The following is a 144,179-nucleotide window of genomic DNA, read 5'->3' as shown; positions in this document are numbered from 1 at the left end:
AAACCGGCACTAGGAAACAGACTGAGGAAGCAGAGAAAAAGTGTCACCTGCAACCCGTTCCCTTGGTGCTAGATGAACGAACGTCTCTCCACTTGCTCAGTTCTGAGAGATATGTGTGTGTGAAAGCCGTCCTTCAACTAGCTTGTTGGGAACACAAAGTTTCTTTTCAGTTGCAAACTCCATTCCATACATATATATGGGGAGGTACTAGCTCCAACTCGGTTTCACAGTGAAAACTGCAGGAACTTCAAACCGGCACTAGGAAACAGACTGAGAAAGCAGAGAAAAAGTGTCTCCTGCAACCCGTTCCCTTGGTGCTAGATGAACGAACGTCTCTCCACTTGCTCTGTTCTGAGAGATAAGTGTGTGTGAAAGCCGTCCTTCACCTAGCTTGTTGGGAACACAAAGTTTCTTTTCAGTTGCAAACTCCATTCCATACATATATATGGGGAGGTAGAAGCTCCAACTCGGTTTTACAGTGAAAACTGCAGGAACTTCAAACCGGCACTAGGAAACAGACTGAGAAAGTAGAGAAAAAGTGTCTCCTGCAACCCGTTCCCTTGGTGCTAGATGAACGAACGTCTCTCCACTTGATCAGTTCTGAGAGATAAGTGTGTGTGAAAGCCGTCCTTCACCTAGCTTGTTGGGAACACAAAGTTTCTTTTCAGTTGCAAACTCCATTCCATACATATATATGGGGAGGTACAAGCTCCAACTCGGTTTGACAGTGAAAACTGCAGGAACTTCAAACCGGCACTAGGAAACAGACTGAGAAAGCAGAGAAAAAGTGTCTCCTGCAACCCGTTCCCTTGGTGCTAGATGAACGAACTTCTCTCCACTTGCTCAGTTCTGAGAGATAAGTGTGTGTGAAAGCCGTCCTTCAACTAGCTTGTTGGGAACACAAAGTTTCTTTTCAGTTGCAAACTCCATTCCATACATATATATGGGGAGGTACTAGCTCCAACTCGGTTTTACAGTGAAAACTGCAGGAACTTCAAACCGGCACTAGGAAACACACTGAGAAAGCAGAGAAAAAGTGTCTCCTGCAACCCGTTCCCTTGGTGCTAGATGAACGAACGTCTCTCCACTTGCTCAGTTCTGAGAGATAAGTGTGTGTGAAAGCCGTCCTTCACCTAGCTTGTTGGGAACACAAAGTTTCTTTTCAGTTGCCAAGTCCATTCATACATATATAAGGGGAGGTACTAGCTCCAACACGGTTTGACAGTGAAAACTGCAGGAACTTCAAAACGGCACTAGGAAATAGACTGAGAAAGCAGAGAAAAAGTGTCACCTGCAACCCGTTCCCTTGGTGCTAGATGAACGAACGTCTCTCCACTTGCTCAGTTCTGAGAGATAAGTGTGTGTGAAAGCCGTCCTTCACCTAGCTTGTTGGGAACACAAAGTTTCTTTTCAGTTGCAAACTCCATTCCATACATATATATGAGGAGGTACTAGCTCCAACTCGGTTTGACAGTGAAAACTGCAGGAACTTCTAACAGGCACTAGGAAACAGACTGAGAAAGCAGAGAAAATGTGTCTCCTGCAACCCGTTCCCTTGGTGCTACATGAACGAACGTCTCTCCACTTGCTCAGTTCTGAGAGATAAATGTGTGTGAAAGCCGTCCTTCACCTAGCTTGTTGGGAACACAAAGTTTCTTTTCAGTTGCAAACTCCATTCCATACATATATTTGGGGAGGTACTAGCTCCAACTCGGTTTTACAGTGAAAACTGCAGGAACTTCAAACCGGCACTAGGAAACAGACTGAGAAAGCAGAGAAAAAGTGTCTCCTGCTACCCGTTCCCTTGGTGCTAGATGAACGAACGTCTCTCCACTTGCTCAGTTCTGAGAGATAAGTGTGTGTGAAAGCCGTCCTTCACCTAGCTTGTTGGGAACACAAAGTTTGTTTTCAGTTGCAAACTCCATTCCATACATATATATGGGGAGGAACTAGCTCCAACTCGGTTTGACAGTGAAAACTGCAGGAACTTCAAACCGGCACTAGGAAACAGATTGAGAAAGCAGAGAAAAAGTGTCTCCTGCAACCCGTTCCCTTGGTGCTAGATGAACGAACGTCTCTCCACTTGCTCAGTTCTGAGAGATAAGTGTGTGTGAAAGCCGTCCTTCACCTAGCTTGTTGGGAACACAAAGTTTCTTTTCAGTTGCAAACTCCATTCCATACATATATAAGGGGTGGTACTAGCTCCAACTCGGTTTGACAGTGAAAACTGCAGGAACTTCAAACCGGCACTAGGAAACAGACTGAGAAAGCAGAGAAAAAGTGTCTCCTGCAACCCGTTCCCTTGGTGCTAGATGAACGAACGTCTCTCCACTTGCTCAGTTCTGAGAGATAAGTGTGTGTGAAAGCCGTCCTTCACCTAGCTTGTTGGGAACACAAAGTTTCTTTTCAGTTGCAAACTCCATTCCATACATATATATGGGGAGGTACTAGCTCCAACTCGGTTTGACAGTGAAAACTGCAGGAATTTCAAACCGGCACTAGGAAACAGACTGAGGAAGCAGAGAAAAATTGTCTCCTGCAACCCGTTCCCTTGGTGCTACATGAACGAACGTCTCTCCACTTGCTCAGTTCTGAGAGATAAGTGTGTGTGAAAGCCGTCCTTCAACTAGCTTGTTGGGAACACAAAGTTTCTTTTCAGTTGCCAACTCAATTCCATACATATATATGGGGAGGTACTAGCTCCAACTCGGTTTGACAGTGAAAACTGCAGGAACTTCAAACCGGCACTAGGAAACAGACTGAGAAAGCAGAGAAAAGTGTCTCCTGCAACCCGTTCCCTTGGTGCTAGATGAACGAACTTCTCTCCACTTGCTCAGTTCTGAGAGATAAGTGTGTGTGAAAGCCGTCCTTCAACTAGCTTGTTGGGAACACAAAGTTTCTTTTCAGTTGCAAACTCCATTCCATACATATATATGGGGAGGTACTAGCTCCAACTCGGTTTTACAGTGAAAACTGCAGGAACTTCAAACCGGCACTAGGAAACACACTGAGAAAGCAGAGAAAAAGTGTCTCCTGCAACCCGTTCCCTTGGTGCTAGATGAACGAACGTCTCTCCACTTGCTCAGTTCTGAGAGATATGTGTGTGTGAAAGCCGTCCTTCACCTAGCTTGTTGGGAACACAAAGTTTCTTTTCAGTTGCAAACTCCATTCCATACATATATATGGGTAGGTACAAGCTCCAACTCGGTTTTCGGTGATAACTGCAGGAACTTCAAACCGGCACTAGGAAACAGACTGAGAAAGCAGAGAAAACGTGTCTCCTGCAACCCGTTCCCTTGGTGCTGGATGAACGAACGTCTCTCCACTTGCTCAGTTCTGAGAGATAAGTGTGTGTGAAAGCCGTCCTTCACCTAGCTTGTTGGGAACACAAAGTTTCTTTTCAGTTGCAAACTCCATTCCATACATATATATGGGGAGGTACAAGCTCCAACTCGGTTTTACAGTGAAAACTGCACGAACTTCAAACCGGCACTAGGAAACAGACTGAGGAAGCAGAGAAAAAGTGTCACCTGCAACCCGTTCCCTTGGTGCTAGATGAACGAACGTCTCTCCACTTGCTCAGTTCTGAGAGATATGTGTGTGTGAAAGCCGTCCTTCAACTAGCTTGTTGGGAACACAAAGTTTCTTTTCAGTTGCAAACTCGATTCCATACATATATATGGGGAGGTACAAGCTCCAACTCGGTTTTACAGTGATAACTGCAGGAACTTCAAACCGGCACTAGGAAACAGACTGAGAAAGCAGAGAAAACGTGTCTCCTGCAACCCGTTCCCTTGGTGCTGGATGAACGAACGTCTCTCCACTTGCTCAGTTCTGAGAGATAAGTGTGTGTGAAAGCCGTCCTTCACCTAGCTTGTTGGGAACACAAAGTTTCTTTTCAGTTGCAAACTCCATTCCATACATATATATGGGGAGGTACAAGCTCCAACTCGGTTTTACAGTGAAAACTGCACGAACTTCAAACCGGCACTAGGAAACAGACTGAGGAAGCAGAGAAAAAGTGTCACCTGCAACCCGTTCCCTTGGTGCTAGATGAACGAACGTCTCTCCACTTGCTCAGTTCTGAGAGATATGTGTGTGTGAAAGCCGTCCTTCAACTAGCTTGTTGGGAACACAAAGTTTCTTTTCAGTTGCAAACTCCATTCCATACATATATATGGGGAGGTACTATCTCCAACTCGGTTTCACAGTGAAAACTGCAGGAACTTCAAACCGGCACTAGGAAACAGACTGAGAAAGCAGAGAAAAAGTGTCTCCTGCAACCCGTTCCCTTGGTGCTAGATGAACGAACGTCTCTCCACTTGCTCTGTTCTGAGAGATAAGTGTGTGTGAAAGCCGTCCTTCACCTAGCTTGTTGGGAACACAAAGTTTCTTTTCAGTTGCAAACTCCATTCCATACATATATATGGGGAGGTAGAAGCTCCAACTCGGTTTTACAGTGAAAACTGCAGGAACTTCAAACCGGCACTAGGAAACAGACTGAGAAAGTAGAGAAAAAGTGTCTCCTGCAACCCGTTCCCTTGGTGCTAGATGAACGAACGTCTCTCCACTTGATCAGTTCTGAGAGATAAGTGTGTGTGAAAGCCGTCCTTCACCTAGCTTGTTGGGAACACAAAGTTTCTTTTCAGTTGCAAACTCCATTCCATACATATATATGGGGAGGTACAAGCTCCAACTCGGTTTTACAGTGAAAACTGCAGGAACTTCAAACCGGCACTAGGAAACAGACTGAGAAAGCAGAGAAAAAGTGTCTCCTGCAACCCGTTCCCTTGGTGCTACATAAAAGAACGTCTCTCCACTTGCTCAGTTCTGAGAGATAAGTGTGTGTGAAAGCCGTCCTTCAACTACCTTGTTGGGAACACAAAGTTTCTTTTCAGTTGCCAAATCAATTCCATACTTATATATGGGGAGGTTCTAGCTCCAACTCGGTTTGACAGTGAAAACTGCAGGAACTTCAAACCGGCACTAGGAAACAGACTGAGAAAGCAGAGAAAAAGTGTCTCCTGCAACCCGTTCCCTTGGTGCTAGATGAACGAACTTCTCTCCACTTGCTCAGTTCTGAGAGATAAGTGTGTGTGAAAGCCGTCCTTCAACTAGCTTGTTGGGAACACAAAGTTTCTTTTCAGTTGCAAACTCCATTCCATACATATATATGGGGAGGTACTAGCTCCAACTCGGTTTTACAGTGAATTCTGCAGGAACTTCAAACCGGCACTAGGAAACACACTGAGAAAGCAGAGAAAAAGTGTCTCCTGCAACCCGTTCCCTTGGTGCTAGATGAACGAACGTCTCTCCACTTGCTCAGTTCTGAGAGATAAGTGTGTGTGAAAGCCGTCCTTCACCTAGCTTGTTGGGAACACAAAGTTTGTTTTCAGTTGCAAACTCCATTCCATACATATATATGGGGAGGAACTAGCTCCATCTCGGTTTGACTGTGAAAACTGCAGGAACTTCAAACCGGCACTAGTAAACAGATTGAGAAAGCAGAGAAAAAGTGTCTCCTGCAACCCTTTCCCTTGGTGCTAGATGAACGAACGTCTCTCCACTTGCTCAGTTCTGAGAGATAAGTGTGTGTGAAAGCCGTCCTTCACCTAGCTTGTTGGGAACACAAAGTTTCTTTTCAGTTGCAAACTCCATTCCATACATATATAAGGGGAGGTACTAGCTCCAACTCGGTTTGACAGTGAAAACTGCAGGAACTTCAAACCGGCACTAGGAAACAGACTGAGAAAGCAGAGAAAAAGTGTCTCCTGCAACCCGTTCCCTTGGTGCTAGATGAACGAACGTCTCTCCACTTGCTCAGTTCTGAGAGATAAGTGTGTGTGAAAGCCGTCCTTCACCTAGCTTGTTGGGAACACAAAGTTTCTTTTCAGTTGCAAACTCCATTCCATACATATATATGGGGAGGTACTAGCTCCAACTCGGTTTGACAGTGAAAACTGCAGGAATTTCAAACCGGCACTAGGAAACAGACTGAGGAAGCAGAGAAAAATTGTCTCCTGCAACACGTTCCCTTGGTGCTACATGAACGAACGTCTCTCCACTTGCTCAGTTCTGAGAGATAAGTGTGTGTGAAAGCCGTCCTTCAACTAGCTTGTTGGGAACACAAAGTTTCTTTTCAGTTGCCAACTCAATTCCATACATATATATGGGGAGGTACTAGCTCCAACTCGGTTTGACAGTGAAAACTGCAGGAACTTCAAACCGGCACTAGGAAACAGACTGAGAAAGCAGAGAAAAAGTGTCTCCTGCAACCCGTTCCCTTGGTGCTAGATGAACGAACTTCTCTCCACTTGCTCAGTTCTGAGAGATAAGTGTGTGTGAAAGCCGTCCTTTAACTAGCTTGTTGGGAACACAAAGTTTCTTTTCAGTTGCAAACTCCATTCCATACATATATATGGGGAGGTACTAGCTCCAACTCGGTTTTACAGTGAAAACTGCAGGAACTTCAAACCGGCACTAGGAAACACACTGAGAAAGCAGAGAAAAAGTGTCTCCTGCAACCCGTTCCCTTGGTGCTAGATGAACGAACGTCTCTCCACTTGCTCAGTTCTGAGAGATATGTGTGTGTGAAAGCCGTCCTTCACCTAGCTTGTTGGGAACACAAAGTTTCTTTTCAGTTGCAAACTCCATTCCATACATATATATGGGTAGATACAAGCTCCAACTCGGTTTTACAGTGATAACTGCAGGAACTTCAAACCGGCACTAGGAAACAGACTGAGAAAGCAGAGAAAACGTGTCTCCTGCAACCCGTTCCCTTGGTGCTGGATGAACGAACGTCTCTCCACTTGCTCAGTTCTGAGAGATAAGTGTGTGTGAAAGCCGTCCTTCACCTAGCTTGTTGGGAACACAAAGTTTCTTTTCAGTTGCAAACTCCATTCCATACATATATATGGGGAGGTACAAGCTCCAACTCGGTTTTACAGTGAAAACTGCACGAACTTCAAACCGGCACTAGGAAACAGACTGAGGAAGCAGAGAAAAAGTGTCACCTGCAACCCGTTCCCTTGGTGCTAGATGAACGAACGTCTCTCCACTTGCTCAGTTCTGAGAGATATGTGTGTGTGAAAGCCGTCCTTCAACTAGCTTGTTGGGAACACAAAGTTTCTTTTCAGTTGCAAACTCCATTCCATACATATATATGGGGAGGTACTAGCTCCAACTCGGTTTCACAGTGAAAACTGCAGGAACTTCAAACCGGCACTAGGAAACAGACTGAGAAAGCAGAGAAAAAGTGTCTCCTGCAACCCGTTCCCTTGGTGCTAGATGAACGAACGTCTCTCCACTTGCTCTGTTCTGAGAGATAAGTGTGTGTGAAAGCCGTCCTTCACCTAGCTTGTTGGGAACACAAAGTTTCTTTTCAGTTGCAAACTCCATTCCATACATATATATGGGGAGGTAGAAGCTCCAACTCGGTTTTACAGTGAAAACTGCAGGAACTTCAAACCGGCACTAGGAAACAGACTGAGAAAGCAGAGAAAAAGTGTCTCCTGCAACCCGTTCCCTTGGTGCTAGATGAACGAACGTCTCTCCACTTGATCAGTTCTGAGAGATAAGTGTGTGTGAAAGCCGTCCTTCACCTAGCTTGTTGGGAACACAAAGTTTCTTTTCAGTTGCAAACTCCATTCCATACATATATATGGGGAGGTACAAGCTCCAACTCGGTTTTACAGTGAAAACTGCAGGAACTTCAAACCGGCACTAGGAAACACACTGAGAAAGCAGAGAAAAAGTGTCTCCTGCAACCCGTTCCCTTGGTGCTAGATGAACGAACGTCTCTCCACTTGCTCAGTTCTGAGAGATAAGTGTGTGTGAAAGCCGTCCTTCACCTAGCTTGTTGGGAACACAAAGTTTCTTTTCAGTTGCCAACTCCATTCATACATATATAAGGGGAGGTACTAGCTCCAACACGGTTTGACAGTGAAAACTGCAGGAACTTCAAAACGGCACTAGGAAATAGACTGAGAAAGCAGAGAAAAAGTGTCACCTGCAACCCGTTCCCTTGGTGCTAGATGAACGAACGTCTCTCCACTTGCTCTGTTCTGAGAGATAAGTGTGTGTGAAAGCCGTCCTTCACCTAGCTTGTTGGGAACACAAAGTTTCTTTTCAGTTGCAAACTCCATTCTATACATATATATGGGGAGGTACTAGCTCCAACTCTGATTCACAGTGAAAACTGCAGGAACTTCTAACAGGCACTAGGAAACAGACTGAGAAAGCAGAGAAAAAGTGTCTCCTGCAACCCGTTCCCTTGGTGCTACATGAACGAACGTCTCTCCACTTGCTCAGTTCTGAGAGATAAATGTGTGTGAAAGCCGTCGTTCACCTAGCTTGTTGGGAACACAAAGTTTCTTTTCAGTTGCAAACTCCATTCCATACATATATATGGGGAGGTACAAGCTCCAACTCGATTTTACAGTGAAAACTGCAGGAACTTCAAACCGGCACTAGGAAAGAGACTGAGGTAGCAGAGAAAAAGTGTCTCCTGCAACCCCTTCCCTTGGTGCTACATAAAAGAACGTCTCTCCACTTGCTCAGTTCTGAGAGATAAGTGTGTGTGAAAGCCGTCCTTCAACTACCTTGTTGGGAACACAAAGTTTCTTTTTAGTTGCCAAATCAATTCCATACATATATATGGGGAGGTTCTAGCTCCAACTCGGTTTGACAGTGAAAACTGCAGGAACTTCAAACCGGCACTAGGAAACAGACTGAGAAAGCAGAGAAAAAGTGTCTCCTGCAACCCGTTCCCTTGGTGCTAGATGAACGAACTTCTCTCCACTTGCTCAGTTCTGAGAGATAAGTGTGTGTGAAAGCCGTCCTTCAACTAGCTTGTTGGGAACACAAAGTTTCTTTTCAGTTGCAAACTCCATTCCATACATATATATGGGGAGGTACTAGCTCCAACTCGGTTTTACAGTGAAAACTGCAGGAACTTCAAACCGGCACTAGGAAACACACTGAGAAAGCAGAGAAAAAGTGTCTCCTGCAACCCGTTCCCTTGGTGCTAGATGAACGAACGTCTCTCCACTTGCTCACTTCTGAGAGATAAGTGTGTGTGAAAGCCGTCCTTCACCTAGCTTGTTGGGAACACAAAGTTTCTTTTCAGTTGCCAAGTCCATTCATACATATATAAGGGGAGGTACTAGCTCCAACACGGTTTGACAGTGAAAACTGCAGGAACTTCAAAACGGCACTAGGAAATAGACTGAGAAAGCAGAGAAAAAGTGTCACCTGCAACCCGTTCCCTTGGTGCTAGATGAACGAACGTCTCTCCACTTGCTCAGTTCTGAGAGATAAGTGTGTGTGAAAGCCGTCCTTCACCTAGCTTGTTGGGAACACAAAGTTTCTTTTCAGTTGCAAACTCCATTCCATACATATATATGGGGAGGTACTAGCTCCAACTCGGTTTGACAGTGAAAACTGCAGGAACTTCTAACAGGCACTAGGAAACAGACTGAGAAAGCAGAGAAAAAGTGTCTCCTGCAACCCGTTCCCTTGGTGCTACATGAACGAACGTCTCTCCACTTGCTCAGTTCTGAGAGATAAATGTGTGTGAAAGCCGTCCTTCACCTAGCTTGTTGGGAACACAAAGTTTCTTTTGAGTTGAAAACTCCATTCCATACATATATATGGGGAGGTACTAGCTCCAACTCTCATTCACAGTGAAAACTGCAGGAACTTCTAACAGGCACTAGGAAACAGACTGAGAAAGCAGAGAAAAAGTGTCTCCTGCAACCCGTTCCCTTGGTGCTACATGAACGAACGTCTCTCCACTTGCTCAGTTCTGAGAGATAAATGTGTGTGAAAGCCGTCCTTCACCTAGCTTGTTGGGAACACAAAGTTTCTTTTCAGTTGCAAACTCCATTCCATACATATATATGGGGAGGTACAAGCTCCAACTCGATTTTACAGTGAAAACTGCAGGAACTTCAAACCGGCACTAGGAAAGAGACTGAGGAAGCAGAGAAAAAGTGTCTCCTGCAACCCCTTCCCTTGGTGCTACATAAAAGAACGTCTCTCCACTTGCTCAGTTCTGAGAGATAAGTGTGTGTGAAAGCCGTCCTTCAACTACCTTGTTGGGAACACAAAGTTTCTTTTCAGTTGCCAAATCAATTCCATACATATATATGGGGAGGTTCTAGCTCCAACTCGGTTTGACAGTGAAAACTGCAGGAACTTCAAACCGGCACTAGGAAACAGACTGAGAAAGCAGAGAAAAAGTGTCTCCTGCAACCCGTTCCCTTGGTGCTAGATGAACGAACTTCTCTCCACTTGCTCAGTTCTGAGAGATAAGTGTGTGTGAAAGCCGTCCTTCAACTAGCTTGTTGGGAACACAAAGTTTCTTTTCAGTTGCAAACTCCATTCCATACATATATATGGGGAGGTACTAGCTCCAACTCGGTTTTACAGTGAAAACTGCAGGAACTTCAAACCGGCACTAGGAAACACACTGAGAAAGCAGAGAAAAAGTGTCTCCTGCAACCCGTTCCCTTGGTGCTAGATGAACGAACGTCTCTCCACTTGCTCACTTCTGAGAGATAAGTGTGTGTGAAAGCCATCCTTCACCTAGCTTGTTGGGAACACAAAGTTTCTTTTCAGTTGCCAAGTCCATTCATACATATATAAGGGGAGGTACTAGCTCCAACACGGTTTGACAGTGAAAACTGCAGGAACTTCAAAACGGCACTAGGAAATAGACTGAGAAAGCAGAGAAAAAGTGTCACCTGCAACCCGTTCCCTTGGTGCTAGATGAACGAACGTCTCTCCACTTGCTCAGTTCTGAGAGATAAGTGTGTGTGAAAGCCGTCCTTCACCTAGCTTGTTGGGAACACAAAGTTTCTTTTCAGTTGCAAACTCCATTCCATACATATATATGGGGAGGTACTAGCTCCAACTCGGTTTGACAGTGAAAACTGCAGGAACTTCTAACAGGCACTAGGAAACAGACTGAGAAAGCAGAGAAAAAGTGTCTCCTGCAACCCGTTCCCTTGGTGCTACATGAACGAACGTCTCTCCACTTGCTCAGTTCTGAGAGATAAATGTGTGTGAAAGCCGTCCTTCACCTAGCTTGTTGGGAACACAAAGTTTCTTTTGAGTTGAAAACTCCATTCCATACATATATATGGGGAGGTACTAGCTCCAACTCTCATTCACAGTGAAAACTGCAGGAACTTCTAACAGGCACTAGGAAACAGAATGAGAAAGCAGAGAAAAAGTGTCTCCTGCAACCCGTTCCCTTGGTGCTACATGAACGAACGTCTCTCCACTTGCTCAGTTCTGAGAGATAAATGTGTGTGAAAGCCGTCCTTCACCTAGCTTGTTGGGAACACAAAGTTTCTTTTCAGTTGCAAACTCCATTCCTTACATATATATGGGGAGGTACAAGCTCCAACTCGATTTTACAGTGAAAACTGCAGGAACTTCAAACCGGCACTAGGAAAGAGACTGAGGAAGCAGAGAAAAAGTGTCTCCTGCAACCCCTTCCCTTGTTGCTACATAAAAGAACGTCTCTCCACTTGCTCAGTTCTGAGAGATAAGTGTGTGTGAAAGCCGTCCTTCAACTACCTTGTTGGGAACACAAAGTTTCTTTTCAGTTGCCAAATCAATTCCATACATATATATGGGGAGGTTCTAGCTCCAACTCGGTTTGACAGTGAAAACTGCAGGAACTTCAAACCGGCACTAGGAAACAGACTGAAAAAGCAGAGAAAAAGTGTCTCCTGCAACCCGTTCCCTTGGTGCTAGATGAACGAACTTCTCTCCACTTGCTCAGTTCTGAGAGATAAGTGTGTGTGAAAGCCGTCCTTCAACTAGCTTGTTGGGAACACAAAGTTTCTTTTCAGTTGCAAACTCCATTCCATACATATATATGGGGAGGTACTAGCTCCAACTCGGTTTTACAGTGAAAACTGCAGGAACTTCAAACCGGCACTAGGAAACACACTGAGAAAGCAGAGAAAAAGTGTCTCCTGCAACCCGTTCCCTTGGTGCTAGATGAACGAACGTCTCTCCACTTGCTCAGTTCTGAGAGATAAGTGTGTGTGAAAGCCATCCTTCACCTAGCTTGTTGGGAACACAAAGTTTCTTTTCAGTTGCCAAGTCCATTCATACATATATAAGGGGAGGTACTAGCTCCAACACGGTTTGACAGTGAAAACTGCAGGAACTTCAAAACGGCACTAGGAAATAGACTGAGAAAGCAGAGAAAAAGTGTCACCTGCAACCCGTTCCCTTGGTGCTAGATGAACGAACGTCTCTCCACTTGCTCAGTTCTGAGAGATAAGTGTGTGTGAAAGCCGTCCTTCACCTAGCTTGTTGGGAACACAAAGTTTCTTTTCAGTTGCAAACTCCATTCCATACATATATATGGGGAGGTACTAGCTCCAACTCGGTTTGACAGTGAAAACTGCAGGAACTTCTAACAGGCACTAGGAAACAGACTGAGAAAGCAGAGAAAAAGTGTCTCCTGCAACCCGTTCCCTTGGTGCTACATGAACGAACGTCTCTCCACTTGCTCAGTTCTGAGAGATAATTGTGTGTGAAAGCCGTCCTTCACCTAGCTTGTTGGGAACACAAAGTTTCTTTTGAGTTGAAAACTCCATTCCATACATATATATGGGGAGGTACTAGCTCCAACTCGGTTTTACAGTGAAAACTGCAGGAACTTCAAACCGACACTAGGAAACAGACTGAGAAAGCAGAGAAAAAGTGTCTCCTGCTACCCGTTCCCTTGGTGCTAGATGAACGAACGTCTCTCCACTTGCTCAGTTCTGAGAGATAAGTGTGTGTGAAAGCCGTCTTTCACCTAGCTTGTTGGGAACACAAAGTTTGTTTTCAGTTGCAAACTCCATTCCATACATATATATGGGGAGGAACTAGCTCCAACTCGGTTTGACAGTGAAAACTGCAGGAACTTCAAACCGGCACTAGGAAACAGATTGAGAAAGCAGAGAAAAAGTGTCTCCTGCAACCCGTTCCCTTGGTGCTAGATGAACGAACGTCTCTCCACTTGCTCAGTTCTGAGAGATAAGTGTGTGTGAAAGCCGTCCTTCACCTAGCTTGTTGGGAACACAAAGTTTCTTTTCAGTTGCAAACTCCATTCCATACATATATATGGGGAGGTACAAGCTCCAACTCGGTTTGACAGTGAAAACTGCAGGAACTTCAAACCGGCACTAGGAAACAGACTGAGAAAGCAGAGAAAAAGTGTCTCCTGCAACCCGTTCCCTTGGTGCTAGATGAACGAACGTCTCTCCACTTGCTCAGTTCTGAGAGATATGTGTGTGTGAAAGCCGTCCTTCACCTAGCTTTTTGGGAACACAAAGTTTCTTTTCAGTTGCAAACTCCATTCCATACATATATATGGGGAGGTACAAGCTCCAACTCGGTTTTACAGTGATAACTGCAGGAACTTCAAACCGGCACTAGGAAACAGACTGAGAAAGCAGAGAAAACGTGTCTCCTGCAACCCGTTCCCTTGGTGCTGGATGAACGAACGTCTCTCCACTTGCTCAGTTCTGAGAGATAAGTGTGTGTGAAAGCCGTCCTTCACCTAGCTTGTTGGGAACACAAAGTTTCTTTTCAGTTGCAAACTCCATTCCATACATATATATGGGGAGGTACTAGCTCCAACTCGGTTTGACAGTGAAAACTGCAGGAACTTCTAACAGGCACTAGGAAACAGACTGAGAAAGCAGAGAAAAAGTGTCTCCTGCAACCCGTTCCCTTGGTGCTACATGAACGAACGTCTCTCCACTTGCTCAGTTCTGAGAGATAATTGTGTGTGAAAGCCGTCCTTCACCTAGCTTGTTGGGAACACAAAGTTTCTTTTGAGTTGAAAACTCCATTCCATACATATATATGGGGAGGTACTAGCTCCAACTCGGTTTTACAGTGAAAACTGCAGGAACTTCAAACCGACACTAGGAAACAGACTGAGAAAGCAGAGAAAAAGTGTCTCCTGCTACCCGTTCCCTTGGTGCTAGATGAACGAACGTCTCTCCACTTGCTCAGTTCTGAGAGATAAGTGTGTGTGAAAGCCGTCTTTCACCTAGCTTGTTGGGAACACAAAGTTTGTTTTCAGTTGCAAACTCCATTCCATACATATATATGGGGAGGAACTAGCTCCAACTCGGTTTGACAGTGAAAACTGCAGGAACTTCAAACCGGCACTAGGAAACAGATTGAGAAAGCAGAGAAAAAGTGTCTCCTGCAACCCGTTCCCTTGGTGCTAGATGAACGAACGTCTCTCCACTTGCTCAGTTCTGAGAGATAAGTGTGTGTGAAAGCCGTCCTTCACCTAGCTTGTTGGGAACACAAAGTTTCTTTTCAGTTGCAAACTCCATTCCATACATATATATGGGGAGGTACAAGCTCCAACTCGGTTTGACAGTGAAAACTGCAGGAACTTCAAACCGGCACTAGGAAACAGACTGAGAAAGCAGAGAAAAAGTGTCTCCTGCAACCCGTTCCCTTGGTGCTAGATGAACGAACGTCTCTCCACTTGCTCAGTTCTGAGAGATATGTGTGTGTGAAAGCCGTCCTTCACCTAGCTTTTTGGGAACACAAAGTTTCTTTTCAGTTGCAAACTCCATTCCATACATATATATGGGGAGGTACAAGCTCCAACTCGGTTTTACAGTGATAACTGCAGGAACTTCAAACCGGCACTAGGAAACAGACTGAGAAAGCAGAGAAAACGTGTCTCCTGCAACCCGTTCCCTTGGTGCTGGATGAACGAACGTCTCTCCACTTGCTCAGTTCTGAGAGATAAGTGTGTGTGAAAGCCGTCCTTCACCTAGCTTGTTGGGAACACAAAGTTTCTTTTCAGTTGCAAACTCCATTCCATACATATATATGGGGAGGTACAAGCTCCAACTCGGTTTTACAGTGAAAACTGCACGAACTTCAAAACGGCACTAGGAAACAGACTGAGGAAGCAGAGAAAAAGTGTCACCTGCAACCCGTTCCCTTGGTGCTAGATGAACGAACGTCTCTCCACTTGCTCAGTTCTGAGAGATATGTGTGTGTGAAAGCCGTCCTTCAACTATCTTGTTGGGAACACAAAGTTTCTTTTCAGTTGCAAACTCCATTCCATACATATATATGGGGAGGTACTAGCTCCAACTCGGTTTCACAGTGAAAACTGCAGGAACTTCAAACCGGCACTAGGAAACATACTGAGAAAGCAGAGAAAAAGTGTCTCCTGCAACCCGTTCCCTTGGTGCTAGATGAACGAACGTCTCTCCACTTGCTCTGTTCTGAGAGATAAGTGTGTGTGAAAGCCGTACTTCACCTAGCTTGTTGGGAACACAAAGTTTCTTTTCAGTTGCAAACTCCATTCCATATATATATATGGGGAGGTAGAAGCTCCAACTCGGTTTTACAGTGAAAACTGCAGGAACTTCAAACCGGCACTAGGAAACAGACTGAGAAAGCAGAGAAAAAGTGTCTCCTGCAACCCGTTCCCTTGGTGCTAGATGAACGAACGTCTCTCCACTTGATCAGTTCTGAGAGATAAGTGTGTGTGAAAGCCGTCCTTCACCTAGCTTGTTGGGAACACAAAGTTTCTTTTCAGTTGCAAACTCCATTCCATACATATATATGGGGAGGTACAAGCTCCAACTCGGTTTTACAGTGAAAACTGCAGGAACTTCAAACCGGCACTAGGAAACAGACTGAGAAAGCAGAGAAAAAGTGTCTCCTGCAACCCGTTCCCTTGGTGCTACATGAAAGAACGTCTCTCCACTTGCTCAGTTCTGAGAGATAAATGTGTGTGAAAGCCGTCCTGCACCTGGCTTGTTGGGAACACAAAGTTTCTTTTCAGTTGCCAACTCAATTCCATACATATATATGGGGAGGTACTAGCTCCAACTCGGTTTGACAGTGAAAACTGCAGGAACATTAAACCGGCACTTGGAAACAGACTGAGAAAGCAGAGAAAAAGTGTCTCCTGCAAACCGTTCACTTGCTGCTAGATGAACGAACGTCTCTCCACTTGCTCAGTTCTGAGAGATAAGTGTGTGTGAAAGCCGTCCTTCACCTAGCTTGTTGGGAACACAAAGTTTCTTTTCAGTTGCAAACTCCATTCCATACATATATATGGGGAGGTACTAGCTCCAACTCGGTTTTACAGTGAAAACTGCAGGAACTTCAAACCGGCACTAGGAAACAGACTGAGAAAGCAGAGAAAAAGTGTCTCCTGCTACCCGTTCCCTTGGTCCTAGATGAACGAACGTCTCTCCACTTGCTCATTTCTGAGAGATAAGTGTGTGTGAAAGCCGTCCTTCACCTAGCTTGTTGGGAACACAAAGTTTGTTTTCAGTTGCGAAATCCATTCCATACATATATATGGGGAGGAACTAGCTCCAACTCGGTTTGATGGTGAAAACTGCAGGAACTTCAAACCGGCACTAGGAAACAGACTGAGAAAGCAGAGAAAAAGTGTCTCCTGCGAACCGTTCCCTTGGTGCTAGATGAACGAACGTCTCTCCACTTGCTCAGTTCTGAGAGATAAGTGTGTGTGAAAGCCGTCCTTCACCTAGCTTGTTGGGAACACAAAGTTTCTTTTCAGTTGCAAACTCCATTCCATACATATATATGGGGAGGTACTAGCTCCAACTCGGTTTGACAGTGAAAACTGCAGGAACTTCAAACAGGCACTAGGAAACAGACTGAGAAAGCAGAGAAAAAGTGTCTCCTGCAACCCGTTCCCTTGGTGCTAGATGAACGAACGTCTCTCCACTTGCTCAGTTCTGAGAGATAAGTGTGTGTGAAAGCCGTCCTTCACCTAGCTTGTTGGGAACACATAGTTTCTTTTCAGTTGCAAACTCCATTCCATACATATATATGGGGAGGTAGAAACTCCAACTCGGTTTTACAGTGAAAACTGCAGGAATTTCAAACCGGCACTAGGAAACAGACTGAGGAAGCAGAGAAAAAGTGTCTCCTGCAACCCGTTCCCTTGGTGCTAGATGAACGAACGTCTCTCCACTTGCTCAGTTCTGAGAGATAAGTGTGTGTGAAAGCCGTCCTTCAACTAGCTTTTTGGGAACACAAAGTTTCTTTTCAGTTGCCAACTCAATTCCATACATATATATATTGGGAGGTACTAGCTCCAACTCGGTTTGACAGTGAAAACTGCAGGAACTTCAAACCGGCACTAGGAAACAGACTGAGAAAGCAGAGAAAAAGTGTCTCCTGCAACCCGTTCCCTTGGTGCTAGATGAACGAACTTCTCTCCACTTGCTCAGTTCTGAGAGATAAGTGTGTGTGAATGCCGTCCTTCAACTAGCTTGTTGGGAACACAAAGTTTCTTTTCAGTTGCAAACTCCATTCCATACATATATATGGGGAGGTACTAGCTCCAACTCGGTTTTACAGTGAAAACTGCAGGAACTTCAAACCGGCACTAGGAAACACACTGAGAAAGCAGAGAAAAAGTGTCTCCTGCAACCCGTTCCCTTGGTGCTAGATGAAAGAACGTCTCTCCACTTGCTCAGTTCTGAGAGATAAGTGTGTGTGAAAGCCGTCCTTCACCTAGCTTGTTGGGAACACAAAGTTTCTTTTCAGTTGCAAACTCCATTCCATACATATATATGGGGAGGTAAAAGCTCCAACTCGATTTTACAGTGAAAACTGCAGGAACTTCAAACCGGCACTAGGAAACAGACTGAGAAAGCAGAGAAAACGTGTCTCCTGCAACCCGTTCCCTTGGTGCTGGATGAACGAACGTCTCTCCACTTGCTCAGTTCTGAGAGATAAGTGTGTGTGAAAGCCGTCCTTCACATAGCTTGTTGGGAACACAAAGTTTCTTTTCAGTTGCAAACTCCATTCCATACATATATATGGGGAGGTACAAGCTCCAACTCGGTTTTACAGTGAAAACTGCAGGAACTTCAAACCGGCACTAGGAAACAGACTGAGGAAGCAGAGAAAAAGTGTCTCCTGCAACCCGTTCCCTTGGTGCTAGATGAACGAACGTCTCTCCACTTGCTCAGTTCTGAGAGATATGTGTGTGTGAAAGCCGTCCTTCAACTAGCTTGTTGGGAACACAAAGTTTCTTTTCAGTTGCAAACTCCATTCCATACATATATATGGGGAGGTACTAGCTCCAATTCGGTTTCACAGTGAAAACTGCAGGAACTTCTAACAGGCACTAGGAAACAGACTGAGAAAGCAGAGAAAAAGTGTCTCCTGCAACCCGTTCCCTTTTTGCTAGATGAACGAACGTCTCTCCACTTGCTCTGTTCTGAGAGATAAGTGTGTGTGAAAGCCGTCCTTCACCTAGCTTGTTGGGAACACAAAGTTTCTTTTCAGTTGCAAACTCCATTCCATACATATATATGGGGAGGTACAAGCTCCAACTCGGTTTTACAGTGAAAACTGCAGGAACTTCAAACCGGCACTAGGAAACAGACTGAGAAAGCAGAGAAACAGTGTCTCCTGCAACCCGTTCCCTTGGTGCTAGATGAACGAACGTCTCTCCACTTGATAAGTTCTGAGAGATAAGTGTGTGTGAAAGCCGTCCTTCACCTAGCTTGTTGGGAACACAAAGTTTCTTTTCAGTTGCAAACTCCATTCCATACATATATATGGGGAGGTACAAGCTCCAACTCGGTTTTACAGTGAAAACTGCAGGAACTTCAAACCGGCAGTAGGAAACAGACTGAGGAAGCAGAGAAAAAGTGTCTCCTGCAACCCGTTCCCTTGGTGCTACATGAAAGAACGTCTCTCCACTTGCTCAGTTCTGAGAGATAAATGTGTGTGAAAGCCGTCCTTCACCTATCTTGTTGGGAACACAAAGTTTCTTTTCAGTTGCCAACTCAATTCCATACATATATATGGGGAGGTACTAGCTCCAACTCGGTTTTAAAGTGAAAACTGCAGGAACTTTAAACCGGCACTTGGAAACAGACTGAGAAAGCAGAGAAAAAGTGTCTCCTGCAAACCGTTCCCTTGCTGCTAGATGAACGAACGTCTCTCCACTTGCTCAGTTCTGAGAGATAAGTGTGTGTGAAAGCCGTCCTTCACCTAGCTTGTTGGGAACACAAAGTTTCTTTTCAGTTGCAAACTCCATTCCATACATATATATGGGGAGGTACTAGCTCCAACTCGGTTTTACAGTAAAAACTGCAGGAACTTCAAACCGGCACTAGGAAACAGACTGAGAAAGCAGAGAAAAAGTGTCTCCTGCAACCCGTTCCCTTGGTGCTAGATGAACGAACGTCTCTCCACTTGCTCTGTTCTGAGAGATAAGTGTGTGTGAAAGCCGTCCTTCACCTAGCTTGTTGGGAACACAAAGTTTCTTTTCAGTTGCAAACTCCATTCCATACATATATATGGGGAGGTAGAAGCTCCAACTCGGTTTTACAGTGAAAACTGCAGGAACTTCAAACCGGCACTAGGAAACAGACTGAGAAAGCAGAGAAACAGTGTCTCCTGCAACCCGTTCCCTTGGTGCTAGATGAACGAACGTCTCTCCACTTGATCAGTTCTGAGAGATAAGTGTGTGTGAAAGCCGTCCTTCACCTAGCTTGTTGGGAACACAAAGTTTCTTTTCAGTTGCAAACTCCATTCCATACATATATATGGGGTGGTACAAGCTCCAACTCGGTTTTACAGTGAAAACTGCAGGAACTTCAAACCGGCACTAGGAAACAGACTGAGGAAGCAGAGAAAAAGTGTCTCCTGCAACCCGTTCCCTTGGTGCTACATGAAAGAACGTCTCTCCACTTGCTCAGTTCTGAGAGAGAAATGTGTGTGAAAGCCGTCCTTCACCTATCTTGTTGGGAACACAAAGTTTCTTTTCAGTTGCCAACTCAATTCCATACATATATATGGGGAGGTACTAGCTCCAACTCGGTTTGACGGTGAAAACTGCAGGAACTTTAAACCGGCACTTGGAAACAGACTGAGAAAGCAGAGAAAAAGTGTCTCCTGCAAACCGTTCCCTTGCTGCTAGATGAACGAACGTCTCTCCACTTGCTCAGTTCTGAGAGATAAGTGTGTGTGAAAGCCGTCCTTCACCTAGCTTGTTGGGAACACAAAGTTTCTTTTCAGTTGCAAACTCCATTCCATACATATATATGGGGAGGTACTAGCTCCAACTCGGTTTTACAGTGAAAACTGCAGGAACTTCAAACCGGCACTAGGAAACAGACTGAGAAAGCAGAGAAAATGTGTCTCCTGTTACCCGTTCCCTTGGTGCTAGATGAAAGAACGTCTCTCCACTTGCTCATTTCTGAGAGATAAGTGTGTGTGAAAGCCGTCCTTCACCTAGCTTGTTGGGAACACAAAGTTTCTTTTCAGTTGCCAAGTCCATTCATACATATATAAGGGGAGGTACTAGCTCCAACACGGTTTGACAGTGAAAACTGCAGGAACTTCAAAACGGCACTAGGAAATAGACTGAGAAAGCAGAGAAAAAGTGTCACCTGCAACCCGTTCCCTTGGTGCTAGATGAACGAACGTCTCTCCACTTGCTCAGTTCTGAGAGATAAGTGTGTGTGAAAGCCGTCCTTCACCTAGCTTGTTGGGAACACAAAGTTTCTTTTCAGTTGCAAACTCCATTCCATACATATATATGGGGAGGTACTAGCTCCAACTCGGTTTGACAGTGAAAACTGCAGGAACTTCTAACAGGCACTAGGAAACAGACTGAGAAAGCAGAGAAAAAGTGTCTCCTGCAACCCGTTCCCTTGGTGCTACATGAACGAACGTCTCTCCACTTGCTCAGTTCTGAGAGATAATTGTGTGTGAAAGCCGTCCTTCACCTAGCTTGTTGGGAACACAAAGTTTCTTTTGAGTTGAAAACTCCATTCCATACATATATATGGGGAGGTACTAGCTCCAACTCGGTTTTACAGTGAAAACTGCAGGAACTTCAAACCGACACTAGGAAACAGACTGAGAAAGCAGAGAAAAAGTGTCTCCTGCTACCCGTTCCCTTGGTGCTAGATGAACGAACGTCTCTCCACTTGCTCAGTTCTGAGAGATAAGTGTGTGTGAAAGCCGTCTTTCACCTAGCTTGTTGGGAACACAAAGTTTGTTTTCAGTTGCAAACTCCATTCCATACATATATATGGGGAGGAACTAGCTCCAACTCGGTTTGACAGTGAAAACTGCAGGAACTTCAAACCGGCACTAGGAAACAGATTGAGAAAGCAGAGAAAAAGTGTCTCCTGCAACCCGTTCCCTTGGTGCTAGATGAACGAACGTCTCTCCACTTGCTCAGTTCTGAGAGATAAGTGTGTGTGAAAGCCGTCCTTCACCTAGCTTGTTGGGAACACAAAGTTTCTTTTCAGTTGCAAACTCCATTCCATACATATATATGGGGAGGTACAAGCTCCAACTCGGTTTGACAGTGAAAACTGCAGGAACTTCAAACCGGCACTAGGAAACAGACTGAGAAAGCAGAGAAAAAGTGTCTCCTGCAACCCGTTCCCTTGGTGCTAGATGAACGAACGTCTCTCCACTTGCTCAGTTCTGAGAGATATGTGTGTGTGAAAGCCGTCCTTCACCTAGCTTTTTGGGAACACAAAGTTTCTTTTCAGTTGCAAACTCCATTCCATACATATATATGGGGAGGTACAAGCTCCAACTCGGTTTTACAGTGATAACTGCAGGAACTTCAAACCGGCACTAGGAAACAGACTGAGAAAGCAGAGAAAACGTGTCTCCTGCAACCCGTTCCCTTGGTGCTGGATGAACGAACGTCTCTCCACTTGCTCAGTTCTGAGAGATAAGTGTGTGTGAAAGCCGTCCTTCACCTAGCTTGTTGGGAACACAAAGTTTCTTTTCAGTTGCAAACTCCATTCCATACATATATATGGGGAGGTACAAGCTCCAACTCGGTTTTACAGTGAAAACTGCACGAACTTCAAAACGGCACTAGGAAACAGACTGAGGAAGCAGAGAAAAAGTGTCACCTGCAACCCGTTCCCTTGGTGCTAGATGAACGAACGTCTCTCCACTTGCTCAGTTCTGAGAGATATGTGTGTGTGAAAGCCGTCCTTCAACTATCTTGTTGGGAACACAAAGTTTCTTTTCAGTTGCAAACTCCATTCCATACATATATATGGGGAGGTACTAGCTCCAACTCGGTTTCACAGTGAAAACTGCAGGAACTTCAAACCGGCACTAGGAAACATACTGAGAAAGCAGAGAAAAAGTGTCTCCTGCAACCCGTTCCCTTGGTGCTAGATGAACGAACGTCTCTCCACTTGCTCTGTTCTGAGAGATAAGTGTGTGTGAAAGCCGTACTTCACCTAGCTTGTTGGGAACACAAAGTTTCTTTTCAGTTGCAAACTCCATTCCATATATATATATGGGGAGGTAGAAGCTCCAACTCGGTTTTACAGTGAAAACTGCAGGAACTTCAAACCGGCACTAGGAAACAGACTGAGAAAGCAGAGAAAAAGTGTCTCCTGCAACCCGTTCCCTTGGTGCTAGATGAACGAACGTCTCTCCACTTGATCAGTTCTGAGAGATAAGTGTGTGTGAAAGCCGTCCTTCACCTAGCTTGTTGGGAACACAAAGTTTCTTTTCAGTTGCAAACTCCATTCCATACATATATATGGGGAGGTACAAGCTCCAACTCGGTTTTACAGTGAAAACTGCAGGAACTTCAAACCGGCACTAGGAAACAGACTGAGAAAGCAGAGAAAAAGTGTCTCCTGCAACCCGTTCCCTTGGTGCTACATGAAAGAACGTCTCTCCACTTGCTCAGTTCTGAGAGATAAATGTGTGTGAAAGCCGTCCTGCACCTGGCTTGTTGGGAACACAAAGTTTCTTTTCAGTTGCCAACTCAATTCCATACATATATATGGGGAGGTACTAGCTCCAACTCGGTTTGACAGTGAAAACTGCAGGAACATTAAACCGGCACTTGGAAACAGACTGAGAAAGCAGAGAAAAAGTGTCTCCTGCAAACCGTTCACTTGCTGCTAGATGAACGAACGTCTCTCCACTTGCTCAGTTCTGAGAGATAAGTGTGTGTGAAAGCCGTCCTTCACCTAGCTTGTTGGGAACACAAAGTTTCTTTTCAGTTGCAAACTCCATTCCATACATATATATGGGGAGGTACTAGCTCCAACTCGGTTTTACAGTGAAAACTGCAGGAACTTCAAACCGGCACTAGGAAACAGACTGAGAAAGCAGAGAAAAAGTGTCTCCTGCTACCCGTTCCCTTGGTCCTAGATGAACGAACGTCTCTCCACTTGCTCATTTCTGAGAGATAAGTGTGTGTGAAAGCCGTCCTTCACCTAGCTTGTTGGGAACACAAAGTTTGTTTTCAGTTGCGAAATCCATTCCATACATATATATGGGGAGGAACTAGCTCCAACTCGGTTTGATGGTGAAAACTGCAGGAACTTCAAACCGGCACTAGGAAACAGACTGAGAAAGCAGAGAAAAAGTGTCTCCTGCGAACCGTTCCCTTGGTGCTAGATGAACGAACGTCTATCCACTTGCTCAGTTCTGAGAGATAAGTGTGTGTGAAAGCCGTCCTTCACCTAGCTTGTTGGGAACACAAAGTTTCTTTTCAGTTGCAAACTCCATTCCATACATATATATGGGGAGGTACTAGCTCCAACTCGGTTTGACAGTGAAAACTGCAGGAACTTCAAACAGGCACTAGGAAACAGACTGAGAAAGCAGAGAAAAAGTGTCTCCTGCAACCCGTTCCCTTGGTGCTAGATGAACGAACGTCTCTCCACTTGCTCAGTTCTGAGAGATAAGTGTGTGTGAAAGCCGTCCTTCACCTAGCTTGTTGGGAACACATAGTTTCTTTTCAGTTGCAAACTCCATTCCATACATATATATGGGGAGGTAGAAACTCCAACTCGGTTTTACAGTGAAAACTGCAGGAATTTCAAACCGGCACTAGGAAACAGACTGAGGAAGCAGAGAAAAAGTGTCTCCTGCAACCCGTTCCCTTGGTGCTAGATGAACGAACGTCTCTCCACTTGCTCAGTTCTGAGAGATAAGTGTGTGTGAAAGCCGTCCTTCAACTAGCTTTTTGGGAACACAAAGTTTCTTTTCAGTTGCCAACTCAATTCCATACATATATATATTGGGAGGTACTAGCTCCAACTCGGTTTGACAGTGAAAACTGCAGGAACTTCAAACCGGCACTAGGAAACAGACTGAGAAAGCAGAGAAAAAGTGTCTCCTGCAACCCGTTCCCTTGGTGCTAGATGAACGAACTTCTCTCCACTTGCTCAGTTCTGAGAGATAAGTGTGTGTGAATGCCGTCCTTCAACTAGCTTGTTGGGAACACAAAGTTTCTTTTCAGTTGCAAACTCCATTCCATACATATATATGGGGAGGTACTAGCTCCAACTCGGTTTTACAGTGAAAACTGCAGGAACTTCAAACCGGCACTAGGAAACACACTGAGAAAGCAGAGAAAAAGTGTCTCCTGCAACCCGTTCCCTTGGTGCTAGATGAAAGAACGTCTCTCCACTTGCTCAGTTCTGAGAGATAAGTGTGTGTGAAAGCCGTCCTTCACCTAGCTTGTTGGGAACACAAAGTTTCTTTTCAGTTGCAAACTCCATTCCATACATATATATGGGGAGGTAAAAGCTCCAACTCGATTTTACAGTGAAAACTGCAGGAACTTCAAACCGGCACTAGGAAACAGACTGAGAAAGCAGAGAAAACGTGTCTCCTGCAACCCGTTCCCTTGGTGCTGGATGAACGAACGTCTCTCCACTTGCTCAGTTCTGAGAGATAAGTGTGTGTGAAAGCCGTCCTTCACATAGCTTGTTGGGAACACAAAGTTTCTTTTCAGTTGCAAACTCCATTCCATACATATATATGGGGAGGTACAAGCTCCAACTCGGTTTTACAGTGAAAACTGCAGGAACTTCAAACCGGCACTAGGAAACAGACTGAGGAAGCAGAGAAAAAGTGTCTCCTGCAACCCGTTCCCTTGGTGCTAGATGAACGAACGTCTCTCCACTTGCTCAGTTCTGAGAGATATGTGTGTGTGAAAGCCGTCCTTCAACTAGCTTGTTGGGAACACAAAGTTTCTTTTCAGTTGCAAACTCCATTCCATACATATATATGGGGAGGTACTAGCTCCAATTCGGTTTCACAGTGAAAACTGCAGGAACTTCTAACAGGCACTAGGAAACAGACTGAGAAAGCAGAGAAAAAGTGTCTCCTGCAACCCGTTCCCTTGGTGCTAGATGAACGAACGTCTCTCCACTTGCTCTGTTCTGAGAGATAAGTGTGTGTGAAAGCCGTCCTTCACCTAGCTTGTTGGGAACACAAAGTTTCTTTTCAGTTGCAAACTCCATTCCATACATATATATGGGGAGGTACAAGCTCCAACTCGGTTTTACAGTGAAAACTGCAGGAACTTCAAACCGGCACTAGGAAACAGACTGAGAAAGCAGAGAAACAGTGTCTCCTGCAAACCGTTCCCTTGGTGCTAGATGAACGAACGTCTCTCCACTTGATAAGTTCTGAGAGATAAGTGTGTGTGAAAGCCGTCCTTCACCTAGCTTGTTGGGAACACAAAGTTTCTTTTCAGTTGCAAACTCCATTCCATACATATATATGGGGAGGTACAAGCTCCAACTCGGTTTTACAGTGAAAACTGCAGGAACTTCAAACCGGCAGTAGGAAACAGACTGAGGAAGCAGAGAAAAAGTGTCTCCTGCAACCCGTTCCCTTGGTGCTACATGAAAGAACGTCTCTCCACTTGCTCAGTTCTGAGAGATAAATGTGTGTGAAAGCCGTCCTTCACCTATCTTGTTGGGAACACAAAGTTTCTTTTCAGTTGCCAACTCAATTCCATACATATATATGGGGAGGTACTAGCTCCAACTCGGTTTTAAAGTGAAAACTGCAGGAACTTTAAACCGGCACTTGGAAACAGACTGAGAAAGCAGAGAAAAAGTGTCTCCTGCAAACCGTTCCCTTGCTGCTAGATGAACGAACGTCTCTCCACTTGCTCAGTTCTGAGAGATAAGTGTGTGTGAAAGCCGTCCTTCACCTAGCTTGTTGGGAACACAAAGTTTCTTTTCAGTTGCAAACTCCATTCCATACATATATATGGGGAGGTACTAGCTCCAACTCGGTTTTACAGTGAAAACTGCAGGAACTTCAAACCGGCACTAGGAAACAGACTGAGAAAGCAGAGAAAAAGTGTCTCCTGCAACCCGTTCCCTTGGTGCTAGATGAACGAACGTCTCTCCACTTGCTCTGTTCTGAGAGATAAGTGTGTGTGAAAGCCGTCCTTCACCTAGCTTGTTGGGAACACAAAGTTTCTTTTCAGTTGCAAACTCCATTCCATACATATATATGGGGAGGTAGAAGCTCCAACTCGGTTTTACAGTGAAAACTGCAGGAACTTCAAACCGGCACTAGGAAACAGACTGAGAAAGCAGAGAAACAGTGTCTCCTGCAACCCGTTCCCTTGGTGCTAGATGAACGAACGTCTCTCCACTTGATCAGTTCTGAGAGATAAGTGTGTGTGAAAGCCGTCCTTCACCTAGCTTGTTGGGAACACAAAGTTTCTTTTCAGTTGCAAACTCCATTCCATACATATATATGGGGTGGTACAAGCTCCAACTCGGTTTTACAGTGAAAACTGCAGGAACTTCAAACCGGCACTAGGAAACAGACTGAGGAAGCAGAGAAAAAGTGTCTCCTGCAACCCGTTCCCTTGGTGCTACATGAAAGAACGTCTCTCCACTTGCTCAGTTCTGAGAGAGAAATGTGTGTGAAAGCCGTCCTTCACCTATCTTGTTGGGAACACAAAGTTTCTTTTCAGTTGCCAACTCAATTCCATACATATATATGGGGAGGTACTAGCTCCAACTCGGTTTGACGGTGAAAACTGCAGGAACTTTAAACCGGCACTTGGAAACAGACTGAGAAAGCAGAGAAAAAGTGTCTCCTGCAAACCGTTCCCTTGCTGCTAGATGAACGAACGTCTCTCCACTTGCTCAGTTCTGAGAGATAAGTGTGTGTGAAAGCCGTCCTTCACCTAGCTTGTTGGGAACACAAAGTTTCTTTTCAGTTGCAAACTCCATTCCATACATATATATGGGGAGGTACTAGCTCCAACTCGGTTTTACAGTGAAAACTGCAGGAACTTCAAACCGGCACTAGGAAACAGACTGAGAAAGCAGAGAAAATGTGTCTCCTGTTACCCGTTCCCTTGGTGCTAGATGAAAGAACGTCTCTCCACTTGCTCATTTCTGAGAGATAAGTGTGTGTGAAAGCCGTCCTTCACCTAGCTTGTTGGGAACACAAAGTTTGTTTTCAGTTGCAAACTCCATTCCATACATATATATGGGGAGGAACTAGCTCCAACTCGGTTTGACAGTGAAAACTGCAGGAACTTCAAACCGGCACTAGGAAACAGACTGAGAAAGCAGAGAAAAAGTGTCTCCCGCAACCCGTTCCCTTGGTGCTAGATGAACGAACGTCTCTCCACTTGCTCAGTTCTGAGAGATAAGTGTGTGTGAAAGCCGTCCTTCACCTAGCTTGTTGGGAACACAAAGTTTCTTTTCAGTTGCAAACTCCATTCCATACATATATATGGGGTGGTACTAGCTCCAACTCGGTTTGACAGAGAAAACTGCAGGAACTTCAAACAGGCACTAGGAAACAGACTGAGAAAGCAGAGAAAAAGTGTCTCCTGCAGCCCGTTCCCTTGGTGCTACATGAACGAACGTCTCTCCACTTGCTCAGTTCTGAGAGTTAAATGTGTGTGAAAGCCGTCCTTCACCTAGCTTGTTGGGAACACAAAGTTTCTTTTCAGTTGCAAACTACATTCCATACATATATATGGGGAGGTACTAGCTCCAACTCGGTTTGACAGTGAAAACTGCAGGAACTTCAAACCGGCACTAGGAAACAGACTGAGAAAGCAGAGAAAAAGTGTCTCCTGCAACCCATTCCCTTGGTGCTAGATGAACGAACGTCTCTCCACTTGCTCAGTTCTGAGAGATAAGTGTGTGTGAAAGCCGTCCTTCACCTTGCTTGTAGGGAACACAAAGTTACTTTTCAGTTGCAAACTCCATTCCATACATATATATGGGGAGGTAGAAGCTCCAACTCGGATTCACAGTGAAAACTGCAGGAACTTCAAACCGGCACTAGGATACAGACTGAGAAAACAGAGAAAAAGTGTCTCCTGCAACCCGTTCCCTTGGTGCTAGATGAACGAACGTCTCTCCACTTGCTCAGTTCTGAGAGATAAGTGTGTGTGAAAGCCGTCCTTCACCTAGCTTGTTGGGAACACAAAGTTTCTTTTCAGTTGCCAACTCAATTCCATACATATATATGGGGAGGTACTAGCTCCAACTCGGTTTGACGGTGAAAACTGCAGGAACTTTAAACCGGCACTTGGAAACAGACTGAGAAAGCAGAGAAAAAGTGTCTCCTGCAAACCGTTCCCTTGCTGCTAGATGAACGAACGTCTCTCCACTTGCTCAGTTCTGAGAGATAAGTGTGTGTGAAAGCCGTCCTTCACCTAGCTTGTTGGGAACACAAAGTTTCTTTTCAGTTGCAAACTCCATTCCATACATATATATGGGGAGGTACTAGCTCCAACTCGGTTTTACAGTGAAAACTGCAGGAACTTCAAACCGGCACTAGGAAACAGACTGAGAAAGCAGAGAAAATGTGTCTCCTGTTACCCGTTCCCTTGGTGCTAGATGAAAGAACGTCTCTCCACTTGCTCATTTCTGAGAGATAAGTGTGTGTGAAAGCCGTCCTTCACCTAGCTTGTTGGGAACACAAAGTTTGTTTTCAGTTGCAAACTCCATTCCATACATATATATGGGGAGGAACTAGCTCCAACTCGGTTTGACAGTGAAAACTGCAGGAACTTCAAACCGGCACTAGGAAACAGACTGAGAAAGCAGAGAAAAAGTGTCTCCCGCAACCCGTTCCCTTGGTGCTAGATGAACGAACGTCTCTCCACTTGCTCAGTTCTGAGAGATAAGTGTGTGTGAAAGCCGTCCTTCACCTAGCTTGTTGGGAACACAAAGTTTCTTTTCAGTTGCAAACTCCATTCCATACATATATATGGGGTGGTACTAGCTCCAACTCGGTTTGACAGAGAAAACTGCAGGAACTTCGAACAGGCACTAGGAAACAGACTGAGAAAGCAGAGAAAAAGTGTCTCCTGCAGCCCGTTCCCTTGGTGCTACATGAACGAACGTCTCTCCACTTGCTCAGTTCTGAGAGATAAATGTGTGTGAAAGCCGTCCTTCACCTAGCTTGTTGGGAACACAAAGTTTCTTTTCAGTTGCAAACTACATTCCATACATATATATGGGGAGGTACTAGCTCCAACTCGGTTTGACAGTGAAAACTGCAGGAACTTCAAACCGGCACTAGGAAACAGACTGAGAAAGCAGAGAAAAAGTGTCTCCTGCAACCCATTCCCTTGGTGCTAGATGAACGAACGTCTCTCCACTTGCTCAGTTCTGAGAGATAAGTGTGTGTGAAAGCCGTCCTTCACCTTGCTTGTAGGGAACACAAAGTTACTTTTCAGTTGCAAACTCCATTCCATACATATATATGGGGAGGTAGAAGCTCCAACTCGGATTCACAGTGAAAACTGCAGGAACTTCAAACCGGCACTAGGATACAGACTGAGAAAACAGAGAAAAAGTGTCTCCTGCAACCCGTTCCCTTGGTGCTAGATGAACGAACGTCTCTCCACTTGCTCAGTTCTGAGAGATAAGTGTGTGTGAAAGCCGTCCTTCACCTAGCTTGTTGGGAACACAAAGTTTCTTTTCAGTTGCAAACTCCATTCCATACATATATATGGGGAGGTAGAAGCTCCAACTCGGTTTGACAGTGAAAACTGCAGGAACTTCAAACCGGCACTAGGAAACAGACTGAGAAAGCAGAGAAAAAGTGTCTCCTGCAACCCGTTCCCTTGGTGCTAGATGAACGAACGTCTCTCCACTTGCTCAGTTCTGAGAGATAAGTGTGTGTGAAAGCCGTCCTTCACCTAGCTTGTTGGGAACACAAAGTTTCTTTTCAGTTGCAAACTCCATTCCATACATATATATGGGGAGGTAGAAGCTGCAACTCGGTTTTACAGTGAAAACTGCAGGAACTTCAAACCGGCACTAGGAAACAGACTGAGGAAGCAGAGAAAAATTGTCTCCTGCAACCCGTTCCCTTGGTGCTACATGAAAGAACGTCTCTCCACTTGCTCAGTTCTGAGAGATAAGTGAGTGTGAAAGCCGTCCTTCACTTAGATTGTTGGGAACACAAAGTTTCTTTTCAGTTGCCAACTCAATTCCATACATATATATGGGGAGGTACTAGCTCCAACTCGGTTTGAGAGTGAAAACTGCAGGAACTTCAAACCGGCACTAGGAAACAGACTGAGAAAGCAGAGAAAAAGTGTCTCCTGCAACCCGTTCCCTTTGTGCTACATGAACGAAAGTCTCTCCACTTGCTCAGTTCTGAGAGATAAGTGAGTGTGAAAGCCGTCCTTCACCTAGCTTGTTGGGAACACAAAGTTTCTTTTCAGTTGCAAACTCCATTCCATACATATATATGGGGAGGTACAAGCTCCAACTCGGTTTTACAGTGAATACTGCAGGAACTTCAAACCGGCACTAGGAAACAGACTGAGGAAGCAGAGAAAAAGTGTCTCCTGCAACCCTTTCCCTTGGTGATACATGAAAGAACGTCTCTCCACTTGCTCAGTCCTGAGAGATATGTGTGTGTGAAAGCCGTCCTTCACCTAGCTTGTTGGGAACACAAAGTTTCTTTTCAGTTGCAAACTCCATTCCATACATATATATGGGGAGGTACTAGCTCCAACTCGGTTTTACAGTGAAAACTGCAGGAACTTCAAACCGGCACTAGGAAACACACTGAGAAAGCAGAGAAAAAGTGTCTCCTGCAACCCGTTCCCTTGGTGCTAGATGAACGAACGTCTCTCCACTTGCTCAGTTCTGAGAGATAAGTGTGTGTGAAAGCCGTCCTTCACCTAGCTTGTTGGGAACACAAAGTTTCTTTTCAGTTGCAAACTCCATTCCATACATATATATGGGGAGGTACTAGCTCCAACTCGGTTTTACAGTGAAAACTGCAGGAAATTTAAACCGGCACTAGGAAACAGACTGAGAAAGCAGAGATAAAGTGTCTTCTGCTACCCGTTCCCTTGGTGCTAGATGAACGAACGTCTCTCCACTTGCTCAGTTCTGAGAGATGTGTGTGTGTGAAAGCCGTCCTTCACCTTGCTTGTTGGGAACACAAAGTTTCTTTTCAGTTGCAAACTCCATTCCATACATATATATGGGGAGGTAGAAGCTCCAACTCGGTTTTACAGTGAAAACTGCAGGAACTTAAAAACGGCACTAGGAAACAGACTGAGAAAGCAGAGAAAAAGTGTCTCCTGCAACCCGTTCCCTTTGTGCTACATGAACGAACGTCTCTCCACTTGCTCAGTTCTGAGAGATAAGTGTGTGTGAAAGCCGTCCTTCACCTAGCTTGTTGGGAACACAAAGTTTCTTTTCAGTTGCAAACTCCATTCCATACATATATATAGGAATGTACTAGCTCCAAGTCCGTTTTACAGTGAAAACTGCAGGAACTTCAAACCGGCACTAGGAAACAGACTGAGAAAGCAGAGAAAAAGTGTCTCCTGCAACCCGTTCCCTTGGTGCTACATGAAAGAACGTCTCTCCACTTGCTCAGTTCTGAGAGATAAGTGTGTGTGAAAGCCGTCCTTCACCTAGCTTGTTGGGAACACAAAGTTTCTTTTCAGTTGCCAACTCAATTCCATACATATATATGGGGAGGTACTAGCTCCAACTCGGTTTGACAGTGAAAACTGCAGGAACTTTAAACCGGCACTTGGAAACAGACTGAGAAAGCAGAGAAAAAGTGTCTCCTGCAACCCGTTCCCTTGCTGCTAGATGAACGAACGTCTCTCCACCTGCTCAGTTCTGAGAGATAAGTGTGTGTGAAAGCCGTCCTTCACCTAGCTTGTTGGGAACACAAAGTTTCTTTTCAGTTGCAAACTCCATTCCATACATATATATGGGGAGGTACTAGCTCCAACTCGGTTTTACAGTGAAAACTGCAGGAACTTCAAACCGGCACTAGGAAACAGACTGAGAAAGCAGAGAAAAAGTGTCTCCTGCTACCCGTTCCCTTGGTGCTAGATGAACGAACGTCTCTCCACTTGCTCATTTCTGAGAGATAATTGTGTGTGAAAGCCGTCCTTCACCTAGCTTGTTGGGAACACAAAGTTTGTTATCAGTTGCAAACTACATTCCATAAATATATATGGGGAGGAACTAGCTCCAACTCGGTTTGACAGTGAAAACTGCAGGAACTTCAAACCGGCACTAGGAAACAGACTGAGAAAGCAGAGAAAAAGTGTCTCCTGCAACCCGTTCCCTTGGTGCTAGATGAACGAACGTCTCTCCACTTGCTCAGTTCTGAGAGATAAGTGTGTGTGAAAGCCGTCCTTCACCTAGCTTGTTGGGAACACAAAGTTTCTTTTCAGTTGCAAACTCCATTCCATACATATATATGGTGAGGTACTAGCTCCAACTCGGTTTTACAGTGAAAACTGCAGGAACTTCAAACCGGCACTAGGAAACAGACTGAGGAAGCAGAGAAAAAGTGTCTCCTGCAACCCGTTCCCTTGGTGCTAGATGAACGAACGTCTCTCCACTTGCTCAGTTCTGAGAGTTAAGTGTGTGTGAAAGCCGTCCTTCAACTAGCTTGTTGGGAACACAAAGTTTCTTTTCAGTTGCAAACTCCATTCCATACATATATATGGGGAGGAACAAGCTCCAACTCGGTTTGACAGTGAAAACTGCAGGAACTTAAAACCGGCACTAGGAAACAGACTGAGAAAGCAGAGAAAAAGTGTCTCCTGCAACCCGTTCCCTTGGTGCTAGATGAACGAACGTCTCTCCACTTGCTCTGTTCTGAGAGATAAGTGTGTGTGAAAGCCGTCCTTCACCTAGCTTGTTGGGAACACAAAGTTTCTTTTCAGTTGCAAACTCCATTCCATACATATATATGGGGAGGTACTAGCTCCAACTCGGTTTTAAAGTGAAAACTGCAGGAACTTCAAACCGACACTAGGAAAAAGACTGAGAAAGCAGAGAAAAAGTGTCTCCTGCAACCCGTTCCCTTGGTGCTAGATGAACGAACGTCTCTCCACTTGCTCAGTTCTGAGAGATAAGTGTGTGTGAAAGCCGTCCTTCACCTAGCTTGTTGGGAACACAAAGTTTCTTTTCAGTTGCAAACTCCATTCCATACATATATATGGGGAGGTACTAGCTCCAACTCGGTTTTAAAGTGAAAACTGCAGGAACTTCAAAACGGCACTAGGTAACAGACTGAGAAAGCAGAGAAAAAGTGTCTCCTGCAACCCGTTCCCTTGGTGCTAGATGAACGAACGTCTCTCCACTTGCACAGTTCTGAGAGATAAGTGTGACTGAAAGCCGTCCTTCACCTAGCTTGTTGGGAACACAAAGTTTCTTTTCAGTTGCAAACTCCATTCCATAAATATATATTGGGAGGAACTAGCTCAAACTCGGTTTGACAGTGAAAACTGCAGGAACTTCAAACCGGCACTAATAAACAGACTGAGAAAGCAGAGAAAAAGTGTCTCCTGCAACCCGTTCGCTTTGTGTTAGATGAACGAACGTCTCTCCACTTGCTCTGTTCTGAGAGATAAGTGTGTGTGAAAGCCGTCCTTCAACTAGCTTGTGGGGAACACAAAGTTTCTTTTCAGTTGCAAACTCCATTCCATACATATATATGGGGAGGTACTAGCAACAACTCGGTTCGACAGTGAAAACTGCAGGTACTTCAAACCGGCACTAGGAAACAGACTGAGAAAGCAGAGAAAAAGTGTCCCCTGCAACCCGTTCCCTTGGTGCTAGATGAACGAACGCATCTCCACTTGCTCAGTTCTGAGAGATAAGTGTGTGTGAAAGCCGCACTTCACCTAGCTTCCTGGGACCACAAAGTTTCTTTTCAGTTGCAAACTCCATTCCATACATATATATGGGGAGGAACTAGCTCCAACTCGGTTTGACAGTGAAAACTGCAGGAACTTCAAACCGGCACTAGGAAACAGACTGAGAAAGCAGAGAAAAAGTGTCTCCTGCAACCCGTTCCCTTGGTGCTAGATGAACGAACGTCTCTCCACTTGCTCAGTTCTGAGAGATAAGTGTGTGTGAAAGCCGTCCTTCACCTAGCTGGTTGGGAACACAAAGTTTCTTTTCAGTTGCAAACTCCATTCCATACATATATATGGGGAGGTACTAGCACCAACTCGGTTCGACAGTGAAAACTGCAGGAACTTCAAACAGGCACTAGGAAACAGACTGAGAAAGCAGAGAAAAAGTGTCTCCTGCAACCCGTTCCCTTGGTGCTAGATGAACGAAAGTCTCTCCACTTGCTCAGTTCTGAGAGATAAGTGTGTGTGAAAGCCGTCCTTCACCTAGCTTGTTGGGAACACAAAGTTTCTTTTCAGTTGCAAACTCCATTCCATACATATATATGGGGAGGTACTAGCTCCAACTCGGTTTTACAGTGAAAACTGAAGGAATTTCAAACCGGCACTAGGAAACAGACTGAGGAAGCAGAGAAAAAGTGTCTCCTGCAACCCGTTCCCTTGGTGCTAGATGAACGAACGTCTCTCCACTTGCTCAGTTCTGAGAGATAAGTGTGTGTGAAAGCCGTCCTTCAACTAGCTTGTTGGGAACACAAAGTTTCTTTTCAGTTGCCAACTCAATTCCATACATATATATGGGGAGGTACTAGCTCCAACTCGTTTTGACAGTGAAAACTGCAGGAACTTCAAACCGGCACTAGGAAACAGACTGAGAAAGCAGAGAAAAAGTGTCTCCTGCAACCCGTTCCCTTGGTGCTAGATGAACGAACTTCTCTCCACTTGCTCAGTTCTGAGAGATAAGTGTGTGTGAAAGCCGTCCTTCAACTAGCTTGTTGGGAACACAAAGTTTCTTTTCAGTTGCAAACTCCATTCCATACATATATATGGGGAGGTACTAGCTCCAACTCGGTTTTACAGTGAAAACTGCAGGAACTTCAAACCGGCACTAGGAAACACACTGAGAAAGCAGAGAAAAAGTGTCTCCTGCAACCCGTTCCCTTGGTGCTAGATGAACGAACGTCTCTCCACTTGCTCAGTTCTGAGAGATAAGTGTGTGTGAAAGCCGTCCTTCACCTAGCTTGTTGGGAACACAAAGTTTCTTTTCAGTTGCAAACTCCATTCCATACATATATATGGGGAGGTACAAGCTCCAACTCGGTTTTACAGTGATAACTGCAGGAACTTCAAACCGGCACTAGGAAACAGACTGAGAAAGCAGAGAAAACGTGTCTCCTGCAACCCGTTCCCTTGGTGCTGGATGAACGAACGTCTCTCCACTTGCTCATTTCTGAGAGATAAGTGTGTGTGAAAGCCGTCCTTCACCTAGCTTGTTGGGAACACAAAGTTTCTTTTCAGTTGCAAACTCCATTCCATACATATATATGGGGAGGTACAAGCTCCAACTCGGTTTTACAGTGAAAACTGCACGAACTTCAAACCGGCACTAGGAAACAGACTGAGGAAGCAGAGAAAAAGTGTCACCTGCAACCCGTTCCCTTGGTGCTAGATGAACGAACGTCTCTCCACTTGCTCAGTTCTGAGAGATATGTGTGTGTGAAAGCCGTCCTTCAACTAGCTTGTTGGGAACACAAAGTTTCTTTTCAGTTGCAAACTCCATTCCATACATATATATGGGGAGGTACTAGCTTCAACTCGGTTTCACAATGAAAACTGCAGGAACTTCAAACCGGCACTAGGAAACAGACTGAGAAAGCAGAGAAAAAGTGTCTCCTGCAACCCGTTCCCTTGATGCTAGATGAACGAACGTCTCTCCACTTGCTCTGTTCTGAGAGATAAGTGTGTGTGAAAGCCGTCCTTCACCTAGCTTGTTGGGAACACAAAGTTTCTTTTCAGTTGCAAACTCCATTCCATACATATATATGGGGAGGTAGAAGCTCCAGCTCGGTTTTACAGTGAAAACTGCAGGAACTTCAAACCGGCACTAGGAAACAGACTGAGAAAGCAGAGAAAAAGTGTCTCCTGCAACCCGTTCCCTTGCTGCTAGATGAACGAACGTCTCTCCACTTGCTCAGTTCTGAGAGATATGTGTGTGTGAAAGCCGTCCTTCAACTAGCTTGTTGGGAACACAAAGTTTCTTTTCAGTTGCAAACTCCATTCCATACATATATATGGGGAGGTACTAGCTCCAACTCGGTTTCACAATGAAAACTGCTGGAACTTCAAACCGGCACTAGGAAACAGACTGAGAAAGCAGAGAAAAAGTGTCTCCTGCCACCCGTTCCCTTGGTGCTAGATGAACGAACGTCTCTCCACTTGATCAGTTCTGAGAGATAAGTGTGTGTGAAAGCCGTCCTTCACCTAGCTTGTTGGGAACACAAAGTTTCTTTTCAGTTGCAAACTCCATTCCATACATATATATGGGGAGGTAGAAGCTCCAACTCTGTTTTACAGTGAAAACTGCAGGAACTTCAAACCGGCACTAGGAAACAGACTGAGAAAGCAGAGAAAAAGTGTCTCCTGCCACCCGTTCCCTTGGTGCTAGATGAACGAACGTCTCTCCACTTGATCAGTTCTGAGAGATAAGTGTGTGTGAAAGCCGTCCTTCACCTAGCTTGTTGGGAACACAAAGTTTCTTTTCAGTTGCAAACTCCATTCCATACATATATATGGGGAGGTAGAAGCTCCAACTCTGTTTTACAGTGAAAACTGCAGGAACTTCAAACCGGCACTAGGAAACAGACTGAGAAAGCAGAGAAAAAGTGTCTCCTGCCACCCGTTCCCTTGGTGCTAGATGAACGAACGTCTCTCCACTTGATCAGTTCTGAGAGATAAGTGTGTGTGAAAGCCGTCCTTCACCTAGCTTGTTGGGAACACAAAGTTTCTTTTCAGTTGCAAACTCCATTCCATACATATATATGGGGAGGTACAAGCTCCAACTCGGTTTTACAGTGAAAACTGCAGGAACTTCAAACCGGCACTAGGAAACAGACTGAGGAAGCAGAGAAAAAGTGTCTCCTGCAACCCGTTCCCTTGGTGCTACATGAAAGAACGTCTCTCCACTTGCTCAGTTCTGAGAGATATATGTGTGTGAAAGCCGTCCTTCACCTAGCTTGTTGGGAACACAAAGTTTCTTTAGAGTTGCCAACTCAATTCCATACATATATATGGGGAGGTACTAGCTCCAACTCGGTTTGACAGTGAAAACTGCAGGAACTGTAAACCGGCACTTGGAAACAGACTGAGAAAGCAGAGAAAAAGTGTCTCCTGCAAACCGTTCCCTTGCTGCTAGATGAACAAACGTCTCTCCACTTGCTCAGTTCTGAGAGATAAGTGTGTGTGAAAGCCGTCCTTCACCTAGCTTGTTGGGAACACAAAGTTTCTTTTCAGTTGCAAACTCCATTCCATACATATATATGGGGAGGTACTAGCTCCAACTCGGTTTTACAGTGAAAACTGCAGGAACTTCAAACCGGCACTAGGAAACAGACTGAGAAAGCAGAGAAAAAGTGTCTCCTGCTACCCGTTCCCTTGGTGCTAGATGAACGAACGTCTCTCCACTTGCTCATTTCTGAGAGATAAGTGTGTGTGAAAGCCGTCCTTCACCTATCTTGTTGGGAACACAAAGTTTCTTTTCAGTTGCAAACTCCATTCCATACATATATATCGGGAGGTACTAGCTCCAACTCGGTTTGACAGTGAAAACTGCAGGAACTTCAAACAGGCACTAGGAAACAGACTAAGCAGAGAAAAAGTGTCTCCTGCAACCCGTTCCCTTGGTGCTAGATGAACGAACGTCTCTCCACTTGCTCAGTTCTGAGAGATAAGTGTGTGTGAAAGCCGTCCTTCACCTAGCTTGTTGGGAACACAAAGTTTCTTTTCAGTTGCAAACTCCATTCCATACATATATATGGGGAGGTACTAGCTCCAACTCGGTTTTACAGTGAAAACTGCAGGAATTTCAAACCGGCACTAGGAAACAGACTGAGGAAGCAGAGAAAAAGTGTCTCCTGCAACCCGTTCCCTTGGTGCTAGATGAACGAACGTCTCTCCACTTGCTCAGTTCTGAGAGTTAAGTGTGTGTGAAAGCCGTCCTTCAACTAGCTTGTTGGGAACACAAAGTTTCTTTTCAGTTGCCAACTCAATTCCATACATATATATGGGGAGGTACTAGCTCCAACTCGGTTTGACAGTGAAAACTGCAGGAACTTCAAACCGGCACTAGGAAACAGACTGAGAAAGCAGAGAAAAAGTGTCTCCTGCAACCCGTTCCCTTGGTGCTAGATGAACGAACTTCTCTCCACTTGCTCAGTTCTGAGAGATAAGTGTGTGTGAAAGCCGTCCTTCAACTAGCTTGTTGGGAACACAAAGTTTCTTTTCAGTTGCAAACTCCATTCCATACATATATATGGGGAGGTACTAGCTCCAACTCGGTTTGACAGTGAAAACTGCAGGAACTTCAAACCGGCACTAGGAAACACACTGAGAAAGCAGAGAAAAAGTGTCTCCTGCAACCCGTTCCCTTGGTGCTAGATGAACGAACGTCTCTCCACTTGCTCAGTTCTGAGAGATAAGTGTGTGTGAAAGCCGTCCTTCACCTAGCTTGTTGGGAACACAAAGTTTCTTTTCAGTTGCAAACTCCATTCCATACATATATATGGGGAGGTACTAGCTCCAACTCGGTTTTACAGTGAAAACTGCAGGAATTTCAAACCGGCACTAGGAAACAGACTGAGGAAGCAGAGAAAAAGTGTCTCCTGCAACCCGTTCCCTTGGTGCTAGATGAACGAACGTCTCTCCACTTGCTCTGTTCTGAGAGATAAGTGTGTGTGAAAGCCGTCCTTCACCTAGCTTGTTGGGAACACAAAGTTTCTTTTCAGTTGCAAACTCCATTCCATACATATATATGTGTAGGTACTAGCTCCAACTCGGTTTTAAAGTGAAAACTGCAGGAACTTCAAACCGGCACTAGGAAAAAGACTGAGAAAGCAGAGAAAAAGTGTCTCCTGCAACCCGTTCCCTTGGTGCTAGATGAACGAACGTCTCTCCACTTGCTCAGTTCTGAGAGATACGTGTGTGTGAAAGCCGTCCTTCACCTAGCTTGTTGGGAACACAAAGTTTCTTTTCAGTTGCAAACTCCATTCCATACATATATATGGGGAGGTACTAGCTCCAACTCGGTTTTACAGTGAAAACTGCAGGAATTTCAAACCGGCACTAGGAAACAGACTGAGGAAGCAGAGAAAAAGTGTCTCCTGCAACCCGTTCCCTTGGTGCTAGATGAACGAACGTCTCTCCACTTGCTCAGTTCTGAGAGATAAGTGTGTGTGAAAGCCGTCCTTCAACTAGCTTGTTGGGAACACAAAGTTTCTTTTCAGTTGCCAACTCAATTCCATACATATATATGGGGAGGTACTAGCTCAAACTCGGTTTGACAGTGAAAACTGCAGGAACTTCAAACCGGCACTAGGAAACAGACTGAGAAAGCAGAGAAAAAGTGCCTACTGCAACCCGTTCCCTTGGTGCTAGATGAACGAACTTCTCTCCACTTGCTCAGTTCTGAGAGATAAGTGTGTGTGAAAGCCGTCCTTCAAATAGCTTGTTGGGAACACAAAGTTTCTTTTCAGTTGCAAACTCCATTCCATACATATATATGGGGAGGTACTAGCTCCAACTCGGTTTGACAGTGAAAACTGCAGGAACTTCAAACCGGCACTAGGAAACACACTGAGAAAGCAGAGAAAAAGTGTCTCCTGCAACCCGTTCCCTTGGTGCTAGATGAACGAACGTCTCTCCACTTGCTCAGTTCTGAGAGATAAGTGTGTGTGAAAGCCGTCCTTCACCTAGCTTGTTGGGAACACAAAGTTTCTTTTCAGTTGCAAACTCCATTCCATACATATATATGGGGAGATACTAGCTCCAACTCGGTTTTACAGTGAAAACTGCAGGAATTTCAAACCGGCACTAGGAAACAGACTGAGGAAGCAGAGAAAAAGTGTCTCCTGCAACCCGTTCCCTTGGTGCTAGATGAACGAACGTCTCTCCACTTGCTCTGTTCTGAGAGATAAGTGTGTGTGAAAGCCGTCCTTCACCTAGCTTGTTGGGAACACAAAGTTTCTTTTCAGTTGCAAACTCCATTCCATACATATATATGTGTAGGTACTAGCTCCAACTCGGTTTTAAAGTGAAAACTGCAGGAACTTCAAACCGGCACTAGGAAAAAGACTGAGAAAGCAGAGAAAAAGTGTCTCCTGCAACCCGTTCCCTTGGTGCTAGATGAACGAACGTCTCTCCACTTGCTCAGTTCTGAGAGATAAGTGTGTGTGAAAGCCGTCCTTCACCTAGCTTGTTGGGAACATAAAGTTTCTTTTCAGTTGCAAACTCCATTCCATACATATATATGGGGAGGTACTAGCTCCAACTCGGTTTTAAAGTGAAAACTGCAGGAACTTCAAACCGGCACTAGGAAACAGACTGAGAAAGCAGAGAAAAAGTGTCTCCTGCAACCCGTTCCCTTGGTGCTAGATGAACGAACTTCTCTCCACTTGCTCAGTTCTGAGAGATAAGTGTGTGTGAAAGCCGTCCTTCAACTAGCTTGTTGGGAACACAAAGTTTCTTTTCAGTTGCAAACTCCATTCCATACATATATATGGGGAGGTACTAGCTCCAACTCGGTTTGACAGTGAAAACTGCAGGAACTTCAAACCGGCACTAGGAAACACACTGAGAAAGCAGAGAAAAAGTGTCTCCTGCAACCCGTTCCCTTGGTGCTAGATGAACGAACGTCTCTCCACTTGCTCAGTTCTGAGAGATAAGTGTGTGTGAAAGCCGTCCTTCACCTAGCTTGTTGGGAACACAAAGTTTCTTTTCAGTTGCAAACTCCATTCCATACATATATATGGGGAGGTACTAGCTCCAACTCGGTTTTACAGTGAAAACTGCAGGAATTTCAAACCGGCACTAGGAAACAGACTGAGGAAGCAGAGAAAAAGTGTCTCCTGCAACCCGTTCCCTTGGTGCTAGATGAACGAACGTCTCTCCACTTGCTCTGTTCTGAGAGATAAGTGTGTGTGAAAGCCGTCCTTCACCTAGCTTGTTGGGAACACAAAGTTTCTTTTCAGTTGCAAACTCCATTCCATACATATATATGTGTAGGTACTAGCTCCAACTCGGTTTTAAAGTGAAAACTGCAGGAACTTCAAACCGGCACTAGGAAAAAGACTGAGAAAGCAGAGAAAAAGTGTCTCCTGCAACCCGTTCCCTTGGTGCTAGATGAACGAACGTCTCTCCACTTGCTCAGTTCTGAGAGATACGTGTGTGTGAAAGCCGTCCTTCACCTAGCTTGTTGGGAACACAAAGTTTCTTTTCAGTTGCAAACTCCATTCCATACATATATATGGGGAGGTACTAGCTCCAACTCGGTTTTACAGTGAAAACTGCAGGAATTTCAAACCGGCACTAGGAAACAGACTGAGGAAGCAGAGAAAAAGTGTCTCCTGCAACCCGTTCCCTTGGTGCTAGATGAACGAACGTCTCTCCACTTGCTCAGTTCTGAGAGATAAGTGTGTGTGAAAGCCGTCCTTCAACTAGCTTGTTGGGAACACAAAGTTTCTTTTCAGTTGCCAACTCAATTCCATACATATATATGGGGAGGTACTAGCTCAAACTCGGTTTGACAGTGAAAACTGCAGGAACTTCAAACCGGCACTAGGAAACAGACTGAGAAAGCAGAGAAAAAGTGCCTACTGCAACCCGTTCCCTTGGTGCTAGATGAACGAACTTCTCTCCACTTGCTCAGTTCTGAGAGATAAGTGTGTGTGAAAGCCGTCCTTCAAATAGCTTGTTGGGAACACAAAGTTTCTTTTCAGTTGCAAACTCCATTCCATACATATATATGGGGAGGTACTAGCTCCAACTCGGTTTGACAGTGAAAACTGCAGGAACTTCAAACCGGCACTAGGAAACACACTGAGAAAGCAGAGAAAAAGTGTCTCCTGCAACCCGTTCCCTTGGTGCTAGATGAACGAACGTCTCTCCACTTGCTCAGTTCTGAGAGATAAGTGTGTGTGAAAGCCATCCTTCACCTAGCTTGTTGGGAACACAAAGTTTCTTTTCAGTTGCAAACTCCATTCCATACATATATATGGGGAGGTACTAGCTCCAACTCGGTTTTACAGTGAAAACTGCAGGAATTTCAAACCGGCACTAGGAAACAGACTGAGGAAGCAGAGAAAAAGTGTCTCCTGCAACCCGTTCCCTTGGTGCTAGATGAACGAACGTCTCTCCACTTGCTCTGTTCTGAGAGATAAGTGTGTGTGAAAGCCGTCCTTCACCTAGCTTGTTGGGAACACAAAGTTTCTTTTCAGTTGCAAACTCCATTCCATACATATATATGTGTAGGTACTAGCTCCAACTCGGTTTTAAAGTGAAAACTGCAGGAACTTCAAACCGGCACTAGGAAAAAGACTGAGAAAGCAGAGAAAAAGTGTCTCCTGCAACCCGTTCCCTTGGTGCTAGATGAACGAACGTCTCTCCACTTGCTCAGTTCTGAGAGATAAGTGTGTGTGAAAGCCGTCCTTCACCTAGCTTGTTGGGAACATAAAGTTTCTTTTCAGTTGCAAACTCCATTCCATACATATATATGGGGAGGTACTAGCTCCAACTCGGTTTTAAAGTGAAAACTGCAGGAACTTCAAAACGGCACTAGGTAACAGACTGAGAAAGCAGAGAAAAAGTGTCTCCTGCAACCCGTTCCCTTGGTGCTAGATGAACGAACGTCTCTCCACTTGCACAGTTCTGAGAGATAAGTGTGAGTGAAAGCCGTCCTTCACCTAGCTTGTTGGGAACACAAAGTTTCTTTTCAGTTGCAAACTCCATTCCATAAATATATATTGGGAGGAACTAGCTCCAACTCGGTTTGACAGTGAAAACTGCAGGAACTTCAAACCGGCACTAATAAACAGACTGAGAAAGCGGAAAAAAAGTGTCTCCTGCAACCCGTTCGCTTTGTGTTAGATGAACGAACGTCTCTCCACTTGCTCTGTTCTGAGAGATAAGTGTGTGTGAAAGCCGTCCTTCACCTAGCTTGTTGGGAACACAAAGTTTCTTTTCAGTTGCAAACTCCATTCCATACATATATATGGGGAGGTACTAGCTCCAACTCGGTTTTAAAGTGAAAACTGCAGGAACTTCAAAACGGCACTAGGTAACAGACTGAGAAAGCAGAGAAAAAGTGTCTCCTGCAACCCGTTCCCTTGGTGCTAGATGAACGAACATCTCTCCACTTGCACAGTTCTGAGAGATAAGTGTGAGTGAAAGCCGTCCTTCACCTAGCTTGTTGGGAACACAAAGTTTCTTTTCAGTTGCAAACTCCATTCCATAAATATATATTGGGAGGAACTAGCTCCAACTCGGTTTGACAGTGAAAACTGCAGGAACTTCAAACCGGCACTAATAAACAGACTGAGAAAGCAGAGAAAAAGTGTCTCCTGCAACCCGTTCGCTTTGTGTTAGATGAACGAACGTCTCTCCACTTGCTCTGTTTTGAGAGATAAGTGTGTGTGAAAGCCGTCCTTCAACTAGCTTGTGGGGAACACAAAGTTTCTTTTCAGTTGCAAACTCCATTCCATACATATATATGGGGAGGTACTAGCACCAACTCGGTTCGACAGTGAAAACTGCAGGTACTTCAAACCGGCACTAGGAAACAGACTGAGAAAGCAGAGAAAAAGTGTCCCCTGCAACCCGTTCCCTTGGTGCTAGATGAACGAAAGTCTCTCCACTTGCTCAGTTCTGAGAGATAAGTGTGTGTGAAAGCCGCCCTTCACCTAGCTTCCTGGGAACACAAAGTTTCTTTTCAGTTGCAATCTCCATTCCATACATATATATGGGGAGGTACTAGCTCCAACTCGGTTTTACAGTGAAAACTGCAGGAATTTAAAACCGGCACTAGGAAACAGACTGAGAAAGCAGGGAAAAAGTGCCTCCTGCAACCCGTTCCCTTGGTGCTAGATGAACGAACTTCTCTCCACTTGCTCAGTTCTGAGAGATAAGTGTGTGTGAAAGCCGTCCTTCAACTAGCTTGTTGGGAACACAAAGTTTCTTTTCAGTTGCAAACTCCATTCCATACATATATATGGGGAGGTACTAGCTCCAACTCGGTTTGACAGTGAAAACTGCAGGAACTTCAAACCGGCACTAGGAAACACACTGAGAAAGCAGAGAAAAAGTGTCTCCTGCAACCCGTTCCCTTGGTGCTAGATGAACGAACGTCTCTCCACTTGCTCAGTTCTGAGAGATAAGTGTGTGTGAAAGCCGTCCTTCACCTAGCTTGTTGGGAACACAAAGTTTCTTTTCAGTTGCAAACTCCATTCCATACATATATATGGGGAGGTACTAGCTCCAACTCGGTTTTACAGTGAAAACTGCAGGAATTTCAAACCGGCACTAGGAAACAGACTGAGGAAGCAGAGAAAAAGTGTCTCCTGCAACCCGTTCCCTTGGTGCTAGATGAACGAACGTCTCTCCACTTGCTCTGTTCTGAGAGATAAGTGTGTGTGAAAGCCGTCCTTCACCTAGCTTGTTGGGAACACAAAGTTTCTTTTCAGTTGCAAACTCCATTCCATACATATATATGTGTAGGTACTAGCTCCAACTCGGTTTTAAAGTGAAAACTGCATTAACTTCAAACCGGCACTAGGAAAAAGACTGAGAAAGCAGAGAAAAAGTGTCTCCTGCAACCCGTTCCCTTGGTGCTAGATGAACGAACGTCTCTCCACTTGCTCAGTTCTGAGAGATAAGTGTGTGTGAAAGCCGTCCTTCACCTAGCTTGTTGGGAACACAAAGTTTCTTTTCAGTTGCAAACTCCATTCCATACATATATATGGGGAGGTACTAGCTCCAACTCGGTTTTAAAGTGAAAACTGCAGGAACTTCAAAACGGCACTAGGTAACAGACTGAGAAAGCAGAGAAAAAGTGTCTCCTGCAACCCGTTCCCTTGGTGCTAGATGAACGAACGTCTCTCCACTTGCACAGTTCTGAGAGATAAGTGTGAGTGAAAGCCGTCCTTCAACTAGCTTGTTGGGAACACAAAGTTTCTTTTCAGTTGCCAACTCAATTCCATACATATATATGGGGAGGTACTAGCTCAAACTCGGTTTGACAGTGAAAACTGCAGGAACTTCAAACCGGCACTAGGAAACAGACTGAGAAAGCAGAGAAAAAGTGTCTCCTGCAACCCGTTCCCTTGGTGCTAGATGAACGAACTTCTCTCCACTTGCTCAGTTCTGAGAGATAAGTGTGTGTGAAAGCCGTCCTTCAACTAGCTTGTTGGGAACACAAAGTTTCTTTTCAGTTGCAAACTCCATTCCATACATATATATGGGGAGGTACTAGCTCCAACTCGGTTTGACAGTGAAAACTGCAGGAACTTCAAACCGGCACTAGGAAACACACTGAGAAAGCAGAGAAAAAGTGTCTCCTGCAACCCGTTCCCTTGGTGCTAGATGAACGAACGTCTCTCCACTTGCTCAGTTCTGAGAGATAAGTGTGTGTGAAAGCCGTCCTTCACCTAGCTTGTTGGGAACACAAAGTTTCTTTTCAGTTGCAAACTCCATTCCATATATATATATGGGGAGGTACTAGCTCCAACTCGGTTTTACAGTGAAAACTGCAGGAATTTCAAACCGGCACTAGGAAACAGACTGAGGAAGCAGAGAAAAAGTGTCTCCTGCAACCCGTTCCCTTGGTGCTAGATGAACGAACGTCTCTCCACTTGCTCTGTTCTGAGAGATAAGTGTGTGTGAAAGCCGTCCTTCACCTAGCTTGTTGGGAACACAAAGTTTCTTTTCAGTTGCAAACTCCATTCCATACATATATATGTGTAGGTACTAGCTCCAACTCGGTTTTAAAGTGAAAACTGCAGGAACTTCAAACCGGCACTAGGAAAAAGACTGAGAAAGCAGAGAAAAAGTGTCTCCTGCAACCCGTTCCCTTGGTGCTAGATGAACGAACGTCTCTCCACTTGCTCAGTTCTGAGAGATAAGTGTGTGTGAAAGCCGTCCTTCACCTAGCTTGTTGGGAACACAAAGTTTCTTTTCAGTTGCAAACTCCATTCCATACATATATATGGGGAGGTACTAGCACCAACTCGGTTCGACAGTGAAAACTGCAGGTACTTCAAACCGGCACTAGGAAACAGACTGAGAAAGCAGAGAAAAAGTGTCCCCTGCAACCCGTTCCCTTGGTGCTAGATGAACGAACGTCTCTCCACTTGCTCAGTTCTGAGAGATAAGTGTGTGTGAAAGCCGCACTTCACCTAGCTTCCTGGGAACACAAAGTTTCTTTTCAGTTGCAAACTCCATTCCATACATATATATGGGGAGGTACTAGCTCCAACTCGGTTTGACAGTGAAAATTGCAGGAACTTCAAACCGGCACTAGGAAACAGACTGAGAAAGCAGAGAAAAAGTGTCTCCTGCAACCCGTTCCCTTGGTTCTACATGAACGAACGTCTCTCCACTTGCTCAGTTCTGAGAGATAAATGTGTGTGAAAGCCGTCCTTCACCTAGCTTGATGGGAACACAAAGTTTCTTTTCAGTTGCAAACTCCATTCCATAAATATATATGGGGAGGAACTAGCTCCAACTCGGTTTGACAGTGAAAACTGCAGGAACTTCAAACCGGCACTAGGAAACAGACTGAGAAAGCAGAGAAAAAGTGTCTCCTGCAACCCGTTCCCTTGGTGCTAGATGAACGAACGTCTCTCCACTTGCTCAGTTCTGAGAGATAAGTGTGTGTGAAAGCCGTCCTTCACCTAGCTTGTTTGGAACACAAAGTTTCTTTTCAGTTGTAAACTCCATTCCATACATATATATGGGGAGGTACTAGCACCAACTCGGTTCGACAGTGAAAACTGCAGGTACTTCAAACCGGCACTAGGGAACAGACTGAGAAAGCAGAGAAAAAGTGTCTCCTGCAACCCGTTCCCTTGGTGCTACATGAACGAACGTCTCTCCACTTGCTCAGTTCTGGGAGATAAGTGTGTGTGAAAGCCGTCCTTCACCTAGATTGTTGGGAACACAAAGTTTCTTTTCAGTTGCAAACTCCATTCCATACATATATATGGGGAGGTACTAGCTCCAACTCGGTTTGACAGTGAAAACTGCAGGAACTTCAAACCGGCACTAGGAAACACACTGAGAAAGCAGAGAAAAAGTGTCTCCTGCAACCCGTTCCCTTGGTGCTAGATGAACGAACGTCTCTCCACTTGCTCAGTTCTGAGAGATAAGTGTGTGTGAAAGCCGTCCTTCACCTAGCTTGTTGGGAACACAAAGTTTCTTTTCAGTTGCAAACTCCATTCCATACATATATATGGGGAGGTACTAGCTCCAACTCGGTTTTACAGTGAAAACTGCAGGAATTTCAAACCGGCACTAGGAAACAGACTGAGGAAGCAGAGAAAAAGTGTCTCCTGCAACCCGTTCCCTTGGTGCTAGATGAACGAACGTCTCTCCACTTGCTCAGTTCTGAGAGATATGTGTGTGTGAAAGCCGTCCTTCACCTAGCTTGTTGGGAACACAAAGTTTCTTTTCAGTTGCAAACTCCATTCCATACATATATATGTGTAGGTACTAGCTCCAACTCGGTTTTAAAGTGAAAACTGCAGGAACTTCAAACCGGCACTAGGAAAAAGACTGAGAAAGCAGAGAAAAAGTGTCTCCTGCAACCCGTTCCCTTGGTGCTAGATGAACGAACGTCTCTCCACTTGCTCAGTTCTGAGAGATAAGTGTGTGTGAAAGCCGTCCTTCACCTAGCTTGTTGGGAACACAAAGTTTCTTTTCAGTTGCAAACTCCATTCCATACATATATATGGGGAGGTACTAGCTCCAACTCGGTTTTAAAGTGAAAACTGCAGGAACTTCAAAACGGCACTAGGTAACAGACTGAGAAAGCAGAGAAAAAGTGTCTCCTGCAACCCGTTCCCTTGGTGCTAGATGAACGAACGTCTCTCCACTTGCACAGTTCTGAGAGATAAGTGTGAGTGAAAGCCGTCCTTCACCTAGCTTGTTGGGAACACAAAGTTTCTTTTCAGTTGCAAACTCCATTCCATAAATATATATTGGGAGGAACTAGCTCCAACTCGGTTTGACAGTGAAAACTGCAGGAACTTCAAACCGGCACTAATAAACAGACTGAGAAAGCAGAGAAAAAGTGTCTCCTGCAACCCGTTCGCTTTGTGTTAGATGAACGAACGTCTCTCCACTTGCTCTGTTCTGAGAGATAAGTGTGTGTGAAAGCCGTCCTTCAACTAGCTTGTGGGGAACACAAAGTTTCTTTTCAGTTGCAAACTCCATTCCATACATATATATGGGGAGGTACTAGCACCAACTCGGTTCGACAGTGAAAACTGCAGGTACTTCAAACCGGCACTAGGAAACAGACTGAGAAAGCAGAGAAAAAGTGTCCCCTGCAACCCGTTCCCTTGGTGCTAGATGAACGAACGTCTCTCCACTTGCTCAGTTCTGAGAGATAAGTGTGTGTGAAAGCCGCCCTTCACCTAGCTTCCTGGGAACACAAAGTTTCTTTTCAGTTGCAAACTCCATTCCATACATATATATGGGGAGGAACTAGCTCCAACTCGGTTTGACAGTGAAAATTGCAGGAACTTCAAACCGGCACTAGGAAACAGACTGAGAAAGCAGAGAAAAAGTGTCTCCTGCAACCCGTTCCCTTGGTGCTACATGAACGAAAGTCTCTCCACTTGCTCAGTTCTGAGAGATAAGTGTGTGTGAAAGCCGTCCTTCACCTAGCTTGATGGGAACACAAAGTTTCTTTTCAGTTGCAAACTCCATTCCATAAATATATATGGGGAGGAACTAGCTCCAACTCGGTTTGACAGTGAAAACTGCAGGAACTTCAAACCGGCACTAGGAAACAGACTGAGAAAGCAGAGAAAAAGTGTCTCCTGCAACCCCTTCCCTTGGTGCTAGATGAACGAACGTCTCTCCACTTGCTCAGTTCTGAGAGATAAGTGTGTGTGAAAGCCGTCCTTCACCTAGCTTGTTGGGAACACAAAGTTTCTTTTCAGTTGCAAACTCCATTCCATACATATATATGGGGAGGTACTAGCACCAACTCAGTTCGACAGTGAAAACTGCAGGTACTTCAAACCGGCACTAGGGAACAGACTGAGAAAGCAGAGAAAAAGTGTCTCCTGCAACCCGTTCCCTTGGTGCTACATGAACGAACGTCTCTCCACTTGCTCAGTTCTGGGAGATAAGTGTGTGTGAAAGCCGTCCTTCACCTAGCTTGTTGGGAACACAAAGTTTCTTTTCAGTTGCAAACTCCATTCCATACATATATATGTGTAGGTACTAGCTCCAACTCGGTTTTAAAGTGAAAACTGCAGGAACTTCAAACCGGCACTAGGAAACAGACTGAGAAAGCAGAGATAAAGTGTCTCCTGCAACCCGTTCCCTTGGTGCTAGATGAACGAACGTCTCTCCACTTGCTCAGTTCTGAGAGATAAGTGTGTGAAAGCCGTCCTTCACCTTGCTTGTTTGGAACACAAAGTTTCTTTTCAGTTGCAAACTCCATTCCATACATATATATTGTTAGGTAGAAGCTCCAACTCGGTTTGACAGTGAAAACTGCAGGAACTTCAAACCGGCACTAGGAAACAGACTGAGAAAGCAGAGAAAAAGTGTCTCCTGCAACCCGTTCCCTTGGTGCTAGATGAACGAACGTCTCTCCACTTGCTCAGTTCAGAGAGATAAGTGCGTGTGAAAGCCGTCCTTCACCTAGCTTGTTGGGAACACAAAGTTTCTTTTCAGTTGCAAACTCCATTCCATACATATATATGGGGAGGTACTAGCACCAACTCAGTTCGACAGTGAAAACTGCAGGTACTTCAAACCCGCACTAGGAAACAGACTGAGAAATCAGAGAAAAAGTGTCTCCTGCAACCCGTTCCCTTGGTGCTAGATGAACGAACGTCTCTCCACTTGCTCAGTTCTGGGAGATAAGTGTGTGTGAAAGCCGTCCTTCACCTAGCTTGTTGGGAACACAAAGTTTCTTTTCAGTTGCAAACTCCATTCCATACATATATATGGGGAGGTACTAGCTCCAACTCGGTTTGACAGTGAAAACTGCAGGAACTTTAAACCGGCACTAGGAAACAGACTGAGAAAGCAGAGATAAAGTGTCTCCTGCAACCCGTTCCCTTGGTGCTAGATGAACGAACGTCTCTCCACTTGCTCAGTTCTGAGAGATAAGTGTGTGTGAAAGCCGTCCTTCACCTTGCTTGTTGGGAACACAAAGTTTCTTTTCAGTTGCAAACTCCATTCCATACATATATATGGGGAAGTAGAAGCTCCAACTCGGTTTCACAGTGAAAACTGCAGGAACTTCAAACCGGAACTAGGAAACAGACTGAGAAAGCAGAGAAAAAGTGACCCCTGCAACCCGTTCCCTTGGTGCTAGATGAACGAACGTCTCTCCACTTGCTCAGTTCTGAGAGATAAGTGTGTGTGAAAGCCGCCCTTCACCTAGCTTCCTGGGAACACAAAGTTTCTTTTCAGTTGCAAACTCCATTCCATACATATATATGGGGAGGAACTAGCTCCAACTCGGTTTGACAGTGAAAATTGCAGGAACTTCAAACCGGCACTATGAAACAGACTGAGAAAGCAGAGAAAAAGTGTCTCCTGCAACCCGTTCCCTTGGTGCTACATGAACGAACGTCTCTCCACTTGCTCAGTTCTGAGAGATAAGTGTGTGTGAAAGCCGTCCTTCACCTAGCTTGATGGGAACACAAAGTTTCTTTTCAGTTGCAAACTCCATTCCATACATATATATGGGGAGGTACTAGCACCAACTCGGTTCGACAGTGAAAACTGCAGGTACTTCAAACCGGCACTAGGAAACAGACTGAGAAAGCAGAGAAAAAGTGTCCCCTGCAACCCGTTCCCTTGGTGCTAGATGAACGAACGTCTCTCCACTTGCTCAGTTCTGAGAGATAAGTGTGTGTGAAAGCCGCCCTTCACCTAGCTTCCTGGGAACACAAAGTTTCTTTTCAGTTGCAAACTCCATTCCATACATATATATGGGGAGGAACTAGCTCCAACTCGGTTTGACAGTGAAAATTGCAGGAACTTCAAACCGGCACTGGGAAACAGACTGAGAAAGCAGAGAAAAAGTGTCTCCTGCAACCCGTTCCCTTGGTGCTACATGAACGAACGTCTCTCCACTTGCTCAGTTCTGAGAGATAAGTGTGTGTGAAAGCCGTCCTTCACCTAGCTTGATGGGAACACAAAGTTTCTTTTCAGTTGCAAACTCCATTCCATAAATATATATGGGGAGGAACTAGCTCCAACTCGGTTTGACAGTGAAAACTGCAGGAACTTCAAACCGGCACTTGGAAACAGACTGAGAAAGCAGAGAAAAAGTGTCTCCTGCAACCCGTTCCCTTGGTGCTAGATGAACGAACGTCTCTCCACTTGCTCAGTTCTGAGAGATAAGTGTGTGTGAAAGCCGTCCTTCACCTAGCTTGTTGGGAACACAAAGTTTCTTTTCAGTTGCAAACTCCATTCCATACATATATATGGGGAGGTACTAGCACCAACTCGGTTCGACAGTGAAAACTGCAGGTACTTCAAACCGGCACTAGGGAACAGACTGAGAAAGCAGAGAAAAAGTGTCTCCTGCAACCCGTTCCCTTGGTGCTACATGAACGAACGTCTCTCCACTTGCTCAGTTCTGGGAGATAAGTGTGTGTGAAAGCCGTCCTTCACCTAGCTTGTTGGGAACACAAAGTTTCTTTTCAGTTGCAAACTCCATTCCATACAAATATATGGGGAGGTACTAGCTCCAACTCGGTTTGACACTGAAAACTGCAGGAACTTCAAACCGGCACTAGGAAACAGACTGAGAAAGCAGAGAAAAAGTGTCTCCTGCAACCCGTTCCCTTGGTGCTAGATGAACGAACGTCTCTCCACTTGCTCAGTTCTGGGAGATAAGTGTGTGTGAAAGCCGTCCTTCACCTAGCTTGTTGGGAACACAAAGTTTCTTTTCAGTTGCAAACTCCATTCCATACATATATATGGGGAGGTACTAGCTCCAACTCGGTTTGACAGTGAAAACTGCAGGAACTTTAAACCGGCACTAGGAAACAGACTGAGAAAGCAGAGAAAAAGTGTCTCCTGCAACCCGTTCCCTTGGTGCTAGATGAACGAACGTCTCTCCACTTGCTCAGTTCTGAGAGATAAGTGTGTGTGAAAGCCGTCCTTCACCTTGCTTGTTGGGAACACAAAGTTTCTTTTCAGTTGCAAACTCCATTCCATACATATATATGGGGAGGTAGAAGCTCCAACTCGGTTTCACAGTGAAAACTGCAGGAACTTCAAACCGGAACTAGGAAACAGACTGAGAAAACAGAGAAAAAGTGTCTCCTGCAACCCGTTCCCTTGGTGCTAGATGAACGAACGTCTCTCCACTTGCTCAGTTCTGAGAGATAAGTGTGTGTGAAAGCCGTCCTTCACCTAGCTTGTTGGGAACACAAAGTTTCTTTTCATTTGCAAACTCCATTCCATACATATATATGGGGAGTACAAGCTCCAACTCGGTTTTACAGTGATAACTGCAGGAACTTCAAACCGGCACTAGGAAACAGACTGAGAAAGCAGAGAAAACGTGTCTCCTGCAACCCGTTCCCTTGGTGCTGGATGAACGAACGTCTCTCCACTTGCTCAGTTCTGAGAGATCAGTGTGTGTGAAAGCCGTCCTTCACCTAGCTTGTTGGGAACACAAAGTTTCTTTTCAGTTGCAAACTCCATTCCATACATATATATGGGGAGGTACTAGCACCAACTAGGTTCGACAGTGAAAACTGCAGGTACTTCAAACCGGCACTAGGAAACAGACTGAGAAAGCAGAGAAAAAGTGTCTCCTGCAACCCGTTCCCTTGGTGCTAGATGAACGAACGTCTCTCCACTTGCTCAGTTCTGAGAGATAAGTGTGTGTGAAAGCCGTCCTTCACCTAGCTTGTTGGGAACACAAAGTTTCTTTTCAGTTGCAAACTCCATTCCATACTTATATATGGGGAGGTACAAGCTCCAACTCGGTTTTACAATGAAATCTGCACGAACTTCAAACCGGCACTAGGAAACAGACTGAGGAAGCAGAGAAAAAGTGTCTCCTGCAACCCGTTCCCTTGGTGCTAGATGAACGAACGTCTCTCCACTTGCTCAGTTCTGAGAGATATGTGTGTGTGAAAGCCGTCCTTCAACTAGCTTGTTGGGAACACAAAGTTTCTTTTCAGTTGCAAACTCCATTCCATACATATATATGGGGAGGTACTAGCTCCAACTCGGTTTCACAGTGAAAACTGCAGGAACTTCAAACCGGCACTAGGAAACAGACTGAGAAAGCAGAGAAAAAGTGTCTCCTGCAACCCGTTCCCTTGGTGCTAGATGAACGAACGTCTCTCCACTTGCTCTGTTCTGAGAGATAAGTGTGTGTGAAAGCCGTCCTTCACCTAGCTTGTTGGGAACACAAAGTTTCTTTTCAGTTGCAAACTCCATTCCATACATATATATGGGGAGGTACAAGCTCCAACTCGGTTTTATAGTGAAAACTGCACGAACTTAAAACCGGCACTAGGAAACAGACTGAGGAAGCAGAGAAAAAGTGTCTCCTGCAACCCGTTCCCTTGGTGCTAGATGAACGAACGTCTCTCCACTTGCTCAGTTCTGAGAGATATGTGTGTGTGAAAGCCGTCCTTCAACTAGCTTGTTGGGAACACAAAGTTTCTTTTCAGTTGCAAAATCCATTCCATACATATATATGGGGAGGTACTAGCTCCAACTCGGTTTCACAGTGAAATTGCAGGAACTTCAAACCGGCACTAGGAAACAGACTGTGAAAGCAGAGAAAAAGTGTCTCCTGCAACCCGTTCCCTTGGTGCTAGATGAACGAACTTCTCTCCACTTGCTCTGTTCTGAGAGATAAGTGTGTGTGAAAGCCGTCCTTCACCTAGCTTGTTGGGAACACAAAGTTTCTTTTCAGTTGCAAACTCCATTCCATACATATATATGGGGAGGTACAAGCTCCAACTCGGTTTTACAGTGAAAACTGCACGAACTTCAAACCGGCACTAGGAAACAGACTGAGGAAGCAGAGAAAAAGTGTCTCCTGCAACCCGTTCCCTTGGTGCTAGATGAACGAACGTCTCTCCACTTGCTAAGTTCTGAGAGATCAGTGTGTGTGAAAGCCGTCCTTCACCTAGCTTGTTGGGAACACAAAGTTTCTTTTCAGTTGCAAACTCCATTCCATACATATATATGGGGAGGTACTAGCACCAACTCGGTTCGACAGTGAAAACTGCAGGTACTTCAAACCGGCACTAGGAAACAGACTGAGAAAGCAGAGAAAAAGTGTCTCCTGCAACCCGTTCCCTTGGTGCTAGATGAACGAACTTCTCTCCACTTGCTCAGTTCTGAGAGATAAGTGTGTGTGAAAGCCGTCCTTCACCTAGCTTGTTGGGAACACAAAGTTTCTTTTCAGTTGCAAACTCCATTCCATACATATATATGGGGAGGTACTAGCTCCAACTCGGTTTGACAGTGAAAACTGCAGGAACTTCAAACCGGCACTAGGAAACAGACTGAGAAAGCAGAGATAAAGTGTCTCCTGCAACCCGTTCCCTTGGTGCTAGATGAACGAAAGTCTCTCCACTTGCTCAGTTCTGAGAGATATGTGTGTGTGAAAGCGGTCCTTCACCTTGCTTGTTGGGAACACAAAGTTTCTTTTCAGTTGCAAACTCCATTCCATACATATATATGGGGAGGTAGAAGCTCCAACTCGGTTTCACAGTGAAAACTGCAGGAACTTCAAACCGGCACTAGGAAACATACTGAGAAAGCAGAGAAAACGTGTCTCCTGCAACCCGTTCCCTTGGTGCTGGATGAACGAACGTCTCTCCACTTGCTCAGTTCTGAGAGATCAGTGTGTGTGAAAGCCGTCCTTCACCTAGCTTGTTGGGAACACAAAGTTTCTTTTCAGTTGCAAACTCCATTCCATACATATATATGGGGAGGTACAAGCTCCAACTCGGTTTTACAGTGAAAACTGCACGAACTTCAAACCGGCACTAGGAAACAGACTGAGGAAGCAGAGAAATAGTGTCTCCTGCAACCCGTTCCCTTGGTGCTAGATGAACGAACGTCTCTCCACTTGCTCAGTTCTGAGAGATAAGTGTGTGTGAAAGCGGTCCTTCACCTTGCTTGTTGGGAACACAAAGTTTCTTTTCAGTTGCAAACTCCATTCCATACATATATATGGGGAGGTAGAAGCTCCAACTCGGTTTCACAGTGAAAACTGTAGGAACTTCAAACCGGCACTAGGAAACAGACTGAGAAAACAGAGAAAAAGTGTCTCCTGCAACCCGTACCCTTGGTGATAGATGAACGAACGTCTCTCCACTTGCTCAGTTCTGAGAGATAAGTGTGTGTGAAAGCCGTCCTTCACCTAGCTTGTTGGGAACACAAAGTTTCTTTTCAGTTGCAAACTCCATTCCATACATATATATGGGGAGGTACAAGCTCCAACTCGGTTTTACAGTGATAACTGCAGGAACTTCAAACCGGCACTAGGAAACATACTGAGAAAGCAGAGAAAACGTGTCTCCTGCAACCCGTTCCCTCGGTGCTGGATGAACGAACGTCTCTCCACTTGCTCAGTTCTGAGAGATCAGTGTGTGTGAAAGCCGTCCTTCACCTAGCTTGTTGGGAACACAAAGATTCTTTTCAGTTGCAAACTCCATTCCATACATATATATGGGGAGGTACAAGCTCCAACTCGGTTTTACAGTGAAAACTGCACGAACTTCAAACCGGCACTAGGAAACAGACTGAGGAAGCAGAGAAAAAGTGTCTCCTGCAACCCATTCCCTTGGTGCTAGATGAACGAAAGTCTCTCCACTTGCTCAGTTCTGAGAGATATGTGTGTGTGAAAGCCGTCCTTCAACTAGCTTGTTGGGAACACAAAGTTTCTTTTCAGTTGCAAACTCCATTCCATACATATATATGGGGAGGTACTAGCTCCAACTCGGTTTTACAGTGAAAACTGCAGGAACTTCAAACCGGCACTAGGAAACAGACTGAGAAAGCAGAGAAATAGTGTCTCCTGCTACCCGTTCCCTTGGTGCTAGATGAACGAACGTCTCTCCACTTGCTCATTTCTGAGAGATAAGTGTGTGTGAAAGCCGTCCTTCACCTAGCTTGTTGGGAACACAAAGTTTGTTTTCAGTTGCAAACTACAATCCATAAATATATATGGGGAGGAACTAGCTCCAACTCGGTTTCACAGTGAAAACTGCAGGAACTTCAAAACGGCACTAGGAAACAGACTGAGAAAGCAGAGAAAAAGTGTCTCCTGCAACCCGTTCCCTTGGTGCTAGATGAACGAACGTCTCTCCACTTGCTCTGTTCTGAGAGATAAGTGTGTGTGAAAGCCGTCCTTCACCTAGCTTGTTGGGAACACAAAGTTTCTTTTCAGTTGCAAACTCCATTCCATACATATATATGTGTAGGTACTAGCTCCAACTCGGTTTTAAAGTGAAAACTGCAGGAACATCAAACCGGCACTAGGAAAAAGACTGAGAAAGCAGAGAAAAAGTGTCTCCTGCAACCCGTTCCCTTGGTGCTAGATGAACGAACGTCTCTCCACTTGCTCAGTTCTGAGAGATAAGTGTGTGTGAAAGCCGTCCTTCACCTAGCTTGTTGGGAACACAAAGTTTCTTTTCAGTTGCAAACTCCATTCCATACATATATATGGGGAGGTACTAGCTCCAACTAGGTTTTAAAGTGAAAACTGCAGGAACTTCAAAACGGCACTAGGTAACAGACTGAGAAAGCAGAGAAAAAGTGTCTCCTGCAACCCGTTCCCTTGGTGCTAGATGAACGAACGTCTCTCCACTTGCACAGTTCTGAGAGATAAGTGTGAGTGAAAGCCGTCCTTCACCTAGCTTGTTGGGAACACAAAGTTTCTTTTCAGTTGCAAACTCCATTCCATATATATATATTGGGAGGAACTAGCTCCAACTCGGTTTGACAGTTAAAACTGCAGGAACTTCAAACCGGCACTAGGAAACAGACTGAGAAAGCAGAGAAAAAGTGTCTCCTGCAACCCGTTCGCTTTGTGTTAGATGAACGAACGTCTCTCCACTTGCTCTGTTCTGAGAGATAAGTGTGTGTGAAAGCCGTCCTTCAACTAGCTTCTGGGAAACACAAAGTTTCTTTTCAGTTGCAAACTCCATTCCATACATATATATGGGGAGGTACAAGCTCCAACTCGGTTTTACAATGAAAACTGCACGAACTTCAAACCGGCACTAGGAAACAGACTGAGGAAGCAGAGAAAAAGTGTCTCCTGCAACCCGTTCCCTTGGTGCTAGATGAACGAACGTCTTTCCACTTGCTCAGTTCTGGGAGATAAGTGTGTGTGAAAGCCGTCCTTCACCTAGCTTGTTGGGAACACAAAGTTTCTTTTCAGTTGCAAACTCCATTCCATACATATATATGGGGAGGTACTAGCTCCAACTCGGTTTGACAGTGAAAACTGCAGGAACTTCAAACCGGCACTAGGAAACAGACTGAGAAAGCAGAGATAAAGTGTCTCCTGCAACCCGTTCCCTTGGTGCTAGATGAACGAACGTCTCTCCACTTGCTCTGTTCTGAGAGATAAGTGTGTGTGAAAGCCGTCCTTCACCTAGCTTGTTGGGAACACAAAGTTTCTTTTCAGTTGCAAACTCCATTCCATACATATATATGGGGAGGTACAAGCTCCAACTCGGTTTTATAGTGAAAACTGCACGAACTTCAAACCGGCACTAGGAAACAGACTGAGGAAGCAGAGAAAAAGTGTCTCCTGCAACCCGTTCCCTTGGTGCTAGATGAACGAACGTCTCTCCACTTGCTCAGTTCTGAGACATATGTGTGTGTGAAAGCCGTCCTTCAATTAGCTTGTAGGGAACACAAAGTTTCTTTACAGTTGCAAACTCCATTCCATACATATATATGGAGAGGTACTAGCTCCAACTCGGTTTCACAGTGAAAACTGCAGGAACTTCAAACCGGCACTAGGAAACAGACTGAGAAAGCAGAGAAAAAGTGTCTCTTGCAACCCGTTCCCTTGGTGCTAGATGAACGAACGTCTCTCCACTTGCTCTGTTCTGAGAGATAAGTGTGTGTGAAAGCCGTCCTTCACCTAGCTTGTTGGGAACACAAAGTTTCTTTTCAGTTGCAAACTCCATTCCATACATATATATGGGGAGGTACAAGCTCCAACTCGGTTTTACAGTGAAAACTGCACGAACTTCAAACCGGCACTAGGAAACAGACTGAGGAAGCAGAGAAAAAGTGTCTCCTGCAAACCGTTCCCTTGGTGCTAGATGAACGAACGTCTCTCCACTTGCTCAGTTCTGAGAGATAAGTGTGTGTGAAAGCCGTCCTTCACCTAGCTTGTTGGGAACACAAAGTTTCTTTTCAGTTGCAAACTCCATTCCATACATATAAATGGGGAGGTACTAGCTCCAACTCGGTTTGACAGTGAAAACTGCAGGAACTTCAAACCGGCACTAGGAAACAGACTGAGAAAGCAGAGATAAAGTGTCTCCTGCAACCCGTTCCCTTGGTGCTAGATGAACGAACTTCTCTCCACTTGCTCAGTTCTGGGAGATAAGTGTGTGTGAAAGCCGTCCTTCACCTAGCTTGTTGGGAACACAAAGTTTCTTTTCAGTTGCAAACTCCATTCCATACATATATATGGGGAGGTAGAAGCTCCAACTCGGTTTCACAGTGAAAACTGTAGGAACTTCAAACCGGCACTAGGAAACAGACTGAGAAAACAGAGAAAAAGTGTCTCCTGCAACCCGTACCCTTGGTGCTAGATGAACGAACGTCTCTCCACTTGCTCAGTTCTGAGAGATAAGTGTGTGTGAAAGCCGTCCTTCACCTAGCTTGTTGGGAACACAAAGTTTCTTTTCAGTTGCAAACTCCATTCCATACATATATATGGGGAGGTACAAGCTCCAACTCGGTTTTACAGTGATAACTGCAGGAACTTCAAACCGGCACTAGGAAACATACTGAGAAAGCAGAGAAAACGTGTCTCCTGCAACCCGTTCCCTTGGTGCTGGATGAACGAACGTCTCTCCACTTGCTCAGTTCTGAGAGATCAGTGTGTGTGAAAGCCGTCCTTCACCTAGCTTGTTGGGAACACAAAGTTTCTTTTCAGTTGCAAACTCCATTCCATACATATATATGGGGAGGTACAAGCTCCAACTCGGTTTTACAGTGAAAACTGCACGAACTTCAAACCGGCACTAGGAAACAGACTGAGGAAGCAGAGAAAAAGTGTCTCCTGCAACCCGTTCCCTTGGTGCTAGATGAACGAACGTCTCTCCACTTGCTCAGTTCTGAGAGATATGTGTGTGTGAAAGCCGTCCTTCAACTAGCTTGTTGGGAACACAAAGTTTCTTTTCAGTTGCAAACTCCATTCCATACATATATATGGGGAGGTACTAGCTCCAACTCGGTTTCACAGTGAAAACTGCAGGAACTTCAAACCGGCACTAGGAAACAGACTGAGAAAGCAGAGAAAAAGTGTCTCCTGCAACCCGTTCCCTTGGTGCTACATGAACGAACGTCTCTCCACTTGCTCTGTTCTGAGAGATATGTGTGTGTGAAAGCCGTCCTTCACATAGCTTGTTGGGAACACAAAGTTTCTTTTCAGTTGCAAACTCCATTCCATACATATATATGGGGAGGTACTAGCTCCAACTCGGTTTCACAGTGAAAACTGCAGGAACTTCAAACCGGCACTAGGAAACAGACTGAGAAAACAGAGAAAAAGTGTCTCCTGCAACCCGTTCCCTTGGTGCTAGATGAACGAACGTCTCTCCACTTGCTCAGTTCTGAGAGATAAGTGTGTTTGAAAGCCGTCCTTCAACTAGCTTGTTGGGAACACAAAGTTTCTTTTCAGTTGCAAACTCCATTCCATACATATATATGGGGAGGTACTAGCTCCAACTCGTTTTCACAGTGAAAACTGCAGGAACTTCAAACCGGCACTAGGAAACAGACTGAGAAAACAGAGAAAAAGTGTCTCCTGCAACCCGTTCCCTTGGTGCTAGATGAACGAACGTCTCTCCACTTGCTCAGTTCTGAGAGATAAGTGTGTGTGAAAGCCGTCCTTCAACTAGCTTGTTGGGAACACAAAGTTTCTTTTCAGTTGCAAACTCCATTCCATACATATATATGGGGAGGTACAAGCTCCAACTCGGTTTTACAGTGATAACTGCAGGAACTTCAAACCGGCACTAGGAAACAGACTGAGGAAACAGAGAAAAAGTGTCTCCTGCAACCCGTTCCCTTGGTGCTAGATGAACGAACGTCTCTCCAATTGCTCAGTTCTGAGAGATATGTGTGTGTGAAAGCCGTCCTTCAACTAGCTTGTTGGGAACACAAAGTTTCTTTTCAGTTGCAAACTCCATTCCATACATATGTATGGGGAGGTACTAGCTCCAACTCGGTTTCACAGTGAAAACTGCAGGAACTTCAAACCGGCACTAGGAAACAGACTGAGAAAGCAGAGAAAAAGTGTCTCCTGCAACCCGTTCCCTTGGTGCTAGATGAACGAATGTCTCTCCACTTGCTCTGTTCTGAGAGATAAGTGTGTGTGAAAGCCGTCCTTCACCTAGCTTGTTGGGAACACAAAGTTTCTTTTCAGTTGCAAACACCATTCCATACATATATATGGGGAGGTACAAGCTCCAACTCGGTTTTACAGTGATAACTGCAGGAACTTCAACCCGGCACTAGGAAACAGACTGAGAAAGCAGAGAAAACGTGTCTCCTGCAACCCGTTCCCTTAGTGCTGGATGAACGAACGTCTCTCCACTTGCTCAGTTCTGAGAGATAAGTGTGTGTGAAAGCCGTCCTTCACCTAGCTTGTTGGGAACACAAAGTTTCTTTTCAGTTGCAAACTCCATTCCATACATATATATGGGGAGGTACAAGCTCCAACTCGGTTTTACAGTGAAAACTGCAGGAACTTCAAACCGGCACTAGGAAACAGACTGAGAAAGCAGAGAAAAAGTGCCTCCTGCAACCCGTTCCCTTGGTGCTAGATGAACGAACGTCTCTCCACTTGCTCTGTTCTGAGAGATAAGTGTGTGTGAAAGCCGTCCTTCACCTAGCTTGTTGGGAACACAAAGTTTCTTTTCAGTTGCAAACTCCATTCCATACATATATATGGGGAGGTAGAAGCTCCAACTCGGTTTTACAGTGAAAACTGCAGGAACTTCAAACCGGCACTAGGAAACAGACTGAGAAAGCAGAGAAAAAGTGTCTCCTGCAACCCGTTCCCTTGGTGCTAGATGAACGAACGTCTCTCCACTTGCTCTGTTCTGAGAGATAAGTGTGTGTGAAAGCCGTCCTTCACCTAGCTTGTTGGGAACACAAAGTTTCTTTTCAGTTGCAAACTCCAGTCCATACATATATATGGGGAGGTAGAAGCTCCAACTCGGTTTTACAGTGAAAACTGCAGGAACTTCAAACCGGCACTAGGAAACAGACTGAGGAAGCAGAGAAAAAGTGTCTCCTGCAACCCGTTCCCTTGGTGCTAGATGAACGAACGTCTCTCCACTTGCTCAGTTCTGAGAGATATGTGTGTGTGAAAGCCGTCCTTCACCTAGCTTGTTGGGAACACAAAGTTTCTTTTCAGTTGCAAACTCCATTCCATACATATATATGGGGAGGTACTAGCTCCACCTCGGTTTCACAGTGAAAACTGCAGGAACTTCAAACCGGCACTAGGAAACAGACTGAGAATACAGAGAAAAAGTGTCTTCTGCAACCCGTTCCCTTGGTGCTAGATGAACGAACGTCTCTCCACTTGCTCAGTTCTGAGAGATAAGTGTGTGTGAAAACCTTCCTTCACCTAGCTTGTTGGGAACACAAAGTTTCTTTTCAGTTGCAAACTCCATTCCATACATATATATGGGGAGGTACTAGCTCCAACTCGGTTTCACAGTGAAAACTGCAGGAACTTCAAACCGGCACTAGGAAACAGACTGAGAAAGCAGAGAAAAAGTGTCTCCTGCAACCCGTTCCCTTGGTGCTAGATGAACGAACGTCTCTCCACTTGCTCTGTTCTGAGAGAAAAGTGTGTGTGAAAGCCGTCCTTCACCTAGCTTGTTGGGAACACAAAGTTTCTTTTCAGTTGCAAACTCCATTCCATACATATATATGGGGAGGTACAAGCTCCAACTCGGTATTACAGTGATAACTGCAGGAACTTCAAACCGGCACTAGGAAACAGACTGAGGAAGCAGAGAAAACGTGTCTCCTGCAACCCGTTCCCTTGGTGCTGGATGAACGAACGTCTCTCCACTTGCTCAGTTCTGAGAGATAAGTGTGTGTGAAAGCCGTCCTTCACCTAGCTTGTTGGGAACACAAAGTTTCTTTTCAGTTGCAAACTCCATTCCATACATATATATGGGGAGGTAGAAGCTCCAACTCGGTTTTACAGTGAAAACTGCAGGAACTTCAAACCGGCACTAGGAAACAGACTGAGAAAGCAGAGAAAAAGTGTCTCCTGCAACCCGTTCCCTTGGTGCTAGATGAACGAACGTCTCTCCACTTGCTCTGTTCTGAGAGATAAGTGTGTGTGAAAGCCGTCCTTCACCTAGCTTGTTGGGAACACAAAGATTCTTTTCAGTTGCAAACTCCATTCCATACATATATATGGGGAGGTAGAAGCTCCAACTCGGTTTTACAGTGAAAACTGCAGGAACTTCAAACCGGCACTAGGAAACAGACTGAGGAAGCAGAGAAAAAGTGTCTCCTGCAACCCGTTCCCTTGGTGCTAGATGAACGAACGTCTCTCCACTTGCTCAGTTCTGAGAGATATGTGTGTGTGAAAGCCGTCCTTCACCTAGCTTGTTGGGAACACAAAGTTTCTTTTCAGTTGCAAACTCCATTCCATACATATATATGGGGAGGTACTAGCTCCACCTCGGTTTCACAGTGAAAACTGCAGGAACTTCAAACCGGCACTAGGAAACAGACTGAGAATACAGAGAAAAAGTGTCTTCTGCAACCCGTTCCCTTGGTGCTAGATGAACGAACGTCTCTCCACTTGCTCAGTTCTGAGAGATAAGTGTGTGTGAAAACCTTCCTTCACCTAGCTTGTTGGGAACACAAAGTTTCTTTTCAGTTGCAAACTCCATTCCATACATATATATGGGGAGGTACTAGCTCCAACTCGGTTTCACAGTGAAAACTGCAGGAACTTCAAACCGGCACTAGGAAACAGACTGAGAAAGCAGAGAAAAAGTGTCTCCTGCAACCCGTTCCCTTGGTGCTAGATGAACGAACGTCTCTCCACTTGCTCTGTTCTGAGAGAAAAGTGTGTGTGAAAGCCGTCCTTCACCTAGCTTGTTGGGAACACAAAGTTTCTTTTCAGTTGCAAACTCCATTCCATACATATATATGGGGAGGTACAAGCTCCAACTCGGTATTACAGTGATAACTGCAGGAACTTCAAACCGGCACTAGGAAACAGACTGAGGAAGCAGAGAAAACGTGTCTCCTGCAACCCGTTCCCTTGGTGCTGGATGAACGAACGTCTCTCCACTTGCTCAGTTCTGAGAGATAAGTGTGTGTGAAAGCCGTCCTTCACCTAGCTTGTTGGGAACACAAAGTTTCTTTTCAGTTGCAAACTCCATTCCATACATATATATGGGGAGGTAGAAGCTCCAACTCGGTTTTACAGTGAAAACTGCAGGAACTTCAAACCGGCACTAGGAAACAGACTGAGAAAGCAGAGAAAAAGTGTCTCCTGCAACCCGTTCCCTTGGTGCTAGATGAACGAACGTCTCTCCACTTGCTCTGTTCTGAGAGATAAGTGTGTGTGAAAGCCGTCCTTCACCTAGCTTGTTGGGAACACAAAGATTCTTTTCAGTTGCAAACTCCATTCCATACATATATATGGGGAGGTAGAAGCTCCAACTCGGTTTTACAGTGAAAACTGCAGGAACTTCAAACCGGCACTAGGAAACAGACTGAGAAAGCAGAGAAAAAGTGTCTCCTGCAACCCGTTCCCTTGGTGCTAGATGAACGAACGTCTCTCCACTTGCTCAGTTCTGAGAGATATGTGTGTGTGAAAGCCGTCCTTCAACTAGCTTGTTGGGAACACAAAGTTTCTTTTCAGTTGCAAACTCCATTCCATACATATATATGGGGAGGTACTAGCTCCACCTCGGTTTCACAGTGAAAACTGCAGGAACTTCAAACCGGCACTAGGAAACAGACTGAGAAAACAGAGAAAAAGTGTCTTCTGCAACCCGTTCCCTTGGTGCTAGATGAACGAACGTCTCTCCACTTGCTCAGTTCTGAGAGATAAGTGTGTGTGAAAGCCGTCCTTCACCTAGCTTGTTGGGAACACAAAGTTTCTTTTCAGTTGCAAACTCCATTCCATACATATATATGGGGAGGTACAAGCTCCAACTCGGTTTTACAGTGATAACTGCAGGAACTTCAAACCGGCACTAGGAAACAGACTGAGAAAGCAGAGAAAAAGTGCCTCCTGCAACCCGTTCCCTTGGTGCTAGATGAACGAACGTCTCTCCACTTGCTCTGTTCTGAGAGATAAGTGTGTGTGAAAGCCGTCCTTCACCTAGCTTGTTGGGAACACAAAGTTTCTTTTCAGTTGCAAACTCCATTCCATACATATATATGGGGAGGTAGAAGCTCCAACTCGGTTTTACAGTGAAAACTGCAGGAACTTCAAACCGGCACTAGGAAACAGACTGAGAAAGCAGAGAAAAAGTGTCTCCTGCATCCCGTTCCCTTGGTGCTAGATGAACGAACGTCTCTCCACTTGCTCTGTTCTGAGAGATAAGTGTGTGTGAAAGCCGTCCTTCACCTAGCTTGTTGGGAACACAAAGTTTCTTTTCAGTTGCAAACTCCATTCCATACATATATATGGGGAGGTAGAAGCTCCAACTCGGTTTTACAGTGAAAACTGCAGGAACTTCAAACCGGCACTAGGAAACAAACTGAGAAAGCAGAGAAAACGTGTCTCCTGCAACCCGTTTCCTTGGTGCTGGATGAACGAACGTCTCTCCACTTGCTCAGTTCTGAGAGATAAGTGTGTGTGAAAGCCGTCCTTCACCAAGCTTGTTGGGAACACAAAGTTTCTTTTCAGTTGCAAACTCCATTCCATACATATATATGGGGAGGTACAAGCTCCAACTCGGTTTTACAGTGAAAACTGCAGGAACTTCAAACCGGCACTAGGAAACAGACTGAGAAAGCAGAGAAAAAGTGTCTCCTGCAACCCGTTCCCTTGGTGCTAGATGAACGAACGTCTCTCCACTTGCTCAGTTCTCAGAGATATGTGTGTGTGAAAGCCGTCCTTCAACTAGCTTGTTGGGAACACAAAGTTTCTTTTCAGTTGAAAACTCCATTCCATACATATATATGGGGAGGTACTAGCTCCAACTCGGTTTGACAGTGAAAATTGCAGGAACTTCAAACCGCCACTAGGAAACAGACTGAGAAAGCAGAGAAAAAGTGTCTCCTGCAACCCGTTCCCTTGGTGCTAGATGAACGAACGTCTCTCCACTTGCTCTGTTCTGAGAGATAAGTGTGTGTGAAAGCCGTCCTTCACCTAGCTTGTTGGGAACACAAAGTTTCTTTTCAGTTGCAAACTCCATTCCATACATATATATGGGGAGGTACAAGCTCCAACTCGGTTTTACAGTGATAACTGCAGGAAATTCAAACCGGCACTAGGAAACAGACTGAGAAAGCAGAGAAAAAGTGTCTCCTGCAACCCGTTCCCTTGGTGCTGGATGAACGAACGTCTCTCCACTTGCTCAGTTCTGAGAGATAAGTGTGTGTGAAAGCCGTCCTGCACCTAGCTTGTTGGGAACACAAAGTTTCTTTTCAGTTGCAAACTCCATTCCATACATATATATGGGGAGGTAGAAGCTCCAACTCAGTTTTACAGTGAAAACTGCAGGAACTTCAAACCGGCACTAGGAAACAGACTGAGAAAGCAGAGAAAAAGTGTCTCCTGCAACCCGTTCCCTTGGTGCTAGATGAACGAACGTCTCTCCACTTGCTCTGTTCTGAGAGATAAGTGTGTGTGAAAGCCGTCCTTCACCTAGCTTGTTGGGAACACAAAGTTTCTTTTCAGTTGCAAACTCCATTCCATACATATATATGGGGAGGTAGAAGCTCCAAGTCGGTTTTACAGTGAAAACTGCAGGAACTTCAAACCGGCACTAGGAAACAGACTGAGAAAGCAGAGAAAAAGTGTTTCCTGCAACCCGTTCCCTTGGTGCTAGATGAACGAACGTCTCTCCACTTGCTCTGTTCTGAGAGATAAGTGTGTGTGAAAGCCGTCCTTCACCTAGCTTGTTGGGAACACAAAGTTTCTTTTCAGTTGCAAACTCCATTCCATACATATATATGGGGAGGTAGAAGCTCCAACTCGGTTTTACAGTGAAAACTGCAGGAACTTCAAACCGGCACTAGGAAACAGACTGAGAAAGCAGAGAAAAAGTGTCTCCTGCAACCCGTTCCCTTGGTGCTAGATGAACGAACGTCTCTCCACTTGATCAGTTCTGAGAGATAAGTGTGTGTGAAAGCCGTCCTTCACCTAGCTTGTTGGGAACACAAAGTTTCTTTTCAGTTGCAAACTCCATTCCATACATATATATGGGGAGGTACAAGCTCCAACACGGTTTTACAGTGAAAACTGCAGGAACTTCAAACCGGCACTAGGAAACAGACTGAGAAAGCAGAGAAAAAGTGTCTCCTGCAAACCGTTCCCTTGGTGCTACATGAAAGAACGTCTCTCCACTTGCTAAGTTCTGAGAGATAAGTGTGTGTGAAAGCCGTCCTTCACCTAGCTTGTTGGGAACACAAAGTTTCTTTTCAGTTGCAAACTCCATTCCATACATGTATATGGGGAGGAACTAGCTCCAACTCGGTTTGACTGTGAAAACTGCAGGAACTTCTAACCGGCACTAGGAAACAGACTGAGAAAGCAGAGAAAAAGTGTCTCCTGCAACCCGTTCCCTTGGTGCTACATGAACGAACGTCTCTCCACTTGCTCAGTTCTGAGAGATAAATGTGTGTGAAAGCCGTCCTTCACCTAGGTTGTTGGGAACACAAAGTTTCTTTTCAGTTGCAAACTCCATTCCATACATATATATGGGGAGGTAGAAGCTCCAACTCGGTTTTACAGTGAAAACTGCAGGAACTTCAAACCGGCACTAGGAAACAGACTGAGAAAGCAGAGAAAAAGTGTCTCCTGCAACCCGTTCCCTTGGTGCTAGATGAACGAACGTCTCTCCACTTGCTCTGTTCTGAGAGATAAGTGTGTGTGAAAGCCGTCCTTCACCTAGCTTGTTGGGAACACAAAGTTTCTTTTCAGTTGCAAACTCCAGTCCATACATATATATGGGGAGGTAGAAGCTCCAACTCGGTTTTACAGTGAAAACTGCAGGAACTTCAAACCGGCACTAGGAAACAGACTGAGGAAGCAGAGAAAAAGTGTCTCCTGCAACCCGTTCCCTTGGTGCTAGATGAACGAACGTCTCTCCACTTGCTCAGTTCTGAGAGATATGTGTGTGTGAAAGCCGTCCTTCACCTAGCTTGTTGGGAACACAAAGTTTCTTTTCAGTTGCAAACTCCATTCCATACATATATATGGGGAGGTACTAGCTCCACCTCGGTTTCACAGTGAAAACTGCAGGAACTTCAAACCGGCACTAGGAAACAGACTGAGAATACAGAGAAAAAGTGTCTTCTGCAACCCGTTCCCTTGGTGCTAGATGAACGAACGTCTCTCCACTTGCTCAGTTCTGAGAGATAAGTGTGTGTGAAAACCTTCCTTCACCTAGCTTGTTGGGAACACAAAGTTTCTTTTCAGTTGCAAACTCCATTCCATACATATATATGGGGAGGTACTAGCTCCAACTCGGTTTCACAGTGAAAACTGCAGGAACTTCAAACCGGCACTAGGAAACAGACTGAGAAAGCAGAGAAAAAGTGTCTCCTGCAACCCGTTCCCTTGGTGCTAGATGAACGAACGTCTCTCCACTTGCTCTGTTCTGAGAGAAAAGTGTGTGTGAAAGCCGTCCTTCACCTAGCTTGTTGGGAACACAAAGTTTCTTTTCAGTTGCAAACTCCATTCCATACATATATATGGGGAGGTACAAGCTCCAACTCGGTATTACAGTGATAACTGCAGGAACTTCAAACCGGCACTAGGAAACAGACTGAGGAAGCAGAGAAAACGTGTCTCCTGCAACCCGTTCCCTTGGTGCTGGATGAACGAACGTCTCTCCACTTGCTCAGTTCTGAGAGATAAGTGTGTGTGAAAGCCGTCCTTCACCTAGCTTGTTGGGAACACAAAGTTTCTTTTCAGTTGCAAACTCCATTCCATACATATATATGGGGAGGTAGAAGCTCCAACTCGGTTTTACAGTGAAAACTGCAGGAACTTCAAACCGGCACTAGGAAACAGACTGAGAAAGCAGAGAAAAAGTGTCTCCTGCAACCCGTTCCCTTGGTGCTAGATGAACGAACGTCTCTCCACTTGCTCTGTTCTGAGAGATAAGTGTGTGTGAAAGCCGTCCTTCACCTAGCTTGTTGGGAACACAAAGATTCTTTTCAGTTGCAAACTCCATTCCATACATATATATGGGGAGGTAGAAGCTCCAACTCGGTTTTACAGTGAAAACTGCAGGAACTTCAAACCGGCACTAGGAAACAGACTGAGAAAGCAGAGAAAAAGTGTCTCCTGCAACCCGTTCCCTTGGTGCTAGATGAACGAACGTCTCTCCACTTGCTCAGTTCTGAGAGATATGTGTGTGTGAAAGCCGTCCTTCAACTAGCTTGTTGGGAACACAAAGTTTCTTTTCAGTTGCAAACTCCATTCCATACATATATATGGGGAGGTACTAGCTCCACCTCGGTTTCACAGTGAAAACTGCAGGAACTTCAAACCGGCACTAGGAAACAGACTGAGAAAACAGAGAAAAAGTGTCTTCTGCAACCCGTTCCCTTGGTGCTAGATGAACGAACGTCTCTCCACTTGCTCAGTTCTGAGAGATAAGTGTGTGTGAAAGCCGTCCTTCACCTAGCTTGTTGGGAACACAAAGTTTCTTTTCAGTTGCAAACTCCATTCCATACATATATATGGGGAGGTACAAGCTCCAACTCGGTTTTACAGTGATAACTGCAGGAACTTCAAACCGGCACTAGGAAACAGACTGAGAAAGCAGAGAAAAAGTGCCTCCTGCAACCCGTTCCCTTGGTGCTAGATGAACGAACGTCTCTCCACTTGCTCTGTTCTGAGAGATAAGTGTGTGTGAAAGCCGTCCTTCACCTAGCTTGTTGGGAACACAAAGTTTCTTTTCAGTTGCAAACTCCATTCCATACATATATATGGGGAGGTAGAAGCTCCAACTCGGTTTTACAGTGAAAACTGCAGGAACTTCAAACCGGCACTAGGAAACAGACTGAGAAAGCAGAGAAAAAGTGTCTCCTGCATCCCGTTCCCTTGGTGCTAGATGAACGAACGTCTCTCCACTTGCTCTGTTCTGAGAGATAAGTGTGTGTGAAAGCCGTCCTTCACCTAGCTTGTTGGGAACACAAAGTTTCTTTTCAGTTGCAAACTCCATTCCATACATATATATGGGGAGGTAGAAGCTCCAACTCGGTTTTACAGTGAAAACTGCAGGAACTTCAAACCGGCACTAGGAAACAAACTGAGAAAGCAGAGAAAACGTGTCTCCTGCAACCCGTTTCCTTGGTGCTGGATGAACGAACGTCTCTCCACTTGCTCAGTTCTGAGAGATAAGTGTGTGTGAAAGCCGTCCTTCACCAAGCTTGTTGGGAACACAAAGTTTCTTTTCAGTTGCAAACTCCATTCCATACATATATATGGGGAGGTACAAGCTCCAACTCGGTTTTACAGTGAAAACTGCAGGAACTTCAAACCGGCACTAGGAAACAGACTGAGAAAGCAGAGAAAAAGTGTCTCCTGCAACCCGTTCCCTTGGTGCTAGATGAACGAACGTCTCTCCACTTGCTCAGTTCTCAGAGATATGTGTGTGTGAAAGCCGTCCTTCAACTAGCTTGTTGGGAACACAAAGTTTCTTTTCAGTTGAAAACTCCATTCCATACATATATATGGGGAGGTACTAGCTCCAACTCGGTTTGACAGTGAAAATTGCAGGAACTTCAAACCGCCACTAGGAAACAGACTGAGAAAGCAGAGAAAAAGTGTCTCCTGCAACCCGTTCCCTTGGTGCTAGATGAACGAACGTCTCTCCACTTGCTCTGTTCTGAGAGATAAGTGTGTGTGAAAGCCGTCCTTCACCTAGCTTGTTGGGAACACAAAGTTTCTTTTCAGTTGCAAACTCCATTCCATACATATATATGGGGAGGTACAAGCTCCAACTCGGTTTTACAGTGATAACTGCAGGAACTTCAAACCGGCACTAGGAAACAGACTGAGAAAGCAGAGAAAAAGTGTCTCCTGCAACCCGTTCCCTTGGTGCTGGATGAACGAACGTCTCTCCACTTGCTCAGTTCTGAGAGATAAGTGTGTGTGAAAGCCGTCCTGCACCTAGCTTTTTGGGAACACAAAGTTTCTTTTCAGTTGCAAACTCCATTCCATACATATATATGGGGAGGTAGAAGCTCCAACTCGGTTTTACAGTGAAAACTGCAGGAACTTCAAACCGGCACTAGGAAACAGACTGAGAAAGCAGAGAAAAAGTGTCTCCTGCAACCCGTTCCCTTGGTGCTAGATGAACGAACGTCTCTCCACTTGATCAGTTCTGAGAGATAAGTGTGTGTGAAAGCCGTCCTTCACCTAGCTTGTTGGGAACACAAAGTTTCTTTTCAGTTGCAAACTCCATTCCATACATATATATGGGGAGGTACAAGCTCCAACACGGTTTTACAGTGAAAACTGCAGGAACTTCAAACCGGCACTAGGAAACAGACTGAGAAAGCAGAGAAAAAGTGTCTCCTGCAAACCGTTCCCTTGGTGCTACATGAAAGAACGTCTCTCCACTTGCTAAGTTCTGAGAGATAAGTGTGTGTGAAAGCCGTCCTTCACCTAGCTTGTTGGGAACACAAAGTTTCTTTTCAGTTGCAAACTCCATTCCATACATGTATATGGGGAGGAACTAGCTCCAACTCGGTTTGACTGTGAAAACTGCAGGAACTTCTAACCGGCACTAGGAAACAGACTGAGAAAGCAGAGAAAAAGTGTCTCCTGCAACCCGTTCCCTTGGTGCTACATGAACGAACGTCTCTCCACTTGCTCAGTTCTGAGAGATAAATGTGTGTGAAAGCCGTCCTTCACCTAGCTTGTTGGGAACACAAAGTTTCTTTTCAGTTGCAAACTCCATTCCATACATATATATGGGGAGGTAGAAGCTCCAACTCGGTTTGACAGTGAAAACTGCAGGAACTTCAAACCGGCACTAGGAAACAGACTGCGAAAGCAGAGAAAAAGTGTCTCCTGCAACCCGTTCCCTTGGTGCTAGATGAACGAACGTCTCTCCACTTGATCTGTTCTGAGAGATAAGTGTGTGTGAAAGCCGTCCTTCACCTAGCTTGTTGGGAACACAAAGTTTCTTTTCAGTTGCAAAATCCATTCCATACATATATATGGGGAGGTACAAGCTCCAACTCGGTTTTACAGTGAAAACTGCATGAACTTCAAACCGGCACTAGGAAACAGACTGAGGAAGCAGAGAAAAAGTGTCTCCTGCAACCCGTTCCTTGGTGCTAGATGAACGAACGTCTCTCCACTTGCTCAGTTCTGAGAGATATGTGTGTGTGAAAGCCGTCCTTCAACTTGCTTGTTGGGAACACAAAGTTTCTTTTCAGTTGCAAACTCCAATCCATACATATATATGGGGAGGTACTAGCTCCAACTCGGTTTCACAGTGAAAACTGCAGAAACTTCAAACCGGCACTAGGAAACAGACTGAGAAAACAGAGAAAAAGTGTCTCCTGCAACCCGTTCCCTTGGTGCTAGAAGAACGAACGTCTCTCCACTTGCTCAGTTCTGAGAGATAAGTGTGTGTGAAAGCCGTCCTTCACCTAGCTTGTTGGGAACACAATGTTTCTTTTCAGTTGCAAACTCCATTCCATACATATATATGGGGAGGTACAAGCTCCAACTCGGTTTTACAGTGAAAAATGCAGGAACTTCAAACCGGCACTAGGAAACAGACTGAGAAAGCAGAGAAAAGTGTCTCCTGCAACCCGTTCCCTTGGTGCTAGATGAACGAACGTCTCTCCACTTGCTCTGTTCTGAGAGATAAGTGTGTGTGAAAGCCGTCCTTCACCTAGCTTGTTGGGAACACAAAGTTTCTTTTCAGTTGCAAACTCCATACCATACATATATATGGGGAGGTAGAAGCTCCAACTCGGTTTGACAGTGAAAACTGCAGGAACTTCAAACCGGCACTAGGAAACAGACTGAGAAAGCAGAGAAAAAGTGTCTCCTGCAACCCGTTCACTTGGTGCTAGATGAACGAACGTCTCTCCACTTGCTCTGTTCTGAGAGATAAGTGTGTGTGAAAGCCGTCCTTCACCTAGCTTGTTGGGAACACAAAGTTTCTTTTCAGTTGCAAACTCCATTCCATACATATATATGGGGAGGTAGAAGCTCCAACTCGGTTTTACAGTGAAAACTGCAGGAACTTCAAACCGGCACTAGGAAACAGACTGAGGAAGCAGAGAGAAAGTGTCTCCTGCAACCCGTTCCCTTGGTTCTACATGAACGAACGTCTCTCCACTTGCTCAGTTCTGAGAGATAAGTGTGTGTGAAAGCCGTCCTTCACCTAGCTTGTTGGGAACACAAAGTTTCTTTTCAGTTGCAAACTCCATTCCATACATATATATGGGGAGGTACAAGCTCCAACTCGGTTTTACAGTGAAAACTGCAGGAACTTCAAACCGGCACTAGGAAACAGACTGAGAAATCAGAGAAAACGTGTCTCCTGCAACCCGTTCCCTTGGTGCTGGATGAACGAACGTCTCTCCACTTGCTCAGTTCTGAGAGATAATTGTGTGTGAAAGCCGTCCTTCACCAAGATTGTTGGGAACACAAAGTTTCTTTTCAGTTGCAAACTCCATTCCATACATATATATGGGGAGGTACAAGCTCCAACTCGGTTTTACAGTGAAAACTGCAGGAACTTCAAACCGGCACTAGGAAACAGACTGAGAAAGCAGAGAAAAAGTGCCTCCTGCAACCCGTTCCCTTGGTGCTAGATGAACGAACGTCTCTCCACTTGCTCTGTTCTGAGAGATAAGTGTGTGTGAAAGCCGTCCTTCACCTAGCTTGTTGGGAACACAAAGTTTCTTTTCAGTTGCAAACTCCATTCCATACATATATATGGGGAGGTAGAAGCTCCAACTCGGTTTTACAGTGAAAACTGCAGGAACTTCAAAACGGCACTAGGAAACAGACTGAGAAAGCAGAGAAAAAGTGTCTCCTGCAACCCGTTCCCTTGGTGCTAGATGAACGAACGTCTCTCCACTTGCTCTGTTCTGAGAGATAAGTGTGTGTGAAAGCCGTCCTTCACCTAGCTTGTTGGGAACACAAAGTTTCTTTTCAGTTGCAAACTCCATTCCATACATATATATGGGAGGTAGAAGCTCCAACTCGGTTTTACAGTGAAAACTGCAGGAACTTCAAACCGGCACTAGGAAACAGACTGAGGAAGCAGAGAGAAAGTGTCTCCTGCAACCCGTTCCCTTGGTGCTAGATGAACGAACGTCTCTCCACTTGCTCAGTTCTGAGAGATATGTGTGTGTGAAAGCCGTCCTTCACCTAGCTTGTTGGGAACACAAAGTTTCTTTTCAGTTGCAAACTCCATTCCATACATATATATGGGGAGGTACTAGCTCCAACTCGGTTTCACAGTGAAAACTGCAGGAACTTCAAACCGGCACTAGGAAACAGACTGAGAAAACAGAGAAAAAGTGTCTCCTGCAACCCGTTCCCTTGGTGCTAGAAGAACGAACGTCTCTCCACTTGCTCAGTTCTGAGAGATAAGTGTGTGTGAAAGCCGTCCTTCACCTAGCTTGTTGGGAACACAAAGTTTCTTTTCAGTTGCAAACTCCATTCCATACATATATATGGGGAGGTACAAGCTCCAACTCGGTTTTACAGTGATAACTGCAGGAACTTCAAACCGGCACTAGGAAACAGACTGAGAAAGCAGAGAAAACGTGTCTCCTGCATCCCGTTCCCTTGGTGCTAGATGAACGAACGTCTCTCCACTTGCTCTGTTCTGAGAGATAAGTGTGTGTGAAAGCCGTCCTTCACCTAGCTTGTTGGGAACACAAAGTTTCTTTTCAGTTGCAAACTCCATTCCATACATATATATGGGGAGGTAGAAGCTCCAACTCGGTTTTACAGTGAAAACTGCAGGAACTTCAAACCCGCACTAGGAAACAGACTGAGAAAGCAGAGAAAAAGTGTCTCCTGCAACCCGTTCCCTTGGTGCTAGATGAACGAACGTCTCTCCACTTGCTCAGTTCTGAGAGATAAGTGTGTGTGAAAGCCGTCCTTCACCTAGCTTGTTGGGAACACAAAGTTTCTTTTCAGTTGCAAACTCCATTCCATACATATATATGGGGAGGTAGAAGCTCCAACTCCGTTTTACAGTGAAAACTGCAGGAACTTCAAACCGGCACTAGGAAACAGACTGAGAAAGCAGAGAAAAAGTGTCTCCTGCAACCCGTTCCCTTGGTGCTAGATGAACGAACGTCTCTCCACTTGCTCAGTTCTGAGAGATATGTGTGTGTGAAAGCCGTCCTTCACCTAGCTTGTTGGGAACACAAAGTTTCTTTTCAGTTGCAAACTCCATTCCATACATATATATGGGGAGGTACTAGCTCCAACTCGGTTTCACAGTGAAAACTGCAGGAACTTCAAACCGGCACTAGGAAACAGACTGAGAAAACAGAGAAAAAGTGTCTCCTGCAACCCGTTCCCTTGGTGCTAGATGAACGAACGTCTCTCCAGTTGCTCAGTTCTGAGAGATAAGTGTGTGTGAAAGCCGTCCTTCACCTAGCTTGTTGGGAACACAAAGTTTCTTTTCAGTTGCAAACTCCATTCCATACATATATATGGGGAGGTACAAGCTCCAACTCGGTTTTACAGTGATAACTGCAGGAACTTCAAACCGGCACTAGGAAACAGACTGAGAAAGCAGAGAATACGTGTCTCCTGCAACCCGTTCCCTTGGTGCTGGATGAACGAACGTCTCTCCACTTGCTCAGTTCTGAGAGATAAGTGTGTGTGAAAGCCGTCCTTCACCAAGCTTGTTGGGAACACAAAGTTTCTTTTCAGTTGCAAACTCCATTCCATACATATATATGGGGAGGTACAAGCTCCAACTCGGTTTTACAGTGAAAACTGCACGAACTTCAAACCGGCACTAGGAAACAGACTGAGGAAGCAGAGAAAAAGTGTCTCCTGCAACCCGTTCCCTTGGTGCTAGATGAACGAACGTCTCTCCACTTGCTCTGTTCTGAGAGATAAGTGTGTGTGAAAGCCGTCCTTCACCTAGCTTGTTGGGAACACAAAGTTTCTTTTCAGTTGCAAACTCCATTCCATACATATATATGGGGAGGTAGAAGCTCCAACTCGGTTTTACAGTGAAAACTGCAGGAACTTCAAACCGGCACTAGGAAACAGACTGAGGAAGCAGAGAGAAAGTGTCTCCTGCAACCCGTTCCCTTGGTGCTAGATGAACGAACGTCTCTCCACTTGCTCAGTTCTGAGAGATAAGTGTGTGTGAAAGCCGTCCTTCACCTAGCTTGTTGGGAACACAAAGTTTCTTTTCAGTTGCAAACTCCATTCCATACATATATATGGGGAGGTACAAGCTCCAACTCGGTTTTACAGTGATAACTGCAGGAACTTCAAACCGGCACTAGGAAACAGACTGAGAAAGCAGAGAAAACGTGTCTCCTGCAACCCGTTCCCTTGGTGCTGGATGAACGAACGTCTCTCCACTTGCTCAGTTCTGAGAGATATGTGTGTGTGAAAGCCGTCCTTCAACTATCTTGTTGGGAACACAAAGTTTCTTTTCAGTTGCAAACTCCATTCCATACATATATATGGGGAGGTACTAGCTCCAACTCGGTTTCACAGTGAAAACTGCAGGAACTTCAAACCGGCACTAGGAAACAGACTGAGAAAACAGAGAAAAAGTGTCTCCTGCAACCCGTTCCCTTGGTGCTAGATGAACGAACGTCTCTCCAGTTGCTCAGTTCTGAGAGATAAGTGTGTGTGAAAGCCGTCCTTCACCTAGCTTGTTGGGAACACAAAGTTTCTTTTCAGTTGCAAACTCCATTCCATACATATATATGGGGAGGTACAAGCTCCAAATCGGTTTTACAGTGATAACTGCAGGAACTTCAAACCGGCACTAGGAAACAGACTGAGAAAGCAGAGAAAACGTGTCTCCTGCAACCCGTTCCCTTGGTGCTGGATGAACGAACGTCTCTCCACTTGCTCAGTTCTGAGAGTTAAGTGTGTGTGAAAGCCGTCCTTCACCAAGCTTGTTGGGAACACAAAGTTTCTTTTCAGTTGCAAACTCCATTCCATACATATATATGGGGAGGTACAAGCTCCAACTCGGTTTTACAGTGAAAACTGCACGAACTTCAAACCGGCACTAGGAAACAGACTGAGGAAGCAGAGAAAAAGTTTCTCATGCAACCCGTTCCCTTGGTGCTAGATGAACGAACGTCTCTCCACTTGCTCAGTTCTGAGAGATATGTGTGTGTGAAAGCCGTCCTTCAACTAGCTTGTTGGGAACACAAAGTTTCTTTTCAGTTTCAAACTCCATTCCATACATATATATGGGGAGGTACTAGCTCCAACTCGGTTTCACAGTGAAAACTGCAGGAACTTCAAACCGGCACTAGGAAACAGACTGAGAAAGCAGAGAAAAAGTGTCTCCTGCAACCCGTTCCCTTGGTGCTGGATGAACGAACGTCTCTCCACTTGCTCAGTTCTGAGAGATAAGTGGGTGTGAAAGCCGTCCTTCACCTAGCTTGTTGGGAACACAAAGTTTCTTTTCAGTTGCAAACTCCATTCCATACATATATATGGGGAGGTACAAGCTCCAACTCGGTTTGACAGTGAAAACTGCACGAACTTCAAACCGGCACTAGGAAACAGACTGAGAAAGCAGAGAAAAAGTGTCTCCTGCAACCCGTTCCCTTGGTGCTAGATGAACGAACGTCTCTCCACTTGCTCAGTTCTGAGAGATAAGTGTGTGTGAAAGCCGTCCTTCACCTAGCTTGTTGGGAACACAAAGTTTCTTTTCAGTTGCAAACTCCATTCCATACATATATATGGGGAGGTACAAGCTCCAACTCGGTTTTAGAGTGAAAACTGCAGGAACTTCAAACCGGCACTAGGAAACAGAATGAGAAAGCAGAGAAAAAGTGTCTCCTGCAACCAGTTCCCTTGGTGCTAGATGAACGAACGTCTCTCCACTTGCTCTGTTCTGAGAGATAAGTGTGTGTGAAAGCCGTCCTTCAGCTAGCTTGTTGGGAACACAAAGTTTCTTTTCAGTTGCAAACTCCATTCCATACATATATATGGGGAGGTAGAAGCTCCAACTCGGTTTTACAGTGAAAACTGCAGGAACTTCAAACCGGCACTAGGAAACAGACTGAGAAAGCAGAGAAAAAGTGTCTCCTGCAACCCGTTCCCTTGGTGCTAGATGAACGAACGTCTCTCCACTTGATCAGTTCTGAGAGATAAGTGTGTGTGAAAGCCGTCCTTCACCTAGCTTGTTGGGAACACAAAGTTTCTTTTCAGTTGCAAACTCCATTCCATACATATATATGGGGAGGTACAAGCTCCAACACGGTTTTACAGTGAAAACTGCAGGAACTTCAAACCGGCACTAGGAAACAGAATGAGAAAGCAGAGAAAAAGTGTCTCCTGCAACCAGTTCCCTTGGTGCTAGATGAACGAACGTCTCTCCACTTGCTCTGTTCTGAGAGATAAGTGTGTGTGAAAGCCGTCCTTCAGCTAGCTTGTTGGGAACACAAAGTTTCTTTTCAGTTGCAAACTCCATTCCATACATATATATGGGGAGGTAGAAGCTCCAACTCGTTTTTACAGTGAAAACTGCAGGAACTTCAAACCGGCACTAGGAAACAGACTGAGAAAGCAGAGAAAAAGTGTCTCCTGCAACCCGTTCCCTTGGTGCTAGATGAACGAACGTCTCTCCACTTGATCAGTTCTGAGAGATAAGTGTGTGTGAAAGCCGTCCTTCACCTAGCTTGTTGGGAACACAAAGTTTCTTTTCAGTTGCAAACACCATTCCATACATATATATGGGGAGGTACAAGCTCCAACACGGTTTTACAGTGAAAACTGCAGGAACTTCAAACCGGCACTAGGAAACAGACTGAGAAAGCAGAGAAAAAGTGTCTCCTGCAACCCGTTCCCTTGGTGCTACATGAAAGAACGTCTCTCCACTTGCTAAGTTCTGAGAGATAAGTGTGTGTGAAAGCCGTCCTTCACCTAGCTTGTTGGGAACACAAAGTTTCTTTTCAGTTGCCAACTCCATTCCATACATATATAAGGGGAGGTACTAGCTCCAACTCGGTTTGACAGTGAAAACTGCAGGAACTTCAAACCGGCACTAGGAAATATACTGAGAAAGCAGAGAAAAAGTGTCACCTGCAACCCGTTCCCTTGGTGCTAGATGAACGAACGTCTCTCCACTTGCTCAGTTCTGAGAGATAAGTGTGTGTGAAAGCCGTCCTTCACCTAGCTTGTTGGGAACACAAAGTTTCTTTTCAGTTGCAAACTCCATTCCATACATATATATGGGTAGGTACTAGCTCCAACTCGGTTTGACAGTGAAAACTGCAGGAACTTCTAACCGGCACTAGGAAACAGACTGAGAAAGCAGAGAAAAAGTGTCTCCTGCAACCCGTTCCCTTGGTGCTACATGAACGAACGTCTCTCCTCTTGCTCAGTTCTGAGAGATAAATATGTGTGAAAGCCGTCCTTCACCTAGCTTGTTGGGAACACAAAGTTTCTTTTCAGTTGCAAACTCCATTCCATACATATATATGGGGAGGTACTAGCTCCAACTCGGTTTGACATTGAAAACTGCAGGAACTTCAAACCGGCACTAGGAAACAGACTGAGAAACAGAGAAAAAGTGTCTCCTGAAACCCGTTCCCTTGGTGCTAGATGAACGAACGTCTCTCCACTTGCTCTGTTCTGAGAGATAAGTGTGTGTGAAAGCCGTCCTTCACCTAGCTTGTTGGGAACACAAAGTTTCTTTTCAGTTGCAAACTCCATTCCATACATATATATGGGGAGGTACAAGCTCCAACTCGGTTTTACAGTGAAAACTGCACGAACTTAAAACCGGCACTAGGAAACAGACTGAGGAAGCAGAGAAAAAGTGTCTCCTGCAACCCGTTCCCTTGGTGCTAGATGAACGAACGTCTCTCCACTTGCTCAGTTCTGAGAGATATGTGTGTGTGAAAGCCGTCCTTCAACTAGCTTGTTGGGAACACAAAGTTTCTTTTCAGTTGCAAACTCCATTCCATACATATATATGGGGAGGTACTAGCTCCAACTCGGTTTCACAGTGAAAACTGCAGGAACTTCAAACCGGCACTAGGAAACAGACTGAGAAAGCAGAGAAAAAGTGTCTCCTGCAACCCGTTCCCTTGGTGCTAGATGAACGAACGTCTCTCCACTTGCTCTGTTCTGAGAGATAAGTGTGTGTGAAAGCCGTCCTTCACCTAGCTTGTTGGGAACACAAAGTTTCTTTTCAGTTGCAAACTCCATTCCATACATATATATGGGGAGGTAGAAGCTCCAACTCGGTTTTACAGTGAAAACTGCAGGAACTTCAAACCGGCACTAGGAAACAGACTGAGAAAGCAGAGAAAAAGTGACTCCTGCAACCCGTTCCCTTGGTGCTAGATGAACGAACGTCTCTCCACTTGCTCTGTTCTGAGAGATAAGTGTGTGTGAAAGCCGTCCTTCACCTAGCTTGTTGGGAACACAAAGTTTCTTTTCAGTTGCAAACACCATTCCATACATATATATGGGGAGGTAGAAGCTCCAACTCGGTTTCACAGTGAAAACTGCAGGAACTTCAAACCGGCACTAGGAAACAGACTGAGAAAGCAGAGAAAAAGTGTCTCCTGCAACCCGTTCCCTTGGTGCTAGATGAACGAACGTCTCTCCACTTGATCAGTTCTGAGAGATAAGTGTGTGTGAAAGCCGTCCTTCACCTAGCTTGTTGGGAACACAAAGTTTCTTTTCAGTTGCAAACTCCATTCCATACATATATATGGGGAGGTACAAGCTCCAACACGGTTTTACAGTGAAAACTGCAGGAACTTCAAACCGGCACTAGGAAACAGACTGAGAAAGCAGAGAAAAAGTGTCTCCTGCAACCCGTTCCCTTGGTGCTACATGAAAGAACGTCTCTCCACTTGCTCAGTTCTGAGAGATAAGTGTGTGTGAAAGCCGTCCTTCACCTAGCTTGTTGGGAACACAAAGCTTCTTTTCACTTGCCAACTCCATTCCATACATATATAAGGGGAGGTACTAGCTCCAACTCGGTTTGACAGTGAAAACTGCAGGAACTTCTAACCGGCACTAGGAAACAGACTGAGAAAGCAGAGAAAAAGTGTCTCCTGCAACCCGTTCCCTTGGTGCTACATGAACGAACGTCTCTCCACTTGCTCAGTTCTGAGAGATAAATGTGTGTGAAAGCCGTCCTTCACCTAGCTTGTTGGGAACACAAAGTTTCTTTTCAGTTGCAAACTCCATTCCATACATATATATGGGGAGGTACTAGCTCCAACTCGGTTTGACAGTGAAAACTGCAGGAACTTCAAACCGGCACTAGGAAACAGACTGAGAAAGCAGAGAAAAAGTGTCTCCTGCAACCCGTTCCCTTGGTGCTAGATGAACGAACGTCTCTCCACTTGCTCAGTTCTGAGAGATATGTGTGTGTGAAAGCCGTCCTTCAACTAGCTTGTTGGGAACACAAAGTTTCTTTTCAGTTGCAAACTCCATTCCATACATATATATGGGGAGGTAGAAGCTCCAACTCGGTTTTACAGTGAAAACTGCAGGAACTTCAAACCGGCACTAGGAATCAGACTGAGGAAGCAGAGAGAAAGTGTCTCCTGCAACCCGTTCCCTTGGTGCTAGATGAACGAACGTCTCTCCACTTGCTCAGTTCTGAGAGATAAGTGTGTGTGAAAGCCGTCCTTCACCTAGCTTGTTGGGAACAAAAAGTTTCTTTTCAGTTTCAAACTCCATTCCATACATATATATGGGGAGGTAGAAGCTCCAACTCGGTTTTACAGTGAAAACTGCAGGAACTTCAAACCGGCACTAGGAAACAGACTGAGAAAGCAGAGAAAAAGTGTCTCCTGCAACCCGTTCCCTTGGTGCTAGATGAACGAACGTCTCTCCACTTGCTCTGTTCTGAGAGATAAGTGTGTGTGAAAGCCGTCCTTCACCTAGCTTGTTGGGAACACAAAGTTTCTTTTCACTTGCCAACTCCATTCCATACATATATAAGGGAAGGTACTAGCTCCAACTCGGTTTGACAGTGAAAACTGCAGGAACTTCTAACCGGCACTAGGAAACAGACTGAGAAAGCAGAGAAAAAGTGTCTCCTGCAACCCGTTCCCTTGGTGCTACATGAACGAACGTCTCTCCTCTTGCTCAGTTCTGAGAGATAAATATGTGTGAAAGCCGTCCTTCACCTAGCTTGTTGGGAACACAAAGTTTCTTTTCAGTTGCAAACTCCATTCCATACATATATAAGGGGAGGTACTAGCTCCAACTCGGTTTGACAGTGAAAACTGCAGGAACTTCTAACCGGCACTAGGAAACAGACTGAGAAAGCAGAGAAAAAGTGTCTCCTGCAACCCGTTCCCTTGGTGCTACATGAACGAACGTCTCTCCTCTTGCTCAGTTCTGAGAGATAAATATGTGTGAAAGCCGTCCTTCACCTAGCTTGTTGGGAACACAAAGTTTCTTTTCAGTTGCAAACTCCATTCCATACATATATATGGGGAGGTACTAGCTCCAACTCGGTTTGACAGTGAAAACTGCAGGAACTTCAAACCGGCACTAGGAAACAGACTGAGAAACAGAGAAAAAGTGTCTCCTGCAACCCGTTCCCTTGGTGCTAGATGAACGAACGTCTCTCCACTTGCTCTGTTCTGAGAGATAAGTGTGTGTGAAAGCCGTCCTTCACCTAGCTTGTTGGGAACACAAAGTTTCTTTTCAGTTGCAAACTCCATTCCATACATATATATGGGGAGGTACAAGCTCCAACTCGGTTTTACAGTGAAAACTGCACGAACTTAAAACCGGCACTAGGAAACAGACTGAGGAAGCAGAGAAAAAGTGTCTCCTGCAACCCGTTCCCTTGGTGCTAGATGAACGAACGTCTCTCCACTTGCTCAGTTCTGAGAGATATGTGTGTGTGAAAGCCGTCCTTCAACTAGCTTGTTGGGAACACAAAGTTTCTTTTCAGTTGCAAACTCCATTCCATACATATATATGGGGAGGTACTAGCTCCAACTCGGTTTCACAGTGAAAACTGCAGGAACTTCAAACCGGCACTAGGAAACAGACTGAGAAAGCAGAGAAAAAGTGTCTCCTGCAACCCGTTCCCTTGGTGCTAGATGAACGAACGTCTCTCCACTTGCTCTGTTCTGAGAGATAAGTGTGTGTGAAAGCCGTCCTTCACCTAGCTTGTTGGGAACACAAAGTTTCTTTTCAGTTGCAAACTCCATTCCATACATATATATGGGGAGGTAGAAGCTCCAACTCGGTTTTACAGTGAAAACTGCAGGAACTTCAAACCGGCACTAGGAAACAGACTGAGAAAGCAGAGAAAAAGTGACTCCTGCAACCCGTTCCCTTGGTGCTAGATGAACGAACGTCTCTCCACTTGCTCTGTTCTGAGAGATAAGTGTGTGTGAAAGCCGTCCTTCACCTAGCTTGTTGGGAACACAAAGTTTCTTTTCAGTTGCAAACACCATTCCATACATATATATGGGGAGGTAGAAGCTCCAACTCGGTTTCACAGTGAAAACTGCAGGAACTTCAAACCGGCACTAGGAAACAGACTGAGAAAGCAGAGAAAAAGTGTCTCCTGCAACCCGTTCCCTTGGTGCTAGATGAACGAACGTCTCTCCACTTGATCAGTTCTGAGAGATAAGTGTGTGTGAAAGCCGTCCTTCACCTAGCTTGTTGGGAACACAAAGTTTCTTTTCAGTTGCAAACTCCATTCCATACATATATATGGGGAGGTACAAGCTCCAACACGGTTTTACAGTGAAAACTGCAGGAACTTCAAACCGGCACTAGGAAACAGACTGAGAAAGCAGAGAAAAAGTGTCTCCTGCAACCCGTTCCCTAGGTGCTACATGAAAGAACGTCTCTCCACTTGCTCAGTTCTGAGAGATAAGTGTGTGTGAAAGCCGTCCTTCACCTAGCTTGTTGGGAACACAAAGCTTCTTTTCACTTGCCAACTCCATTCCATACATATATAAGGGGAGGTACTAGCTCCAACTCGGTTTGACAGTGAAAACTGCAGGAACTTCTAACCGGCACTAGGAAACAGACTGAGAAAGCAGAGAAAAAGTGTCTCCTGCAACCCGTTCCCTTGGTGCTACATGAACGAACGTCTCTCCACTTGCTCAGTTCTGAGAGATAAATGTGTGTGAAAGCCGTCCTTCACCTAGCTTGTTGGGAACACAAAGTTTCTTTTCAGTTGCAAACTCCATTCCATACATATATATGGGGAGGTACTAGCTCCAACTCGGTTTGACAGTGAAAACTGCAGGAACTTCAAACCGGCACTAGGAAACAGACTGAGAAAGCAGAGAAAAAGTGTCTCCTGCAACCCGTTCCCTTGGTGCTAGATGAACGAACGTCTCTCCACTTGCTCAGTTCTGAGAGATATGTGTGTGTGAAAGCCGTCCTTCAACTAGCTTGTTGGGATCACAAAGTTTCTTTTCAGTTGCAAACTCCATTCCATACATATATATGGGGAGGTAGAAGCTCCAACTCGGTTTTACAGTGAAAACTGCAGGAACTTCAAACCGGCACTAGGAAACAGACTGAGGAAGCAGAGAGAAAGTGTCTCCTGCAACCCGTTCCCTTGGTGCTAGATGAACGAACGTCTCTCCACTTGCTCAGTTCTGAGAGATAAGTGTGTGTGAAAGCCGTCCTTCACCTAGCTTGTTGGGAACAAAAAGTTTCTTTTCAGTTTCAAACTCCATTCCATACATATATATGGGGAGGTAGAAGCTCCAACTCGGTTTTACAGTGAAAACTGCAGGAACTTCAAACCGGCACTAGGAAACAGACTGAGAAAGCAGAGAAAAAGTGTCTCCTGCAACCCGTTCCCTTGGTGCTAGATGAACGAACGTCTCTCCACTTGCTCTGTTCTGAGAGATAAGTGTGTGTGAAAGCCGTCCTTCACCTAGCTTGTTGGGAACACAAAGTTTCTTTTCAGTTGCAAACTCCATTCCATACATATATATGGGGAGGTACAAGCTCCAACTCGGTTTTACAGTGAAAACTGCAGGAACTTCAAACCGGCACTAGGAAACAGACTGAGAAAGCAGAGAAAAAGTGTCTCCTGCAACCCGTTCCCTTGGTGCTAGATGAACGAACGTCTCTCCACTTGATCAGTTCTGAGAGATAAGTGTGTGTGAAAGCCGTCCTTCACCTAGCTTGTTGGGAACACAAAGTTTCTTTTCACTTGCCAACTCCATTCCATACATATATAAGGGGAGGTACTAGCTCCAACTCGGTTTGACAGTGAAAACTGCAGGAACTTCTAACCGGCACTAGGAAACAGACTGAGAAAGCAGAGAAAAAGTGTCTCCTGCAACCCGTTCCCTTGGTGCTACATGAACGAACGTCTCTCCACTTGCTCAGTTCTGAGAGATAAGTGTGTGTGAAAGCCGTCCTTCACCTAGCTTGTTGGGAACACAAAGTTTCTTTTCAGTTGCAAACTCCATTCCATACATATATATGGGGAGGTACAAGCTCCAACTCGGTTTTACAGTGATAACTGCAGGAACTTCAAACCGGCACTAGGAAACAGACTGAGAAAGCAGAGAAAACGTGTCTCCTGCAACCCGTTCCCTTGGTGCTGGATGAACGAACGTCTCTCCACTTGCTCTGTTCTGAGAGATAAGTGTGTGTGAAAGCAGTGCTTCACCTAGCTTGTTGGGAACACAAAGTTTCTTTTCAGTTGCAAACTCCATTCCATACATATATATGGGGAGGTAGAAGCTCCAACTCGGTTTTACAGTGAAAACTGCAGGAACTTCAAAACGGCACTAGGAAACAGACTGAGAAAGCAGAGAAAAAGTGTCTCCTGCAACCCAGTCCCTTGGTGCTAGATGAACGAACGTCTCTCCACTTGCTCTGTTCTGAGAGATAAGTGTGTGTGAAAGCCGTCCTTCACCTAGCTTGTTGGGAACACAAAGTTTCTTTTCAGTTGCAAACTCCATTCCATACATATATATGGGGAGGTAGAAGCTCCAACTCGGTTTCACAGTGAAAACTGCAGGAACTTCAAACCGGCACTAGGAATCAGACTGAGAAAGCAGAGAAAAAGTGTCTCCTGCAACCCGTTCCCTTGGTGCTAGATGAACGAACGTCTCTCCACTTGCTCTGTTCTGAGAGATAAGTGTGTGTGAAAGCCGTCCTTCACCTAGATTGTTGGGAACACAAAGTTTCTTTTCAGTTGCAAACTCCATTCCACACATATATATGGGGAGGTACAAGCTCCAACTCGGTTTTACAGTGAAAACTGCAGGAACTTCAAACCGGCACTAGGAAACAGACTGAGAAAGCAGAGAAAAAGTGTCTCCTGCAACCCGTTCCCTTGGTGCTAGATGAACGAACGTCTCTCCACTTGCTCTGTTCTGAGAGATAAGTGTGTGTGAAAGCAGTGCTTCACCTAGCTTGTTGGGAACACAAAGTTTCTTTTCAGTTGCAAACTCCATTCCATACATATATATGGGGAGGTAGAAGCTCCAACTCGGTTTTACAGTGAAAACTGCAGGAACTTCAAAACGGCACTAGGAAACAGACTGAGAAAGCAGAGAAAAAGTGTCTCCTGCAACCCAGTCCCTTGGTGCTAGATGAACGAACGTCTCTCCACTTGCTCTGTTCTGAGAGATAAGTGTGTGTGAAAGCCGTCCTTCACCTAGCTTGTTGGGAACACAAAGTTTCTTTTCAGTTGCAAACTCCATTCCATACATATATATGGGGAGGTAGAAGCTCCAACTCGGTTTCACAGTGAAAACTGCAGGAACTTCAAACCGGCACTAGGAATCAGACTGAGAAAGCAGAGAAAAAGTGTCTCCTGCAACCCGTTCCCTTGGTGCTAGATGAACGAACGTCTCTCCACTTGCTCTGTTCTGAGAGATAAGTGTGTGTGAAAGCCGTCCTTCACCTAGATTGTTGGGAACACAAAGTTTCTTTTCAGTTGCAAACTCCATTCCATACATATATATGGGGAGGTACAAGCTCCAACTCGGTTTTACAGTGATAAATGCAGGAACTTCAAACCGGCACTAGGAAACAGACTGAGAAAGCAGAGAAAACGTGTCTCCTGCAACCCGTTCCCTTCGTGCTGGATGAAGGAACGTCTCTCCACTTGCTCAGTTCTGAGAGATAAGTGTGTGTGAAAGCCGTACTTCACCTAGCTTGTTGGGAACACAAAGTTTCTTTTCAGTTGCAAACTCCATTCCATACATATATATGGGGAGGTACAAACTCCAACTCGGTTTTACAGTGAAAACTGCAGGAACTTCAAACCGGCACTAGGAAACAGACTGAGAAAGCAGAGAAAAAGTGTCTCCTGCAACCCGTTCCCTTGGTGCTAGATGAACGAACGTCTCTCCACTTGCTCTGTTCTGAGAGATAAGTGTGTGTGAAAGCCGTCATTCACCTAGCTTGTTGGGAACACAAAGTTTCTTTTCAGTTGCAAACTCCATTCCATACATATATATGGGGAGGTAGAAGCTCCAACTCGGTTTTACAGTGAAAACTGCAGGAACTTCAAACCGGCACTAGGAAACAGACTGAGAAAGCAGAGAAAAAGTGTCTCCTGCAACCCGTTCCCTTTGTGCTAGATGAACGAACGTCTCTCCACTTGCTCTGTTCTGAGAGATAAGTGTGTGTGAAAGCCGTTCTTCACCTACCTTGTTGGGAACACAAAGTTTCTTTTCAGTTGCAAACTCCATTCCATACATATATATGGGGAGGTAGAAGCTCCAACTCGGTTTTACAGTGAAAACTGCAGGAACTTCAAACCGGCACTAGGAAACAGACTGAGAAAGCAGAGAAAAAGTGTCTCCTGCAACCCGTTCCCTTGGTGCTAGATGAACGAACGTCTCTCCACTTGATCAGTTCTGAGAGATAAGTGTGTGTGAAAGCCGTCCTTCACCTAGCTTGTTGGGAACACAAAGTTTCTTTTCAGTTGCAAACTCCATTCCATACATATATATGGGGAGGTACAAGCTCCAACACGGTTTTACAGTGAAAACTGCAGGAACTTCAAACCGGCACTATGAAACAGACTGAGAAAGCAGAGAAAAAGTGTCTCCTGCAACCCGTTCCCTTGGTGCTAGATGAACGAACGTCTCTCCACTTGATCAGTTCTGAGAGATAAGTGTGTGTGAAAGCCGTCCTTCACCTACCTTGTTGGGAACACAAAGTTTCTTTTCAGTTGCAAACTCCATTCCATACATATATATGGGGAGGTACAAGCTCCAACACGGTTTTACAGTGAAAACTGCAGGAACTTCAAACCGGCACTAGGAAACAGACTGAGAAAGCAGAGAAAAAGTGTCTCCTGCAACCCGTTCCATTGGTGCTAGATGAACGAACGTCTCTCCACTTGATCAGTTCTGAGAGATAAGTGTGTGTGAAAGCCGTCCTTCACCTAGCTTGTTGGGAACACAAAGTTTCTTTTCAGTTGCAAACTCCATTCCATACATATATATGGGGAGGTACAAGCTCCAACACGGTTTTACAGTGAAAGCTGCAGGAACTTCAAACCGGCACTAGGAAACAGACAGAGAAAGCAGAGAAAAAGTGTCTCCTGCAACCCGTTCTCTTGGTGCTACATGAAAGAACGTCTCTCCACTTGCTAAGTTCTGAGAGATAAGTGTGTGTGAAAGCCGTCCTTCACCTAGCTTGTTGGGAACACAAAGTTTCTTTTCAGTTGCAAACTCCATTCCATACATATATAAGGGGAGGTACTAGCTCCAACTCGGTTTGACAGTGAAAACTGCAGGAACTTCAAACCGGCACTAGGAAATAGACTGAGAAAGCAGAGAAAAAGTGTCTCTTGCAACCCGTTCCCTTGGTGCTAGATGAACGAACGTCTCTCCACTTGCTCAGTTCTGAGAAATAAGTGTGTGTGAAAGCCGTCCTTCACATTGCTTGTTGGGAACACAAAGTTTCTTTTCAGTTGCAAACTCCATTCCATACATATATATGGGGTGGTAGGAGCTCCAACTCGGTTTTACAGTGAAAACTGCAGGAACTTCAAACCGGCTCTAGGAAACAAACTGAGAAAGCAGAGAAAAAGTGTATCCTGCAACCCGTTCCCTTGGTGCTACATGAACGAACGTCTCTCCACTTGCTCAGTTCTGAGAGATAACTGTGTGTGAAAGCCGTCCTTCACCTAGCTTGTTGGGAACACAAAGTTTCTTTTCAGTTGCAAACTCCATTCCATACATATATATGGGGAGGTACTAGCTCCAACTCGGTTTGACAGTGAAAACTGCAGGAACTTCAAACCGGCACTAGGAAACAGACTGAGAAAGCAGAGAAAAAGTGTCTCCTGCAACCCGTTCCCTTGGTGCTACATGAACGAACGTCTCTCCACTTGCTCAGTTCTGAGAGATAAATGTGTGTGAAAGCCGTCCTTCACCTAGCTTGTTGGGAACACAAAGTTTCTTTTCAGTTGCAAACTCCATTCCATACATATATATGGGTAGGTACAAGCTCCAACTCGGTTTGACAGTGAAAACTGCAGGAACTTCAAACCGGCACTAGGAAACAGACTGAGAAAACAGAGAAAAAGTGTCCCTGCAACCCGTTCCCTTGGTGCTAGATGAACGAACGTCTCTCCAATTGCTCTGTTCCGAGAGATAAGTGTGTGTGAAAGCCGTCCTTCACCTAGCTTGTTGGGAACACAAAGTTTCTTTTCAGTTGCAAACTCCATTCCATACATATATATGGGGAGGTACTAGCTCCAACTCGGTTTCACAGTGAAAACTGCAGGAACTTCAAACCGGCACTAGGAAACAGACTGAGAAAGCAGAGAAAAAGTGTCCCCTGCAACCCGTTCCCTTGGTGCTAGATGAACGAACGTCTCTCAAATTGCTCTGTTCTGAGAGATATGTGTGTGTGAAAGCCGTCCTTCAACTAGCTTGTTGGGAACACAAAGTTTCTTTTAAGTTGCAAACTCCATTCCAAACATATATATGGGGAGGTAGAAGCTCCAACTCGGTTTTACAGTGAAAACTACAGGAACTTCAAACCGGCACTAGGAAACAGACTGAGAAAGCAGAGAAAAAGTGTCTCCTGCAACCCGTTCCCTTGGTGCTAGATGAACGAACGCCTCTCCACTTGCTCAGTTCTGAGAGATAAGTGTGTGTGAAAGCCGTCCTTCACCTATCTTGTTGGGAACACAAAGTTTCTTTTCAGTTGCAAACTCCATTCCATACATATATATGGGGAGGTAGAAGCTCCAACTCGGTTTTACAGTGAAAACTGCAGGAACTTCAAACCGGCACTAGGAAACAGACTGAGAAAGCAGAGAAAACGTGTCTCCTGCAACCCGTTCCCTTGGTGCTGGATGAACGAACGTATCTCCACTTGCTCAGTTCTGAGAGATAAGTGTGTGTGAAAGCCGTCCTTCACCTAGCTTGTTGGGAACACAAAGTTTCTTTTCAGTTGCAAACTACATTCCATACATATATATGGGGAGGTACAAGCTCCAACTCGGTTTTACAGTGAAAACTGCAGGAACTTCAAACCGGCACTAGGAAACAGACTGAGAAAGCAGAGAAAAAGTGTCTCCTGCAACCCGTTCCCTTGGTGCTAGATGAACGAACGTCTCTCCACTTGCTCTGTTCTGAGAGATAAGTGTGTGTGAAAGCCGTCCTTCACCTAGCTTGTTGGGAACACAAAGTTTCTTTTCAGTTGCAAACTCCATTCCATACATATATATGGGGAGGTAGAAGCTCCAACTCGGTTTTACAGTGAAAACTGCAGGAACTTCAAACCGGCACTAGGAAACAGACTGAGAAAGCAGAGAAAAAGTGTCTCCTGCAACCCGTTCCCTTGGTGCTAGATGAACGAACGTCTCTCCACTTGCTCTGTTCTGAGAGATAAGTGTGTGTGAAAGCCGTCCTTCACCTAGCTTGTTGGGAACACAAAGTTTCTTTTCAGTTGCAAACTCCATTCCATACATATATATGGGGAGGTAGAAGCTCCAACTCGGTTTTACAGTGAAAACTGCAGGAACTTCAAACCGGCACTAGGAAACAGACTGAGAAAGCAGAGAAAAAGTGTCTCCTGCAACCCGTTCCATTGGTGCTAGATGAACGAACGTCTCTCCACTTGATCAGTTCTGAGAGATAAGTGTGTGTGGAAGCCGTCCTTCACCTAGCTTGTTGTGAACACAAAGTTTCTTTTCAGTTGCAAACTCCAATCCATACATATATATGGGGAGGTACTAGCTCCAACTCTGTTTGACAGTGAAAACTGCAGGAACTTCAAACCGGCACTAGGAAACAGACTGAGAAAGCAGAGAAAAAGTGTCTCCTGCAACCCGTTCCCTTGGTGCTAGATGAACGAACGTCTCTCCACTTGATCAGTTCTGAGAGATAAGTGTGTGTGAAAGCCGTCCTTCACCTAGCTTGTTGGGAACACAAAGTTTCTTTTCAGTTGCAAACTCCATTCCATACATATATATGGGGAGGTACAAGCTCCAACACGGTTTTACAGTGAAAACTGCAGGAACTTCAAACCGGCACTAGGAAACAGACTGAGAAAGCAGAGAAAAAGTGTCTCCTGCAACCCGTTCCCTTGGTGCTACATGAAAGAACGTCTCTCCACTTGCTAAGTTCTGAGAGATAAGTGTGTGTGAAAGCCGTCCTTCAACTAGCTTGTTGGGAACACAAAGTTTCTTTTCACTTGCCAACTCCATTCCATACATATATAAGGGGAGGTACTAGCTCCAACTCGGTTTGACAGTGAAAACTGCAGGAACTTCAAACCGGCACTAGGAAATAGACTGAGAAAGCAGAGAAAAAGTGTCACCTGCAACCCGTTCCCTTGGTGCTAGATGAACGAACGTCTCTCCACTTGCTCAGTTCTGAGAGATAAGTGTGTGTGAAAGCCGTCCTTCACCTAGCTTGTTGGGAACACAAAGTTTCTTTTCAGTTGCAAACTCCATTCCATACATATATATGGGGAGGTACTAGCTCCAACTCGGTTTGACAGTGAAAACTGCAGGAACTTCTAACCGGCACTAGGAAACAGACTGAGAAAGCAGAGAAATAGTGTCTCCTACAACCCGTTCCCTTGGTGCTACATGAACGAACGTCTCTCCACTTGCTCAGTTCTGAGAGATAAATGTGTGTGAAAGCCGTCCTTCACCTAGCTTGTTGGGAACACAAAGTTTCTTTTCAGTTGCAAACTCCATTCCATACATATATATGGGGAGGTACTAGCTCCAACTCGGTTTGACAGTGAAAACTGCAGGAACTTCAAACCGGCACTAGGAAACAGACTGATAAAGCAGAGAAAAAGTGTCTCCTGCAACCCGTTCCGTTGGTGCTAGATGAACGAACGTCTCTCCACTTGCTCTGTTCTGAGAGATAAGTGTGTGTGAAAGCCGTCCTTCACCTAGATTGTTGGGAACACAAAGTTTCTTTTCAGTTGCAAACTCCATTCCATACATATATATGGGGAGGTACAAGCTCCAACTCGGTTTTACAGTGAAAACTGCAGGAACTTCAAATCGGCACTAGGAAACAGACTGAGAAAACAGAGAAAAAGTGTCTCCTGCATCCCGTTCCCTTGGTGCTAGATGAACAAACGTCTCTCCACTTGCTCAGTTCTGAGAGATAAGTGTGTGTGAAAGCCGTCCTTCACCTAGCTTGTTGGGAACACAAAGTTTCTTTTCAGTTGCAAACTCCATTCCATACATATATATGGGGAGGTAGAAGCTCCAACTCGGTTTTACAGTGAAAACTGCAGGAACTTCAAACCGGCACTAGGAAACAGACTGAGGAAGCAGAGAAAAAGTGTCTCCTGCAACCCGTTCCCTTGGTGCTGGATGAACGAACGTCTCTCCACTTGCTCTGTTCTGAGAGATAAGTGTGTGTGAAAGCCGTCCTTCACTTAGCTTGTTGGGAACACAAAGTTTCTTTTCAGTTGCAAACTCCATTCCATACATATATATGGGGAGGTAGAAGCTCCAAATCGGTTTTACAGTGAAAACTGCAGGAACTTCAAACCGGCACTAGGAAACAGACTGAGGAAGCAGAGAGAAAGTGTCTCCTGCAACCCGTTCCCTTGGTGCTAGATGAACGAACGTCTCTCCACTTGCTCAGTTCTGAGAGATAAGTGTGTTTGAAAGCCGTCCTTCACCTAGCTTGTTGGGAACACAAAGTTTCTTTGCAGTTGCAAACTCCATTCCATACATATATATGGGGAGGTACAAGCTCCAACTCGGTTTTACAGTGATAACTGCAGGAACTTCAAACCGGCACTAGGAAACAGACTGAGAAAGCAGAGAAAACGTGTCTCCTGCAACCCGTTCCCTTGGTGCTGGATGAACGAACGTCTCTCCACTTTCTCAGTTCTGAGAGATATGTGTGTGTGAAAGCCGTCCTTCAACTAGCTTGTTGGGAACACAAAGTTTCTTTTCAGTTGCAAACTCCATTCCATACATATATATGGGGAGGTACTAGCTCCAACTCGGTTTCACAGTGAAAACTGCAGGAACTTCAAACCGGCACTAGGAAACAGACTGAGAAAACAGAGAAAAAGTGTCTCCTGCAACCCATTCCCTTGGTGCTAGATGAACGAACGTCTCTCCAGTTGCTCAGTTCTGAGAGATAAGTGTGTGTGAAAGCCGTCCTTCACCTAGCTTTTTGGGAACACAAAGTTTCTTTTCAGTTGCAAACTCCATTCCATACATATATATGGGGAGGTACAAGCTCCAAATCGGTTTTACAGTGATAACTGCAGGAACTTCAAACAGGCACTAGGAAACAGACTGAGAAAGCAGAGAAAACGTGTCTCCTGCAACCCGTTCCCTTGGTGCTGGATGAACGAACGTCTCTCCACTTGCTCAGTTCTGAGAGATAAGTGTGTGTGAAAGCCGTCCTTCACCAAGCTTGTTGGGAACACAAAGTTTCTTTTCAGTTGCAAACTCCATTCCATACATATATATGGGGAGGTACAAGCTCCAACTCGGTTTTACAGTGAAAACTGCACGAACTTCAAACCGGCACTAGGAAACAGACTGAGGAAGCAGAGAAAAAGTGTCTCATGCAACCCGTTCCCTTGGTGCTAGATGAACGAACGTCTTTCCACTTGCTCAGTTCTGAGAGATAAGTGTGTTTGAAAGCCGTCCTTCACCTAGCTTGTTGGGAACACAAAGTTTCTTTTCAGTTGCAAACTCCATTCCATACATATATATGGGGAGGTACAAGCTCCAACTCGGTTTTACAGTGATAACTGCAGGAACTTCAAACCGGCACTAGGAAACAGACTGAGAAAGCAGAGAAAACGTGTCTCCTGCAACCCGTTCCCTTGGTGCTGGATGAACGAACGTCTCTCCACTTTCTCAGTTCTGAGAGATATGTGTGTGTGAAAGCCGTCCTTCAACTAGCTTGTTGGGAACACAAAGTTTCTTTTCAGTTGCAAACTCCATTCCATACATATATATGGGGAGGTACTAGCTCCAACTCGGTTTCACAGTGAAACCTGCAGGAACTTCAAACCGGCACTAGGAAACAGACTGAGAAAACAGAGAAAAAGTGTCTCCTGCAACCCGTTCCCTTGGTGCTACATGAAAGAACGTCTCTCCACTTGCTAAGTTCTGAGAGATAAGTGTGTGTGAAAGCCGTCCTTCAACTAGCTTGTTGGGAACACAAAGTTTCTTTTCACTTGCCAACTCCATTCCATACATATATAAGGGGAGGTACTAGCTCCAACTCGGTTTGACAGTGAAAACTGCAGGAACTTCAAACCGGCACTAGGAAATAGACTGAGAAAGCAGAGAAAAAGTGTCACCTGCAACCCGTTCCCTTGGTGCTAGATGAACGAACGTCTCTCCACTTGCTCAGTTCTGAGAGATAAGTGTGTGTGAAAGCCGTCCTTCACCTAGCTTGTTGGGAACACAAAGTTTCTTTTCAGTTGCAAACTCCATTCCATACATATATATGGGGAGGTACTAGCTCCAACTCGGTTTGACAGTGAAAACTGCAGGAACTTCTAACCGGCACTAGGAAACAGACTGAGAAAGCAGAGAAAAAGTGTCTCCTACAACCCGTTCCCTTGGTGCTACATGAACGAACGTCTCTCCACTTGCTCAGTTCTGAGAGATAAATGTGTGTGAAAGCCGTCCTTCACCTAGCTTGTTGGGAACACAAAGTTTCTTTTCAGTTGCAAACTCCATTCCATACATATATATGGGGAGGTACTAGCTCCAACTCGGTTTGACAGTGAAAACTGCAGGAACTTCAAACCGGCACTAGGAAACAGACTGAGAAAGCAGAGAAAAAGTGTCTCCTGCAACCCGTTCCGTTGGTGCTAGATGAACGAACGTCTCTCCACTTGCTCTGTTCTGAGAGATAAGTGTGTGTGAAAGCCGTCCTTCACCTAGATTGTTGGGAACACAAAGTTTCTTTTCAGTTGCAAACTCCATTCCATACATATATATGGGGAGGTACAAGCTCCAACTCGGTTTTACAGTGAAAACTGCAGGAACTTCAAATCGGCACTAGGAAACAGACTGAGAAAACAGAGAAAAAGTGTCTCCTGCAACCCGTTCCCTTGGTGCTAGATGAACAAACGTCTCTCCACTTGCTCAGTTCTGAGAGATAAGTGTGTGTGAAAGCCGTCCTTCACCTAGCTTGTTGGGAACACAAAGTTTCTTTTCAGTTGCAAACTCCATTCCATACATATATATGGGGAGGTACAAGCTCCAACTCGGTTTTACAGTGAAAACTGCAGGAACTTCAAACCGGCACTAGGAAACAGACTGAGGAAGCAGAGAAAAAGTGTCTCCTGCAACCCGTTCCCTTGGTGCTAGATGAACGAACGTCTCTCCACTTGCTCTGTTCTGAGAGATAAGTGTGTGTGAAAGCCGTCCTTCACTTAGCTTGTTGGGAACACAAAGTTTCTTTTCAGTTGCAAACTCCATTCCATACATATATATGGGGAGGTAGAAGCTCCAAATCGGTTTTACAGTGAAAACTGCAGGAACTTCAAACCGGCACTAGGAAACAGACTGAGGAAGCAGAGAGAAAGTGTCTCCTGCAACCCGTTCCCTTGGTGCTAGATGAACGAACGTCTCTCCACTTGCTCAGTTCTGAGAGATAAGTGTGTTTGAAAGCCGTCCTTCACCTAGCTTGTTGGGAACACAAAGTTTCTTTTCAGTTGCAAACTCCATTCCATACATATATATGGGGAGGTACAAGCTCCAACTCGGTTTTACAGTGATAACTGCAGGAACTTCAAACCGGCACTAGGAAACAGACTGAGAAAGCAGAGAAAACGTGTCTCCTGCAACCCGTTCCCTTGGTGCTGGATGAACGAACGTCTCTCCACTTTCTCAGTTCTGAGAGATATGTCTGTGTGAAAGCCGTCCTTCAACTAGCTTGTTGGGAACACAAAGTTTCTTTTCAGTTGCAAACTCCATTCCATACATATATATGGGGAGGTACTAGCTCCAACTCGTTTTCACAGTGAAAACTGCAGGAACTTCAAACCGGCACTAGGAAACAGACTGAGAAAACAGAGAAAAAGTGTCTCCTGCAACCCGTTCCCTTGGTGCTAGATGAACGAACGTCTCTCCAGTTGCTCAGTTCTGAGAGATAAGTGTGTGTGAAAGCCGTCCTTCACCTAGCTTTTTGGGAACACAAAGTTTCTTTTCAGTTGCAAACTCCATTCCATACATATATATGGGGAGGTACAAGCTCCAAATCGGTTTTACAGTGATAACTGCAGGAACTTCAAACAGGCACTAGGAAACAGACTGAGAAAGCAGAGAAAACGTGTCTCCTGCAACCCGTTCCCTTGGTGCTGGATGAACGAACGTCTCTCCACTTGCTCAGTTCTGAGAGATAAGTGTGTGTGAAAGCCGTCCTTCACCAAGCTTGTTGGGAACACAAAGTTTCTTTTCAGTTGCAAACTCCATTCCATACATATATATGGGGAGGTACAAGCTCCAACTCGGTTTTACAGTGAAAACTGCACGAACTTCAAACCGGCACTAGGAAACAGACTGAGGAAGCAGAGAAAAAGTGTCTCATGCAACCCGTTCTCTTGGTGCTAGATGAACGAACGTCTCTCCGCTTGCTCAGTTCTGAGAGATATGTGTGTGTGAAAGCCGTCCTTCAACTAGCTTGTTGGGAACACAAAGTTTCTTTTCAGTTTCAAACTCCATTCCATACATATATATGGGGAGGTACTAGCTCCAACTCGGTTTCACAGTGAAAACTGCAGGAACTTCAAACCGGCACTAGGAAACAGACTGAGAAAGCAGAGAAAAAGTGTCTCCTGCAACCCGTTCCCTTGGTGCTAGATGAACGAACGTCTCTCCACTTGCTCTGTTCTGAGAGATAAGTGTGTGTGAAAGCCGTCCTTCACCTAGATTTTTGGGAACACAAAGTTTCTTTTCAGTTGCAAACACCATTCCATACATATATATGGGGAGGTACAAGCTCCAACTCGGTTTTACAGTGATAACTGCAGGAACTTCAAACCGGCACTAGGAAACAGACTGAGAAAGCAGAGAAAACGTGTCTCCTGCAACCCGTTCCCTTGGTGCTGGATGAACGAACGTCTCTCCACTTGCTCAGTTCTGAGAGATAAGTGTGTGTGAAAGCCGTCCTTCACCTAGCTTGTTGGGAACACAAAGTTTCTTTTCAGTTGCAAACTCCATTCCATACATATATATGGGGAGGTACAAGCTCCATCTCGGTTTGACAGTGAAAACTGCACGAACTTCAAACCGGCACTAGGAAACAGACTGAGAAAGCAGAGAAAAAGTGTCTCCTGCAACCCGTTCCCTTGGTGCTAGATGAACGAACGTCTCTCCACTTGCTCAGTTCTGAGAGATAAGTGTGTGTGAAAGCCGTCCTTCACCTAGCTTGTTGGGAACACAAAGTTTCTTTTCAGTTGCAAACTCCATTCCATACATATATATGGGGAGGTAGAAGCTCCAACTCGGTTTTACAGTGAAAACTGCAGGAACTTCAAACCGGCACTAGGAAACAGAATGAGAAAGCAGAGAAAAAGTGTCTCCTGCAACCAGTTCCCTTGGTGCTAGATGAACGAACGTCTCTCCACTTGCTCTGTTCTGAGAGATAAGTGTGTGTGAAAGCCGTCCTTCAGCTAGCTTGTTGGGAACACAAAGTTTCTTTTCAGTTGCAAACTCCATTCCATACATATATATGGGGAGGTACAAGCTCCAACTCGGTTTTACAGTGAAAACTGCAGGAACTTCAAACCGGCACTAGGAAACAGACTGAGAAAGCAGAGAAAAAGTGTCTCCTGCAACCCGTTCCCTTGGTGCTAGAGGAACGAACGTCTCTCCACTTGATCAGTTCTGAGAGATAAGTGTGTGTGAAAGCCGTCCTTCACCTAGCTTGTTGGGAACACAAAGTTTCTTTTCAGTTGCAAACTCCATTCCATACATATATATGGTGAGGTACAAGCTCCAACACGGTTTTACAGTGAAAACTGCAGGAACTTCAAACCGGCACTAGGAAACAGAATGAGAAAGCAGAGAAAAAGTGTCTCCTGCAACCAGTTCCCTTGGTGCTAGATGAACGACCGTCTCTCCACTTGCTCTGTTCTGAGAGATAAGTGTGTGTGAAAGCCGTCCTTCACCTAGCTTGTTGGGAACACAAAGTTTCTTTTCAGTTGCAAACTACATTCCATACATATATATGGGGAGGTACAAGCTCCAACTCGGTTTTACAGTGAAAACTGCAGGAACTTCAAACCGGCACTAGGAAACAGACTGAGAAAGCAGAGAAAAAGTGTCTCCTGCAACCCGTTCCCTTGGTGCTAGATGAACGAACGTCTCTCCACTTGCTCTGTTCTGAGAGATAAGTGTGTGTGAAAGCCGTCCTTCACCTAGCTTGTTGGGAACACAAAGTTTCTTTTCAGTTGCAAACTCCATTCCATACATATATATGGGGAGGTAGAAGCTCCAACTCGGTTTTACAGTGAAAACTGCAGGAACTTCAAACCGGCACTAGGAAACAGACTGAGAAAGCAGAGAAAAAGTGTCTCCTGCAACCCGTTCCCTTGGTGCTAGATGAACGAACGTCTCTCCACTTGCTCTGTTCTGAGAGATAAGTGTGTGTGAAAGCCGTCCTTCACCTAGCTTGTTGGGAACACAAAGTTTCTTTTCAGTTGCAAACTCCATTCCATACATATATATGGGGAGGTAGAAGCTCCAACTCGGTTTTACAGTGAAAACTGCAGGAACTTCAAACCGGCACTAGGAAACAGACTGAGAAAGCAGAGAAAAAGTGTCTCCTGCAACCCGTTCCATTGGTGCTAGATGAACGAACGTCTCTCCACTTGATCAGTTCTGAGAGATAAGTGTGTGTGGAAGCCGTCCTTCACCTAGCTTGTTGTGAACACAAAGTTTCTTTTCAGTTGCAAACTCCAATCCATACATATATATGGGGAGGTACTAGCTCCAACTCTGTTTGACAGTGAAAACTGCAGGAACTTCAAACCGGCACTAGGAAACAGACTGAGAAAGCAGAGAAAAAGTGTCTCCTGCAACCCGTTCCCTTGGTGCTAGATGAACGAACGTCTCTCCACTTGATCAGTTCTGAGAGATAAGTGTGTGTGAAAGCCGTCCTTCACCTAGCTTGTTGGGAACACAAAGTTTCTTTTCAGTTGCAAACTCCATTCCATACATATATATGGGGAGGTACAAGCTCCAACACGGTTTTACAGTGAAAACTGCAGGAACTTCAAACCGGCACTAGGAAACAGACTGAGAAAGCAGAGAAAAAGTGTCTCCTGCAACCCGTTCCCTTGGTGCTACATGAAAGAACGTCTCTCCACTTGCTAAGTTCTGAGAGATAAGTGTGTGTGAAAGCCGTCCTTCAACTAGCTTGTTGGGAACACAAAGTTTCTTTTCACTTGCCAACTCCATTCCATACATATATAAGGGGAGGTACTAGCTCCAACTCGGTTTGACAGTGAAAACTGCAGGAACTTCAAACCGGCACTAGGAAATAGACTGAGAAAGCAGAGAAAAAGTGTCACCTGCAACCCGTTCCCTTGGTGCTAGATGAACGAACGTCTCTCCACTTGCTCAGTTCTGAGAGATAAGTGTGTGTGAAAGCCGTCCTTCACCTAGCTTGTTGGGAACACAAAGTTTCTTTTCAGTTGCAAACTCCATTCCATACATATATATGGGGAGGTACTAGCTCCAACTCGGTTTGACAGTGAAAACTGCAGGAACTTCTAACCGGCACTAGGAAACAGACTGAGAAAGCAGAGAAATAGTGTCTCCTACAACCCGTTCCCTTGGTGCTACATGAACGAACGTCTCTCCACTTGCTCAGTTCTGAGAGATAAATGTGTGTGAAAGCCGTCCTTCACCTAGCTTGTTGGGAACACAAAGTTTCTTTTCAGTTGCAAACTCCATTCCATACATATATATGGGGAGGTACTAGCTCCAACTCGGTTTGACAGTGAAAACTGCAGGAACTTCAAACCGGCACTAGGAAACAGACTGATAAAGCAGAGAAAAAGTGTCTCCTGCAACCCGTTCCGTTGGTGCTAGATGAACGAACGTCTCTCCACTTGCTCTGTTCTGAGAGATAAGTGTGTGTGAAAGCCGTCCTTCACCTAGATTGTTGGGAACACAAAGTTTCTTTTCAGTTGCAAACTCCATTCCATACATATATATGGGGAGGTACAAGCTCCAACTCGGTTTTACAGTGAAAACTGCAGGAACTTCAAATCGGCACTAGGAAACAGACTGAGAAAACAGAGAAAAAGTGTCTCCTGCATCCCGTTCCCTTGGTGCTAGATGAACAAACGTCTCTCCACTTGCTCAGTTCTGAGAGATAAGTGTGTGTGAAAGCCGTCCTTCACCTAGCTTGTTGGGAACACAAAGTTTCTTTTCAGTTGCAAACTCCATTCCATACATATATATGGGGAGGTAGAAGCTCCAACTCGGTTTTACAGTGAAAACTGCAGGAACTTCAAACCGGCACTAGGAAACAGACTGAGGAAGCAGAGAAAAAGTGTCTCCTGCAACCCGTTCCCTTGGTGCTGGATGAACGAACGTCTCTCCACTTGCTCTGTTCTGAGAGATAAGTGTGTGTGAAAGCCGTCCTTCACTTAGCTTGTTGGGAACACAAAGTTTCTTTTCAGTTGCAAACTCCATTCCATACATATATATGGGGAGGTAGAAGCTCCAAATCGGTTTTACAGTGAAAACTGCAGGAACTTCAAACCGGCACTAGGAAACAGACTGAGGAAGCAGAGAGAAAGTGTCTCCTGCAACCCGTTCCCTTGGTGCTAGATGAACGAACGTCTCTCCACTTGCTCAGTTCTGAGAGATAAGTGTGTTTGAAAGCCGTCCTTCACCTAGCTTGTTGGGAACACAAAGTTTCTTTGCAGTTGCAAACTCCATTCCATACATATATATGGGGAGGTACAAGCTCCAACTCGGTTTTACAGTGATAACTGCAGGAACTTCAAACCGGCACTAGGAAACAGACTGAGAAAGCAGAGAAAACGTGTCTCCTGCAACCCGTTCCCTTGGTGCTGGATGAACGAACGTCTCTCCACTTTCTCAGTTCTGAGAGATATGTGTGTGTGAAAGCCGTCCTTCAACTAGCTTGTTGGGAACACAAAGTTTCTTTTCAGTTGCAAACTCCATTCCATACATATATATGGGGAGGTACTAGCTCCAACTCGGTTTCACAGTGAAAACTGCAGGAACTTCAAACCGGCACTAGGAAACAGACTGAGAAAACAGAGAAAAAGTGTCTCCTGCAACCCATTCCCTTGGTGCTAGATGAACGAACGTCTCTCCAGTTGCTCAGTTCTGAGAGATAAGTGTGTGTGAAAGCCGTCCTTCACCTAGCTTTTTGGGAACACAAAGTTTCTTTTCAGTTGCAAACTCCATTCCATACATATATATGGGGAGGTACAAGCTCCAAATCGGTTTTACAGTGATAACTGCAGGAACTTCAAACAGGCACTAGGAAACAGACTGAGAAAGCAGAGAAAACGTGTCTCCTGCAACCCGTTCCCTTGGTGCTGGATGAACGAACGTCTCTCCACTTGCTCAGTTCTGAGAGATAAGTGTGTGTGAAAGCCGTCCTTCACCAAGCTTGTTGGGAACACAAAGTTTCTTTTCAGTTGCAAACTCCATTCCATACATATATATGGGGAGGTACAAGCTCCAACTCGGTTTTACAGTGAAAACTGCACGAACTTCAAACCGGCACTAGGAAACAGACTGAGGAAGCAGAGAAAAAGTGTCTCATGCAACCCGTTCCCTTGGTGCTAGATGAACGAACGTCTTTCCACTTGCTCAGTTCTGAGAGATAAGTGTGTTTGAAAGCCGTCCTTCACCTAGCTTGTTGGGAACACAAAGTTTCTTTTCAGTTGCAAACTCCATTCCATACATATATATGGGGAGGTACAAGCTCCAACTCGGTTTTACAGTGATAACTGCAGGAACTTCAAACCGGCACTAGGAAACAGACTGAGAAAGCAGAGAAAACGTGTCTCCTGCAACCCGTTCCCTTGGTGCTGGATGAACGAACGTCTCTCCACTTTCTCAGTTCTGAGAGATATGTGTGTGTGAAAGCCGTCCTTCAACTAGCTTGTTGGGAACACAAAGTTTCTTTTCAGTTGCAAACTCCATTCCATACATATATATGGGGAGGTACTAGCTCCAACTCGGTTTCACAGTGAAACCTGCAGGAACTTCAAACCGGCACTAGGAAACAGACTGAGAAAACAGAGAAAAAGTGTCTCCTGCAACCCGTTCCCTTGGTGCTACATGAAAGAACGTCTCTCCACTTGCTAAGTTCTGAGAGATAAGTGTGTGTGAAAGCCGTCCTTCAACTAGCTTGTTGGGAACACAAAGTTTCTTTTCACTTGCCAACTCCATTCCATACATATATAAGGGGAGGTACTAGCTCCAACTCGGTTTGACAGTGAAAACTGCAGGAACTTCAAACCGGCACTAGGAAATAGACTGAGAAAGCAGAGAAAAAGTGTCACCTGCAACCCGTTCCCTTGGTGCTAGATGAACGAACGTCTCTCCACTTGCTCAGTTCTGAGAGATAAGTGTGTGTGAAAGCCGTCCTTCACCTAGCTTGTTGGGAACACAAAGTTTCTTTTCAGTTGCAAACTCCATTCCATACATATATATGGGGAGGTACTAGCTCCAACTCGGTTTGACAGTGAAAACTGCAGGAACTTCTAACCGGCACTAGGAAACAGACTGAGAAAGCAGAGAAAAAGTGTCTCCTACAACCCGTTCCCTTGGTGCTACATGAACGAACGTCTCTCCACTTGCTCAGTTCTGAGAGATAAATGTGTGTGAAAGCCGTCCTTCACCTAGCTTGTTGGGAACACAAAGTTTCTTTTCAGTTGCAAACTCCATTCCATACATATATATGGGGAGGTACTAGCTCCAACTCGGTTTGACAGTGAAAACTGCAGGAACTTCAAACCGGCACTAGGAAACAGACTGAGAAAGCAGAGAAAAAGTGTCTCCTGCAACCCGTTCCGTTGGTGCTAGATGAACGAACGTCTCTCCACTTGCTCTGTTCTGAGAGATAAGTGTGTGTGAAAGCCGTCCTTCACCTAGATTGTTGGGAACACAAAGTTTCTTTTCAGTTGCAAACTCCATTCCATACATATATATGGGGAGGTACAAGCTCCAACTCGGTTTTACAGTGAAAACTGCAGGAACTTCAAATCGGCACTAGGAAACAGACTGAGAAAACAGAGAAAAAGTGTCTCCTGCAACCCGTTCCCTTGGTGCTAGATGAACAAACGTCTCTCCACTTGCTCAGTTCTGAGAGATAAGTGTGTGTGAAAGCCGTCCTTCACCTAGCTTGTTGGGAACACAAAGTTTCTTTTCAGTTGCAAACTCCATTCCATACATATATATGGGGAGGTAGAAGCTCCAACTCGGTTTTACAGTGAAAACTGCAGGAACTTCAAACCGGCACTAGGAAACAGACTGAGGAAGCAGAGAAAAAGTGTCTCCTGCAACCCGTTCCCTTGGTGCTAGATGAACGAACGTCTCTCCACTTGCTCTGTTCTGAGAGATAAGTGTGTGTGAAAGCCGTCCTTCACTTAGCTTGTTGGGAACACAAAGTTTCTTTTCAGTTGCAAACTCCATTCCATACATATATATGGGGAGGTAGAAGCTCCAAATCGGTTTTACAGTGAAAACTGCAGGAACTTCAAACCGGCACTAGGAAACAGACTGAGGAAGCAGAGAGAAAGTGTCTCCTGCAACCCGTTCCCTTGGTGCTAGATGAACGAACGTCTCTCCACTTGCTCAGTTCTGAGAGATAAGTGTGTTTGAAAGCCGTCCTTCACCTAGCTTGTTGGGAACACAAAGTTTCTTTTCAGTTGCAAACTCCATTCCATACATATATATGGGGAGGTACAAGCTCCAACTCGGTTTTACAGTGATAACTGCAGGAACTTCAAACCGGCACTAGGAAACAGACTGAGAAAGCAGAGAAAACGTGTCTCCTGCAACCCGTTCCCTTGGTGCTGGATGAACGAACGTCTCTCCACTTTCTCAGTTCTGAGAGATATGTCTGTGTGAAAGCCGTCCTTCAACTAGCTTGTTGGGAACACAAAGTTTCTTTTCAGTTGCAAACTCCATTCCATACATATATATGGGGAGGTACTAGCTCCAACTCGTTTTCACAGTGAAAACTGCAGGAACTTCAAACCGGCACTAGGAAACAGACTGAGAAAACAGAGAAAAAGTGTCTCCTGCAACCCGTTCCCTTGGTGCTAGATGAACGAACGTCTCTCCAGTTGCTCAGTTCTGAGAGATAAGTGTGTGTGAAAGCCGTCCTTCACCTAGCTTTTTGGGAACACAAAGTTTCTTTTCAGTTGCAAACTCCATTCCATACATATATATGGGGAGGTACAAGCTCCAAATCGGTTTTACAGTGATAACTGCAGGAACTTCAAACAGGCACTAGGAAACAGACTGAGAAAGCAGAGAAAACGTGTCTCCTGCAACCCGTTCCCTTGGTGCTGGATGAACGAACGTCTCTCCACTTGCTCAGTTCTGAGAGATAAGTGTGTGTGAAAGCCGTCCTTCACCAAGCTTGTTGGGAACACAAAGTTTCTTTTCAGTTGCAAACTCCATTCCATACATATATATGGGGAGGTACAAGCTCCAACTCGGTTTTACAGTGAAAACTGCACGAACTTCAAACCGGCACTAGGAAACAGACTGAGGAAGCAGAGAAAAAGTGTCTCATGCAACCCGTTCTCTTGGTGCTAGATGAACGAACGTCTCTCCGCTTGCTCAGTTCTGAGAGATATGTGTGTGTGAAAGCCGTCCTTCAACTAGCTTGTTGGGAACACAAAGTTTCTTTTCAGTTTCAAACTCCATTCCATACATATATATGGGGAGGTACTAGCTCCAACTCGGTTTCACAGTGAAAACTGCAGGAACTTCAAACCGGCACTAGGAAACAGACTGAGAAAGCAGAGAAAAAGTGTCTCCTGCAACCCGTTCCCTTGGTGCTAGATGAACGAACGTCTCTCCACTTGCTCTGTTCTGAGAGATAAGTGTGTGTGAAAGCCGTCCTTCACCTAGATTTTTGGGAACACAAAGTTTCTTTTCAGTTGCAAACACCATTCCATACATATATATGGGGAGGTACAAGCTCCAACTCGGTTTTACAGTGATAACTGCAGGAACTTCAAACCGGCACTAGGAAACAGACTGAGAAAGCAGAGAAAACGTGTCTCCTGCAACCCGTTCCCTTGGTGCTGGATGAACGAACGTCTCTCCACTTGCTCAGTTCTGAGAGATAAGTGTGTGTGAAAGCCGTCCTTCACCTAGCTTGTTGGGAACACAAAGTTTCTTTTCAGTTGCAAACTCCATTCCATACATATATATGGGGAGGTACAAGCTCCATCTCGGTTTGACAGTGAAAACTGCACGAACTTCAAACCGGCACTAGGAAACAGACTGAGAAAGCAGAGAAAAAGTGTCTCCTGCAACCCGTTCCCTTGGTGCTAGATGAACGAACGTCTCTCCACTTGCTCAGTTCTGAGAGATAAGTGTGTGTGAAAGCCGTCCTTCACCTAGCTTGTTGGGAACACAAAGTTTCTTTTCAGTTGCAAACTCCATTCCATACATATATATGGGGAGGTAGAAGCTCCAACTCGGTTTTACAGTGAAAACTGCAGGAACTTCAAACCGGCACTAGGAAACAGAATGAGAAAGCAGAGAAAAAGTGTCTCCTGCAACCAGTTCCCTTGGTGCTAGATGAACGAACGTCTCTCCACTTGCTCTGTTCTGAGAGATAAGTGTGTGTGAAAGCCGTCCTTCAGCTAGCTTGTTGGGAACACAAAGTTTCTTTTCAGTTGCAAACTCCATTCCATACATATATATGGGGAGGTAGAAGCTCCAACTCGGTTTTACAGTGAAAACTGCAGGAACTTCAAACCGGCACTAGGAAACAGACTGAGAAAGCAGAGAAAAAGTGTCTCCTGCAACCCGTTCCCTTGGTGCTAGAGGAACGAACGTCTCTCCACTTGATCAGTTCTGAGAGATAAGTGTGTGTGAAAGCCGTCCTTCACCTAGCTTGTTGGGAACACAAAGTTTCTTTTCAGTTGCAAACTCCATTCCATACATATATATGGTGAGGTACAAGCTCCAACACGGTTTTACAGTGAAAACTGCAGGAACTTCAAACCGGCACTAGGAAACAGAATGAGAAAGCAGAGAAAAAGTGTCTCCTGCAACCAGTTCCCTTGGTGCTAGATGAACGACCGTCTCTCCACTTGCTCTGTTCTGAGAGATAAGTGTGTGTGAAAGCCGTCCTTCAGCTAGCTTGTTGGGAACACAAAGTTTCTTTTCAGTTGCAAACTCCATTCCATACATATATATGGGGAGGTAGAAGCTCCAACTCGGTTTTACAGTGAAAACTGCAGGAACTTCAAACCGGCACTAGGAAACAGACTGAGAAAGCAGAGAAAAAGTGTCTCCTGCAACCCGTTCCCTTGGTGCTAGATGAACGAACGTCTCTCCACTTGATCAGTTCTGAGAGATAAGTGTGTGTGAAAGCCGTCCTTCACCTAGCTTGTTGGGAACACAAAGTTTCTTTTCAGTTGCAAACTCCATTCCATACATATATATGGGGAGGTACAAGCTCCAACACGGTTTTACAGTGAAAACTGCAGGAACTTCAAACCGGCACTAGGAAACAGACTGAGAAAGCAGAGAAAAAGTGTCTCCTGCAACCCGTTCCCTTGGTGCTACATGAAAGAACGTCTCTCCACTTGCTAAGTTCTGAGAGATAAGTGTGTGTGAAAGCCGTCCTTCACCTAGCTTGTTGGGAACACAAAGTTTCTTTTCAGTTGCCAACTCCATTCCATACATATATAAGGGGAGGTACTAGCTCCAACTCGGTTTGACAGTGAAAACTGCAGGAACTTCAAACCGGCACTAGGAAATATACTGAGAAAGCAGAGAAAAAGTGTCACCTGCAACCCGTTCCCTTGGTGCTAGATGAACGAACGTCTCTCCACTTGCTCAGTTCTGAGAGATAAGTGTGTGTGAAAGCCGTCCTTCACCTAGCTTGTTGGGAACACAAAGTTTCTTTTCAGTTGCAAACTCCATTCCATACATATATATGGGTAGGTACTAGCTCCAACTCGGTTTGACAGTGAAAACTGCAGGAACTTCTAACCGGCACTAGGAAACAGACTGAGAAAGCAGAGAAAAAGTGTCTCCTGCAACCCGTTCCCTTGGTGCTACATGAACGAACGTCTCTCCTCTTGCTCAGTTCTGAGAGATAAATATGTGTGACAGCCGTCCTTCACCTAGCTTGTTGGGAACACAAAGTTTCTTTTCAGTTGCAAACTCCATTCCATACATATATATGGGGAGGTACTAGCTCCAACTCGGTTTGACAGTGAAAACTGCAGGAACTTCAAACCGGCACTAGGAAACAGACTGGGAAACAGAGAAAAAGTGTCTCCTGCAACCCGTTCCCTTGGTGCTAGATGAACGAACGTTTCTCCACTTGCTCTGTTCTGAGAGATAAGTGTGTGTGAAAGCCGTCCTTCACCTAGCTTGTTGGGAACACAAAGTTTCTTTTCAGTTGCAAACTCCATTCCATACATATATATGGGGAGGTAGAAGCTCCAACTCGGTTTTACAGTGAAAACTGCAGGAACTTCAAACCGGCACTAGGAAACAGACTGAGGAAGCAGAGAAAAAGTGTCTCCTGCAACCCGTTCCCTTGGTGCTAGATGAACGAACGTCTCTCCACTTGCTCAGTTCTGAGAGATATGTGTGTGTGAAAGCCGTCCTTCAACTAGCTTGTTGGGAACACAAAGTTTCTTTTCAGTTGCAAACTCCATTCCATACATATATATGGGGAGGTACTAGCTCCAACTCGGTTTCACAGTGAAAACTGCAGGAACTTCAAACCGGCACTAGGAAACAGACTGAGAAAGCAGAGAAAAAGTGTCTCCTGCAACCCGTTCCCTTGGTGCTAGATGAACGAACGTCTCTCCACTTGCTCTGTTCTGAGAGATAAGTGTGTGTGAAAGCCGTCCTTCACCTAGCTTGTTGGGAACACAAAGTTTCTTTTCAGTTGCAAACTCCATTCCATACATATATATGGGGAGGTAGAAGCTCCAACTCGGTTTTACAGTGAAAACTGCAGGAACTTCAAACCGGCACTAGGAAACAGACTGAGAAAGCAGAGAAAAAGTGTCTCCTGCAACCCGTTCCCTTGGTGCTAGATGAACGAACGTCTCTCCACTTGCTCTGTTCTGAGAGATAAGTGTGTGTGAAAGCCGTCCTTCACCTAGCTTGTTGGGAACACAAAGTTTCTTTTCAGTTGCAAACTCCATTCCATACATATATATGGGGAGGTACAAGCTCCAACACGGTTTTACAGTGAAAACTGCAGGAACTTCAAACCGGCACTAGGAAACAGACTGAGAAAGCAGAGAAAAAGTGTCTCCTGCAACCCGTTCCCTAGGTGCTACATGAAAGAACGTCTCTCCACTTGCTCAGTTCTGAGAGATAAGTGTGTGTGAAAGCCGTCCTTCACCTAGCTTGTTGGGAACACAAAGCTTCTTTTCACTTGCCAACTCCATTCCATACATATATAAGGGGAGGTACTAGCTCCAACTCGGTTTGACAGTGAAAACTGCAGGAACTTCTAACCGGCACTAGGAAACAGACTGAGAAAGCAGAGAAAAAGTGTCTCCTGCAACCCGTTCCCTTGGTGCTACATGAACGAATGTCTCTCCACTTGCTCAGTTCTGAGAGATAAATGTGTGTGAAAGCCGTCCTTCACCTAGCTTGTTGGGAACACAAAGTTTCTTTTCAGTTGCAAACTCCATTCCATACATATATATGGGGAGGTACAAGCTCCAACTCGGTTTTACAGTGAAAACTGCAGGAACTTCAAACCGGCACTAGGAAACAGACTGAGGAAGCAGAGAGAAAGTGTCTCCTGCAACCCGTTCCCTTGGTGCTAGATGAACGAACGTCTCTCCACTTGCTCAGTTCTGAGAGATAAGTGTGTGTGAAAGCCGTCCTTCACCTAGCTTGTTGGGAACACAAAGTTTCTTTTCAGTTTCAAACTCCATTCCATACATATATATGGGGAGGTAGAAGCTCCAACTCGGTTTTACAGTGAAAACTGCAGGAACTTCAAACCGGCACTAGGAAACAGACTGAGAAAGCAGAGAAAAAGTGTCTCCTGCAACCCGTTCCCTTGGTGCTAGATGAACGAACGTCTCTCCACTTGCTCTGTTCTGAGAGATAAGTGTGTGTGAAAGCCGTCCTTCACCTAGCTTGTTGGGAACACAAAGTTTCTTTTCAGTTGCAAACTCCATTCCATACATATATATGGGGAGGTACAAGCTCCAACTCGGTTTTACAGTGAAAACTGCAGGAACTTCAAACCGGCACTAGGAAACAGACTGAGAAAGCAGAGAAAAAGTGTCTCCTGCAACCCGTTCCCTTGGTGCTAGATGAACGAACGTCTCTCCACTTGATCAGTTCTGAGAGATAAGTGTGTGTGAAAGCCGTCCTTCACCTAGCTTGTTGGGAACACAAAGTTTCTTTTCACTTGCCAACACCATTCCATACATATATAAGGGGAGGTACTAGCTCCAACTCGGTTTGACAGTGAAAACTGCAGGAACTTCTAACCGGCACTAGGAAACAGACTGAGAAAGCAGAGAAAAAGTGTCTCCTGCAACCCGTTCCCTTGGTGCTACATGAACGAACGTCTCTCCACTTGCTCAGTTCTGAGAGATAAGTGTGTGTGAAAGCCGTCCTTCACCTAGCTTGTTGGGAACACAAAGTTTCTTTTCAGTTGCAAACTCCATTCCATACATATATATGGGGAGGTACAAGCTCCAACTCGGTTTTACAGTGATAACTGCAGGAACTTCAAACCGGCACTAGGAAACAGACTGAGAAAGCAGAGAAAACGTGTCTCCTGCAACCCGTTCCCTTGGTGCTGGATGAACGAACGTCTCTCCACTTGCTCAGTTCTGAGAGATAAGTGTGTGTGAAAGCCGTCCTTCACCAAGCTTTTTGGGAACACAAAGTTTCTTTTCAGTTGCAAACTCCATTCCACACATATATATGGGGAGGTACAAGCTCCAACTCGGTTTTACAGTGAAAACTGCAGGAACTTCAAACCGGCACTAGGAAACAGACTGAGAAAGCAGAGAAAAAGTGTCTCCTGCAACCCGTTCCCTTGGTGCTAGATGAACGAACGTCTCTCCACTTGCTCTGTTCTGAGAGATAAGTGTGTGTGAAAGCCGTGCTTCACCTAGCTTGTTGGGAACACAAAGTTTCTTTTCAGTTTCAAACTCCATTCCATACATATATATGGGGAGGTAGAAGCTCCAACTCGGTTTTACAGTGAAAACTGCAGGAACTTCAAACCGGCACTAGGAAACAGACTGAGAAAGCAGAGAAAAAGTGTCTCCTGCAACCCGGTCCCTTGGTGCTAGATGAACGAAAGTCTCTCCACTTGCTCTGTTCTGAGAGATAAGTGTGTGTGAAAGCCGTCCTTCACCTAGCTTGTTGGGAACACAAAGTTTCTTTTCAGTTGCAAACTCCATTCCATACATATATATGGGGAGGTAGAAGCTCCAACTCGGTTTCACAGTGAAAACTGCAGGAACTTCAAACCGGCACTAGGAAACAGACTGAGAAAGCAGAGAAAAAGTGTCTCCTGCAACCCGTTCCCTTGGTGCTAGATGAACGAACGTCTCTCCACTTGCTCTGTTCTGAGAGATAAGTGTGTGTGAAAGCCGTCCTTCACCTAGCTTGTTGGGAACACAAAGTTTCTTTTCAGTTGCAAACTCCATTCCATACATATATATGGGGAGGTACAAGCTCCAACTCGGTTTTACAGTGAAAACTGCAGGAACTTCAAACCGGCACTAGGAAACAGACTGAGAAAGCAGAGAAAAAGTGTCTCCTGCAACCCGTTCCCTTGGTGCTAGATGAACGAACGTCTCTCCACTTGCTAAGTTCTGAGAGATAAGTGTGTGTGAAAGCCGTCCTTCACCTAGCTTGTTGGGAACACAAAGTTTCTTTTCAGTTGCAAACTCCATTCCATACATATATAAGGGGAGGTACTAGCTCCAACTCGGTTTGACAGTGAAAACTGCAGGAACTTCTAACCGGCACTAGGAAACAGACTGAGAAAGCAGAGAAAAAGTGTCTCCTGCAACCCGTTCCCTTGGTGCTACATGAACGAACGTCTCTCCACTTGCTCAGTTCTGAGAGATAAGTGTGTGTGAAAGCCGTCCTTCACCTAGCTTGTTGGGAACACAAAGTTTCTTTTCAGTTGCAAACTCCATTCCATACATATATATGGGGAGGTACAAGCTCCAACTCGGTTTTACAGTGATAACTGCAGGAACTTCAAACCGGCAGTAGGAAACAGACTGAGAAAGCAGAGAAAACGTGTCTCCTGCAACCCGTTCCCTTGGTGCTGGATGAACGAACGTCTCTCCACTTGCTCAGTTCTGAGAGATAAGTGTGTGTGAAAGCCGTCCTTCACCAAGCTTGTTGGGAACACAAAGTTTCTTTTCAGTTGCAAACTCCATTCCACACATATATATGGGGAGGTACAAGCTCCAACTCGGTTTTACAGTGAAAACTGCAGGAACTTCAAACCGGCACTAGGAAACAGACTGAGAAAGCAGAGAAAAAGTGTCTCCTGCAACCCGTTCCCTTGGTGCTAGATGAACGAACGTCTCTCCACTTGCTCTGTTCTGAGAGATAAGTGTGTGTGAAAGCCGTGCTTCACCTAGCTTGTTGGGAACACAAAGTTTCTTTTCAGTTGCAAACTCCATTCCATACATATATATGGGGAGGTAGAAGCTCCAACTCGGTTTTACAGTGAAAACTGCAGGAACTTCAAACCGGCACTAGGAAACAGACTGAGAAAGCAGAGAAAAAGTGTCTCCTGCAACCCGGTCCCTTGGTGCTAGATGAACGAAAGTCTCTCCACTTGCTCTGTTCTGAGAGATAAGTGTGTGTGAAACCCGTCCTTCACCTAGCTTGTTGGGAACACAAAGTTTCTTTTCAGTTACAAACTCCATTCCATACATATATATGGGGAGGTAGAAGCTCCAACTCGGTTTCACAGTGAAAACTGCAGGAACTTCAAACCGGCACTAGGAATCAGACTGAGAAAGCAGAGAAAAAGTGTCTCCTGCAACCCGTTCCCTTGGTGCTAGATGAACGAACGTCTCTCCACTTGCTCTGTTCTGAGAGATAAGTGTGTGTGAAAGCCGTCCTTCACCTAGATTGTTGGGAACACAAAGTTTCTTTTCAGTTGCAAACTCCATTCCATACATATATATGGGGAGGTACAAGCTCCAACTCGGTTTTACAGTGATAACTGCAGGAACTTCAAACCGGCACTAGGAAACAGACTGAGAAAGCAGAGAAAACGTGTCTCCTGCAACCCGTTCCCTTGGTGCTGGATGAAGGAACGTCTCTCCTCTTGCTCAGTTCTGAGAGATAAGTGTGTGTGAAAGCCGTCCTTCACCTAGCTTTTTGGGAACACAAAGTTTCTTTTCAGTTGCAAACTCCATTCCATACATATATATGGGGAGGTACAAACTCCAACTCGGTTTTACAGTGAAAACTGCAGGAACTTCAAACCGGCACTAGGAAACAGACTGAGAAAGCAGAGAAAAAGTGTCTCCTGCAACCCGTTCCCTTGGTGCTAGATGAACGAACGTCTCTCCACTTGCTCAGTTCTGAGAGATATATATGTGTGAAAGCCGTCCTTCACCTAGCTTGTTGGGAACACAAAGTTTCTTTTCAGTTGCAAACTCCATTCCATACATATATATGGGGAGGTACTAGCTCCAACTCGGTTTGACAGTGAAAACTGCAGGAACTTCAAACCGGCACTAGGAAACAGACTGAGAAACAGAGAAAAAGTGTCTCCTGCAACCCGTTCCCTTGGTGCTAGATGAACGAACGTTTCTCCACTTGCTCTGTTCTGAGAGATAAGTGTGTGTGAAAGCCGTCCTTCACCTAGCTTGTTGGGAACACAAAGTTTCTTTTCAGTTGCAAACTCCATTCCATACATATATATGGGGAGGTAGAAGCTCCAACTCGGTTTTACAGTGAAAACTGCAGGAACTTCAAACCGGCACTAGGAAACAGACTGAGGAAGCAGAGAAAAAGTGTCTCCTGCAACCCGTTCCCTTGGTGCTAGATGAACGAACGTCTCTCCACTTGCTCAGTTCTGAGAGATATGTGTGTGTGAAAGCCGTCCTTCAACTAGCTTGTTGGGAACACAAAGTTTCTTTTCAGTTGCAAACTCCATTCCATACATATATATGGGGAGGTACTAGCTCCAACTCGGTTTCACAGTGAAAACTGCAGGAACTTCAAACCGGCACTAGGAAACAGACTGAGAAAGCAGAGAAAAAGTGTCTCCTGCAACCCGTTCCCTTGGTGCTAGATGAACGAACGTCTCTCCACTTGCTCTGTTCTGAGAGATAAGTGTGTGTGAAAGCCGTCCTTCACCTAGCTTGTTGGGAACACAAAGTTTCTTTTCAGTTGCAAACTCCATTCCATACATATATATGGGGAGGTAGAAGCTCCAACTCGGTTTTACAGTGAAAACTGCAGGAACTTCAAACCGGCACTAGGAAACAGACTGAGAAAGCAGAGAAAAAGTGTCTCCTGCAACCCGTTCCCTTGGTGCTAGATGAACGAACGTCTCTCCACTTGCTCTGTTCTGAGAGATAAGTGTGTGTGAAAGCCGTCCTTCACCTAGCTTGTTGGGAACACAAAGTTTCTTTTCAGTTGCAAACACCATTCCATACATATATATGGGGAGGTAGAAGCTCCAACTCTGTTTTACAGTGAAAACTGCAGGAACTTCAAACCGGCACTAGGAAACAGACTGAGAAAGCAGAGAAAAAGTGTCTCCTGCAACCCGTTCCCTTGGTGCTAGATGAACGAACGTCTCTCCACTTGATCAGTTCTGAGAGATAAGTGTGTGTGAAAGCCGTCCTTCACCTAGCTTGTTGGGAACACAAAGTTTCTTTTCAGTTGCAAACTCCATTCCATACATATATATGGGGAGGTACAAGCTCCAACACGGTTTTACAGTGAAAACTGCAGGAACTTCAAACCGGCACTAGGAAACAGACTGAGAAAGCAGAGAAAAAGTGTCTCCTGCAACCCGTTCCCTAGGTGCTACATGAAAGAACGTCTCTCCACTTGCTCAGTTCTGAGAGATAAGTGTGTGTGAAAGCCGTCCTTCACCTAGCTTGTTGGGAACACAAAGCTTCTTTTCACTTGCCAACTCCATTCCATACATATATAAGGGGAGGTACTAGCTCCAACTCGGTTTGACAGTGAAAACTGCAGGAACTTCAAACCGGCACTAGGAAACAGACTGAGAAAGCAGAGAAAAAGTGTCTCCTGCAACCCGTTCCCTTGGTGCTACATGAACGAACGTCTCTCCACTTGCTCAGTTCTGAGAGATACATGTGTGTGAAAGCCGTCCTTCACCTAGCTTGTTGGGAACACAAAGTTTCTTTTCAGTTGCAAACTCCATTCCATACATATATATGGGGAGGTACTAGCTCCAACTCGGTTTGACAGTGAAAACTGCAGGAACTTCAAACCGGCACTAGGAAACAGACTGAGAAAGCAGAGAAAAAGTGTCTCCTGCAACCCGTTCCCTTGGTGCTAGATGAACGAACGTCTCTCCACTTGCTCTGTTCTGAGAGATAAGTGTGTGTGAAAGCCGTCCTTCACCTAGCTTGTTGGGAACACAAAGTTTCTTTTCAGTTGCAAACTCCATTCCATACATATATATGGGGAGGTAGAAGCTCCAACTCGGTTTTACAGTGAAAACTGCAGGAACTTCAAACCGGCACTAGGAAACAGACTGAGAAAGCAGAGAAAAAGTGTCTCCTGCAACCCGTTCCCTTGGTGCTAGATGAACGAACGTCTCTCCACTTGCTCTGTTCTGAGAGATAAGTGTGTGTGAAAGCCGTCCTTCACCTAGCTTGTTGGGAACACAAAGTTTCTTTTCAGTTGCAAACACCATTCCATACATATATATGGGGAGGTAGAAGCTCCAACTCTGTTTTACAGTGAAAACTGCAGGAACTTCAAACCGGCACTAGGAAACAGACTGAGAAAGCAGAGAAAAAGTGTCTCCTGCAACCCGTTCCCTTGGTGCTAGATGAACGAACGTCTCTCCACTTGATCAGTTCTGAGAGATAAGTGTGTGTGAAAGCCGTCCTTCACCTAGCTTGTTGGGAACACAAAGTTTCTTTTCAGTTGCAAACTCCATTCCATACATATATATGGGGAGGTACAAGCTCCAACACGGTTTTACAGTGAAAACTGCAGGAACTTCAAACCGGCACTAGGAAACAGACTGAGAAAGCAGAGAAAAAGTGTCTCCTGCAACCCGTTCCCTAGGTGCTACATGAAAGAACGTCTCTCCACTTGCTCAGTTCTGAGAGATAAGTGTGTGTGAAAGCCGTCCTTCACCTAGCTTGTTGGGAACACAAAGCTTCTTTTCACTTGCCAACTCCATTCCATACATATATAAGGGGAGGTACTAGCTCCAACTCGGTTTGACAGTGAAAACTGCAGGAACTTCAAACCGGCACTAGGAAACAGACTGAGAAAGCAGAGAAAAAGTGTCTCCTGCAACCCGTTCCCTTGGTGCTACATGAACGAACGTCTCTCCACTTGCTCAGTTCTGAGAGATACATGTGTGTGAAAGCCGTCCTTCACCTAGCTTGTTGGGAACACAAAGTTTCTTTTCAGTTGCAAACTCCATTCCATACATATATATGGGGAGGTACTAGCTCCAACTCGGTTTGACAGTGAAAACTGCAGGAACTTCAAACCGGCACTAGGAAACAGACTGAGAAAGCAGAGAAAAAGTGTCTCCTGCAACCCGTTCCCTTGGTGCTAGATGAACGAACGTCTCTCCACTTGCTCAGTTCTGAGAGATAAGTGTGTGTGAAAGCCGTCCTTCAACTAGCTTGTTGGGAACACAAAGTTTCTTTTCAGTTGCAAACTCCATTCCATACATATATATGGGGAGGTAGAAGCTCCAACTCGGTTTTACAGTGAAAACTGCAGGAACTTCAAACCGGCACTAGGAAACAGACTGAGGAAGCAGAGAGAAAGTGTCTCCTGCAACCCGTTCCCTTGGTGCTAGATGAACGAACGTCTCTCCACTTGCTCAGTTCTGAGAGATAAGTGTGTGTGAAAGCCGTCCTTCACCTAGCTTGTTGGGAACACAAAGTTTCTTTTCAGTTTCAAACTCCATTCCATACATATATATGGGGAGGTAGAAGCTCCAACTCGGTTTTACAGTGAAAACTGCAGGAACTTCAAACCGGCACTAGGAAACAGACTGAGAAAGCAGAGAAAAAGTGTCTCCTGCAACCCGTTCCCTTGGTGCTAGATGAACGAACGTCTCTCCACTTGCTCTGTTCTGAGAGATAAGTGTGTGTGAAAGCCGTCCTTCACCTAGCTTGTTGGGAACACAAAGTTTCTTTTCAGTTGCAAACTCCATTCCATACATATATATGGGGAGGTACAAGCTCCAACTCGGTTTTACAGTGAAAACTGCAGGAACTTCAAACCGGCACTAGGAAACAGACTGAGAAAGCAGAGAAAAAGTGTCTCCTGCAACCCGTTCCCTTGGTGCTAGATGAACGAACGTCTCTCCACTTGATCAGTTCTGAGAGATAAGTGTGTGTGAAAGCCGTCCTTCACCTAGCTTGTTGGGAACACAAAGTTTCTTTTCACTTGCCAACTCCATTCCATACATATATAAGGGGAGGTACTAGCTCCAACTCGGTTTGACAGTGAAAACTGCAGGAACTTCTAACCGGCACTAGGAAACAGACTGAGAAAGCAGAGAAAAAGTGTCTCCTGCAACCCGTTCCCTTGGTGCTACATGAACGAACGTCTCTCCACTTGCTCAGTTCTGAGAGATAAGTGTGTGTGAAAGCCGTCCTTCACCTAGCTTGTTGGGAACACAAAGTTTCTTTTCAGTTGCAAACTCCATTCCATACATATATATGGGGAGGTACAAGCTCCAACTCGGTTTTACAGTGATAACTGCAGGAACTTCAAACCGGCACTAGGAAACAGACTGAGAAAGCAGAGAAAACGTGTCTCCTGCAACCCGTTCCCTTGGTGCTGGATGAACGAACGTCTCTCCACTTGCTCAGTTCTGAGAGATAAGTGTGTGTGAAAGCCGTCCTTCACCAAGCTTGTTGGGAACACAAAGTTTCTTTTCAGTTGCAAACTCCATTCCACACATATATATGGGGAGGTACAAGCTCCAACTCGGTTTTACAGTGAAAACTGCAGGAACTTCAAACCGGCACTAGGAAACAGACTGAGAAAGCAGAGAAAAAGTGTCTCCTGCAACCCGTTCCCTTGGTGCTAGATGAACGAACGTCTCTCCACTTGCTCTGTTCTGAGAGATAAGTGTGTGTGAAAGCCGTGCTTCACCTAGCTTGTTGGGAACACAAAGTTTCTTTTCAGTTGCAAACTCCATTCCATACATATATATGGGGAGGTAGAAGCTCCAACTCGGTTTTACAGTGAAAACTGCAGGAACTTCAAACCGGCACTAGGAAACAGACTGAGAAAGCAGAGAAAAAGTGTCTCCTGCAACCCGGTCCCTTGGTGCTAGATGAACGAACGTCTCTCCACTTGCTCTGTTCTGAGAGATAAGTGTGTGTGAAAGCCGTACTTCACCTAGCTTGTTGGGAACACAAAGTTTCTTTTCAGTTGCAAACTCCATTCCATACATATATATGGGGAGGTAGAAGCTCCAACTCGGTTTCACAGTGAAAACTGCAGGAACTTCAAACCGGCACTAGGAATCAGACTGAGAAAGCAGAGAAAAAGTGTCTCCTGCAACCCGTTCCCTTGGTGCTAGATGAACGAACGTCTCTCCACTTGCTCTGTTCTGAGAGATAAGTGTGTGTGAAAGCCGTCCTTCACCTAGATTGTTGGGAACACAAAGTTTCTTTTCAGTTGCAAACTCCATTCCATACATATATATGGGGAGGTACAAGCTCCAACTCGGTTTTACAGTGATAACTGCAGGAACTTCAAACCGGCACTAGGAAACAGACTGAGAAAGCAGAGAAAATGTGTCTCCTGCAACCCGTTCCCTTGGTGCTGGATGAAGGAACGTCTCTCCTCTTGCTCAGTTCTGAGAGATAAGTGTGTGTGAAAGCCGTCCTTCACCTAGCTTTTTGGGAACACAAAGTTTCTTTTCAGTTGCAAACTCCATTCCATACATATATATGGGGAGGTACAAACTCCAACTCGGTTTTACAGTGAAAACTGCAGGAACTTCAAACCGGCACTAGGAAACAGACTGAGAAAGCAGAGAAAAAGTGTCTCCTGCAACCCGTTCCCTTGGTGCTACATGAACGAACGTCTCTCCACTTGCTCAGTTCTGAGAGATACATGTGTGTGAAAGCCGTCCTTCACCTAGCTTGTTGGGAACACAAAGTTTCTTTTCAGTTGCAAACTCCATTCCATACATATATATGGGGAGGTACTAGCTCCAACTCGGTTTGACAGTGAAAACTGCAGGAACTTCAAACCGGCACTAGGAAACAGACTGAGAAAGCAGAGAAAAAGTGTCTCCTGCAACCCGTTCCCTTGGTGCTAGATGAACGAACGTCTCTCCACTTGCTCTGTTCTGAGAGATAAGTGTGTGTGAAAGCCGTCCTTCACCTAGCTTGTTGGGAACACAAAGTTTCTTTTCAGTTGCAAACTCCATTCCATACATATATATGGGGAGGTAGAAGCTCCAACTCGGTTTTACAGTGAAAACTGCAGGAACTTCAAACCGGCACTAGGAAACAGACTGAGAAAGCAGAGAAAAAGTGTCTCCTGCAACCCGTTCCCTTGGTGCTAGATGAACGAACGTCTCTCCACTTGCTCTGTTCTGAGAGATAAGTGTGTGTGAAAGCCGTCCTTCACCTAGCTTGTTGGGAACACAAAGTTTCTTTTCAGTTGCAAACACCATTCCATACATATATATGGGGAGGTAGAAGCTCCAACTCTGTTTTACAGTGAAAACTGCAGGAACTTCAAACCGGCACTAGGAAACAGACTGAGAAAGCAGAGAAAAAGTGTCTCCTGCAACCCGTTCCCTTGGTGCTAGATGAACGAACGTCTCTCCACTTGATCAGTTCTGAGAGATAAGTGTGTGTGAAAGCCGTCCTTCACCTAGCTTGTTGGGAACACAAAGTTTCTTTTCAGTTGCAAACTCCATTCCATACATATATATGGGGAGGTACAAGCTCCAACACGGTTTTACAGTGAAAACTGCAGGAACTTCAAACCGGCACTAGGAAACAGACTGAGAAAGCAGAGAAAAAGTGTCTCCTGCAACCCGTTCCCTAGGTGCTACATGAAAGAACGTCTCTCCACTTGCTCAGTTCTGAGAGATAAGTGTGTGTGAAAGCCGTCCTTCACCTAGCTTGTTGGGAACACAAAGCTTCTTTTCACTTGCCAACTCCATTCCATACATATATAAGGGGAGGTACTAGCTCCAACTCGGTTTGACAGTGAAAACTGCAGGAACTTCAAACCGGCACTAGGAAACAGACTGAGAAAGCAGAGAAAAAGTGTCTCCTGCAACCCGTTCCCTTGGTGCTACATGAACGAACGTCTCTCCACTTGCTCAGTTCTGAGAGATACATGTGTGTGAAAGCCGTCCTTCACCTAGCTTGTTGGGAACACAAAGTTTCTTTTCAGTTGCAAACTCCATTCCATACATATATATGGGGAGGTACTAGCTCCAACTCGGTTTGACAGTGAAAACTGCAGGAACTTCAAACCGGCACTAGGAAACAGACTGAGAAAGCAGAGAAAAAGTGTCTCCTGCAACCCGTTCCCTTGGTGCTAGATGAACGAACGTCTCTCCACTTGCTCAGTTCTGAGAGATAAGTGTGTGTGAAAGCCGTCCTTCAACTAGCTTGTTGGGAACACAAAGTTTCTTTTCAGTTGCAAACTCCATTCCATACATATATATGGGGAGGTAGAAGCTCCAACTCGGTTTTACAGTGAAAACTGCAGGAACTTCAAACCGGCACTAGGAAACAGACTGAGGAAGCAGAGAGAAAGTGTCTCCTGCAACCCGTTCCCTTGGTGCTAGATGAACGAACGTCTCTCCACTTGCTCAGTTCTGAGAGATAAGTGTGTGTGAAAGCCGTCCTTCACCTAGCTTGTTGGGAACACAAAGTTTCTTTTCAGTTTCAAACTCCATTCCATACATATATATGGGGAGGTAGAAACTCCAACTCGGTTTTACAGTGAAAACTGCAGGAACTTCAAACCGGCACTAGGAAACAGACTGAGAAAGCAGAGAAAAAGTGTCTCCTGCAACCCGTTCCCTTGGTGCTAGATGAACGAACGTCTCTCCACTTGCTCTGTTCTGAGAGATAAGTGTGTGTGAAAGCCGTCCTTCAACTAGCTTGTTGGGAACACAAAGTTTCTTTTCAGTTGCAAACTCCATTCCATACATATATATGGGGAGGTACAAGCTCCAACTCGGTTTTACAGTGAAAACTGCAGGAACTTCAAACCGGCACTAGGAAACAGACTGAGAAAGCAGAGAAAAAGTGTCTCCTGCAACCCGTTCCCTTGGTGCTAGATGAACGAATGTCTCTCCACTTGATCAGTTCTGAGAGATAAGTGTGTGTGAAAGCCGTCCTTCACCTAGCTTGTTGGGAACACAAAGTTTCTTTTCACTTGCCAACTCCATTCCATACATATATAAGGGGAGGTACTAGCTCCAACTCGGTTTGACAGTGAAAACTGCAGGAACTTCTAACCGGCACTAGGAAACAGACTGAGAAAGCAGAGAAAAAGTGTCTCCTGCAACCCGTTCCCTTGGTGCTACATGAACGAACGTCTCTCCACTTGCTCAGTTCTGAGAGATAAGTGTGTGTGAAAGCCGTCCTTCACCTAGCTTGTTGGGAACACAAAGTTTCTTTTCAGTTGCAAACTCCATTCCATACATATATATGGGGAGGTACAAGCTCCAACTCGGTTTTACAGTGATAACTGCAGGAACTTCAAACCGGCACTAGGAAACAGACTGAGAAAGCAGAGAAAACGTGTCTCCTGCAACCCGTTCCCTTGGTGCTGGATGAACGAACGTCTCTCCACTTGCTCAGTTCTGAGAGATAAGTGTGTGTGAAAGCCGTCCTTCACCAAGCTTGTTGGGAACACAAAGTTTCTTTTCAGTTGCAAACTCCATTCCACACATATATATGGGGAGGTACAAGCTCCAACTCGGTTTTACAGTGAAAACTGCAGGAACTTCAAACCGGCACTAGGAAACAGACTGAGAAAGCAGAGAAAAAGTGTCTCCTGCAACCCGTTCCCTTGGTGCTAGATGAACGAACGTCTCTCCACTTGCTCTGTTCTGAGAGATAAGTGTGTGTGAAAGCCGTGCTTCACCTAGCTTGTTGGGAACACAAAGTTTCTTTTCAGTTGCAAACTCCATTCCATACATATAAATGGGGAGGTAGAAGCTCCAACTCGGTTTTACAGTGAAAACTGCAGGAACTTCAAACCGGCACTAGGAAACAGACTGAGAAAGCAGAGAAAAAGTGTCTCCTGCAACCCGGTCCCTTGGTGCTAGATGAACGAACGTCTCTCCACTTGCTCTGTTCTGAGAGATAAGTGTGTGTGAAAGCCGTACTTCACCTAGCTTGTTGGGAACACAAAGTTTCTTTTCAGTTGCAAACTCCATTCCATACATATATATGGGGAGGTAGAAGCTCCAACTCGGTTTCACAGTGAAAACTGCAGGAACTTCAAACCGGCACTAGGAATCAGACTGAGAAAGCAGAGAAAAAGTGTCTCCTGCAACCCGTTCCCTTGGTGCTAGATGAACGAACGTCTCTCCACTTGCTCTGTTCTGAGAGATAAGTGTGTGTGAAAGCCGTCCTTCACCTAGATTGTTGGGAACACAAAGTTTCTTTTCAGTTGCAAACTCCATTCCATACATATATATGGGGAGGTACAAGCTCCAACTCGGTTTTACAGTGATAACTGCAGGAACTTCAAACCGGCACTAGGAAACAGACTGAGAAAGCAGAGAAAATGTGTCTCCTGCAACCCGTTCCCTTGGTGCTGGATGAAGGAACGTCTCTCCTCTTGCTCAGTTCTGAGAGATAAGTGTGTGTGAAAGCCGTCCTTCACCTAGCTTTTTGGGAACACAAAGTTTCTTTTCAGTTGCAAACTCCATTCCATACATATATATGGGGAGGTACAAACTCCAACTCGGTTTTACAGTGAAAACTGCAGGAACTTCAAACCGGCACTAGGAAACAGACTGAGAAAGCAGAGAAAAAGTGTCTCCTGCAACCCGTTCCCTTGGTGCTAGATGAACGAACGTCTCTCCACTTGCTCTGTTCTGAGAGATAAGTGTGTGTGAAAGCCGTCCTTCACCTAGCTTGTTGGGAACACAAAGTTTCTTTTCAGTTGCAAACTCCATTCCATACATATATATGGGGAGGTAGAAGCTCCAACTCGGTTTTACAGTGAAAACTGCAGGAACTTCAAACCGGCACTAGGAAACAGACTGAGAAAGCAGAGAAAAAGTGTCTCCTGCAACCCGTTCCCTTGGTGCTAGATGAACGAACGTCTCTCCACTTGCTCTGTTCTGAGAGATAAGTGTGTGTGAAAGCCGTCCTTCACCTACCTTGTTGGGAACACAAAGTTTCTTTTCAGTTGCAAACCCCATTCCATACATATATATGGGGAGGTAGAAGCTCCAACTCGGTTTTACAGTGAAAACTGCAGGAACTTCAAACCGGCACTAGGAAACAGACTGAGAAAGCAGAGAAAAAGTGTCTCCTGCAACCCGTTCCCTTGGTGCTAGATGAACGAACGTCTCTCCACTTGATCAGTTCTGAGAGATAAGTGTGTGTGAAAGCCGTCCTTCACCTAGCTTGTTGGGAACACAAAGTTTCTTTTCAGTTGCAAACTCCATTCCATACATATATATGGGGAGGTACAAGCTCCAACACGGTTTTACAGTGAAAACTGCAGGAACTTCAAACCGGCACTATGAAACAGACTGAGAAAGCAGAGAAAAAGTGTCTCCTGCAACCCGTTCCCTTGGTGCTATATGAAAGAGCGTCTCTCCACTTGCTAAGTTCTGAGAGATAAGTGTGTGTGAAAGCCGTCCTTCAACTAGCTTGTTGGGAACACAAAGTTTCTTTTCAGTTGCCAACTCCATTCCATACATATATAAGGGGAGGTACTAGCTCCAACTCGGTTTGACAGTGAAAACTGCAGGAAAATCAAACGGGCACTAGGAAACAGACTGAGAAAGCAGAGAAAAAGTGTCACCTGCAACCCGTTCCCTTGGTGCTAGATGAACGAACGTCTCTCCACTTGCTCAGTTCTGAGAGATAAGTGTGTGTGAAAGCCATCCTTCACCTAGCTTGTTGGGAACACAAAGTTTCTTTTCAGTTGCAAACTCCATTCCATGCATATATATGGGGAGGTACAAGCTCCAACTCGGTTTTACAGTGAAAACTGCAGGAACTTCAACCCGGCACTAGGAAACAGACTGAGAAAGCAGAGAAAAAGTGTCTCCTGCAACCCGTTCCCTTGGTGCTAGATGAACGAACGTCTCTCCACTTGCTCTGTTCTGAGAGATAAGTGTGTGTGAAAGCCGTCCTTCACCTAGATTGTTGGGAACACAAAGTTTCTTTTCAGTTGCAAACTCCATTCCATACATATATATGGGGAGGTACTAGCTCCAACTCGGTTTTACAGTGAAAACTGCAGGAACTTCAAACCGGCACTAGGAAACAGACTGAGAAAGCAGAGAAAAAGTGTCTCCTGCAACCCGTTCCCTTGGTGCTAGATGAACGAACGTCTCTCCACTTGCTCTGTTCTGAGAGATAAGTGTGTGTGAAAGCCGTCCTTCACCTAGCTTGTTGGGAACACAAAGTTTCTTTTCAGTTGCAAACTCCATTCCATACATATATATGGGGAGGTAGAAGCTCCAACTCGGTTTTACAGTGAAAACTGCAGGAACTTCAAACCGGCACTAGGAAACAGACTGAGAAAGCAGAGAAAAAGTGTCTCCTGCAACCCGTTCCCTTGGTGCTAGATGAACGAACGTCTCTCCACTTGCTCAGTTCTGAGAGATAAGTGTGTGTGAAAGCCGTCCTTCACCTAGCTTGTTGGGAACACAAAGTTTCTTTTCAGTTGCAAACTCCATTCCATACATATATATGGGGAGGTACAAGCTCCAACACGGTTTTACAGTGAAAACTGCAGGAACTTCAAACCGGCACTAGGAAACAGACTGAGAAAGCACAGAAAAAGTGTCTCCTGCAACCCGTTCCATTGGTGCTAGATGAACGAACGTCTCTCCACTTGATCAGTTCTGAGAGATAAGTGTGTGTGAAAGCCGTCCTTCACCTAGCTTGTTGGGAACACAAAGTTTCTTTTCAGTTGCAAACTCCATTCCATACATATATAAGGGGAGGTACTAGCTCCAACTCGGTTTGACAGTGAAAACTGCAGGAACTTCAAACCGGCACTAGGAAACAGACTGAGAAAGCAGAGAAAAAGTGTCTCCTGCAACCCGTTCCCTTGGTGCTAGATGAACGAACGTCTCTCCACTTGCTCTGTTCTGAGAGATAAGTGTGTGTGAAAGCCGTCCTTCACCTAGATTGTTGGGAACACAATGTTTATTTTCAGTTGCAAACTCCATTCCATACATATATATGGGGAGGTACAAGCTCCAACTCGGTTTTACAGTGAAAACTGCAGGAACTTCAAACCGGCACTAGGAAACAGACTGAGAAAGCAGAGAAAAAGTGTCTCCTGCAACCCGTTCCCTTGGTGCTAGATGAACGAACGTCTCTCCACTTGCTCTGTTCTGAGAGATAATTGTGTGTGAAAGCCGTCCTTCACCTAGCTTGTTGGGAACACAAAGTTTCTTTTCAGTTGCAAACTCCATTCCATACATATATATGGGGAGGTAGAAGCTCCAACTCGGTTTTACAGTGAAAACTGCAGGAACTTCAAACCGGCACTAGGAAACAGACTGAGAAAGCAGAGAAAAAGTGTCTCCTGCAACCCGTTCCATTGGTGCTAGATGAACGAACGTCTCTCCACTTGATCAGTTCTGAGAGATAAGTGTGTGTGAAAGCCGTCCTTCACCTAGCTTGTTGTGAACACAAAGTTTCTTTTCAGTTCCAAACTCCATTCCATACATATATATGGGGAGGTACTAGCTCCAACTCTGTTTGACAGTGAAAACTGCAGGAACTTCAAACCGGCACTAGGAAACAGACTGAGAAAGCAGAGAAAAAGTGTCTCCTGCAACCCGTTCCCTTGGTGCTAGATGAACGAACGTCTCTCCAATTGATCAGTTCTGAGAGATAAGTGTGTGTGAAAGCCGTCCTTCACCTAGCTTGTTGGGAACACAAAGTTTCTTTTCAGTTGCAAACTCCATTCCATACATATATATGGGGAGGTACAAGCTCCAACACGGTTTTACAGTGAAAACTGCAGGAACTTCAAACCGGCACTAGGAAACAGACTGAGAAAGCAGAGAAAAAGTGTCTCCTGCAACCCGTTCCCTTGGTGCTACATGAAAGAACGTCTCTCCACTTGCTAAGTTCTGAGAGATAAGTGTGTGTGAAAGCCGTCCTTCAACTAGCTTGTTGGGAACACAAAGTTTCTTTTCACTTGCCAACTCCATTCCATACATATATAAGGGGAGGTACTAGCTCCAACTCGGTTTGACAGTGAAAACTGCAGGAACTTCAAACCGGCACTAGGAAATAGACTGAGAAAGCAGAGAAAAAGTGTCACCTGCAACCCGTTCCCTTGGTGCTAGATGAACGAACGTCTCTCCACTTGCTCAGTTCTGAGAGATAAGTGTGTGTGAAAGCCGTCCTTCACCTAGCTTGTTGGGAACACAAAGTTTCTTTTCAGTTGCAAACTCCATTCCATACATATATATGGGGAGGTACTAGCTCCAACTCGGTTTGACAGTGAAAACTGCAGGAACTTCTAACCGGCACTAGGAAACAGACTGAGAAAGCAGAGAAAAAGTGTCTCCTACAACCCGTTCCCTTGGTGCTACATGAACGAACGTCTCTCCACTTGCTCAGTTCTGAGAGATAAATGTGTGTGAAAGCCGTCCTTCACCTAGCTTGTTGGGAACACAAAGTTTCTTTTCAGTTGCAAACTCCATTCCATACATATATATGGGGAGGTACTAGCTCCAACTCGGTTTGACAGTGAAAACTGCAGGAACTTCAAACCGGCACTAGGAAACAGACTGAGAAAGCAGAGAAAAAGTGTCTCCTGCAACCCGTTCCCTTGGTGCTAGATGAACGAACGTCTCTCCACTTGCTCTGTTCTGAGAGATAAGTGTGTGCGAAAGCCGTCCTTCACCTAGATTGTTGGGAACACAAAGTTTCTTTTCAGTTGCAAACTCCATTCCATACATATATCTGGGGAGGTACAAGCTCCAACTCGTTTTTACAGTGAAAACTGCAGGAACTTCAAATCGGCACTAGGAAACAGACTGAGAAAACAGAGAAAAAGTGTCTCCTGCAACCCGTTCCCTTGGTGCTAGATGAACAAACGTCTCTCCACTTGCTCAGTTCTGAGAGATAAGTGTGTGTGAAAGCCGTCCTTCACATAGCTTGTTGAGAACACAAAGTTTCTTTTCAGTTGCAAACTCCATTCCATACATATATATGGGGAGGTAGAAGCTCCAACTCGGTTTTACAGTGAAAACTGCAGGAACTTCAAACCGGCACTAGGAAACAGACTGAGAAAGCAGAGAAAACGTGTCTCCTGCAACCCGTTCCCTTGGTGCTGGATGAACGAACGTCTCTCCACTTGCTCAGTTCTGAGAGATAAGTGTGTGTGAAAGCCGTCCTTCACCTAGCTTGTTGGGAACACAAAGTTTCTTTTCAGTTGCAAACTCCATTCCATACATATATATGGGGAGGTACAAGCTCCAACTCGGTTTTACAGTGAAAACTGCAGGAACTTCAAACCGGCACTAGGAAACAGACCGAGAAAGCAGAGAAAAAGTGTCTCCTGCAACCCGTTCCCTTGGTGCTAGATGAACGAACGTCTCTCCACTTGCTCTGTTCTGAGAGATAAGTGTGTGTTAAAGCCGTCCTTCACCTAGCTTGTTGGGAACACAAAGTTTCTTTTCAGTTGCAAACTCCATTCCATACATATATATGGGGAGGTACAAGCTCCAACTCGGTTTTACAGTGAAAACTGCAGGAACTTCAAACCGGCACTAGGAAACAGACTGAGAAAGCAGAGAAAAAGTGTCTCCTGCAACCCGTTCCCTTGGTGCTAGATGAACGAACGTCTCTCCACTTGCTCTGTTCTGAGAGATAAGTGTGTGTGAAAGCCGTCCTTCACCTAGCTTGTTGGGAACACAAAGTTTCTTTTCAGTTGCAAACTCCATTCCACACATATATATGGGGAGGTAGAAGCTCCAACTCGGTTTTACAGTGAAAACTGCAGGAACTTCAAACCGGCACTAGGAAACAGACTGAGAAAGCAGAGAAAATGTGTCTCCTGCAACCCGTTCCCTTGGTGCTAGATGAACGAACGTCTCTCCACTTGATCAGTTCTGAGAGATAAGTGTGTGTGAAAGCCGTCTTTCACCTAGCTTGTTGGGAACACAAAGTTTCTTTTCAGTTGCAAACTCCATTCCATACATATATATGGGGAGGTACAAGCTCCAACACGGTTTTACAGTGAAAACTGCAGGAACTTCAAACCGGCACTAGGAAACAGACTGAGAAAGCAGAGAAAAAGTGTCTCCTGCAACCCGTTCCCTTGGTGCTAGATGAACGAACGTCTCTCCACTTGATCATTTCTGAGAGATAAGTGTGTGTGAAAGCCGTCCTTCACCTAGCTTGTTGGGAACACAAAGTTTCTTTTCAGTTGCAAACTCCATTCCATACATATATATGGGGAGGTACAAGCTCCAACACGGTTTTACAGTGAAAACTGCAGGAACTTCAAACCGGCACTAGGAAACAGACTGAGAAAGCAGAGAAAAAGTGTCTCCTGCAACCCGTTCCCTTGGTGCTACATGAAAGAACGTCTCTCCACTTGCTAAGTTCTGAGAGATAAGTGTGTGTGAAAGCCGTCCTTCACCTAGCTTGTTGGGAACACAAAGTTTCTTTTCACTTGCCAACTCCATTCCATACATATATAAGGGGAGGTACTAGCTCCAACTCGGTTTGACAGTGAAAACTGCAGGAACTTCAAACCGGCACTAGGAAATAGACTGAGAAAGCAGAGAAAAAGTGTCACCTGCAACCCGTTCCCTTGGTGCTAGATGAACGAACGTCTCTCCACTTGCTCAGTTCTGAGAGATAAGTGTGTGTGAAAGCCGTACTTCACCTAGCTTGTTGGGAACACAAAGTTTCTTTTCAGTTGCAAACTCCATTCCATACATATATATGGTAGGTACTAGCTCCAACTCGGTTTGACAGTGAAAACTGCAGGAACTTCTAACCGGCACTAGGAAACAGACTGAGAAAGCAGAGAAAAATTGTCTCCTGCAACCCGTTCCCTTGGTGCTACATGAACGAACGTCTCTCCACTTGCTCAGTTCTGAGAGATAAATGTGTGTGAAAGCCGTCCTTCACCTAGCTTGTTGGGAACACAAAGTTTCTTTTCAGTTGCAAACTCCATTCCATACATATATATGGGGAGGTACTAGCTCCAACACGGTTTGACAGTGAAAACTGCAGGAACTTCAAACCGGCACTAGGAAACAGACTGAGAAAGCAGAGAAAAAGTGTCTCCTGCAACCCGTTCCCTTGGTGCTAGATGAACGAACGTCTCTCCACTTGCTCTGTTCTGAGAGATAAATGTGTGTGAAAGCCGTCCTTCACCTAGGTTGTTGGGAACACAAAGTTTCTTTTCAGTTGCAAACTCCATTCCATACATATATAAGGGGAGGTACTAGCTCCAACTCGGTTTGACAGTGAAAACTGCAGGAACTTCAAACCGGCACTAGGAAACAGACTGAGGAAGCAGAGAAAAAGTGTCTCCTGCAACCCGTTCCCTTAGTGCTAGATGAACGAACGTCTCTCCACTTGCTCAGTTCTGAGAGATAAGTGTGTGTGAAAGCCGTCCTTCACCTAGCTTGTTGGGAACACAAAGTTTCTTTTCAGTTGCAAACTCCATTCCATACATATATATGGGGAGGTACTAGCTCCAACTCGGTTTGACAGTGAAAACTGCAGGAACTTCAAACCGGCACTAGGAAACAGACTGAGAAAGCAGAGAAAAAGTGTCTCCTGCAACCCGTTCCCTTGGTGCTACATGAACGAACGTCTCTCCACTTGCTAAGTTCTGAGAGATAAGTGTGTGTGAAAGCCGTCCTTCACCTAGCTTGTTGGGAACACAAAGTTTCTTTTCAGTTGCCAACTCCATTCCATACATATATAAGGGGAGGTACTAGCTCCAACTCGGTTTGACAGTGAAAACTGCAGGAACTTCAAACCGGCACTAGGAAACAGACTGAGAAAGCAGAGAAAAAGTGTCACCTGCAACCGGTTCCCTTGGTGCTAGATGAACGAACGTCTCTCCACTTGCTCAGTTCTGAGAGATAAGTGTGTGTGAAAGCCGTCCTTCACCTAGCTTGTTGGGAACACAAAGTTTCTTTTCAGTTGCAAACTCCATTCCATACATATATATGGGGAGGTACTAGCTCCAACTCGGTTTGACAGTGAAAACTGCAGGAACTTCTAACCGGCACTAGGAAACAGACTGAGAAAGCCGAGAAAAAGTGTCTCCTGTAACCCGTTCCCTTGGTGCTACATGAACGAACGTCTCTCCACTTGCTCTGTTCTGAGAGATAAGTGTGTGTGAAAGCCGTAATTCACCTAGCTTGTTGGGAACACAAAGTTTCTTTTCAGTTGCAAACTCCATTCCATACATATATATGGGGAGGTACAAGCTCCAACTCGGTTTTACAGTGAAAACTGCACGAACTTAAAACCGGCACTAGGAAACAGACTGAGGAAGCAGAGAAAAAGTGTCTCCTGCAACCCGTTCCCTTGGTGCTAGATGAACGAACGTCTCTCCACTTGCTCAGTTCTGAGAGATATGTGTGTGTGAAAGCCGTCCTTCAACTAGCTTGTTGGGAACACAAAGTTTCTTTTCAGTTGCAAACTCCATTCCATACATATATATGGGGAGGTACAAGCTCCAACTCGGTTTTACAGTGATAACTGCAGGAACTTCAAACCGGCACTAGGAAACAGACTGAGGAAGCAGAGAAAAAGTGTCTCCTACAACCCGTTCCCTTGGTGCTAGATGAACGAACGTCTCTCCACTTGCTCAGTTCTGAGAGATATGTGTGTGTGAAAGCCGTCCTTCAACTAGCTTGTTGGGAACACAAAGTTTCTTTTCAGTTGCAAACTCCATTCCATACATATATATGGGAAAGTACTAGCTCCAAATCGTTTTCACAGTGAAAACTGCAGGAACTTCAAACCGGCACTAGGAAACAGACTGAGAAAGCAGAGAAAAAGTGTCTCCTGCAACCCGTTCCCTTGGTGCTAGATGAACGAACGTCTCTCCACTTGCTCTGTTCTGAGAGATAAGTGTGTGTGAAAGCCGTCCTTCACCTAGCTTGTTGGGAACACAAAGTTTCTTTTCAGTTGCAAACTCCATTCCATACATATATATGGGGAGGAAGAAGCTCCAACTCGGTTTTACAGTGAAAACTGCAGGAACTTCAAAACGGCACTAGGAAACAGACTGAGAAAGCAGAGAAAAAGTGTCTCCTGCAACCCGTTCCCTTGGTGCTAGATGAATGAACGTCTCTCCACTTGCTCTGTTCTGAGAGATAAGTGTGTGTTAAAGCCTTCCTTCACCTAGCTTGTTGGGAACACAAAGTTTCTTTTCAGTTGCAAACTCCATTCCATACATATATATGGGGAGGTAGAAGCTCCAACTCGGTTTTACAGTGATAACTGCAGGAACTTCAAACCGGCACTAGGAAACAGACAGAGATAGCAGAGAAAAAGTGTCTCCTGCAACCCGTTCCCTTGGTGCTGGATGAACGAACGTCTCTCCACTTGCTCAGTTCTGAGAGATAAGTGTGTGTGAAAGCCGCTCTTCAACAAGCTTGTTGGGAACAGAAAGTTTCTTTTCAGTTATAAACTCCATTCCATACATATATATGGGGAGATACTAGCTCCAAATCGGTTTGACAATGAAAACTGCAGGAACTTCAAACCGGCACTAGGAAACAGACTGAGAAAGCAGAGAAAAAGTGTCTCCTGCAACCCGTTCCCTTGGTGCTAGATGAACGAACTTCTCTCCAATTGCACTGTTCTGAGAGATAAGTGTGTGTGAAAGCCGTCCTTCACCTAGCTTGTTGGGAACACAAAGTTTCTTTTCAGTTGCAAACTCCATTCCATACATATATATGGGGAGGTAGAAGCTCCAACTCGGTTTCACAGAGAAAACTGCAGGAACTTCAAACCGGCACTAGGAAACAAACTGAGAAAGCAGAGAAAAAGTGTCTCCTGCAACCCGTTCCCTTGGTGCTAGATGAACGAACGTCTCTCCACTTGCTCAGTTCTGAGAGATACGTGTGTGTGAAAGCCGTCCTTCACCTAGCTTGTTGGGAACACAAAGTTTCTTTTCAGTTGCAAACTCCATTCCATACATATATATGGGGAGGTAGAAGCTCCAACTCGGTTTTACAGTGAAAACTGCAGGAACTTCAAACCGGCACTAGGAAACAGACTGAGGAAGCAGAGAAAAAGTGTCTCCTGCAACCCGTTCCCTTGGTGCTACATGAAAGAACGTCTCTCCACTTGCTCAGTTCTGAGAGATAAGTGTGTGTGAAAGCCGTCCTTCACCTAGATTGTTGGGAACACAAAGTTTCTTTTCAGTTGCCAACTCAATTCCATACATATATACGGGGAGGTACTAGCTCCAACTCGGTTTGACAGTGAAAACTGCAGGAACTTCAAACCGGCCCTAGGAAACAGACTGAGAAAGCAGAGAAAAAGTGTCTCCTGCAACCCGTTCCATTGGTGCTAGATGAACGAACGTCTCTCCACTTGCTCAGTTCTGAGAGATAAGTGTGTGTGAAAGCCGTCCTTCACCTAGCTTGTTGGGAACACAAAGTTTCTTTTCAGTTGCAAACTCCATTCCATACATATATATGGGGAGGTACTAGCTCCAACTCGGTTTTACAGTGAAAACTGCAGGAACTTCAAACCGGCACTAGGAAACAGACTGAGAAAGCAGAGAAAAAGTGTCTCCTGCAACCCGTTCCCTTGGTGCTAGATGAACGAACGTCTCTCCACTTGCTCAGTTCTGAGAGATAAGTGTGTGTGAAAGCCGTCCTTCACCTAGCTTGTTGGGAACACAAAGTTTCTTTTCAGTTGCAAACTCCATTCCATACATATATATGGGGAGGTACAAGCTCCAACACGGTTTTACAGTGAAAACTGCAGGAACTTCAAACCGGCACTAGGAAACAGACTGAGAAAGCAGAGAAAAAGTGTCTCCTGCAACCCGTTCCCTTGGTGCTACATGAAAGAACGTCTCTCCACTTGCTCAGTTCTGAGAGATAAATGTGTGTGAAAGCCGTCCTTCACCTAGCTTGTTGGGAACACAAAGTTTCTTTTCAGTTGCCAACTCCATTCCATACATATATAAGGGGAGGTACTAGCTCCAACTCGGTTTGACAGTGAAAACTGCAGGAACTTCAAACCGGCACTAGGAAATAGACTGAGAAAGCAGAGAAAAAGTGTCACCTGCAACCCGTTCCCTTGGTGCTAGATGAAAGAACGTCTCTCCACTTGCTCAGTTCTGAGAGATAAGTGTGTGTGAAAGCCGTCCTTCAACTAGCTTGTTGGGAACACAAAGTTTCTTTTCAGTTGCAAACTCCATTCCATACATATATATGGGTAGGTACTAGCTCCAACTCGGTTTGACAGTGAAAACTGCAGGAACTTCTAACCGGCACTAGGAAACGGACTGAGAAAGCAGAGAAAAAGTGTATCCTGCAACCCGTTCCCTTGGTGCTACATGAACGAACGTCTCTCCACTTTCTCAGTTCTGAGAGATAAATGTGTGTGAAAGCCGTCCTTCACCTAGCTTGTTGGGAACACAAAGTTTCTTTTCAGTTGCAAACTCCTTTCCATACATATATATGGGGAGGTACCAGCTCCAACTCGGTTTGACAGTGAAAACTGCAGGAACTTCAAACCGGCACTAGGAAACAGACTGAGAAAGCAGAGAAAAAGTGTCTCCTGCAACCCGTTCCCTTGGTGCTGGATGAACGAACGTCTCTCCACTTGCTCAGTTCTGAGAGATAAGTGGTGTGAAAGCCGCTCTTCACCAAGCTTGTTGGGAACAGAAAGTTTCTTTTCAGTTGTAAACTCCATTCCATACATATATATGGGGAGATACTAGCTCCAAATCGGTTTGACAATGAAAACTGCAGGAACTTCAAACCGGCACTAGGAAACAGACTGAGAAAGCAGAGAAAAAGTGTCTCCTGCAACCCGTTCCCTTGGTGCTAGATGAACGAACATCTCTCCACTTGCTCAGTTCTGAGAGATATGTGCGTGTGAAAGCCGTCCTTCACCTAGCTTGTTGGGAACACAAAGATTCTTTTCAGTTGCAAACTCCATTCCATACATATATATGGGGAGGTACTAGCTCCAACTCGGGTTGACAGTGAAAATTGCAGGAACTTCAAACCGGCACTAGGAAACAGACTGAGAAAGCAGAGAAATAGTGTCTCCTGCAACCCGTTCCCTTGGTGCTAGATGAACGAAATTCTCTCCACTTGCTCTGTTCTGAGAGATAAGTGTGTGTGAAAGCCGTCCTTCACCTAGCTTGTTGGGAACACAAAGTTTCTTTTCAGTTGCAAACGCCATTCCATACATATATATGGGGAGGTAGAAGCTCCAACTCGGTTTCACAGTGAAAACTGCAGGAACTTCAAACCGGCACTAGGAAACAGACTGAGAAAGCAGAGAAAAAGTGTCTCCTGCAACCAGTTCCCTTGGTGCTAGATGAACGAACGTCTCTCCACTTGCTCAGTTCTGAGAGATAAGTGTGTGTGAAAGCCGTCCTTCACCTAGCTTGTTGGGAACACAAAGTTTCTTTTCAGTTGCAAACTCCATTCCATACATATATATGGGGAGGTACAAGCTCCAACACGGTTTTACAGTGAAAACTGCAGGAACTTCAAACCGGCACTAGGAAACAGACTGAGAAAGCAGAGAAAAAGTGTCTCCTGCAACCCGTTCCCTTGGTGCTACATGAAAGAACGTCTCTCCACTTGCTAAGTTCTGAGAGATAAGTGTGTGTGAAAGCCGTCCTTCACCTAGCTTGTTGGGAACACAAAGTTTCTTTTCACTTGCCAACTCCATTCCATACATATATAAGGGGAGGTACTAGCTCCAACTCGGTTTGACAGTGAAAACTGCAGGAACTTCAAACCGGCACTAGGAAATAGACTGAGAAAGCAGAGAAAAAGTGACACCTGCAACCCGTTCCCTTGGTGCTAGATGAACGAACGTCTCTCCACTTGCTCAGTTCTGAGAGATAAGTGTGTGTGAAAGCCGTCCTTCACCTAGCTTGTTGGGAACACAAAGTTTCTTTTCAGTTGCAAACTCCATTCCATACATATATATGGGGAGGTTGAAGCTCCAACTCGGTTTTACAGTGAAAACTGCAGGAACTTCAAACCGGCACTAGGAAACAGACTGAGAAAGCAGAGAAAAAGTGTCTCCTGCAACCCGTTCCCTTGGTGCTACATGAAAGAACGTCTCTCCACTTGCTAAGTTCTGAGAGATAAGTGTGTGTGAAAGCCGTCCTTCACCTAGCTTGTTGGGAACACAAAGTTTCTTTTCACTTGCCAACTCCATTCCATACATATATAAGGGGAGGTACTAGCTCCAACTCGGTTTGACAGTGAAAACTGCAGGAACTTCAAACCGGCACTAGGAAATAGACTGAGAAAGCAGAGAAAAAGTGTCACCTGCAACCCGTTCCCTTGGTGCTAGATGAACGAACGTCTCTCCACTTGCTCAGTTCTGAGAGATAAGTGTGTGTGAAAGCCGTCCTTCACCTAGCTTGTTGGGAACACAAAGTTTCTTTTCAGTTGCAAACTCCATTCCATACATATATATGGGGAGGTACTAGCTCCAACTCGGTTTGACAGTGAAAACTGCAGGAACTTCAAACCGGCACTAGGAAACAGACTGAGAAAGCAGAGAAAAAGTGTCTCCTGCAACCCGTTCCCTTGGTGCTAGATGAACGAACGTCTCTCCACTTGCTCTGTTCTGAGAGATAAGTGTGTGTGAAAGCCGTCCTTCACCTAGGTTGTTGGGAACACAAAGTTTCTTTTCAGTTGCAAACTCCATTCCATACATATATATGGGGAGGTACAAGCTACAACTCGGTTTTACAGTGAAAACTGCACGAACGTAAAACCGGCACTAGGAAACAGACTGAGGAAGCAGAGAAAAAGTGTCTCCTGCCACCCGTTCCCTTGGTGCTAGATGAACGAACGTCTCTCCACTTGCTCAGTTCTGAGAGATAAGTGTGTGTGAAAGCCGTCCTTCACCTAGCTTGTTGGGAACACAAAGTTTCTTTTCAGTTGCAAACTCCATTCCATACATATATATGGGGAGGTACAAGCTCCAACACGGTTTTACAGTGAAAACTGCAGGAACTTCAAACCGGCACTAGGAAACAGACTGAGAAAGCAGAGAAAAAGTGTCTCCTGCAACCCGTTCCCTTGGTGCTACATGAAAGAACGTCTCTCCACTTGCTAAGTTCTGAGAGATAAGTGTGTGTGAAAGCCGTCCTTCACCTAGCTTGTTGGGAACACAAAGTTTCTTTTCACTTGCCAACTCCATTCCATACATATATAAGGGGAGGTACTAGCTCCAACTCGGTTTGACAGTGAAAACTGCAGGAACTTCAAACCGGCACTAGGAAATAGACTGAGAAAGCAGAGAAAAAGTGACACCTGCAACCCGTTCCCTTGGTGCTAGATGAACGAACGTCTCTCCACTTGCTCAGTTCTGAGAGATAAGTGTGTGTGAAAGCCGTCCTTCACCTAGCTTGTTGGGAACACAAAGTTTCTTTTCAGTTGCAAACTCCATTCCATACATATATATGGGGAGGTAGAAGCTCCAACTCGTTTTTACAGTGAAAACTGCAGGAACTTCAAACCGGCACTAGGAAACAGACTGAGAAAGCAGAGAAAAAGTGTCTCCTGCAACCCGTTCCCTTGGTGCTACATGAAAGAACGTCTCTCCACTTGCTAAGTTCTGAGAGATAAGTGTGTGTGAAAGCCGTCCTTCACCTAGCTTGTTGGGAACACAAAGTTTCTTTTCACTTGCCAACTCCATTCCATACATATATAAGGGGAGGTACTAGCTCCAACTCGGTTTGACAGTGAAAACTGCAGGAACTTCAAACCGGCACTAGGAAATAGACTGAGAAAGCAGAGAAAAAGTGTCACCTGCAACCCGTTCCCTTGGTGCTAGATGAACGAACGTCTCTCCACTTGCTCAGTTCTGAGAGATAAGTGTGTGTGAAAGCCGTCCTTCACCTAGCTTGTTGGGAACACAAAGTTTCTTTTCAGTTGCAAACTCCATTCCATACATATATATGGGGAGGTACTAGCTCCAACTCGGTTTGACAGTGAAAACTGCAGGAACTTCAAACCGGCACTAGGAAACAGACTGAGAAAGCAGAGAAAAAGTGTCTCCTGCAACCCGTTCCATTGGTGCTAGATGAACGAACGTCTCTTCACTTGCTCTGTTCTGAGAGATAAGTGTGTGTGAAAGCCGTCCTTCACCTAGGTTGTTGGGAACACAAAGTTTCTTTTCAGTTGCAAACTCCATTCCATACATATATATGGGGAGGTACAAGCTACAACTCGGTTTTACAGTGAAAACTGCACGAACGTAAAACCGGCACTAGGAAACAGACTGAGGAAGCAGAGAAAAAGTGTCTCCTGCCACCCGTTCCCTTGGTGCTAGATGAACGAACGTCTCTCCACTTGCTCAGTTCTGAGAGATAAGTGTGTGTGAAAGCCGTCCTTCACCTAGCTTGTTGGGAACACAAAGTTTCTTTTCAGTTGCAAACTCCATTCCATACATATATATGGGGAGGTAGAAGCTCCCACTCGGTTTTACAGTGAAAACTGCAGGAACTTCAACCCGGCACTAGGAAACAGACTGAGAAAGCAGAGAAAAAGTGTCTCCTGCCACCCGTTCCCTTGGTGCTAGATGAACGAACGTCTCTCCACTTGCTCAGTTCTGAGAGATAAGTGTGTGTGAAAGCCGTCCTTCACCTAGCTTGTTGGGAACACAAAGTTTCTTTTCAGTTGCAAACTCCATTCCATACATATATATGGGGAGGTAGAAGCTCCCACTCGGTTTTACAGTGAAAACTGCAGGAACTTCAACCCGGCACTAGGAAACAGACTGAGAAAGCAGAGAAAAAGTGTCTCCTGCAACCCGTTCCCTTGGTGCTAGATGAACGAACGTCTCTCCACTTGCTCTGTTCTGAGAGATAAGTGTGTGAGAAAGCCGTCCTTCACCTAGCTTGTTGGGAACACAAAGTTTCTTTTCAGTTGCAAACTCCATTCCATACATATATATGGGGAGGTAGAAGCTCCAACTCGGTTTTACAGTGAAAACTGCACGAACGTAAAACCGGCACTAGGAAACAGACTGAGGAAGCAGAGAAAAAGTGTCTCCTGCAACCCGTTCCCTTGGTGCTAGATGAACGAACGTCTCTCCACTTGCTCAGTTCTGAGAGATAAGTGTGTGTGAAAGCCGTACTTCACCTAGCTTGTTGGGAACACAAAGTTTCTTTTCAGTTGCAAACTCCATTCCATACATATATATGGGGAGGTAGAAGCTCCAACTCGGTTTTACAGTGAAAACTGCAGGAACTTCAAACCGGCACTAGGAAACAGACTGAGAAAGCAGAGAAAAAGTGTCTCCTGCAACCCGTTCCCTTGGTGCTAGATGAACGAACGTCTCTCCACTTGCTCAGTTCTGACAGATAAGTGTGTGTGAAAGCCGTCCTTCACCTAGCTTGTTGGGAACACAAAGTTTCTTTTCAGTTGCAAACTCCATTCCATACATATATATGGGGAGGTAGAAGCTCCAACTCGGTTTTACAGTGAAAACTGCAGGAACTTCAAACCGGCACTAGGAAACAGACTGAGAAAGCAGAGAAAACGTGTCTCCTGCAACCCGTTCCCTTGGTGCTGGATGAACGAACGTCTCTCCACTTGCTCAGTTCTGAGAGATAAGTGTGTGTGAAAGCCGTCCTTCACCTAGCTTGTTGGGAACACAAAGTTTCTTTTCAGTTGCAAACTCCATTCCATACATATATATGGGGAGGTACAAGCTCCAACTCGGTTTTACAGTGAAAACTGCAGGAACTTCAAACCGGCACTAGGAAACAGACTGAGAAAGCAGAGAAAAAGTGTCTCCTGCAACCCGTTCCCTTGGTGCTAGATGAACGAACGTCTCTCCACTTGCTCAGTTCTGAGAGATACGTGTGTGTGAAAGCCATTCTTCACCTAGCTTGTTGGGAACACAAAGTTTCTTTTCAGTTGCAAACTCCATTCCATACATATATATGGGGAGGTAGAAGCTCCAACTCGGTTTTACAGTGAAAACTGCAGGAACTTCAAACCGGCACTAGGAAACAGACTGAGAAAGCAGAGAAAAAGTGTCTCCTGCAACCCGTTCCCTTGGTGCTAGATGAACGAACGTCTCTCCACTTGCTCTGTACTGAGAGATAAGTGTGTGTGAAAGCCGTCCTTCACCTAGCTTGTTGGGAACACAAAGTTTCTTTTCAGTTGCAAACTCCATTCCATACATATATATGGGGAGGTAGAAGCTCCAACTCGGTTTTACAGTGAAAACTGCAGGAACTTCAAACCGGCACTAGGAAACAGACTGAGAAAGCAGAGAAAAAGTGTCTCCTGCAACCCGTTCCCTTGGTGCTAGATGAACGAACGTCTCTCCACTTGATCAGTTCTGAGAGATAAGTGTGTGTGAAAGCCGTCCTTCACCTAGCTTGTTGGGAACACAAAGTTTCTTTTCAGTTGCAAACTCCATTCCATACATATATATGGGGAGGTACAAGCTCCAACTCGGTTTTACAGTGAAAACTGCAGGAACTTCAAACCGGCACTAGGAAACAGACTGAGAAAGCAGAGAAAAAGTGTCTCCTGCAACCCGTTCCCTTGGTGCTACATGAAAGAACGTCTCTCCACTTGCTAAGTTCTGAGAGATAAGTGTGTGTGAAAGCCGTCCTTCACCTAGCTTGTTGGGAACACAAAGTTTCTTTTCAGTTGCCAACTACATTCCATACATATATAAGGGGAGGTACTAGCTCCAACTCGGTTTGACAGTGAAAACTGCAGGAACTTCAAACCGGCACTATGAAACAGACTGAGAAAGCAGAGAAAAAGTGTCACCTGCAACCCGTTCCCTTGGTGCTAGATGAACGAACGTCTCTCCACTTACTCAGTTCTGAGAGATAAGTGTGTGTGAAAGCCGTCCTTCACCTAGCTTGTTGGGAACACAAAGTTTCTTTTCAGTTGCAAACTCCATTCCATACATATATATGGGGAGGTACTAGCTCCAACTCGGTTTGACAGTGAAAACTGCAGGAACTTCAAACCGGCACTAGGAAACAGACTGAGAAAGCAGAGAAAAAGTGTCTCCTGCAACCCGTTCCCTTGGTGCTACATGAAAAAACGTCTCTCCACTTGCTAAGTTCTGAGAGATAAGTGTGTGTGAAAGCCGTCCTTCACCTAGCTTGTTGGGAACACAAAGTTTCTTTTCAGTTGCCAACTCCATTCCATACATATATAAGGGGAGGTACTAGCTCCAACTCGGTTTGACAGTGAAAACTGCAGGAACTTCAAACCGGCACTAGGAAACAGACTGAGAAAGCAGAGAAATAGTGTCACCTGCAACCCGTTCCCTTGGTGCTAGATGAACGAACGTCTCTCCACTTGCTCAGTTCTGAGAGATAAGTGTGTGTGAAAGCCGTCCTTCACCTAGCTTGTTGGGAACACAAAGTTTCTTTTCAGTTGCAAACTCCATTCCATACATATATATGGGGAGGTACTAGCTCCAACTCGGTTTGACAGTGAAAACTGCAGGAACTTCTAACCGGCACTAGGAAACAGACTGAGAAAGCAGAGAAAAAGTGTCTCCTGCAACCCGTTCCCTTGGTGCTACATGAACGAACGTCTCTCCACTTGCTCAGTTCTGAGAGATAAATGTGTGTGAAAGCCGTCCTTCACCTAGCTTGTTGGGAACACAAAGTTTCTTTTCAGTTGCCAACTCCATTCCATACATATATATGGGGAGGTACAAGCTCCAACTCGGTTTTACAGTGAAAACTGCACGAACTTCAAACCGGCACTAGGAAACAGACTGAGGAAGCAGAGAAAAAGTGTCTCCTGCAACCCGTTCCCTTGGTGCTAGATGAACGAACGTCTCTCCACTTGCTCAGTTCTGAGAGATAAGTGTGTGTGAAAGCCGTCCTTCACCTAGCTTGTTGGGAACACAAAGTTTCTTTTCAGTTGCAAACTCCATTCCATACATATATATGGGGAGGTAGAAGCTCCAACTCGGTTTTACAGTGAAAACTGCAGGAACTTCAAACCGGCACTAGGAAACAGACTGAGAAAGCAGAGAAAACGTGTCTCCTGCAACCCGTTCCCTTGGTGCTGGATGAACGAACGTCTCTCCACTTGCTCAGTTCTGAGAGATAAGTGTGTGTGAAAGCCGTCCTTCACCTAGCTTGTTGGGAACACAAAGTTTCTTTTCAGTTGCAAACTCCATTCCATACATATATATGGGGAGGTAGAAGCTCCAACTCGGTTTTACAGTGAAAACTGCAGGAACTTCAAACCGGCACTAGGAAACAGACTGAGAAAGCAGAGAAAAAGTGTCTCCTGCAACCCGTTCCCTTGGTGCTAGATGAACGAACGTCTCTCCACTTGCTCAGTTCTGAGAGATAAGTGTGTGTGAAAGCCGTCCTTCACCTAGCTTGTTGGGAACACAAAGTTTCTTTTCAGTTGCAAACTCCATTCCATACATATATAAGGGGAGGTACAAGCTCCAACACGGTTTTACAGTGAAAACTGCAGGAACTTCAAACCGGCACTAGGAAACAGACTGAGAAAGCAGAGAAAAAGTGTCTCCTGCAACCCGTTCCCTTGGTGCTACATGAAAGAACGTCTCTCCACTTGCTAAGTTCTGAGAGATAAGTGTGTGTGAAAGCCGTCCTTCACCTAGCTTGTTGGGAACACAAAGTTTCTTTTCAGTTGCCAACTCCATTCCATACATATATAAGGGGAGGTACTAGCTCCAACTCGGTTTGACAGTGAAAACTGCAGGAACTTCAAACCGGCACTAGGAAACAGACTGAGAAAGCAGAGAAAAAGTGTCACCTGCAACCCGTTCCCTTGGTGCTAGATGAACGAACGTCTCTCCACTTGCTCAGTTCTGAGAGATAAGTGTGTGTGAAAGCCGTCCTTCACCTAGCTTGTTGGGAACACAAAGTTTCTTTTCAGTTGCAAACTCCATTCCATACATATATATGGGGAGGTTCTAGCTCCAACTCGGTTTGACAGTGAAAACTGCAGGAACTTCTAACCGGCAGTAGGAAACAGACTGAGAAAGCAGAGAAAAAGTGTCTCCTGCAACCCGTTCCCTTGGTGCTACATGAACGAACGTCTCTCCACTTGCTCAGTTCTGAGAGATAAATGTGTGTGAAAGCCGTCCTTCACCTAGCTTGTTGGGAACACAAAGTTTCTTTTCAGTTGCAAACTCCATTCCATATATATATATGGGGAGGTACTAGCTCCAACTCGGTTTGACAGTGAAAACTGCAGGAACTTCAAACCGGCACTAGGAAACAGACTGAGAAAGCAGAGAAAAAGTGTCTCCTGCAACCCGTTCCATTGGTGCTAGATGAACGAACGTCTCTCCACTTGCTCTGTTCTGAGAGATAAGTGTGTGTGAAAGCCGTCCTTCACCTAGCTTGTTGGGAACACAAAGTTTCTTTTCAGTTGCAAACTCCATTCCATACATATATATGGGGAGGTACAAGCTCCAACTCGGTTTTACAGTGAAAACTGCACGAACTTCAAACCGGCACTAGGAAACAGACTGAGGAAGCAGAGAAAAAGTGTCTCCTGCAACCCGTTCCCTTGGTGCTAGATGAATGAACGTCTCTCCACTTGCTCAGTTCTGAGAGATAAGTGTGTGTGAAAGCCGTCCTTCACCTAGCTTGTTGGGAACACAAAGTTTCTTTTCAGTTGCAAACTCCATTCCATACATATATATGGGGAGGTAGAAGCTCCAACTCGGTTTTACAGTGAAAACTGCAGGAACTTCAAACCGGCACTAGGAAACAGACTGAGAAAGCAGAGAAAAAGTGTCTCCTGCAACCCGTTCCCTTGGTGCTGGATGAACGAACGTCTCTCCACTTGCTCAGTTCTGAGAGATAAGTGTGTGTGAAAGCCGTCCTTCACCTAGCTTGTTGGGAACACAAAGTTTCTTTTCAGTTGCAAACTCCATTCCATACATATATATGGGGAGGTACAAGCTCCAACTCGGTTTTACAGTGAAAACTGCAGGAACTTGAAACCGGCACTAGGAAACAGACTGAGAAAGCAGAGAAATAGTGTCTCCTGCAACCCGTTCCCTTGGTGCTAGATGAACGAACGTCTCTCCACTTGCTCAGTTCTGAGAGATAAGTGTGTGTGAAAGCCGTCCTTCACATAGCTTGTTGGGAACACAAAGTTTCTTTTCAGTTGCAAACTCCATTCCATACATATATATGGGGAGGTAGAAGCTCCAACTCGGTTTTACAGTGAAAACTGCAGGAACTTCAAACCGGCACTAGGAAACAGACTGAGAAAGCAGAGAAAAAGTGTCTCCTGCAACCCGTTCCCTTGGTGCTAGATGAACGAACGTCTCTCCACTTGCTCAGTTCTGAGAGATAAGTGTGTGTGAAAGCCGTCCTTCACCTAGCTTGTTGGGAACACAAAGTTTCTTTTCAGTTGCAAACTCCATTCCATACATATATATGGGGAGGTACTAGCTCCAACTCGGTTTGACAGTGAAAACTGCAGGAACTTCAAACCGGCACTAGGAAACAGACTGAGAAAGCAGAGAAAAAGTGTCTCCTGCAACCCGTTCCCTTGGTGCTAGATGAACGAACGTCTCTCCACTTGCTCTGTTCTGAGAGATAAGTGTGTGTGAAAGCCGTCCTTCACCTAGGTTGTTGGGAACACAAAGTTTCTTTTCAGTTGCAAACTCCATTCCATACATATATATGGGGAGGTACAAGCTACAACTCGGTTTTACAGTGAAAACTGCACGAACGTAAAACCGGCACTAGGAAACAGACTGAGGAAGCAGAGAAAAAGTGTCTCCTGCCACCCGTTCCCTTGGTGCTAGATGAACGAACGTCTCTCCACTTGCTCAGTTCTGAGAGATAAGTGTGTGTGAAAGCCGTCCTTCACCTAGCTTGTTGGGAACACAAAGTTTCTTTTCAGTTGCAAACTCCATTCCATACATATATATGGGGAGGTAGAAGCTCCAACTCGGTTTTACAGTGAAAACTGCAGGAACTTCAAACCGGCACTAGGAAACAGACTGAGAAAG

Source organism: Camelus dromedarius, chromosome 1 (assembly GCF_036321535.1).
Source record: "Camelus dromedarius isolate mCamDro1 chromosome 1, mCamDro1.pat, whole genome shotgun sequence".
NCBI classification, from domain to species: domain Eukaryota; kingdom Metazoa; phylum Chordata; class Mammalia; order Artiodactyla; family Camelidae; genus Camelus; species Camelus dromedarius.
The sequence above is the reverse complement of the archived record's forward strand: the minus strand, read 5'-3'. Positions refer to the sequence as shown.